General features: G+C 43.5%; 2 protein-coding genes across 3 annotated transcripts; one reads left to right on the top strand and one right to left on the bottom strand.

The window, feature by feature from the left end:
* The first annotated feature begins 22,647 nt into the window (after positions 1 to 22,647).
* ctbs (chitobiase, di-N-acetyl-) lies at positions 22,648 to 59,860 on the top strand. Of its 2 annotated transcripts, XM_041840044.2 has the most exons (8): positions 22,760 to 22,848; positions 27,011 to 27,265; positions 37,898 to 38,036; positions 54,432 to 54,640; positions 55,178 to 55,349; positions 55,509 to 55,606; positions 59,097 to 59,258; positions 59,540 to 59,860. In XM_041840044.2, exons 3-8 carry the CDS (start codon positions 37,994 to 37,996, stop codon positions 59,741 to 59,743), a joined length of 888 nt encoding a protein of 295 aa, XP_041695978.1. In that variant the 5' UTR covers positions 22,760 to 22,848; positions 27,011 to 27,265; positions 37,898 to 37,993; the 3' UTR covers positions 59,744 to 59,860. The 2 variants fall into 2 exon arrangements, with proteins under 2 accessions (XP_041695977.1, XP_041695978.1); XM_041840043.2 differs by lacking the exon at positions 27,011 to 27,265 and having other exon boundaries at positions 22,648 to 22,848.
* A 627-nt stretch (positions 59,861 to 60,487) lies between these two features.
* On the bottom strand, positions 60,488 to 83,323 carry spata1 (spermatogenesis associated 1). The gene is made up of 12 exons (XM_041840042.1): positions 82,832 to 83,323; positions 82,515 to 82,621; positions 82,187 to 82,304; positions 81,862 to 81,915; positions 81,214 to 81,580; positions 80,874 to 80,997; positions 79,088 to 79,148; positions 77,006 to 77,114; positions 76,783 to 76,908; positions 62,014 to 62,192; positions 61,086 to 61,184; positions 60,488 to 60,808 (listed from the first exon to the last, which is right to left on the bottom strand). The coding sequence occupies exons 1-12, from the start codon at positions 82,889 to 82,891 to the stop codon at positions 60,668 to 60,670; spliced, it is 1,545 nt and encodes a 514-aa protein (XP_041695976.1). The 5' UTR covers positions 82,892 to 83,323; the 3' UTR covers positions 60,488 to 60,667.
* Between the last annotated feature and the right edge of the window lie 47,309 nt (positions 83,324 to 130,632).

The following is a 130,632-nucleotide window of genomic DNA, read 5'->3' as shown; positions in this document are numbered from 1 at the left end:
GGTCTACACTGTCCGGCGACTTCTGGATGTTCGCCGCCGGGGTCGTGGTTTCCATTACCTGGTGGATTGGGAGGGTTATGGTCCTGAGGAACGTTCCTGGGTGCCCAGGAGCTTCATTGTGGATCCTGCTCTGGTCCGAGAGTTTCATAGGTTACATCCCGATAAACCCCGTCGGCCGCCAGGTGGCGTCCGTAGAGGGGGGTACTGTTAGGCCTACTGCTGCTAGGTAGCTCTCTCTCTGCTCTCTCCCTCCCTCTGTCTGTCCTTGATTGCAGGAGTGAAGTCTGGTGTGCGGGAGTCAGGGTTCCAGCTGCAGCTCATTCACCATAATCACCTCAGCCTTTAAGACCCGGTCAAACTTACCACTCATCGTCAGATCATAGTCAAGATGACCATATATTTGGAACCTGACTCCTGCCTCCGCTTCCTCCTGCCACCACCATCCTGCTCTCCACTACCGGACCTCTCTTTTGGACTCACCACGGACACTAGGACATTACGGTACCACACCTGCCCTGACCTGGATCTGTTACCCTCCCTGTAACCTGGACTTGCTCTTCCCCTATTATTGGAAACCTGGACTATTGAACATTTTAAATAAACCTGTTAAACCTTCTCTGGCTTGGTGTACTTGTCTGCATTTGGGTTCTAATACTGGTAAATCATAACAATCAGACCAAACCAAACACACACAGACACAACGAACGGTGGCAGCTAGTACTCCGGGGACGACGACCGCCGAAGCCTGCCCGAACAAGGAGAAGGAGCAGCCTCGGCCGAAACCGTGACAGTACCCCCCCAGCCGTGCGCCGACCCCCGGCCTCGGGGACGACCAGGAGGACGCGGAGCAGGGCGCGTGGGATGACCACGATGGAACTCAGTCAGAAGAGACGGGTCTAAGATATCTCTCCTCGGCACCCAGCACCGCTCCTCCGGACCGTACCCCTCCCACTCCACGAGATATTGGAGACCCCCCATCCGGCGTCTCGAATCCAGGATGGACCGAACTGTGTACGCCGGAGCCCCCTCGATGTCCAGCAGGGGCGGAGGAGTCTCTTCTATCTCACACTCCTGGAGTGGACCAGCTACCACCGGCCTGAGGAGAGACACATGGAACGAGGGGTTAATATTCTTATACTCAATAGGAAGTTGTAATCTGTAACACACCTCGTTCAACCTCCTCAGGACGTTAAACGGCCCCACAAACCGCCGACCCAGCTTCCGGCAGGGCAGGCGGAGGGGCAGGTTTCTGGTCGAGAGCCAGACTCGATCTCCCGGTGCGTACACCGGTCCCTCACTGCGGTGGAGATCGGCGCTCGCCTTGTGTCGACGGATGGCCCGCTGCAGATGTACGTGAGCAGCGTTCCACGTCTCCTCCGAGCGCCGCACCCACTCATCCACCGCAGGGGCCTCGATCTGGCTCTCATGCCAAGGTGCCAGAACCGGCTGGTACCCTAACACACACTGGAAAGGGGTTAGTTTAGTGGAGGAGTGGCGGATTGAGTTCTGTGCCATCTCGGCCCAGGGAACATATCTCGCCCACTCCTCCGGCCGGCCCTGGCAATACGACCTCAGAAACCTACCCACATCCTGGTTTACTTGTTCAACCTGCCCATTGCTCTCCGGGTGGTACCCCGAGGTAAGGCTCACCGAGACCCCCAAGCGCTCCATGAACGCTCTCCAGACTCGAGAGGTAAACTGGGGGCCTCGATCAGACACTATATCCTCGGGTACCCCGTAATGCCGGAAGACGTGAGTGAATAGTGCCTCAGCGGTCTGTAGGGCAGTGGGAAGACCCGGCATGGGAAGGAGACGACAGGCCTTCGAGAACCGATCCACAACGACCAGGATGGTGGTATTTCCCTGGGAGAGGGGAAGATCAGTAACGAAATCCACCGAGAGGTGAGACCAGGGTCGTTGTGGAACGGGCAGGGGTTGTAACTTACCCCTGGGCAAATGTCTGGGTGCCTTACACTGGGCACATACCGAACAGGAGGAAACATAAACCCTCACATCCCTGGCTAACGTTGGCCACCAGTACTTAGTGCTAAGGCAGTGCACCGTCCGGCCAATCTCTGGATGTCCAGAGGAGGGTGACGTGTGAGCCCAATATATAAGTCGATCCCGAACCTCGAACGGCACGTACGTCCAACCCACAGGACACTGTGGAGGGCTAGGATCGGTACGCAATGCCCGCTCGATTTCGGAATCGACCTCCCACACCACCGGTGCCACCAGGCAAGACGGCGGGAGTATGGGCGTGGGCTCAACGGACCTCTCCTCCGTGTCATACCGCCGGGACAGAGCATCTGCCTTACCATTCTGGGACCCAGGGATGTACGTGATCTTAAAAACGAACCGGGCCAGAAACATATTCCACCTAGCCTGGCGAGGGTTCAGTCTCCTAGCTGCCCGGATGTACTCCAGGTTTCGGTGGTCTGTCAAAATGAGGAAAGGGTGTTGAGCCCCTCTAGCCAATGCCTCCACACCTTTAGGGCCTGGACCACGGCTAGCAGCTCCCTGTCCCCCACGTCATAATTTCGCTCCGCCGGACTGAGCTTTTAGAGTAAAAAGCACAGGGGCGGGAGTTTCAGGGGCGTGCCAGATCGTTGCAGAGCACGGCCCCTATACCGGCTTCAGACGCGTCTACCTCGACCTGGAATGGGAGTGCGGGATCCGGATGCGCCAACACCGCGCCGAGGTAAACAGGTCCTTCAGTCTCCCAAAAGCCCTATCCGCCTCAGCAGACCACTGCAAGCGCACCGGACCTCCCTTTAGTAGAGACGTTATGGGAGCTGCCACCTGTCCAAAACCCCGGATAAACCTCCTGTAGTAATTCGCAAAACCCAAGAACCGCTGCACCTCTTTAACAGTAGTTGGAGTTTGCCAATTACGCACGGCCGACACACGGTCAACCTCCATCTCTAACCCTGACGCAGACAACTGATAACCCAAAAAAGGAGACAGACTCCTGGAAAAACAAACATTTCTCTGCCTTGACATACAGATCATGCTCCAACAATCTCCTCAATACTCGGCGCACCAGGGCTACATGCTCGGCTCGGGTAGAAGAATACACTAGAATGTCGTCAATGTACACGACCACTCCCTGCCCCTGCATATCCCAGAAGATCTCATCAACGAAGGATTGGAAGACTGAAGGAGCATTCATTAACCCGTATGGCATGACGAGATACTCGTAATGACCCGAGGTGGTACTAAAGGCTGTCTTCCATTCGTCTCCCTCCGTAATACGCACCAAGTTGTATGCGCTCCTGAGATCCAATTTTGTGAAGAAACACGCACCGTGTAAAGACTCCGTCATAGTCGCAATCAGAGGGAGTGGATAACTGTATTTCACAGTAATCTGATTGAGACTGCGGTAATCAATACACGGGCGCAAACCTCCATCCTTTTTCTTCACAAAAAAGAAACTCGAGGACGCAGGGGAAGTGGAGGGCCGTATGTATCCCTGTCTCAGAGACTCGGCTATGTAAGTCTCCATAGCTCTCTTCTCCTCTTGAGACAGAGGATACACATGGCTCCGCGGAAGCGCAGCTCCTACCTGGAGGTCTATCGCACAATCCCCCTGTCTATGTGGTGGCAATTGCGTCGCCTTCGCTTTACTAAACACAATTGCTAAATCATCATACTCGGGGGGAATGTGCAATGCCGGCAGTTGGTTTGGACTTTCCACCGAGGTCGCCCCTACAGAAACGCCCAGACATCGCCCTACACACTGGACAGACCACTCCTTGAGAGCCCTCTGTTGCCACGAAATAGAGGGATTATGAGTAATCAACCAGGGAAGCCCCAGCACCACCGGATACGCAGGAGAGTCTATAAGATATAGCTGAATAGTCTCCTCATGACCCTCCTGCGTCCCCATCCTAAGTGGAGCTGTGACCTCCCTAATCAACCCGATCCCAACGGACGGCTATCTAAAGCATGTACAGGGAAGGGACTACTGACTGGAAGGAGGGGAATCCCTAACTCAGCACAAAATCGCCGATCTATAAAATTCCCAGCTGCGCCTGAATCTACTAGCGCCTTATGCTGGGAATGAGGTGCAACCTGTGGGAAGCAAACAGATATGGTTAGGTGATCAACAGAGAGCTCTGGGTAAGTGGGGCGCCTACTCACCTGGAGGGACTCCCCAGAGCGTGGCCTGCCGTCTCTCCCCCTAGGAGACCCGCCCCAGCACCTGGCCGCAGTGTGTCCTCCACGGCCACAGTAGGTACAGGGGTTGGTTCCCCTGGGGCTCCTTCTCCTCTCCTCTCTAGCGCCAGCACCCCCGAGCTCCATAGGACTAGGCTCGGAGGTGCTGGAGGGTGGGAATAGACGACCCCCACTCAGGACGTCCCGCGGGTGGCCAACAGGGTGTCGAGGCGAATGGCCATGTCAACTAACTGGTCAAACGTGAGGGTGGTGTCCCTGCAGGCCAACTCACGACGGACGTCCTCCCGTAGGCTGCAGCGGAAGTGGTCTATGAGGGCCCGCTCATTCCACCCCTGCGTCTGCCGCTAGAGTCCGGAACTCCAGTGCAAAATCCTGTGCGCTCCTCTTCCCCTGTCGGAGGTAGAATAGACGTTCTCCCGCCGCCTTCCCCTCAGGTGGATGGTCGAATACAGCCCTGAAGCGACGGGAGAACTCCGCATAGGTGATCGTCGCGGGGTCTATTCTCCTCCATTCGGCGTTGGCCCACTCCAACGCCTTGCCGGTGAGACAGGAGATGAGGGCGGAAACGCTCTCGTGTCCCGAGGGCACCGGGTGTACGGTGGCGAGGTAGAGTTCTACTTGTAGGAGGAAACCTTGACACCCGGCAGCGGTACCATCATACGCCCTCGGGAGCGAGCCTAATCCCACTGGGTTCCGGAGCGTGGACTAAGGGACTGACCGGTGCTGGTGGTACTGTGGGAGGAGGCGTGGGTGCCCAACTGGTCTCCAGGCGATGCAGGGTATTCATTACTCCTTGTAATGCGTTGGTGATCTGGGCTATCCTGTCATCCTGTCCGCGGACGCGCTCCTCCCATGACTCGGTCGCTGATGCTGCTCCTGCTGATTCCATGAATGGTGTGTAGTTCTGTCAAGGCCAGGCGTAGGTGTGGTGTGGAATCAATTGCAGGATGCAGATGCAAGTCCAAAAACACTTTAATAAAGTCCACAAAAACAACGGCTATAAACAGAGCCGGTTGAACAAGGGAAAAATAAACGCACTCAGCGTAAAAGTACAACAAACGCACAACGTGCGGACTCTCTAATAACATAGAGCACAAACTGACTGGCAACACCTGCTGACATAGAACAACTACACACAACCACAAGACAGAAACAACGAGAACTTACAGGACACATAATCAAGACGAAATGAGCAACAGGTGTAACAAATCAGACCAAACCAAACACACACATACACAACGAACGGTGGCAGCTAGTACTCCGGGGACGACGACCGCCGAAGCCTGCCCGAACAAGGAGAAGGAGCAGCCTCGGCCGAAACCGTGACACCGACCTCAACCAAATTGAGATGGTTTGGGATGAGTCGGACCGCAGAGTGAAGGAAAAGCAGCCAACAAGTGCTCAGCATATGTGGGAACTCCTTCAAGTTTGTTGCAAAAACATTCTAGAATGGCAAGAGTGTGCAAAGCTGTCATCAAGGCAAAGGGTGGCTATATGAAGAATCTCAAATATAAAATATATTTTGATTTGTTTAACACTTTTTTGGTTACTAAATCATTTTACATTTTAGTCATTTAGCAGACGCTCTTATCCAGAGCGACTTACAGTTAGTGAGTGCATAAATTTTTCATAAATGATTACATATGTGTTATTTCATAGTTTTGATGTCTTCACTATTATTCTACAATGTAGAAAGTAGTAAAAATAAAGAATAACCCTTGAATGAGTAGGTGTTCTAAAACCGGTAGTGTATGTCAAGAAACTATAATTGCTATTTTAGAGGAGATTCTTGACATACATTATAATGAATGGCAATGCTCTTTGTATTGTAATAATAATCTAAAGTAGGATACTTTGTATATGGATATTTAATATAGCAATATGATAAACATGTCATTTATAAACAACATTACATTTTGTGCAAAACAATCACACATGTTCGGAATATTTCAAAATAAATAAAGATAATCAAAATATTGCTTTTAAGCAAACAACTTTCATGGACATCCAGACACATGTACACCAGATACTGTACGACTGATCCAAACTTTGTGTGAGATCGGATGTAAACCAGCACAATGAGATCTAAACACTCATTGAGATTTAAACACAGTACATTGGTCAGCTGGGAAGAATCCCTCCGTATAAGCCATCACTGATTCCACCAAATGTTCAGTTTTCCCAGGAAAATGGTCATGCTCTTCTCTTCTGACTGGACTTCCTGCAAAATACAACCAAAACAATATTGACTGAACAAGTGGCCCATATGCCTACTAGTGTCTCCAGTACGGTGAGGCATAACCTCAAGTTGAGCTGTAAGAGAGAGAGACTGCCATGAGTTAAACAGAAATGCAAGGGAAGCATCATAGGTTTTCATGTAAATAGTTCTAACACTTTAATTCAAATCAATGCTTAGAGAAGAGTTTCACCTGTCCCTATAGCAGTAGCAACTGCAGTAGTATAGATGTCCTTCTCCTAGGGAAGTCCAACTGAAGATAGGAAAATCACTGTGTTCAATGTCAGTCCTGGAGGGCCGAAACACTTCTGTTTTTCAAGGGACAAATTCAGACCTGGGTCACCAGGTGAGTGCAATTAACTACCAGGTCGAAACAAAAACCAGAAGTGTTTTAGCCCTCCAGGACCTAAATTGAACAGCCCTGAGAGGGACAGTTTTAGACCACTGAGCTGTTGCTCCAGCCTGCAGCGATACTAAGGTCTTCCAGATGATGCTTTGTCTGGACACTGGCTCATTAACAAGCTACGCAAAGAGCACAACTCTATAATTGCTCAACTGCGTAAAAGTGTAAACATAATGTCCAGTTATTCAACAAAATGTTGGGTCACAAGTGCATAGCCTACCATCCTGAGAATGAGAAATCAGATGCAGTGGTCTCTTACCAACTTAAACACCTTCAGAATATTACTTGAGGAGAATATGTAAGATTCTTCATCATTTCTACTTAACATTGCATCACGGTTACTATTTGATGGCAACTATTTGTCTATCTCCTGCTGAAGGACATAGCAGTGTCCCTGAAATGTCCGTCTACAAAGCAAAAGTGTCACGGTTCAGACAGACGACAAGAGGACCACAATTGCGTCACACCAGAAAGTTTATTTAAACTTAAGGGGAAAGGGATGTAGGGAGTGAGTGAAGGCTCCAGGGGTTATCCCGTCCGATGTGCTGGGTCTGTGCCTCCCCCAGTGGCAGCGATCGTCCGATGACGCCGGTGGTTGGTGGTCCAGAAGTCCTGGGGGAGGAAACACAGACACAACGGGGCGGAATGAAACCAGGCAGCAGTACAGTTCAAGGGAAATCCAAAATACGTAGTAGCAAGGCAGAAGGCTGGTCAGAGTTACCGGGATTGAAGAGTAGTCAGGAGTCGTAATGGCAGAAGCAGGTCTGGATCTCCTGAGGCAGAAGAGTATCCAAAAACCAGGCAGGTCCGGGGGTCACAAAACCAGGGTGAGCCAGAAGCGCGAGCAAACAGGTTCCGGGGTGTGAGCTTGCAGACGATCTGACACCGGAGAGCTGAAAGACAGGGCCTTAAATACTGGGAGAGGTTAGTGGGTAATGCAGCGCAGCTGGCAGAGTAATTAGAGCCGAGCAGAGCAGGGACAGGTGGAGCTAGTTAGGCTGAGTAGAGAGAGGGAGGTGAGCAGAGTGGAAGATAGTGGAAACCAATTAAGGTGGTAACCCGGTGGAGTGAGAGGGCTCATGACAGAACCCCCCCCCCAAGGGACGGCCCCAGAAGTCCCAAGAGCAACACCACGCCGGGCGGGAGGAGGGCTAGAACTCCTCCGAACGGTCCGAGTGAACGTCCTCATCCTCGGAGGAAGCCGGAGGGCCGTGGTCGGGAGATGGGACAGGTCCCGAGACAGGGTCAGGCACAGGACAGGAAGCCGAGCGGGCCGGACGGTTAGGGACCCCTCTGGGGCGGCCCCTACGGATTGCAGGTTGATCAGGATGCCGTTGGTGGAAAGCGGTGATGAGAGTCCTATCCACAATCCGACTAGCTGGCACCCAGGTCCTTTCCTCAGGTCCATAGCCCTCCCAGTCAATGAGGTACTGGAGACCCCTACCCCTCCGTCTGGACCGAAGCAGGCGGCGGACGGTGTAAACCAGACCACCTTCGACGAGCCGTGGAGGAGGAGGACAAGGCGCAGCAGGGACCAGCGGACTCCTGGGCACAGGCAGGGGCTGCAGCAATCCGGCTGGGGGGCTGGCAGGACGACTTGTGTTGGTTGCAGATGGGGCAGGCTTGGACGAATCCCGTACATCCTTCCTCAGAGAGGGCCACCAGAACCTCTGGGCGAGCAGGTTGTAAGTGCGGGTGGAGCCAGGGTGACAAGCTAGGCGGGAGTCATGTCCCCACTGAACGACCTGGGACCTCAGGTCTTCGGGGACAAAAAGGCGGTCAGCTGGGCAAGTGCTGGGACCTGGCTGGTTACGGAGAGCCTCCAGCACCTGTTCCTCAACAGCCCAGGTCAGAGCTGCAACGATGCAGGGACTTGGCAGAATCGACACAGGGTCCTTGGAGGGGTCAGGAGCGGAGTTAGTAGGTACTGGCCGAGGGGTAGTGCGGCGGCAAGCAGGCAGGTTCGGTGGCAGTCCTCTCCCCACTCCCTGATCACCCCGGTCACCCAGTCGAGCTGAGGGTTGTGCCGGGCGGAGCCATGGGTAACCCAGGATGAGGGGTTGGCCTGGAGAGGGGAGCAGGTGAAACTGGATAGTTTCTTGATGGTTTCCGGACAGACCCATCGAGACCGGGGCCGTGACATGAGTGACCGATCCGAGTAAGTGTCCGTCCAGTGCCCGGGCAGGAATAGGAGGTGTCAAACGGAGGTTCTCCAGTCCCAGTTGGCGTGCCAGCTTGATGTCCATTATGTTGGCTTCGGCGCCAGAATCCACCAGAGCAGCCAGGGTGTGAGTTGAGTCAGGGAGGCGGAGGTGAACTTGCAGCAGGGGTTTGCGGTCGGAGGACTGGATGGTCATTGAACTCAACCGGACTCCCCTATGCCCGGTGAGCTTCGGCCCTTTAAAGGGCAGGTTACCACACGATGTCCATCACCTCCACAATAGAGGCAGAGGTTTGAGGTGAAGCGTCGCTGGCGCTCTGCAGGAGTGAGAGAGGCTCGCCCAATCTCCATAGGCTCAGACTGATCAAGCTGACCTGGGTGAGTGGCAGTAGATGACAGGAACCCAGTCGGATCTCTCCGAATGCCGGTAGTAGGTGGACCTTGGCGCCCCTCTCACGACGACGGGTCTGTATCCTACTGTCGATCCTGACAGTCAGTGCGATGGCTTCATCAAGAGTGGAAGGCAGTTCCTGGGAGACCAACTCGTCCTTGATATAGTCAGCCAAACTATGGAAGAACGCGTCCTACCAACGATGGTGTGTTCCAAGAACTTCGTCTAGCCAGGGTTCGGAAGTCGATGGAATGGTCTGCGACTGTACGTCTGCCTTGTCGAATACTGAACAGTTCACGAGACGCCTCTGCGGTTGGTGAATCCAGGTCAAACACCTTCAGCATCTCCTCAGCAAACAGGTCGAAGGTTGCACATGCGGGGGGTTTGACGTTCGAACTCTGCTGTTCCCCAGAGTCGAGCTCGGCCCGTCAGGTGAGTGATGGCATACCCAACCTTAGCCCCCTCCGTGGCGAAGGTCCTTGGCTGCAAGGAGAACTGAAGTCGGCAGCTAGTCAGGAATGGCCGGACCTGGGTTGAATCGCCGTTGAACCGCTCGGGGTTTCCAATCTTGGGTTCCGAGCAGCGGCTGCAATGACCGGGGCAGGTAACTCGGGGCAGGGCTGGTGGGCAGACCGGCTGGGGTCAGGTTGGTGAGGAGTTGAATGATCATGGCGAGTTGTTGTTGCTGCTGCTGGGACTGCTGCTGGTGCTGCTGGAACTGCTGATGCTGTTGGTAGCCGGCCTGAAGCAGAGAGGTGATGTCGCGCTCATGCGGCCTAGCTCTCTCTCAGTGTGTTCCAGGCGTAGCATGGCGGTGGGTTGCTCAGGTTCTTCGGTTTCCATGTCGGGGGAAGTGTGCGCTGAGTCCATGATGGTCAGATCGTACTGTCACGGTTCGGACAGACGACAAGAGGACCACAATTGCGTCACACCAGAAAGTTTATTTAAACTTAAGGGGAAAGGGATGTAGGGAGTGAGTGAAGGCTCCAGGGGTTATCCCGTCCGATGTGCTGGGTCTGTGCCTCCCCCAGTGGCAGCGATGCGTCCGATGACGCCCGGTGGTTGGTGGTCCAGAAGTCCTGGGGGGAGGAAACACAGACACAACGGGGCGGAATGAAACCAGGCAGCAGTACAGTTCAAGGGAAATCCAAAATACGTAGTAGCAAGGCAGAAGGCTGGTCAGAGTTACCGGGATTGAAGAGTAGTCAGGAGTCGTAATGGCAGAAGCAGGTCTGGATCTCCTGAGGCAGAAGAGTATCCAAAAACCAGGCAGGTCCGGGGTCACAAAACCAGGGTGAGCCAGAAGCGCGAGCAAACAGGTTCCGGGTGTGAGCTTTGCAGACGATCTGACACCGGAGAGCTGAAAGACAGGGCCTTAAATACTGGGAGAGGTTAGTGGGTAATGCAGCGCAGCTGGCAGAGTAATTAGAGCCGAGCAGAGCAGGGACAGGTGGAGCTAGTTAGGCTGAGTAGAGAGAGGGAGGTGAGCAGAGTGGAAGATAGTGGAAACCAATTAAGGTGGTAACCCGGTGGAGTGAGAGGGCTCATGACAAAAAGGAGAGAAACCGAATGAAAGGATGTGCTCATGTCAATTCATAGTCATTGTTGTAACTAACAAACATTTCAGCTGGTGTAACAAATAAAGGCATTATGCTTGAACTCGGACCTCTTGCAGCATTATGCTTGAACTGCAGCTGATAACACTGTAGGTGGTTTTCAGTGTCACGTGGAACATGCTCAATATGCCTCTGTGGATGTTAGCCAGGGTGTCAGACACCCCAGAGGGTAGGAATAATGTGATATGTTCTAATGTAATAATACAAATGTTTGTGGAAGACAAACCATAGTGATTTCCACACCTATAAGGTTGATATTCACTCCAGCACCCACCAGATAGTAGCATTGACCTTCCCTCGTTAGAGTTAGTGCATTCAACTTAAGGTAGCTAGGTATGACAACCACATATCACAGTAATAGTAAGTAGAAATGTTCCTAAATATATTGTCTATCAGCAAAATCCTTTCTAGTAAAAAAAGACAAGTGTAAGTGTTAGTGCAAGTATTTGTACTTGTAGGTCCCGCTGCTAGGAAATGCTATGTCTGTGAACCAAAAAGTATGTAAATAAAAATGAGGACTTCTATTGTATCTCAAATACTGACACCTGTATTTTGAAATACATTTGGAACAGTGCTCACCAAACTGTTTCTTATGACCCATACGGAAAAAACCACATGAATTTCACGTGATCACGTGAAATGTTCAAAAAAAATGTTTTTACGTGATCACGTGATCTTATGTGAAGTTAATGTGATAACATGTGACAACATGTAAAGCAACATGTGATAACATGAAACTACACATGAAAAAGTGAAATCATGTGATATTCCACATGTGAAATCGTGTTTTTTCTGTAAGGGGAGAAACCCCCCCCAAAATGATGGGATAAGATTGACCTATCGTATCAAAATCAGTACTGCATCATTATTATGACATTATTATAATGTTACAATTCTGAATGCAAGTGCAACATGTTTTTTTCGTTGTCAATATCATATCATATCTTAAAAGTTATGACAATTGTTTTGACGGCATCTAAATCAATCTTATGAGCGCCCCCCTCTGCGTAATCTTAATCAAAACTGCAACGTCCAATAACAAAACTGTTATAAATTAAAAACAAGTGCTTATTGAGTTTTGACAAATGATTACGCAATCCTTAAAATAAAAATACATGTTTGTACTTTCATCCAATTAACAGTAACAAGGCCTGGCTATGATTTTAGACAATCAGATAATGAGTTAATTAATGTAATTGTTCGACAACATTCAGCTCTGTGAATTAAACTATTTGTGTTGTGCTTACATGTATCCAGTGCAATGTTAGGGGTCCCAAAATGATAGCCAGTCCAAAAATACACTCACAGTGCCTTCGGAAAGTATTCAGACCCCTTGACTTTTTCCACATTTTGTTACGTTAAAGCCTTATTCTAAAATGTGTTAGATTGTTTTTTTCCTAATCAATCTACACACAATATCCCATAATGACAAAGCAGAAACAGGTTTTAGACATTTTTGCTAATTTATATAATGGAAATATCACATTTACATAAGTATTCAGACCCTTTACTCTGTACTTTGTTGAAGCACCTTTGGCAGCGATTACAGCATCGAGTCTTCTTGGGTATGACGCTACAAGTTTTGCACTCCTGTATTTGGGGAGTTTCTCCCATTCTTCTCTGCAGATCCTCTCAAGCTCTGTCAGGTTGGATGGGGAGCGTCGCTGCATAGCTATTTTGAAAGGCTATGGAGTTTGGGTTGCGAATATAATGTGTCCATACAGTGCATTCGGAAAGTATTCACTCTCTTTGACTTTTTCCACATTTTGTTTCATTACAACCTTATTCTATAATGAATTAAATTGTTTTTTCCCCTCATCAATCTACACAGAATACCCCATAATGACAAAGCAAAAACAGGTTGTTATAATTTTTTGCTAATTTATAACAAAATAAAAAACTGAAATATTACATTTTACATAAGTATTCAGACCGTTTACTCAGTACTTTGTTGAAGCACCTTTAGCAGTGATTACAGCCTTGAGTCTTCTTGGGTATGACGCTACAAGTTTTGCACTCCTGTATTTGGGGAGTTTCTCCCATTCTTCTCTGCAGATCCTCTCAAGCTCTGTCAGGTTGGATGGGGAGCGTCACTGCACAGCTATTTTCAGGTCTCTCCAGAGATATTAGTCTTGGCTCTGGGCTCTGTCTGGGCCACTCAAGGACATTCAGAGACTTGACCCGAAGCCACTCCTGCGTTGTCTTGGCTGTGTGCTTAGGGTCATTGTCCTGTTGGAAGGTGAACCTTCGCCCCAGTCTGAAGACCTGAGCGTTCTGGAGCAGGTTTTCATCAATGATCTCTCTGTACTTTGCTCCATTCATCTTTCCCTCAAGCCTGACTAGTCTCCCAGTCCCTGCCGCTGAAAAACATCCCCACAGCATGATGCTGCCACCACCATAGGGATGGTGCCACATTTCCTCCAGACGTGACGCTTGGCATTCTGTCACACCCTGATCTGTTTCAACTGTCTTTGTGATTATCTCCACTCCCCTCCAGGTATCGCCCATCTTCCCCATTATCCCCAGTGTATTTATACCTGTGTTCTCTGTTTGTCTGTTGCCAGTTTGTTTTGTTTTTTTCAAGCCTACCAGCGTTTTTCCCCTTGCACCTGCCTTTTTCAAGTTCCTAGAACAAGGCCCTTCTCCACCGATTGCTCAGTTTGGCCGGGTGGCCAGCTCTAAGAAGAGTCTTGGTGGTTCCAAACTTCTTCCATTTAAGAATGATGGAGGCCACTGTGTTCTTGGGGACCTTCAATGCTGCAGACATTTTTTGGTATCATTCCCCAGATCTGTGCCTCTACACAAAAACCTTGTCTCCGAGCTCTACGGACAATTCCTTCGACCTCATGGCTTGGTTTTTGCACTTACATGCACTGTCAACTGTGGGACCTTATATAGACAGGTGTGTGCTTTCCAAATCATGTCCAATCAATTGAATTTACCACAGGTGGACTCCAATCAAGTTGTAGAAACATCTCAAACGATGATCAATGGAAACAGGATGCAGCTGAGCTCACTTTCGAGTCTTACATTAAAGGGTCTGAATACTTATGTAAATAAGGTATTTCAGATTTTTGTTTGTTTTTTATTTGCAAAAAAATATAAAACCTGTTTTCGCTTTGTTATTATGGGGTATTGTGTGTAGATTGATGAGGAACATTTTAGAATAAGGCTGTAACGTAACAAAATGTGGAAAAGGGGAAGGGGTCTGAATACTTTCCGAATGCACCTACAGTATCAGTTGTAACTGTGGATGCTACATCAGCCTATGGCTGAGCTGAGTTTAGCAGTGTGTAATTTTGTCGGATGATTTGAAATATGCCGCCATTGGAGGCTATCACTTGTGTATCTTGGCAACATTGGTATTTATATTTGGTGAAACGTTTTGTCAATTTCGGTTAACACTAGAGCAGCTAAAGGAGGCATTTTGACTGCTCATTAATATATTAATTGTATTATTCTGCCATTTTTAAAGTCATGCCCACCTCTGTCCTTAACATTTCCTAAATAGGTCTATATAACACACTGTCGTTGTTAGAATCATAATATCACAAACAGAACTGGAGTCAGAACCAGTTTTAGGAGCGCATGACATTATTTGAATGGTTTTCCCCCATTGCCCCTCCTTCTCCCAACAGTAGGGCCTGCTCCGCTCATTCTGCCGACATTGGAAGGTGCATTGCCCAGTTGATGATCACCCCGATAATTGCCTCGAAACTGGACCTAAACTATAACAACAGATTAAATAAATGAAGTGAAGTATGCTGGGGGAGAAAGGTGGAGAATGGGTGAGTTGATGAGCGAGGGGAAGCGAACTATGCATAATTATGTAATCACCGATTGTAAATGAAGAACAGGGCAGGCCATTCTATTTTATTGGTATATTCTAATTATAATCTCAAAATGGTATGTACCCTATATCAGTCCACCAAATCCAAGCAGTCTTATCAGTCTACTCTGGCCTACTTGGAGTACACAGTGCTAGCGTGCATAATTTACAATAGCAAGAAGACCAATACAAATGGATGCACATGCTGCATTAGCTCTGCTACAAGATCTGAATAAAAATGACTCGGGGAAGAAATGAATCATGACTTCTCTGATGATTATTCTGAGCCTCAGCTTGAACCTACAACTAACGGGAAAAAAGCCAGAACGGTGCGCACTGAACAGGTGCCCATGCCACCACCAAATGAAACGGTGAGACATGAGAGGGGAGGGGACAGCACCGTTTGCATAGAACAAGCTGGTGACAATGCCATGGGCCAATTATCAGCACAATATGTCATCACTGAGGGAGCAGGCCCTACATCTCAAGCAAAAAACAACATCAGCACTGCACTTACATTCTTTCGTTGTTTATGTGACATGGACATGCTAAAGCACATCAGGGACTGTACTGTGGCTGAAGTGCATAGGTATCAAGGAGACACTGACTGGGATTTGTCTGTTGATGAGCTGGAAGAAAACCGGATACTGTTACGCACTACAACCAAACAAAGGTACAGTTGAAGTCGGAAGTTTACATACACTTAGGTTGGAGTCATTAAAACTCATTTTTCAACCACTCCACAAATTTCTTGTTAACAAACTATAATTTTGGCAAGTATGTTAGGACATCTACTTTGTGCATGACACAATAATTTTTCCAACAATTGTTTACAGACAGATTATTTCTGTGACCAGTACTGAGGATACGAAGAGGCAGGACGCAGACGCAGGAATTAACAAGGTCAAGGTTTACTCAAACAATGACAAAGAGAATTAACAAAGATAGAGTACATGACACGAAGCAAAACAATCACCTGTTATGGGCAGATTATGCAGAGTTTGGAGCACTTCCTGCATGGCGACGTTCAACTGGACAAACTGCTGCTGGTGCTGGTCGAGGCACTGGGAAACTCCTGCTGCATCCATTTTCGTTTGGTGTGTGATTCTGTGACGAGTACGGAGGAGGTTTACTCAAACAATGACAAAGAGAATTAACAAAGATAGAGTACATGACATGAAGCAAAACAATCACACACAACATCCTACAGAACACTCCAGGGCTAAATAGAGGTAGTGATGAGATGATTTTTTTTACATTTTAGTCATTTTAGCAGACGCTCTTATCCAGAGCGACTTACAGTTAGTGAGTGCATACATTCTTTTATTTTTCATACTGGCCCCCTGTGGGAATAGAACCCACAACCCTGGCGTTGCAAATGCCATGCTCTACCAACTGAGCTACATCCATTTACATTTACATTTTAGTAATTTAGCAGACGCTCTTATCCAGAGCGACTTACAGTTAGTGAGTGCATACACTGAATTGACTGTGCCTTTAAACAGCTTGGAATATTCCAGAAAATTATGTCATGGCTTTAGAAGCTTCTGATAGGCTAATTGACATCATTTGAGTCAATTGGAGGTGTACCTGTGGATGTATTTCAAGGCCTACCTTCAAACTCAGTGCCTCTTTGCTTGACATCATGGGAAAATCAAAAGAAATCAGCCAAGACCTCAGAAAAATAATTGTAGACCTCCACAAGTCCGCTTCATCCTTGGGAGCAATTTCCAAATGCCTGAAGGTACCACGTTCATCTGTACAAACAATAGTACGCAAGTATAAACACCATGGGACCACGCAGCCGTCATACCGCTCAGGAAGGAGATGCGTTCTGTCTCCTAGAGATGAACGTACTTTGGTGCGAAAAGTGCAAATCAATCCCAGAACAACAGCAAAGGACCTTGTGAAGATGCTTGAGGAAACAGGTACAAAAGTATCTATATCCACAGTAAAACGAGTCCTATATCGACATAACCTGAAAGGCCGCTCAGCAAGGAAGAAGCCACTGCTCCAAAACTGCCATAAAAAAGCCAGACTATGGTTTGCAACTGCACATGGGGACAAATATCTAACTTTTTGGAGAAATGTCCTCTGGTCTGATTAAACAAAAATAGAACTGTTTGGCCATAATGAACATCGTTATGTTTGGAGGAAAAAGGGGGAAGCTTGCTAGCCGAAGAACACCATCCCAACCGTGAAGCACGAGGGTGGCAGCATCATACTGTGGGGGTGCTTTGCTGCAGGAGGGACTGGTGCACTTCACAAAATAGATGGCATCATGAGGAAGGAAAATTATGTGGATATATTGAAGCAACATCTCAAGACATCAGTCAGGAAGTTAAAGCTTGGTCGCAAATGTGTCTTCCAAATGGACAATAACCCCAAGCATACTTCCAAAGTTGTGGCAAAGTGGCTTAAGGTCAACAAAGTCAAGGTATTGGAGTGGCCATCACAAAGCCCTGACCTCAATCCTATAGAAAATGTGTGGGCAGAACTGAAAAAGCGTGTGCGAGCAAGGAGGCCTACAAACCTGATTCAGTTAAACCAGCTCTGTCAGGAGGAATGGGCCAAAATTCACCCAACTTATTGTGAGAAGCTTGTGGAAGGCTACCCGAAATGTTTGACCCAAGTTAAACAATTTAAAGGCAATACTACCAAATACTAATTGAGTGTATGTAAACTTCTGACCCACTGGAAATGTGATGAAAGAAATAAAAGCTTAAATAAATCATTCTCTCTACTATTATTCTGACATTTCACATTCTTAAAATAAAGTGGTGATCCTAACTGACCTAAGACAGGGAAGTTTTACTAGGATTAAATGTCAGGAATTGTGAAAAACTGTGTTTAAATGTATTTGGCTAAGGTGTATGTAAACTTCCGACTTCAACTGTAGTCTCGGGGCTTGATAATGGAGGGCTGGTAGATGGGGCAATGATACAATTGGCACTTCTGGCACTTGGATAAAACAATGCGGCCAACAGCAGCTTTAAAAACTGTTATATGCTGTCAAACACAAACATAAATGACAAATAGTTTAGTAAGCTAGCTAGCTAGTTAACGTTAGTTAGATGAGTTTATAACATTAGCTAACTGTTGCTCACAGCAAACAAGACTCTCGGTGATGATAGCTACTTTAACAGGCTAGGTTAGCGAATGTTAGCTTGGTAGATTATAGCTATGTTAATGTTAGACAGCAATAAAAAGCTAGTATACGTACACCAAAGACACAGCTCAAAGTGAATGGCAAAATGTTTTGACTAACTGAAATTCCTTATTGTCATCTCTGCTAACAAAGACCATGACGAAGACTCACTGAAAGTGTGAAACACAGCATTGCAAGCAGCCCCGGATTTTGTGTAAAACGCTCTACAACAAAGCTTTCTTAGTGTCCAACAAGCTTTCTCTGCCCTTAAGCTTGTTCTGAACACCTCCAAAACTAAGGTCATATGGTTTGGTAAGAAGAATGCCCCTCTTCCCACCGGTGTGATTACTGCCTCTGAGGGTTTAGATCTTGAGGTAGTCACCTCATACACGTACTTGGGAGTATGGCTAGATGGTACACTGTCCTTCACTCAGCACATATCAAAGCTGTAGGCTAAGGTTAAATCTAGACTTGGTTTCCTCTATCGTAATCGCTCAACAATGAGTGGTTTGGATGGAATCAGTGGCTGACGGCAAGCATTGCAAAGCAATCACTAACCTGCTATTCAGTGGAGTAGCTGTGTGATCCCAAGCTTAAAATGATTTAAAAAATCAACATTGGCAATGCTGTCAATCTAGCATGATTTCTGCTGTGCTCAAAACAACTGTTAACTCGGAACTGAGAAATCTGACTTCAGTGAGTTCAAAACAACTGGGAAGTTTTGAACGGTCATCCAACTCGGAATTGTAAATCGGGAACTCGGGTCTCTTTCTAGAGATACGACCTGAAGATCACTGATGTCATCATGATTCAACCTTGTTTTTTTCAGTGTTCCCAGTTGTCTTGAAAGCACAATAAATCCAGAGAATGCCAAACTTTGATGACAAAGTTTGATGACAAAATTTGATGACCGCCACGCCACCTTCCTGTTCAAGTGAGCACAGCACAACAAGGTGAGTCCAAAAAGGTATTGTATGCTGCTGCATAAATTATGTAACATGCCAGGGAGATATGTATACTGTAGCTAAGAAAGTAATACTAAGTGTTGTGTAGTAAGCTGTTAGTAGCCCATACCTCACTCTAATAATTAGGTTTATTTTTCCCTTTTAATTTCACCTACAGTTCTGACTTGGTGGTGCACATGTAGCCTATAACCTGTTTTAGAGAAATGTAATGATTGAATATTGTAAGAGCTTTCATTGTCTGCTTACATGCCCCCTTTATTTATCCTACGGTTCTGTCTTGGTGTACAGGGAGAATACTGTAAGAATGGCCCATGTTCTGAATTCTGTCGCTGTACATTTCAAAAGTGCTGAACAAATAGTTATATTGACTACGTCCATCCTAGCTCGTTCATTAATGTCTTAATCGAAATTATCCGCTTGTCGTCCCCTTATGCCATAGTTTGTTCATCTCAATTGTCAGTAGAAACCACATTTGTTTAAGCAAGTCAGCCATATCAGCTATGTTTTTTTAAGGCAGTAAATGAGGCTGAATGAACTGTTTCGCTGCCAGACAAGGCTCCGCTGATAGCCAGGTGTAGCAGTGGTAAGGTGTTGGGACTGCTGTTGGGACTCTGCTGTTGGGACAGCTTTATGTAGGCCCTAACAGCTTGTGGGTACCGTTTGTCACCGTTATAGTGTAATTAATGTATTGTTTAGTGTTGTGTTGTGTTGTGTAGAGGAGTAGGAACAGGGCATTAAGAGTACTGAAAATAACATATAACTTCCAACATGTGATTCAGTATAAGCATGCCCAGGCCCTGGTGAGGAGAACTATCCGTCATGTTGGCGTCGGTTCTGTGACACCATTGGAAGGGCGACACCTGTAGGAGAAGTGTGGGGGATGATTAAGAGGATGAGTGGGGTCAGAAGTGAGTGGGATTATCCAGTGTTGACGAGTGGGAAGGATGTGCCATTAACAGATGAGGAGAAGGCAGAGATGATGGACAAAGCGTTTGTCCAAGTGCATAGCTCGGCAAATTTGTCAGAGGAGGGGCAGAGGGGGAGAGAGAATGAGAGAGGAGCATCCTGGAGTGCTGGATAGGAGGGAGGATGTAAATGATACGTTGAATGCACCATTTACCATGGCAGAGGTGAAAAGGGCAATAGGTAAGGCTGGGTTAATTTCACCTGGGAAAGATGAGGTGTGCTATGTTATGTTGGCCCATCTTATTGATGAGGCACTGGATAAGGTATTGGTGTTGTACAACAGCGTGTGGGAGGAGGGAAACTACCAGGCAGTTGGAAGGAGGCAGTAGTGGTACCAATCCGTAAGCAAGGGAAGGACCCAACGAGGCCAACAAGCTATCGGCCAATAGCTTTAACATCACATGTATGTAAGATTATGGAACGCATGATTATGGAGAGGCTAACTTACTTCCTGGAGAGCAGGGGATTAGTATCGCCACATCAGAGTGGGTTCAGGAAGGGTAGGGGAACTATGGACCCAGTGCTCTGCTTAGAAGCAGAGGTCAGGAAGGCTCAGGTGAACAAGGAGACTGTTGTAGCTGTCTTTTTTTATGTGTAGAAGGTGTATGATGTGATGTGGAAGGAGGGGTTGTTAATCAAGCTTGATATTATGGGGGTAGGAGGAAGAACGTACAACTGGATAATGGATTTCCTGTTTGGAAGGTCTATCCAGGTGAGGGTGGGGAAGTCTCTATCAGGCAGCTACCTGGTGGATAACGGTACACCCCAGGGGAGCGTGATTAGTCCTCTGTTCTTCTCAATCATGATCAATGATGTTTACTCTCAGGTACAGACGGATATTGGGAGGTCGTTATTTGCAGATGATGGGGCCTTATGGAAGAGGGGAAGAAATGTGCCATTCATAGTCAGGAAGGTACAGGAAGCAATTGATGAGGTGGGCATTAATGTGGGAATTCAGGTTCTCTGTAGAGAAAACTCAGACAGTGTTCTTTACCAGGAGGAAGGTGGTATATGAGGTATGCTTGAGGTTATATGGGAAAACTTGGAGAGGGTGGGGGCCTTCAGGTTCCTTGGGGTATACTTTGACACTAGACTGACCTGGGCAGAACACACTGAGAGAGTGGTGGGAAAGTGTAAGAAGGTACTAAATGTGATGCGCTGTCTGACGGGGAAGGAGTGGGCGCTGGGCGTTCCTCATTGAGGACCATGTATGTTGCATTGATCCGATCTATAATAGACTATGGCAGTATAGCGAATGGTTCGGCAGCCCGGACATCATTGGAAAGGCTAGATGTCATACAGGGGCAAGGACTCAAAATATGTAGTGGGGTGTTTCGGACGTCCCCAGTGGCTGCACTACAGGTAGAGATGGGGGATATGCCATAGCAGATTAGGAGACAGCAGCTGGCAATCAATTATTGGGTCAACCTACAGGGACATGGGGTGTCTCATCCTGCGAAAAGGATTTTACAGGCATGCTGGAAACATGAGTGAAGACAGAACACGAGCTTAGGGTGGGAGGGTAATACCCAAGCGAAGAAGATGGGACTGTATGAAGGGAGTTTAGTCCAACGGTAGCTATTCCTGTAAATCCACCATGGCTACTCCCACCTCCAGTAGTTGATCTAGAAGTGTTGGAGTGAATACAGAAAGTTAGGGAGGGTGTTGATCCATCTAATTTGTTTAAGAGACGTCTGGATACTGTGTATCAGGATTTTGTGGCCATTTACACAGATGGTTCAAAAGATCCAAGGACTAGTATGAAAAATGTATGCACTCACTAACTGTAAGTCGCTCTGGATAAGAGCGTCTGCTAAATTACTAAAATGTAAAATGTAGGACGTACTGGGTCAGCACTTGTAGTGCAGGAATGTGGGGTGGAAGTCAGGAAACGTATTACAGATCATCTGGCTGTATATACGGTGGAGCTGATGGCCATACTGTTGGCCTTGCAGTGGGTGGAGGAAGTCAAGCCAGACAGAGTAGTTATTTGCTCTGATTCACATGCAGTAATAATGAGTCTCCAGTCCTTTAGCTCACGTAGCAGACAAGACCTGCTTTATGAGGTGCTACAAACCAATGGCAGGATTAGACAGATGGGTATACAGATAAGATTTACTTGGGTCCCAGCTCATGTGGGGGTGGAGGGGAACGAGGCAGTTGATGTACTGGCTAAACAAGCACTTAGTAGTGGGGATGTTGTAGTTTCAATGAGCAAGGCAGAGGCAAAAAGCATGATATGGACAGTGATGGTGCAGAGATGGCAGGAGCAGTGGAATAGAGATACTAAGGGCAGGCATTTATTTCAAGTACAGAGGAAAGTCGGGGAGGGGAGGATGGCAGGAAGGGACAGAAAGAGAGGGGGCTAGTTTTTACAAGATTAAGGGTAGGACACAGCCAGTTGAATAAGACATAACATGTGATAGGAAAGCATCCAACAGCATTGCCAGGAAACAGAGACCGTGGAGCATGTATTGGTACAGTGTGGGCAGAGAGAGGCTGAGATCTAGTATGAGAGAGAAGGGGATACAGGAAATTAGTTTAAAGAGTATATTGAGTAGAAGGTCATTAGATATAGTCTCAAATATTTTGTTATCTTTTTTAAGAGCAACGGGGCTGGCAGGTAAGATTTAGTTTGTCCCTGTCTCTGGCCCACACTCCTGTACAGTAGGTGGCGGTAATGCACCATAACGTTGGATGCCAACCACCGATAAATCCCTCCGAAGAAGAAGAAGAAGCAAGACCTTCCGTCGAAGAGGTAATGACGAGCAAACTCCGAATATCAAAACTGAAAACAATTTCACTGCGATACCTTACCCAACTATTGTAAAGTTTTGTCAACAATGTGGCTGTTTTTGTTTCTGACGGTGCTTAGCGTGTGTTGCAAGGCAGAAGTTTGTCCATGCGAGACCCAGGAACTATGTCATCAAATTCGCGATGAGAAGGACTTTGAGGTAACGTTAGCATGACAGGATTAGCTGAAATGTAGCCCGCCATGCTCCTGTTGGTAGCATAATAAGTGATGGAACTACTTGAGAGTTTAGGCTGACAGGCCCACAAAATGTGATACTCTGCGACACTAAACCATGACATTTGGCTGAATTCGTGGGTGAGTGTACACTGACAAACTAGGCTAATGGCAAAGCCCTAACATTTTTGAGATAGCCCTAACAAAATATATATATTTATAAATATAATATTTTTTCACATCCCATATATGAAATGGATGGTTGTGTACAAGTATGTTACTGCAAGTGGTTAAATTGATAGACATACACCCAACTCAAAAAGTGCAGAAAAGGCCTGGGAGGAGGGATGGGCAGCATAAACTCGTGTAATCCAATATTGCAAGTTCTGCCATTGCTACAATTTGGAATACAAGTAGTCCGTTGTCTGTTTTACATACACAAACAAACAGCATTAGGGTATCTTAATGCATCTTGTAAATATAGACCTGTAAACACAGATACAATAGGTGTAAACACAGATACAATAGGTGGACATATCAACTATGAATATTGATGATGAATGTAAGCTTTACATTTTGGTAGCTGATTAATAGACAACTTTCCAAGTCACATTTGCTCTCATTCAGTGCTGTATAGTCCTGTCTGACAAAAATGCATACAGTTGCACATGTTTTTAATGTTGTGGCTAGTGTAATCTGCTCTAAGTGGGTTTAGAAATTGGAATTAGATTGTTTTGGGGTCCAAGGTTCCTTGAAGGATTTTGTATCTTTAGCCCCTACTCTTGTAATTAAATCAGGGCCACCACAGATAATTTTTTGGCCCACCATGGATTTTGTGTCAAATCCAATATGGCTGCAATAAATCAAATAAAATGTTATTGGTCACATACACATATTTAGCAGATGTTATTGTGGCTGTAGCGAAATGCTTGTGTTACTAGCTCCAACAGTGTAGGAATATCTAACAATTCACAACAATACACACATCTAAAAGTACAAGAATGGAATTAAGAAATATATAATATTAGGACGAGCAATGTCGGAGTCGAGTATAAATATAGTATATATACAGTACCAGTCAAAAGTTTGAACATACCTACTCATTCAATGGTTTTTCTTTATTTTTACTATTTTCTACATTGTAGAATAATAGTGAAGACATCAAAACTATGAAATAACACATATGGAATCATGAAGTAACCAAGAAAGTGTTAAACAAATCCAAATATATTGTATATTCATCAAAGTAGCCACCCTTTGCCTTGGCATTCTCTCAACCAGCTTCATGAGGAATGTTTTTCCAACGGTCTTGAAGGAGTTCCCAAATATGCTCAGCACTTGTTTGCTGCTTTTCTTTCCAAAACACACCTCCAGGCTGTGTAAGGGCTATTTGACCAAGATGGAGTGCTGCATCAGACCTGGCCTCCACAGTCACCAGACCTCAACCCAATTGAGATGGTTTGGGATGGGTTGGACCGCAGAGTGAAGGAAAAGCAGCCAACAAGTGCTCAGCATATGTGGGAACTCCTTCAAGACTGTTGGAAAAGCATTCCTCATGAAGCTGGTGGAGAGAATGCCAAGAGTGTGCAAAGCTGTCGTCAAGGCAAAGGGAGGCTACTTTGAAGAATCTAAAATTGGTTACTACATGATTCCATATGTGTTATTTCATAGTTTTGATGTCTTCACTATTATTCTACAATGTAGAAAATAGTAAAAATAAAGAAAACCCCTGGAATGAGTAGGTGTGTCCAAACTTTTGACTGGTACTGTATGTACAGTGAGGGAAAAAAGTATTTGAAAGAAATTATCAGTCTAAAATTTTAATGGTAGGTTTATTTGAACAGTGAGAGACAGAATAACAAAAAAAATATCCAGAGAAACGCATGTCAAAAATGTTATTAATTGATTTGCATTTTAATGAGGGAAATAAGTATTTGACCCCTCTGCAAAACATGACTTAGTACTTGGTGGCAAAACCCTTGTTGGTAATCACAGAGGTCAGACGTTTCTTGTAGTTGGCCACCAGGTTTGCACACATCTCAGGAGGGATTTTGTCCCACTCCTCTTTGCAAATCTTCTCCAAGTCATTAAGGTTTCAAGGCTGACGTTTGGCAACTCGAACCTTCAGCTCCCTCCGCAGATGTTCTATGGGATTAAGGTCTGGAGACTGGCTAGGCCACTCCAGGACCTTAATGTGCTTCTTCTTGAGCTCTCCTTTGTTGCCTTGGCCGTGTGTTTTGGGTCATTGTCATGCTGGAATACCCATCCATGACCCATTTTCAATGCCCTGGCTGAGGAAAGGAGGTTCTCACCCAAGATTTGACGGTACATGGCCCGTCCATCGTCCCTTTGATGCGGTGAAGTTGTCCTGTCCCCTTAGCAGAAAAACACCCCCAAAGCATAATGTTTCCACCTCCATGTTTGACGGTGGGGATGGTGTTCTTGGGGTCATAGGCAGCATTCCTCCTCCTCTAAACACGGCGAGTTGAGTTGTATATGTGCTTTCTTGAGCAGGGGGACATTGCGGGCGCTGCAGGATTTCAGTCCTTCACGGCGCAGTGTGTTACCAATTGTTTTCTTGGTAACTATGGTCCCAGCTGCCTTGAGATCATTGACAAGATCCTCCCGTGTAGTTCTGGGCTGATTCCTCACCGTTCTCATGATCATTGCAACTCCACGAGGTGAGATCTTGCATGGAGCCCCAGGCCGAGGGAGATTGACAGTACTTTTGTGTTTCTTCCATTTGCGAATAATCGCACCAAGCTGCTTGGTGATGGTCTTGTAGCCCATTCCAGCCTTGTGTAGGTCTACAATCTTGTCCCTGACATCCTTGGAGAGCTCTTTGGTCTTGGCCATGGTGGAGAGTTTGGAATCTGATAGATTGATTGCTTCTGTGGACAGGGGTCTTTTATACAGGTAACAAACTGAGATTAGGAGCACTCCCTTTAAGAGTGTGTGCCTAATCTCAGCTCGTTACCTGTATAAAAGACACCTGGGAGCCAGAAATCTTTCTGATTGAGAGGGGGTCAAATACTTATTTCCCTAATTAAAATGCAAATCAATGTATAACATTTTTGACATGCGTTTTTCTGGATTTTTTTGTTGTTATTCTGTCTCTCAATGTTCAAATAAACCTACCATTAAATTATAGACTGATCATTTCTTTGTCAGTGGGCAAACGTACAAAATCAGCAGGGGATCAAATACTTTTTTTCCCTCACTGTATGTATATGTGATGGGATGTATAGACAGTATGTGGATAGAATATTTGGTATATCTGTAGGATGGAATAGTGTGTATATACAGTGGGGAGAACAAGTATTTGATACACTGCCGATTTTGCAGGTTTTCCTACTTACAAAGCATGTAGAGGTCTCAAATTTTTATCATAGGTACACTTCAACTGTGAGAGATGGAATCTAAAACAAAAATCCAGAAAATCACATTGTATGATTTTTAAGTAATTAATTTGCATATTTTGCACATACTGAACAGCTCACGTTATAGACAGAAGCGTGCTACATGGCAGATCAATCCAAACTCATCTCCCGGCATACATTATCTCAGCCAATCATGGCTTGTGGGAATGTTCCTGTCTTTTTCCATGGCTAAACCAACTAGGCTCGTAATTTAACAATTGTATTCGTATTTATGGATGGGATACAAGTTTGTTATTAAGGCACATGAAAGTTCCCATGTTCCAGAAGGCATTTCTGCCAACAACAAAAAAACAGAATAGTAACTTTTAGGTTTTTATAAGGGGGGGGTTATTCTACTAAGATAACATATGTGTCGAGCATCACTACTTCACAGGAGAGGCATTTGAATGTAATTATTGTTTTAAATAATCAAAATGCTTTTTTTTGGAAGGAATGCCTTCTGGAACATGGGAACTTTCATGTGCCTTAAAAACGAACTTGTATGCAATTTGTAAATATGAATAACATTGTTAAATTACGAGCATAGTTTGTTTAGCCACGGAAAAAGACAGGAACCTTCCTGCTAGCCATGATTGGCTGAGATAATGGATGGACTTGACATGCCGAGAGATGAGTTCGGATTGGTCTGCCATGTAGTCTATAACATGAGCTGCTTAGTATGTGTAGGTAATCCTTTAAAGCGGCTTTTTTTTTTTTTATATCACGAAGAACTACACAGGTGTTGCTGAGGCTCTCCACTTTCTGGAGGACCGAGTTTTGAAATCAGTGGAATGCCCGGTGGAAGCTGAGTATGAAAACTAAGGAGGTGGTGTAAATTGAGGCGTTTGATTGCAAATGTGGAGGGAGTCGAAAAGAGAACACAAAAGGCTTTTGTATAAAACACCTGTCTGGATTACATCTTAAAATTAAGGGCAACAATGGCATCCGTGACAGAGAGGGAGAAGCGGTCATCCATGTATACGGGTAAGAGTGTCTAGCTAGCTACAGTTGAAGTGGGAAGTTTACATACACTTTAGCCAAATACATTTAAACTCAGTTTTTCACAATTCCTGACATTTAATCCTAGTAAAAATTCCCTGTTTTAGGTCAGTTAGGATCACCACTTTATTTTACAAATGTGAAATGTCAGAATAATAGTAGAGTGATTTATTTAAGCTTTTATTTCTTTCATCACATTCCCAGTGGGTCAGAAGTTTACATACACTCAATTAGTATTTGGAAGTATTGCCTTTAAATTGTTTAACTTGGGTCAAACGTTTCGGGTAGCCTTCCACAAGCTTCCCACAATACGTTGGGTGAATTTTGGCCCATTCCTCCTGACAGAGCTGGTGTAACTGAGTCAGGTTTGTAGGCCTCCTTGCTCGCACACGCTTTTTCAGTTCTGCCCACACATTTTCAATAGGATTGAGGTCAGGGCTTTGTGATGGCCACTCCAATACCTTGACTTTGTTGTCCTTAAGCCATTTTGCCACAACTTTGGAAGTATGCTTGGGATCATTGTCCATTTGGAAGACCCATTTGCGACCAAGCTTTAACTTCCTGACTGATGTCTTGAGATGTTGCTTCAATATATCCACATAATTTTCCTTTCTCATGATTTCATCTATTTTGTGAATTGCACCAGTCCATCCTGCAGTAAATCACCCCCACAGCAAGATGCTGCCACCCCCGTGCTTCACGGTTGGGATAATGTTCTTCGGCTAGCAAGCTTCCCCCTTTTACCTCCAAACATAACGGTGGTCATTATGGCCAAACAGTTCTATTTTTGTTTCATCAGACCAGAGGACATTTCTCCAAAAAGTACAATCTTTGTCCCCATGTGCAGTTGCAAACCGTAGTCTGGCTTTTTTATGGCAGTTTTGGAGCAGTGGCTTCTTCCTTGCTGAGCGGCCTTTCAGGTTATGTCGATATAGGACTACTGTGGATATAGATACTTTTGTACCTGTTTCCTCCAGCGTCTTCTCAAGGTCCTTTGCTGTTGTTCTGGGATTGATTTGCACTTTTCGCACCAAAGTACGTTTATCTCTAGGAGACAGAACGCGTCTCCTTCCTGAGCGGTATGACGGCTGCGTGGTCCCATGGTGTTTATACTTGCATACTATTGTTTGTGCAGATGAACGTGGTACCTTCAGGCGTTTGGAAATTGCTCCCAAGGATGAAGCGGACTTGTGGAGGTCTACAATTATTTTTCTGAGGTCTTGGCTGATTTCTTTTGATTTTCCCATGATGTCAAGCAAAGAGGCACTGCGTTTGAAGGTAGGCCTTGAAATACATCCACATGTACACCTCCAATTGACTCAAAATGATGTCAATTAGCCTATCAGAAGCCTCTAAAGCCATGGCATCATTTTCTGGAATTTTCCAAGCTGTTTAAAGGCACAGTCAACTTAGTGTATGTAAACTTCTGACCCACTGGAATTGTGGTACAGTGAATTATAAGTGAAATAATCTGTCTGTAACAATTGTTGCAAAAATTACTTATGTCATGTACAAAGTAGATGTCCTAACCGACATGCCAAAACTATAGTTTGTTAACAAGAAATTTGTGGTTGAAAAACGAGTTTTAATGACTCCAAGTGTATGTAAACTTCCGACTTCAACTGTACGTCTTCAGATATTATACGTTTCTAATTTTGCCATTGCTAGTTAAAGCGTACTGTTAGCTAGCTAGCTAACATTAGCTGACTGGCTGGCTCACTAGCTAACGTTACTTGTATGATATGTGTAGTATCATACAACAGCTAACATTGAACCTAGCTAGTTGGTTAGCTTTAGCTACCTGTAGATTAATGCAGGGTAGTAATGTTGGGATTATGGATAATTGTTTAGCTAGCTACATGTCTAAACTAAAGACTCCACTATGCAAGTAACAATTTCACTGTACCATTTACACCTTCTAACAAGATAGAAACGAACCAAAACCATTGTTTAAAAAGTTGCTTTTAGTTGTCTGGTTTGCTAGATCGACATATACTAAATTAATTTTTAAAGGGATGGGTTTATTGGTGTTAAAATTCACCAATTATGCTATTTTGGATCCCCAGGTTGTCATAACGACAACGACAAATTTGATGTCGGACGATAATAGAATGTTCATGTCACTGCAACAACTGTATACAGTTGTGGTCAAAAGTTTTGAGAATGACACATGTATTGGTCTTCACAAAGTTCGCTGCTTCAGTGTTATGAGATATTTTTGTCAGATGTTACTATGGTATACTGAAGTATAATTACAAGCATTCCATAAGTGTCAAAGGCTTTTATTGACAATTGCATTAAGTTTATGCAAAGAGTCAATATTTGCGGTGTTGACCCTTCTTTTTCAAGACCTCTGCAATCCGCCCTGGCATGCTGTCAATTAACTTCTGGGCCACATCCTGACTGATAGCAGCCCATTCTTGCATAATCAATGCTTGGAGTTTGTCAGAATTTGTGGGTTTTTGTTTGTCCACCCGCCTCTTGAGGATCGACCACAAGTTCTCAATGGGATTAAGGTCTGGGGAGTTTCCTGGCCATGGACCCAAAATGTCGATGTTTTGTTTCCCGAGGCACTTAGTTATCACTTTTGCCTTATGGCAAGGTGCTCCATCATGCTGGAAAAGGCATTGGTCGTCACCAAACTGTTCTTGGATGGTTGGGAGAAGTTGCTCTCGGAGGATGTGTTTGTACCATTCTTTATTCATGGCTGTGTTCTTAGGCAAACATGTGAGTGAGCCCACTCCCTTGGCTGAGAAGCAACCCCACACATGAATGGTCTCAGGATGCTTTACTGTTGGCATGACACAGGACTGATGGTAGCGCTCACCTTGTCTTCTCCGAACAAGGTGTTTTCCAGATGCCCCAAACAATCGGAAGGGGGATTCATCAGAGAAAATGACTTTACCCCAGTCCTCAGCAGTCCAATCCCTGTACCTTTTGCAGAATATCAGTCTGTCCCTGATATTTTTCCTGGAGAGAAGTGGCTTCCTCGCTGCCCTTCTTGACACCAGGCCATCCTCCAAAAGTCTTCGCCTCACTGTGCGTGCAGATGCACTCACCTGCCTGCTGCCATTCCTGAGCAAGCTCTGTACTGGTGGTGCCCCGATTCCGCAGCTGAATCAACTTTAGGAGACGGTCCTGGCGCTTGCTGGACTTTCTTGGGTGCCCTGACGCCTTCTTCACAACAATTGAACCTCTCTCCTTGAAGTTCTTGATGATCCGATAACTGGTTGATTTAGGTGCAATCTTACTAGCAGCAATATCCTTGCCTGTGAAGCCCTTTTTGTGCAAAGCAATGATGACGGCACGTGTTTCCTTGCAGGTAACTATGGTTAACAGAGGAAGAACAATGATTTCAAGCACCACCCTCCTTTTAAAGCTTCCAGTCTGTTATTCTAACTCAATCAGCATGACAGAGTGATCTCCAGCCTTGTCCTCGTCAACACTCTCACCTGTGTTAACGAGAGAATCACTGACATGATGGCAGCTGGTCCTTTTGTGGCAGGGCTGAAATGCAGTGGAAATGTTTTTGGGGGATTAAGTTCATTTTCATGGCAAAGAGGGACTTTGCAATTAATTGCAATTCATCTGATCACTCTTCATGACATTCTGGAGTATATGCAAATTGCCATCATCAAAACTGAGGCAGCAGACTTTGTGAAAATTAGTATTTGTGTACTTCTCAAAACTTTTGACCACGACTGTACAATCATGTCGATAGACGTAGTATAAACCAGCCTTTAGTCTTGAAATCTTTTGTTGTACACTACCGTAGTCACTGTTTAGCACATGGCCTCCCATGTGAATCCTTAGAGATGGGTGGGCCTAAGGCTTAAGAAGGTGTGAACGATGCTGTTTGGGTGTAGACAAAGAAGACCTCTCCAGTAGGTGACACAAAACATTCAAGGTCCATTTTAAAAGCAGAATTACTTTCCCATTTGTTCCTCAGCTGCAGTTTATGATATACTATTTTCTAGCTCTGAGTCTCTACTTTTATCCAATGTAAAAATAACACTTTCAAATGTTGCTACATAAGACCGAATCGAGGCGGTCGGTCACATATGGAATTGTTTTAAGATGGCCAAACCAAGAATCATTTAGCTGTTTGATTTACAATTTTAGGATCCCTTAAGGTATCAAAAAATATATATATTTGATAAAACATTGAATTTGGCCTTACTGCTATTATCCCATAGAAATGCATTGAAGAACAGCTTCATACATAAACAGATAGTCCCCCAAAAATTCAGAATGAAGTTTGAGACGTAAAAGAAAGATCAGGGGTCGCAGGTAGCTTAATGGGTAAGAGCGTTGTGCCAGTAACCGAGCCGACTAGGTGAAAATCTGTCTGTGCCCTTAAGCAAAGCACTTAACCCTAATTGCTCCTGTAAATCGCTCTGGATAAGAGCGTCTGCTAAATGACTAAATTGTAATGTAATGTAAATCAGGAAACTGTTTATTTAACTATATATATTTTTTAACATGTATTTAGCCCCTTATTATAGGCACTAAAGTATCTCCATATATACTTCCATTCATTTTTTTTTTTACTGGTACCCGGCTACCTTAAGACTAGTCTTTTGAGGCTTGTGGGCGTCTTAGAGCTAAACAACCAGGATGTGTTCGTGATAGAATCACCTTTCCACTACAGATAGAAGTTGGCATATCGGCTGTACCGACTTCAGGCGAGTACAATGCCGCGTGTGGGGGTCGTAGAGCAAAACGTCTTTCCATAGAGGGGTCATAAGAGTTTGTAGGCCAAGCCGTTCGGACGCCACAGACATTTTCGTGAGAAGACCAATTTTCGGGATGCCTCATGGTCTGACAAACACCGCTCTAGCGCTGCCACCTTTCGCCGCAGATGCGGATGGGCAACATCGGCGGATGCGGTGGATTGAGCCCATGCAAAAATCAGATCCACTACAGTGCATTCGGAAAGTATTTAGACCCCTTCACTTTTTCCACATTTTGTTACATTAAAGCCTTATTCTAAAATGGATTAAATAGTTTTTCCCCCCTTCATCAATCTACACATAATACCCCATAATGACGAAGCAAAAACAGGTTTTTGAAAATGTTTGCAAATGTATGAACATTAAACTGAAATATCATATTTGAATAAGTATTCAGACCCTTTACTCAGTACTTTGTTGAAGCACCTTTGGCAGCGATTACAGCCTCGAGTCTTCTTGGGTATGACGCTACAAGCTTGGCACACCTGTATTTGGGGAGTTTCTCCCATTCATCTCTGCAGATCCTCTCAAGCTCTGTCAGGTTGGATGGGGAGCGTCGCTGCACAGCTATTTTCAGGTCTCTCCAGAGATGTTTGATCGGGTTCAAGTTCGGGCTCTGGCTGGGCCACTCAAGAACATTCAGAGACTTATCCCCAAGCCACTCCTGCGTTGTCTTGGCTGTGTGCTCTGTACTTTGCTCCATTCATCTTTCCCTCGATCCTGACTAGTCTCCCAGTCCCTGCCGCTGAAAAACATCCCCACAGCATGATGCTGCCACCACCACCATGCTTCACCGTAGGGATGGTGCCAGGTTTCCTCCAGACGTGACGCATGGCATTCAGGCCAAAGAGTTCAATCTTGGTTTCATCAGACCAGAGAATCTTGTTTCTCATGGTCTGAGAGTCCTTTAGGTGCCTTTAGGCAAACTCCAAGCGGGCTGTCATGTGCCTTTTTACTGAGGAGTGGCTTCCGTCTGGCCACTCTACCATAAAGGCCTGATTGGTGGAGTGCTGCAGAGATGGTTGTCCTTCTGGAAAGTTTCTCCCATCTCCACAGAGGATATCTGTAGCTCTGTCAGAGTGACCTTCGGGTTCTTGGTCACCTCCCTGGTCACCTCTCCCCCGATTGCTCAGTTTGGCCAGGCGGCCAGTTCTAGGAAGAGTCTTGGTGGTTCCAAACTTCTTCCATTTAAGAATGATGGAGGCCACTGTGTTCTTGGGGACCTTCAATGCTGCAGAAATGTTTTGGTACATGTGAGTTTGCCTCGACACAATCATGGGAGACTAGTCAGGATTTAGGGAAAGATGAATGGAGCAAAGTACAGAGAGATCCTTGATGAAAACCTGCTCCAGAGCTCTTAGGGCCTCAGACTGGGGCGAAGGTTCACCTTCCAACAGGACAACGACCCTAAGCACACAGCTAAGACAATGCAGGAGTGGCTTCGGGTTAAGTCTCTGAATGTCCTTGAGTGGCCCAGCCAGAGCCCGGACTTGAACCCGATCGAACATCTCTGGAGAGACCTGCTTTTCAGCAACGCTCCCCATCCAACCTGACAGAGCTTAAGAGGATCTACAGAGAAGAATGGGAGAAACTCCCTAAATACAAGTGTGCCAAGCTTGTAGCGTCATACTCAAGAAGACTCAATGCTGTAATCGCTGCCAAAGGTGTTTTGACAAAGTACTGAGTAAAGGGTCTGAATACTTAAGTAAATGTGATATTTCATTTTCTTAAATAAAGCCTTATATACACACATATATACACACATTTGCAAAAGTTTTTGCTTTGCAATTATGGGGTATTGTGTGTAGATTGATGAGGGGGGAAAAAAATAATAATCCATTTTAGAATAAGGCTATAATGTAACAAAATGTGGAGAAGGTGAATGGGTCTGAATAATTTCCGAATGCACTGTATATGTATAGCTTTATGAGCTGGATTGCCTGTCTTTGCAATTCGTTTATTTTCGTTTGTGCTCGTTAGCATATTTAGCTAGCAGCCTCCATGGAAATTCACTATTATTTGTGCAATTTTTTTTTTTGCATTTTGGTGAGAGCAGGATGACATTTTTCAAGCAGGATAAAATATAAAATGCGTAAGAAATATCTTGCTGCATTTTGTAAACAAAGCTCTAAAATATTTCTTATTGTAATTACTGCTCTGCATCAGACCAATTTTGTGCTTCAGTTTCACTTCTCCACTCAGATGAGAATTCACAAACGGGCGTTCTATCAGCAGACAATGCTCTGACTGATGTGTAGCTACTTTTCTCCTGTATTTTTCTCGGTGTAGCCAGCCTACTTTTCTCCGGTAAAATGTAAGATTAACTTTAAGAAAAACATTAGGAAATGTAGCTGTCTATAATAAACATAAATATGTTAGCCATGCATAGATTTAGCAAAAGATACCTTGCTTTTTCATTGTAAGCTCATTTATCCTACTTGTGTGGATGGCAGCCAAATAGTGTTACACTTCTGTTGTCATCTGATGTAAATGAAGCTATTTTCTGCCAAATGTTTTGCAGTAATGTATTTTCTGTGAAAGAAAACCTATAGATCACTCTATTGAAGAAAAAAAAAAAGAACTCTTGACCTTCAATATAAAACGTGACCCCTGGATTCACCTGCCCTCGATTTCTCCAGTTATGCTATTTACAAACTAACAGGTGACTGGCTCAACTGTTCTGGGGAACTATAGTAATGTAAAATAATGTGGCAGGTGAAATGAAGAACTCAATCTGCTTCATCTTCTAACATATTGCACAAGTTGACTGCAGGTAAGTAGCTACAAATATTACAATGTATAAAAAAACTTCAAGTGAATAGTTTCAACGGTATTGGAAAAACCAACCTGTGGCTATTTCCAAATAACCCAATATACAGTGGGGAAAATAAGTATTTAGTCAGCCACCAATTGTGCAAGTTCTCCCACTTAAAAAGATGAGAGAGGCCTGTAATTTTCATCATAGGTACACGTCAACTATGACAGACAAATTGAGAATTTTTTTTCCAGAAAATCACATTGTAGGATTTTTAATGAATTTATTTGCAAATTATGGTGGAAAATAAGTATTTGGTCACCTACAAACAAGCAAGATTATTATTAGGAAATGGAAGACATACAAGACCACTGATAATCTCCCTCGATCTGGGGCTCCACGCAAGATCTCACCCCGTGGGGTCAAAATGATCACAAGATCATCAAGCAAAAATCCCAGAACCACACGGGGGGACCTAGTGAATGACCTGCAGAGAGCTGGGACCAAAGTAACAAAGCCTACCATCAGTAACACACTACGCCGCCAGGAACTCAAATCCTGCAGTGCCAGACGTGTCCCCCTGCTTAAGCCAGTACATGTCCAGGCCCGTCTGACGTTTGCTAGAGTGCATTTGGATGATCCAGAAGAGGATTGGGAGAATGTCATATGGTCAGATGAAACCAAATAGAACTTTTTTGGTAAAAACTCAACTCGTCGTGTTTGGAGGACAAAGAATGCTGAGTTGCATCCAAAGAACACCATACCTACTGTGAAGCATGGGGGTGGAAACATCATGCTTTGGGGCTGTTTTTCTGCAAAGGGACCAAGACGACTGATCCGTGTAAAGGAAAGAATGAATGGGGCCATGTATCGTGTCATCTCCCGTCTGGATTACTGCAACTCGCTGTTGGCTGGGCTCCCTGCCTGTGCCATTAAACCCCTACAACTCATCCAGAATGCCGCAGCCCGTCTGGTGTTCAACCTTCCCAAGTTCTCTCACGTCACCCCGCTCCTCCGCACACTCCACTGGCTTCCAGTTGAAGCTCGCATCTGTTACAAGACCATGGTGCTTGCCTATGGAGCTGTGAGGGGAACGGCACCTCCGTACCTTCAGGCTCTGATCAGTCCCTACACCCAAACGAGGGCATTGCGTTCATCCACCTCTGGCCTGCTGGCTCCCTTCCTCTGCGGAAGCATAGTTCCCGCTCAGCCCAGTCAAAACTGTTCGCTGCTCTGGCACCCCAATGGTGGAACAAGCTCCCTCACGACGCCAGGACAGCGGAGTCACTCACCACCTTCCGGAGACATTTGAAACCCCACCTCTTTAAGGAATACCTGGGATAGGATAAAGTAATCCTTCTACCCCCCACAAAAAAAAAATTAAATAAAATAAAAGAATTGTAAAGTGGTTATGCCACTGGCTATAAGGTGAATGCACCAATTTGTAAGTCGCTCTGGATAAGAGCGTCTGCTAAATTACGTAAATGTAAATTTTGAGTGAAAACCTCCTTCCATCAGCAAGGGCATTGAAGATGAAACGTGGCTGGGTCTTTCAGCATGAAAATGATCCCAAACACACCGCCCGGGCAACGAAGGAGTGGCTTCGTAAGAAGCATTTCAAGGTCCTGGAGTGGCCTAGCCAGTCTCCAGATCTCAACCCCATAGAAAATCTTTGGAGGGAGTTGAAAGTCTGTGTTGCCCAGCGACAGCCCCAAAACATCACTGCTCTAGAGGAGATCTGCTTGGAGGAATGGGCCAAAATACCAGCAACAGTGTGTGAACCTTGTGAAGACTTACAGAAAACGTTTGACCTGTGTCATTGCCAACAAAGGGTATATAACAAAGTATTGAGAAACTTTTGTTATTGACCAAATACTTATTTTCCACCATAATTTGCAAATAAATTCATAAAAAATCCTACAATGTGATTTTCTGGATTTTTTTTCTCATTTTGTCTGTCATAGTTGACGTGTACCTATGATGAAAATTACAGGCCTCTCATCTTTTTAAGTGGGAGAACTTGCACAATTGGTGGCTGACTAAATAATGTTTTTCCCCACTGTATGGTATATACGGTATACCGCCCAAGCCTATATGAAAATCTGGAAACCGCCCAACCCTAGTTCCTGTAAATGTCTCTGGCCTCACATGAAGGCATGGATTTGAGGGTTAAGCTATCACTCAAATGAAAGCCAACCACTGCCACTATTTAGAAACCGATGTGAGGTGATGATTCGTTGAAATTATCCAGCCAAAAAAGTGTTGTTTCCTTCTTCATATTGGCTGTCGCCTGTCTGCAATAAACATTTTCTCACAGAGATATGAGTTGATAAATCGCTACTACAGGTTCTCATCTATCGACTGGTATAGGTAGTATAACTAAATTAATTGAGGTTTGTCTGTTAAAAGTGCGCAAAGGGTTCATGTCGTCACGATCGCCAATATCAATGTGTGAATCATTTGCGCATGCTATTGATTATAGTAGAACAAGCTAATCAATTTCAGTCTGGAGTGACCGCCAGGTAAAAGTTTGTGAGTACGTGCAGTTTATAAGGTAATCATATAGCACCGTAATCTGAACATGTGTGACATGGCTGTGTAGGGAGTAATTGTTATGTCTTGGTCTTCAAAATATCACAACTTATTTCAGCATATTGATTATGAGGTCCTCTGTAGCTCAGCTGGTAGAGCACGGCGCTTGTAACGCCAAGGTAGTGGGTTCGATCCCCGGGACCACCCATACACAAAAAATGTGTGCACGCATGACTGTAAGTCGCTTTGGATAAAAGCGTCTGCTAAATGGCATTTTATTATTATTATTATTATGAATTTGGGCATTTAGAACCAGTGTTTTGACACTCGGCTATAAATAAAAAATTTATGACAACAGGAAGCAGCAATAATCATTTTTAACTTGTGTTTTAGGAATATAAATGGTACTTCTAACATTCATTTTTCAACAGGATTCTACTTAATTAGGTAACTACTAAATGAGCCCAAAAACGTGCTATTTATTGATTTTGATGATATTAGTGAAATCGTTTATCTAGCCTAGATTCAGTAAAAAAGTTGATGACCTGATAAGAGGCTTTAGAGTTCATCACCTGCCACTGGTCTCTCTGCTTTCAGGTGTTTGTGTTTGATGTGGGCAAGAAAGCATGGAAGTCATATGATTGGGGCAAAGTGACAACTGTTGCTGCATTTGGGAAATATGATGCTGAACTCATGTGCTACGCCCATTCGAAAGGAGCACGGGTAGTCCTGAAAGGTAAGGTTTGGTATCTCAACCATATGCCAGTCCATGGGTTTGTCTCAATTATCTCTCCTTTCTCCCAAAGTGTGGACTTGGGAGAACTCCATACATGGATTTGAAAGGAAATTACTGGTATTTGGAAACAACCTAGCCCAGGGTTCCTCAACTGGCGGCCCAGTGATTTTATTTGGCCCCCCAAGTTTTCAGAACAATTTTTTACAATTATTTTTATTGTTGGACATAAGACTGAAAACACCAGCAAATCAGCTCCAATAGATATACAGTGAGGGAAAAAAGTATTTGATCCCCTGCTGATTTTGTACGTTTGCCCACTGACAAAGACATGATCAGTCTATAATTTTAATGGTAGGTTTATTTGAACAGTGAGAGACAGAATAACAACAAAAAAATCCAGAAAAACGCATGTCACAAATGTTATTAATTGATTTGTATTTTAATGAGGGAAATAAGTATTTGACCCCTCTGCAAAACATGACTTAGTACTTGATGGCAAAACCCTTGTTGGCAATCACAGAGGTCAGACGTTTCTTGTAGTTGGCCACCAGGTTTGCACACATCTCAGGAGGGATTTTGTCCCACTCTTCTTTGCAGATCTTCTCCAAGTCATTAAGGTTTCGAGGCTGACGTTTGGCAACTCGAACCTTCAGCTCCCTCCACAGATTTTCTATGGGATTAAGGTCTGGAGACTGGCTAGGCCACTCCAGGACCTTAATGTGCTCTTCTTGAGCCACTCCTTTGTTGCCTTGGCCGTGTGTTTTGGGTCATTGTCATGCTGGAATACCCATCCACAACCCATTTTCAATGCCCTGGCTGAGGGAAGGAGGTTCTCACCCAATATTTGACAGTACATGGCCCCGTCCATCGTCCCTTTTTTAATTTTTTTAATTTTTATTTCACCTTTATTTAACCAGGTAAGCCAGTTGAGAACAAGTTCTCATTTACAACTGCGACCTGGCCAAGATAAAGCATAGTAGTGCGATTAAAAACAACAACACAGAGTTACATATGGGGTAAAAAAACATAAAGTCAAAAAAAATACAACAGAAAATATATATACAGTGTGTGCAAATGTAGCAAGTTATGGAGGTAAGGCAATAAATAGGCTATAGTGCAAAATAATTACAATAGTATTAACACTGGAATGCTAGATGTGCAAGAGATTATGTGCAAATAGAGATACTGGGGTACAAATGAGCAAAATAAATAACAATATAGGGATGAGGTAGTTGGGTGGGCTAATTTCAGATGGGCTGTGTACAGGTGCAGTGATCGGTAAGGTGCTCTGACAACTGATGCTTAAAGTTAGTGAGGGAGATAAGAGTCTCCAGCTTCAGAGAATTGGAAGCAATGGCGGCCAAAGGAGGTGTTGGCTTTGGGAATGACCAGTGAGATATACCTGCTGGAGCGCAGACTACGGGTGGGTGCTGCTATGGTGACCAATGAGCTAAGATAAGGCGGGGATTTGCCTAGCAGTGATTTATAGATGGCCTGGAGCCAGTGGGTTTGACGACGAACATGTAGTGAGGACCAGCCAACAAGAGCGTACAGGTCACAGTGGTGGGTAGTGTATGGGGCTTTGGAGACAAAATGGATGGCACTGTGATAGACTACATCCAATTTGCTGAGTAGAGTGTTGAGGCTATTTTGTAAATGACATCGCCGAAGTCAAGGATCGGTAGGATAGTCAGTTTTACGAGGGCATGTTTGGCAGCATGAGTGAAGGAGGCTTTGTTGCGAAATAGGAAGCCGATTCTAGATTTAACTTTGGATTGGAGATTCTTAATGTGAGTCTGGAAGGAGAGTTTACAGTCTAACCAGACACCTAGGTATTTGTAGTTGTCCACATACTCTAGGTCAGACCCGTCGAGAGTGGTGATTCTAGTCGGGTGGGCGGGTGCCAGCAGCGTTCGATTGAAGAGCATGCATTTAGTTTTACTAGTGTTTAAGAGCAGTTGGAGGCTACTGAAGGAGTGTTGTATGGCATTGAAGCTCGTTTGGAGGTTTGTTAACACAGTGTCCAATGAAGGGCCAGATGTATACAAAATGGTGTCGTCTGCGTAGAGGATCATTGATATACACGGAGAAAAGAGTCGGCCCAAGAATTTAACCCTGTGGCACCCCCATAGAGACTGCCATAGGTCCAGACAACAGGCCCTCCGATTTGACACATTGAACTCTATCTGAGAAGTAGTTGGTGAATCAGGCGAGGCAGTCATTTGAGAAACCAAGGCTATTTAGCCTGCCAATAGGTGGTTGACAGAGTCGAAAGCCTTGGCCAGGTCGATGAAGACGGCTGCACAGTACTGTCTATTATCGATCGCGGTTATAATATCGTTTAGGACCTTGAGCGTGGCTGAAGTGCACCCATGACCAGCTCGGAAACCGGATTGCATAGCGTAGAAGGTACGGTGGGATTCGAAATGGTCGGTGATCTGTTTGTTAACTTGGCTTTCAAATACTTTCGAAAGGCAGGGCAGGATGGATATAGGTCTGTAACAGTTTGGATCTAGAGTGTCACCCCCCTTTGAAGAGGGGGATGACCGCGGCAGCTTTCAATCTCTGGGGATCTCAGACGTTACGAAAGAGAGGTTGAACAGGCTAGTAATAGGGGTTGCGACAATTTGCGGCTAGTTTTAGAAAGAAAGGGTCCAGATTGTCTAGCCCAGCTGATTTGTAGGGGTCCAGATTTTGCAGCTCTTTCAGAACATCAGCTGTCTGAATTTGTGTGAAGGAGAAGCGGGGGGGGGGCATGGGCAAGTTGCAGCGGAGGGTGCAGAGTTGGTGGCCGGGGTAGTGGTAGCCAGGTGGAAAGCATGGCCAGCCGTAGCAAAATGCTTGTTGAAATTCTCGATTATTGTAGATTTATCGGTGGTGATAGTGTTTCCTAGCCTCAGTGCAGTGGGCAGCTGGGAGGAAGTGCTCTTATTCTCCATGGACTTTACAATGTCCCAAAACTTTTTGGAGTTAGTGCTACAGGAGGCTAATTTCTGTTTGAAAAAGTTAGCCTTTGCTTTCCTGACTGCTTGTGTATATTGGTTCCTAACTTCCCTGAAAAGTTGCATATCGCGGGGGCTATTTGATGCTAATGCAGTACGCCACAGGATGTTTTTGTGCTGGTCAAGGGCAGTCAAGTCTGAGGAGAACCAGGGGCTATATCTGTTCTTAGTTCTGTATTTTTTTGAATGGGGCATGTTTATTTAAGATTGAGAGGAAATTACTTTTAAAGAACAACCAGGCATCCTCTACTGACGGAATGAGATCTATATCCATCCAGGATACCTGGGCCAGGTCAATTAGGAAGGCCTGCTCGCTAAAGTGTTTTAGGGAGCGTTTGACAGTGATGAGGGGTGGTCGTTTGACCGCGGACCCGTTACGGACGCAGGCAATAAGGCAGTGATCGCTGAGATCCTGGTTGAAGACAGTGGAGGTGTATTTAGAGGGTAAGTTAGTCAGGATGATATCTATGAGGTTACCCATGTTTACGGATTTAGGGTTGTACCTGGTAGGTTCGTTGATAATTTGTGTGAGATTGAGGGCATCTAGTTTGGATTGTAGGATGGCGGGTGTTAAGCATATCCCAATTTAGGTCACCAAGCAGTACGAACTCTGAGGATAAATGGGGGGCAATCAATTCACATATGGTGTCCAGGGCACAGCTGGGGGCTGGGGGGGGTCTGTAGCAAGCGGCAACAGTGAGAGACTTATTTCTGGAAAGGTGGATTTTTAGAAGTAGAAGCTCAAACTGTTTGGGCACAGACCTGGATAGTATGATATAGCTCTGCAGGCTATCTCTACAGTAGATTGCAACTCCACCCCCTTTGGCAGTTCTATCTAGACGGAAAATGTTGTAGTTGGGGATGGACATTTCAGAATTTTTGGTGGGCTTCCTAAGCCAGGATTCAGACACTGCTAGAACATCAGGGTTGGCGGAGTGTGCTAACGCAGTGAATAACTCAAACTTAGGAAGTAGACTTCTGATATTTACATGCAAGAAACCAAGACTTTTGCGATTACAGAAGTCAGCAAATGATAGCGCCTGGGGAGTAGGAGTGATACTGAGGGCTGCAGGGCCTGGGTTAGCCTCTACATCACCGGAGGAACAGAGGGAGGACTAGAATAAGGATACGGCTAAAGGCTTTAAGAACTGGTCTTCTAGTGCGTTGGAGTACATAGAATAAAGGGGGCAGATTTCTGTCGTTGTAGAAAAGATTCAGGGTATTATGTACAGACAAGGATATGGAAGGATATGAGTAAAGTGGAGGTAAACCTAAGCGTTGGGTAACAATGAAAGAGATAGCGTCACTGGAGGCACCAATTGAGTCGGTCTCCGCGTGTATGGGGGTGGGACAAAGGAGCTATCTAAGGCAGGTTTAGCTGGGCTGGGGATCTACAGTGAAATAGTACAATTAGAAATAACCGAAACAACAATAAGCTAACCATATTGACAAGGGAGAGAGGCATAAAGCAATCACAGGTGTAATTTGGAGAGAGCTAAGACAACAGCTGGTAATGACGACACAGTTTGGGCTGAGGCTAAACATAAACAGGATGCAGTACCGTAAAAAGGAACAGTCCAGCAGACATCAGCTGTATAGCTGAGTTATCATAAGGTCCGGTGAACAGCAATAGGATAGTTCGGAGGTAGTTCGGGGGCTGCTAAAGCACTAGCGAGCAAGAGGCCACGGCTAGCGTGTGCTAGCGGGCCGGGGCTAGCAGATGGAATCTTCGTGGTCGATGTCGTAACGGTAAGCCTGTTGTAACCACATCAGACGATTTCGTCGGCAGACCAGTCGTGTAGGATCGGCGGGGCTCCGTGTCAACACTAGGTGGTCCCGTCCGGTTGACAGAGAGGTAGATATCCGGGAGATGGGAGATGGGCCTAGCTCAGGATGATTAGCCAGACCACAACGTCCATTTTGTTGCAGCTAGCTGGTAGCGATGAATCCGGAGTTAAAGGTCCAGTGATTCAGTGATTCCGGCAGAAAAACTGATATGTTCTGGGTCGATAACGCGCTGTGCAGACTGGCCGAATAATAGTCCAGACTAGAGCTGGCTGGTAGGTGGTGCAGGCCACGGACAATGGTGATAAACCGCTAACGGTAGCTGATAGCAAGTAGCTAGTTAGCTGGCTACTCCCGTCCGGTAGACCTAGAGGTATATAGCCGGGATATGAGCCTGGCTCTAGGCTAGCTCGAGGCTAACTGGTGCTTGCATCGGGGGCAGTGGTGATTAGCCAAACAGCAACATCCATTCGGTTGCGGCTAGCTAGTTGCGATCCGGTGATTAATGTCCAGTGATTAAATTATTCCGGCAGAAAAATCCAATGTTCTGGGTGAAATACCGCAAGTAGCTAGTTAGCTGGCTAGCTAGTTTCAACTGGAGATTCTAGATAAAAGGTAAGTCAATAATAGAATCTGTTCCACGTTGAGTGAGGCGGGTTGCAGGAAAGTATATTTTGTAGAAGGATGAAAAGTCTGATAGGAAAATATGTACGAAAAATACAAAAAAACAGGGTATTTACGGGCTATTTACAGACACACGACAAAAACAGGACTGCACTACTACGCCATCTTGATGCGGTGAAGTTGTCCTGTCCCCTTAGCAGAAAAACACCCCCAAAGCATAATGTTTCCACCTCCATGTTTGACGGTGGGGATGGTGTTCTTGGGGTCATAGGCAGCATTCCTCCTCCTCCAAACACGTTGAGTTGATGCCAAAGAGCTCGATTTTGGTCTCATCTGACCACAACACTTTCACCCAGTACTCCTCTGAATCATTCAGATGTTCATTGGCAAACTTCAGACGGGCCTGTATATGTGCTTTCTTGAGCAGGGGGACCTTGCGGGCGCTGCAGGTTTTCAGTCCTTCACGGCGTAGTGTGTTACCAATTGTTTTCTTGGTGACTATGGTCCCAGCTGCCTTGAGATCATTGACAAGATCCTCCCGTGTAGTACTGGGCTGATTCCTCACCGTTCTCATGATCATTGCAACTCCACGAGGTGAGATCTTGCATGGAGCCCCAGGCCGAGGGAGATTGACAGTACATTTGTGTTTCTTCCATTTGCGAATAATCGCACCAACTGTTGTCACCTTCTCACCAAGCTGCTTAGCGATGGTCTTGTAGCCCATTCCAGCCTTGTGTAGGTCTACAATCTTGTCCCTGACATCCTTGGAGAGCTCTATGGTCTTGGCCATGGTGGAGAGTTTGGAATCTGACTTGATTGATTGCTTCTGCGGACAGGTGTCTTTTATACAGGTAACAAGCTGAGATTAGAGCACTCCCTTTAAGAGTGTGCTCTAATCTCAGCTCGTTACCTGTATAAAAGACACCTGGGAGCCAGAAATCTTTCTGATTGAGAGGGGGTCAAATACTTATTTCCCTCATTAAAATGCAAATCAATTTATAACATTTTTGACATGCGTTTTTCTGGATTTGTTTGTTGTTATTCTGTCTCTCACTGTTCAAATAAACCTACCATTAAAATTATATACTGATCATTTCTTTGTCATTGGGCAAACGTACAAAATCAGCAGGGGATCAAATACTTTTTTCCCTCACAGTGCATTCGGAATGTATTCAGACCCCTTCCCTTTTTCCACATTTTGTTACCTTACAGCCTTATTCTAAAAATGGATTAAAAACATTTTTTCCCTCATCAATCTACACATAATACCCCATAATGACAAAGCGAAAACAGTTTTTTAGAAATGTGTGCAAATAAAAAAAGAAACGTATTTACATAAGTATTCAGACCCTTTGCTATGAGACTCGAAATTGAGCTCAGGTGCATCCTGTTTCCATTGATCATCCTTGAGATGTATCTACAACTTGATTGGAGTCCACCTGTGGTAAATTCAATTGATTGGACATGATTTGGAAAGGCACACACCTGTCTATATAAGGTCCCACAGTTGAAAGTGCATGTCAGAGCAAAACCCAAGCTGAGAAGTCGAAGGAATTGTCCGTAGAGCTCCGAGACAGGATTGTGTTGAGGCACAGATCTGGGGAAGGGTAGCAAAAAATGTCTGCAGCATTGAAAGTCCCCAAGAACACAGTGGCCTCCATCATTCTTAAAATAAATACATTTCGAACCACCAAGACTCTTCCTAGAGCTGGCCACCCGGCCAAACTGAGCAATCGGGGCAAAAGGGCCTTGGTCAGGGAGGTGACCAAGAACCTGATGGTCACTCTGACAGAGCTCCAGAGTTCCTCTGTGGAGATGGGAGAACCTTCCAGAAGGACAACCATCTCTGCAGCACTCTACCAATCAGGCCTTTATGGTAGAGTCGCCAGATGGAAGCCACTCCTCAGTAAAAGGCACATGACAGCCCGCTTGGAGTTTGCCAAAAGGCACCTAAAGGACTCTCAGACCATGTGAAACAAGATTCTCTGGCCTGATGAAACCAAGATTGAACTCTTTGGCCTGAATGTCAAGCGTCACGTCTGGAGGAAACCTGGCACCATCCCTACGGTGGGTAAAAAAATAAATAAAGCATACCAGTCCCTTTACCGTTGACTAATTAACCTCTGGGGTGGCTTGCCTTTAGTACTGCGATTGGACCGCCGGAGGTCTCGGGACCTACTCCCATCATCTTAAGTGTTTTTTTTTTTTATTTTTTTTTTAAGTGACTCCCCTCTGGGTTCCAACGCTGCAGGGAAGACCATGTTGCTATCATCCTAATCTAACCAGTGTAGGGGCTAGCCACAAAGAGTCAACACTCTCCTCAGACCTTGGCGGGTGAGGGCCCTTCTAAGTTCCTCGTCTCCCTCTCTCTGACACCATTGAGAATGTGCAAGGTTTTTATCTGATCCCTGTGGATAACACGCTCCCTGCTGCCTTTCTCTGGACGGACAGTGAAAACCGGCAGGTCTGAGCCATTCTGTCTCACAACAAGGTAGGGCGTAGACTCCCAGAGATCCATGTGGTGTGGTATGGAGTGGTCCTGCTTTTGGCAATACCATACAGCTTGCATTGTTCGTATATAACTTCTGCCTTGCAAGCGGGCTGGACCACCATAGTAGGCAAACCAGTGTTTGACAAGTACTCGTGCAGTTGTCTTCGCTATTGGTTCCGGGTAGGCACAGTGACGGTGAGTAGAGTAAACATATCCGTCAGCAATAAAACGTTTTCGTACCTATCACATGGCTCAAGCAGGATATAGTCCATTGTTAGGACCTCCTGTGGCACTGTCATGTTAGTGCAAGTTAAAGGTGCTCTGTACTTTCGAAAGACATCTCGAGCCAGGATGCACCTCTGGCACTCTTTCACCAAGCCTGCACATCCTTATCCATCTCCATCCAGTAGTATCTTCTCCTCAAACTTTCCTGTGTTCCCTTTCTCCAAATTGACCTCTGTGGTCATGGCGGGCTTCAAATACAGCCTTGTGTAGGTCACCAGGAATGATCAGTTGCATGATTCGTTCCCCATCCCTGGGATAGATCATGGTTCTGTACAGCACTACAGTGGTAATGTCTCCCCAACTCTTCCAACTAGGCTGAGAGCCACTCTCTGCTGCCATGATCACCGGGCATATGTCTGTGTCTGCCAGTTGTAGCTGTCTCAAGGCCTCAGGGAAGTAACTTGAATCTGACATATGAATCTGTGCACACCCCACTCTGTCAATACCGTCACCTTGGGGCCACAAGGATGCCCTGACCTCCTGTGGTTGGATGACGAAGAAATCTCCTCTTGTGTCATCAGCCTCCGGTTCTACAGGGTTGGGCAGTTGAGTCAAAGCATCCGCAGCACCATGGGCTTTTCCAGGCTTGTACCTTATTTCAAAGTCACATCTGCCAGCTGGGCAGCCCATCGTTGCTCTGTTGCATTGAGGTTAGCATTATCAAAGTATTTCAGTGGGTTATGATCTGTGAACACAACAAACTTGGAGTATATGAGGTATTCACGGAACTTCTCAGTGATAGCCCACTTGAGAGCCAAAAGCTCCAGCTTGAACGCACTATAGTTCTTGCCTTTCAGACCCTCTCAGTCTTCTGTTTGCATACCCCACCACTCTCTCGCTCTTCCCTCTTGTTCTTGACTCAAGATGGCACCCAGGCCTTTGAAACTGGCATCTGTTGTCAAAAGGAAGGGCCGCGTCAGGTCCGGATAAGCCAAAATCTGTGCTGTTCCTAGCCTAGTTCTAAGCTCTTCCAAGGCCTCTGCACATGCCTCATCCCAGATGAAAGGAAGAGCTGTTTTCTCTTTGTTAGTACAAGCTTATGTAGCGGAGCGGCGATCTGTGAGGAGTTTGGCACGAACTTACTGAACCGTACTTCTTCTCTCAGTAAGTGACATTTACTTGGCTTGAGTTTGAGTCATCGGTCTCTGAGCTTAGAGAACACAAGGTGAAGCCTGTCCAAGTGTGAGTCGAAGTCAGCTGAGAAAACCAGGATGTCGGTGAGGTAAATGAGTAGCATGTCAAACAAGTAGTCCCCTAGCACTGACTCCATAAGTCGCTGAAACGATGCTGGGGCGTTGCTCAATCCGAACGGCATCCATGTCCACTCAAACAGCCCGAATTTAGTCATAACGGCTCTCTTGGCCTGATCAGCAGGATCCATGGCGACTTGGAAATAACCGGATGTCAAATCAAAGGAGGAGAACAACTTTGCCTGCCCCAGTGCTTCCAGTGAGCCCTCCACTCGTGGCAAAGGGTAGGCATGTCAATGTGACATTATTCAGCTTCCTGAAGTCACCACAGAACCTGACTGTCCCATCTTTCTTTTTCACTATAACGTCAGGGGAAGCCCAGGCACTGTGACTTCGCCATAGGATACCCTGGGATACCAGGTCCATCACATGGCTCTTGAACTCTTGGTAGACGTGAGGCAACACCCGCCTTTTGCCGCTGTTTGATGGGGTCTGCTGCGCCAGTCGGGACTCTGTGGTGAACAGCATCATTGTACCTAAAGTTATTATCACTCTTGGAGAACACTTCCTCATGTCGTCGGAGTAAGCAAATAAGCTTTTCCCTCTGACTGGTCAGCATTTGGGTGTCTACATCCACCGGTACCGGCATTCCAGCCCCTCTGGCCGAACCCTGTTCGCTAACAGCTGACACTTGCGCTGACAGGTACCCGGACATGCACTTAGTTTCTTTGCTTTTCGAAAACCAGGACTTCTGGAGGGACAACCTCTGCTGGCCTGCTGATCTCCGCCACTATTGTACGAGTGGACACTTTATATTTTCAGAACTTGTATTTAGCACTCTTACTGGAACTGTCTGGTTCTGAGCCTGAGTCAACACATATGACCTATCAGCACACTAGAGGGTAGGGAGCATGCTGGTGTAGGACTGACCAGCACCTGACATCTGTCTATGCCCTGGACAATTTTCTCACTGAAGGGGGGAACAGTGACCTTCTGATGTTCTACTAATCTAACATAACTTAGACGACCTGGCTTATCTAACACCTGCCCTTGTTGTCTGACCTTAGCCCAGATCCTGGATACATTTCCACTCTCTTTTATTGTCTCTCCCTCAGGCCTGAGGAACGCTCCAAAAACGTAATTGTACTCTTTAAGGATGTTCATTCCAAGGATACCTTGCACCTGAGTCCGTTCTCCTTGAGTCACAGTCTGCCTCTTTGACGACCAAGATGCATTTCCCTGGGAAGACCTTCACCTTGCACTCAACATCTGCTTCCATAAACCCTAAGAAAAGAATGTCAAGGCTATTAGCTGCTGTCAACTTCAAGCAGCTGGCATCCTTCAGATGAGTGCTCCCTCGGAAACCGTCATTGAAGTGGGAAGCGCATATGGTTGTCACTTCAGATCCTGTATTTATGAGGCATCTCGCCTGAAGGCCTAACCTTCATCGAGCCGTCTGATCCTCCTCGGGATATAGCTCTGACAGCCGGGCTTCCCTGGGTGTTGGTCACAACTTGCTCAGCTTCAGTGCTCCTCTGTTGTGCACGGCGGTTCTCCGGTCTGAGACAATCCCTTTTAATGTGACAAGGCTTATTGCAGCGGTAACATATGTATTGTCCATTCTCGTCTTTCTGAGGAGGGGGTCTCAGTCTTTGCTGCCTAATCTCGTCAGCGGCGAGGTGGTTTGGGGACGGAGACTTTGCGGTCAACTGGAATAAGTCTTCCTGTCGTGCAGCCAGCTTTTCCAATGCTTCTGTGAGACATGTTAGTGCAGCTGACTCGGGCGTTGGCTCAGAACTGACTGAGTGTGCCACAGCAGAGCTCCGCCCCTTATCTGCAGATGGGTTGTTAGCTGCCACACCACCCTCCTCAGGGAGAGAGAACTTGATGGTAATTTTTGCCTGCCCAAAGAGGTAGTCTCCGCTTGGTCTTCTTTTGTCTGTCTGGGTAACCCACTCCAACTGAAATAACTCCTTGTTTGTGGGTGGGGCCACCCAAGTCGGGTATCTTTTTTATCTCTGGGAACATAAAAAGTGGGGGCCAATGATGTTACGTTGCTTTGATTCTCAATAACTGTCTTAGCCAAGTAGAGGGTTTCACGATGCTCATCTCTAAATTGGGTAAGGAGCATTGCCTGATCTTCAAACCTCACTTCTTGCTTTTCTACCTCTTGCCTCAGACTGTACTTGGGCCTCCAGTTCTTCAGCCATTTTGATGTGGTCCTCTGTAGCTCAATTGGTAGAGCATGGCGCTTGTAACGCCAGGGTAGTGGGTTCGATCCCCGGGACCACCCATACGTAAAAATGTATGCACACATGACTGTAAGTCGCTTTGGATAAAAGCGTCCGCTAAATGGCATATTATTATTATTATTATTATTATTATTATTATTATTATTATTATTATTGATGAATGTGAACTTTTATGCACACTTGTTTAAACCTGTTTGTGGGATGCCAAATATAAAGATGTAATTATCTGAGGACATTAATACAAGGGAACCAGGGTTTCGGGATTCTCACAGTATCTTGGTTTGACTTCTGTTTTCATTAACCCTTTTGTTCTGCTTTTTTTAATGAATAGAAAGTTTAGAGTTGGTAATAACGGTGTAATCACAATACTCTGGGTCCCTTTTACACAAAATAAACCCTTTTTTCAAAATTGCAACCACATATACAGTGCATTCGGAAAGTATTCAAACCCCTTGACTTTTTCCACATTTTGTTACGTTACTGTCTTATTCTAAAATTGATTAAATTGTTTTTTCCCCTCATTAATCTACACACAATATCCCATAATGACAAGGCATTTATTTTTATTTATTTTTATGTTTGCAAATTTATAAAATAAACCCCCCCCCGGAAATATCACATTTACTTAAGTATTCAGACCCTTTACTCAGTACTTTGTTGAACCATCTTTGGCAGCGATTACATTCTTCGGTATGACGCTACAAACTTGGCACACCTTTATTTTGGGAGTTTCTCCCATTCTTCTCTGCAGATCCTCTCAAGCTCTCGTCAGGTTGGATGGGGAGCGTCGCTGCACAGCTTTTTCAGGTCTCTCCAGAGATGTTTGATCGGGTTCAAGTCCGGGCTCTGGCTGGGCCACTCAAGGACATTCAGAGACTTGTCCCGGAGCCACTCCTGCGTTGTCTTGGCTGTGTGCTTAGGGTTGTTGTCCTGTTGGAAGGTGAACCTTTGTCCCATTCTGAGGTCCTGAGTGCTCTGGAGCAGGGTTTCATCAAGGGTCTTTGCTCCGTTCACCTTTCCCTCGATCCTGACTGGTCTCCCAGTCCCTGCCGCTGAAAAACATCCCCACAGCATGAGGCTGCCACCACCATGCTTCACCGTATCGATGGTGACAGGTTTCCTCCAGATGTGACACTTGGCATTCATGCCAAAGAGTTCAATCTTGGTTTCATCCGACCAGAGAATCTTGTTTCTCGTGGTCTGAGAGTCCTTTGGGTGCCTTGTGGCAAACTCCAAGCGGGCTGTCATGTGCCTTTTACTGAGGAGTGGCTTCCGTCTGGCCACTCTACAATAAAGGCCTGATGGAGTGCTATAGAGATGGTTGTCCTTCTGGAAGGTTCTCCCATCTCCACAGAGGAGCTCTGTCAGAGTGACCTTCGGGTTCTTGGTCACCTTCCTGACCAATGCCCTTCTCCCCCGATTGCTCAGTTTGACTGGGCGGCCAGCTCTAGGAAGAGACTTGGTGGTTCCAAACGTCTTCCATTTAAGAATGATGGAAGCCGGTGCCTCCCGAGTGGCACGGCTGTCTAAGGCACTGCAGACCCGGGTTCGATCCCAGGCTGTGTAGCAACTGGCCTCGACTAGGAGACCCATGAGGCGTTGGACAATTGGCCCAGCGTCGTCCGGGTTAGGGGAGGGTTTGGCTGGCCAGGATGTCCTTATCCCATCACACTCCTTGTGGCGGGCCAGGCGAATGCACGCTGACTTCGGTTGCCAGCTGTACGGTGTTTCCTCAGACACATTGGTGCGGCTGGCTTCCGGGTTAAGCGAGAAGTGTGTCAAGAAGCAGTGCGGCTTGGCAAGGTCGTGTTTCGGAGGACGCATGGCTATCGACCTTCGCCACTCCCGAGTCCGTACGGGAGTTGCAGTGATGGGACAAGACTGTAACTACCAATTGGATGTCATGAAATTGGGGAGTAAAAGTGGTAAAAAGTAAAACAAACAAACAAAACAAAAAAGTATGATGGAAGCCACTGTGTTCTTGGGGACCTTGTATGCTGTAGACATTTTTTGCTACCCTTGCCAAGATCTGTGCCTAGACACAATCCTGTCTCGGAGCTCTACGGACAATTCCTTAGACCTCATGGCTTGGTTTTTGCTCTGACATGCACTATCAACTGTGTCCAATCAATTGAATTTACCACAGGTGGACTCCAATCAAGTTGTAGAAACAGGATGCACCTGAGCTCAATTAATCACAAGAGTCTCATAGCAAAGGGTCTGAATACTTAGGGTATTTGTTTTTATAAATGTGCAAACATTTCAAAAACGCTTTGTCGTTATGGGGTATTGTGTGTAGTTTGAGGAAAATGTTTTATTTAATCCATTTTAGAATAAGGCTGTAACGTAACAAAATGTGGGAAAAAAGGGAAGGGGTCTGAATACTTTCCAAATGCACTGTATACAATAAATGCTTCACATACAAATATGAATGAACCTCTGCCTACTTTTTGTAACACAGAAAATAGACACCAAGACAATATTTACGCATAATCCTGTACACAATGAGTGTGACTTAACCTATGGAACCGGTTCCGTAACCTTGACAAAAACCACCAAAATAAAATATGTAACTTTGCTTTAGCAAAAATAATACTTCAATATCTGTATTTCCTTTACTGACTGACTGTAGAAAAATATAACTTTGTATGAAAGTAAAACATTTCCTCTAAGACCTTAATCCATGTAAACAAACATTTGTAAGAGATTACAAAAAAATACTACTTCTGTTGTTAGACAGTACAGACTTATCACAGGAAAAAAGAAATGTGCACACCTAAACCGTTACTGTTACCTCAAGCCCACTTTATCACTTTATGGCTATTAACAATGTCAGTCCTTTAATGAGAATGTTCTTCTCTTTGTAGTGACTAACGTTAATGCCCCTTGAAAACTTTTAGCTATTAGTGTCCCTTCAATGTGCTGCTAGCATTTAGCCACTCTCTTATCGTTAGCTAGTACATTATATATACAAAAGTATGTGGACACCCCTTCAGATTAGTGGATTTGGCTATTTCAGCCACACCATTGCTGACAGGTGTATAAAATCGAATACACAGCCATAGACAAACATTGACAGTAGAATGGCCTTACTGAAGAGCTCAGTGACTTTCAACGTGGCACCGTCATAAGATGCCACCTTTCCAACAAGTCAGTTTGTCAAATGTCTGCCCTGCTAGAGCTGCCTTGGTCAACTGTAAGTGCTGTTATTGTGAAGTGGAAACGTCTAGGAGCAACAATGGCTCAGCCGTAAAGTGGTAGGCCACACAAGCTCACAGAACGGGACCACCGAGTGCTGAAGCGTGTAGCACCTAAAAATCATCTGGCCTCGGTTGCAACACTCACTACTGAGTTCCAAACTGCCTCTGAAAGCAATGTCAGCAGAAGAACTGTTCGTCGGGAGCTTCGTGAAATAGGTTTCCATGGCCGAGCAGCCGGACACAAGCCTAAGATCACCATGTGCAATGCCAAGCGTCGGCTAGAGTGGTGTAAAGCTCGCCGCAATTGGACTCTGGAACAGTGGAAACGCGTTCTCTGGAGTGATGAATCACGCTTCACCATCTGGCAGTCTGACAAACTAATCTGGGTTTGGCGCATGCCAGGAGAACGCTACCTGCCCCAATGTAAGGTGACAACTGTAAAGTTTGGTGGAGGAGGAATAATGGTTTGGAGCTGTTTTTCATGGTTCGGGCTAGGCCCCTTAGGTCCAGTGAAGGGAAATCTTAACTTAATGACATTCTAGACTATACTTTTTGGCAACAGTTTGGGGAAGGCCCTTTCCTGTTTCAGCATGACAAAGCCATTGTGCACCAAGTGAGGTCCATACAGAAATGGTTTGTCGAGACTGGCCTGCACAGAGCCCTGACCTCAACCCCATCGAACACCTTTGGGATGAATTGAAATGCCGACTTCAAGCCAGGCCTTATCGCCCAACATCAGTGCCCGACCTCACTAATGCTGTGGTGGCTGAATGGAAGTAAGTCCCTGCAGCAATGTTCCAACATCTAGTGGAAAGCCTTCCCAGTAGAGTGGAGGTTGTTATAGCAGCAAAGGGGGGACAAACTCCATATCAATGCCCATGATTTTGGAATGAGATGTTTGACAAGCAGGTGTCCACATACATTTGGCAATGTCGTTTATTTCAATTTCATTTTCAATACATTTGCAAACATTTCTAAAAACATGTTTTCACTTTGCCATTATGGGGTGTTGTGTGTAGATGGGTGAGAAATAAAATAAATTAAATTAATTTCGAATTCAGGCTTTAACACAACATAATGTGGAATGAATACTTTCTGAAGACACTGTAAGCCTTCCACAACCATAATACCCAACAATAAAATAATCAAAGTAGTTTAACATACTTTTTTGCAATAATCACTGGTCTGGCTTTGAAGTCTATGAAAATAAATGTTTTGTTAAATTTAACCAGAACCATGCACAATGCACGGCACATCCACTAGTAATGAGCAGGTTGATGTTTATTGTCATGAGTCTTGTCCTGGAGGCAGATTGAGTGATATCCCCCTAGATAGGCCAGCTACAAGGTCAAAATTGGCTATATTGAAAAACAATTTTTTAAACAAAATTGAGCTTTTTTGGCTTTTTTAAAATTGATTCTTGCTATACAGGCATTTGGAACATCGCGCTAAAACTGACATTTGAATTAATCGAAATAATTATATATATCGCCTAGCCCTATAAGAGCCGTGCATGTGAATTAATCCTAAATGCATTTGTCATTGTTGTACATTATTTTACTGTAGGTGATGTGTCCATCCCTGAAATGGTTGACCCTGCCAACAGGACAGCATGGATCACAGGCAAAGTGGACTTGGCCAAGAGGCAGTTTATGGATGGCATCAACATAGACATTGAGCAAGAGGTGGCCGACTCCTCCCCAGAGTACTACGCCTTGACAGCACTCGTCAAAGAGACCACTGAGGCCTTTCATAGAGAGATCCCAGGTTCCCAGGTGAATACAATAGTGTATCCGAGTCATACCAGACCAATAACTTGGTGTAAGAGATATGTTGGCATGTAGGCTAATTACGCTCCGAATTCACAAATGAAAGCAGGTCATATACAACATTTTGGTTAAAAGTAAATTGATTAATCCAACCTTACAATCTGCATACCTAAGCTTTTTTGGGTGTCACAACTGAAAACACTCATCAGGCACCAAACAGAAGAAAATGAACTGAAACAGGGAGGGACTACATTAAACAGTCCAATAATACTACAGTGTGCCCTAATGCAGGGGTTTTCAAACCTCTCCTCGGGGACACCCAGCCATTCCATGTATTTGAGCTATTCCAGAGCTAGCACACCTGATTCAACTTGTCAACTAATTATCAAACCTTTGATTAGGTTTATCAGATGAGCTAGTTCAGGGCTACAACAATAGTGTGGAATATCTGGGGGTCCCAGAGGAGAGATTTGAAAACCACTGCCCTAATGAATAGCTTCCTCCGTGCCCTTAACTTATCCTCTTCTCCTGACTCTTTCTCAGGTGTCATTTGATGTTGCCTGGTCGCCCAAGTGTATAGACAGGCGCTGCTACGACTACGCCGCCATTGCCGAGTCCTGCGACTTGCTATTTGTGATGTCCTATGACGAGCAGAGTCAGATATGGGGCAACTGTGTTGCGATGGCGAACGCCCCATTCAATCAGACACTGACAGGTAAGTCATCTGTTGAGAAGGACCTCTATAAGCCCAAACCAGAAGCCATTTTATTGCAGTTATTTGACTTAAAGCAAAAAGCTACAGATCCCTAGCCACTACTTGTCATGCTGAATATACTAATGCTAACCTGCCATGGCTTTCTGTCTTTTATTCCAGCGTACGACCAATATTTGGCGATGAAGATGGATCCAAAGAAGCTTGTGATGGGAGTACCATGGTATGGCTATGATTACCCTTGTCTCGACTTCTCCCAGGTGAATACTCCATGAATATAGTTAGTAATAAAACAATACATTTGATTTATAACACGCTTTTCATTGAAAGACAATCGCGAAGTGCTCCAGTGAGTGCATAGAAAAATGTACATTATAGTTGCTAGACAGTGTATTGCTATTATATAATGTTATCCTGCTGCAATGTTCCCTCTAAGCTGAGTGCAGCTCCCCCATGACTGCCACGCATAAGAAATACCAGCCCGTGCAGAGACGCACTTTACTAGAGTGTATGCCTTGTTAGTTTACACTATCAATGTTTCCCTCTACTGTGGGAATTGTGATCGAATCAACATATTAGCCATTTTCAATGCAACATACCGAAACAAATCTAACTATGCAAGACAGTCTGTGATTTTGTTTTAGGCAGAGCGCATCAACTGAGGATTCTATTGCATTCACAGGCACGAGCGATCGCGAGTAGATGCACTTGTTTTGAGATCAGAGCCGCATGTAGCCATGTGTGCACATTTGTTCATATTCTTTACTAGTTAGTGAGTTATTAGCCCAGGTGTAGCTTATTTCTGGTCAGCAATGGGGGAGTGATTACTTCCTACAAGAGCACAAAACATGTACATTTCTTGCCATCTTTAAAAGAGTCAGGTAAAGAGCTTTTTTTATGTCTTAAAGGGGCAGTGTTGTATTTTGAGACAGGCTTGAATAAGCTAAGAAGCCAATAGGCAGAGGGTAGCATACATTTTGTCAGGATGTTTTCTGAAGTCTCATGGAATGGAGGCCTACATTGAACACATATTGGATGTTACTGTAGGCTGTATCATGGAACAGCTATTTCAATAGCTATTTCCATGTTAAAATGTTATGGGATGCATTTTTGCCATTGTTTTTGTTGATAGGCCATTCTGGTAGGCCTACATTATGATCAAATAGCCACAGTAGCCTACTTGGCCACTGTTAAAACTTTAACTTAAAGCAGGTACAGCCTCAGTGTTCACAGTAAACACGTACCAGAAGTTGTACAAAATTCTTACAACTTTCAAGTTTGCGCTTACAGTGCCCTCAAAGTATTCACACCCCTTGACTTTTCCACATTTTGTTACAACCTGAATTTAAAATGAATTAAATAGTTTTTTTTGGTCACTGGCCTACACACACAACCTCATAATGTCAAAGTGGAATTACAGTGCAATCGCAAATTATTCAGACCCCTTCCCTTTTCCAACATTGTTAGGTTACAGCCTTATTCTAAAATGGATTAAATAAACAAATCGACACACAATACCCCATAATGACAAAGCGAAAACAGGTTTTTAGAAATGTTAGCAAATGTATTACAAATAAAAAACAGATACATAAGTATTCAGACCCTTTGCTATGAGACTTGAAATTGAGCTCCAGTGCATCCTGTTTCCATTGATCATCCTTGATGTTTCTACAACTTGATTGGAGTCCACCTGTGGTAAATTCAATTGTTTGGACATGATTTGGAAAGGCACACACCTGTCTAAATGAAGTCTCACAGTTTACAGTGCATGTCAGAGCAAAAACCAAGCCATGGGGTCGAAGGAATTGTCCGTAGAGCTCCGAGACAGGATTGTGTCGGGTCACAGAACTGGGGAAGGGTACCAAAACATTTCTGCAGCATTGAAGGTCCCCAAGAACACAGTGGCCTTCATCATTGTTAAATGGAAGAAGTTTGGAACCACCAAGACTCTTCCTAGAGCTGGCTGCCTGGCCAAACTGAGCAATCGGGGGAGCTGGTCACTCTGACAGAGCTCCAGAGTTTCTCTGTGGAGATGGTTGTCCTTCTGGAAGGTTCTCCCATCTCTGCAGCACTCCACCAATCAGGCTTTTATGGTAGAGTGGCCAGACGGAAGCAACTCCTCAGTAAAAGGCACATGACAGCCCGCTTGGAGTTTGCCAAAAGGCTCCTAAAGGACTCTGTCCATGAAAAACAAGATTCTCTGGAAACCTGGCACCATCCCTACGGTGAAGCATGGTGGTGGCAGCGTCGTGCTGTTGGGTTGTTTTTCAGTGGCAGGGACTGGGAGACTAGTCAGGCTCGAGGAAAGATGAAAACCTGCTCCAGGGCGCTCAGACTGCGGCGAAGGTTCACCTTCCAAAAGGACAACGACCCTAATCATACAGCCAAGACAACGCAGGAGTGGCTTCGGGACAAGTCTCTGAATGTCCTCGAGTGGCCCAGCCAGAGCTCCGACTTGAACCCGATCAAACATCTCTGGAGAGACCTGAAAAACAGCTGTGCAGCGACGCTCCCCATCCAACCTGACAGAGCTAGAGAGGATCTGCAGAGAAGAATGGGAGAAACTCCCCAAATACAGGTGTGCCATACTTGTAGCGCCATACCCAAGAAGACTTGAGGCTGTAATCGCTGACAAAGGTGCTTCAACAAAGTACTGAATACTTACATAAATGTGATATTTCCATGTTTTATTTGTAATAAGTTTTCTAACATTTTGTTTAGTCATTATGAGGTATTGTGTGTAGATTGATGAGGGAAAAAACTATCCATTTTAGAATAATGCTGTAACGTAACAAAGTGGATAAAGTCAACGGGTCTGAATACTTCCTGAATGCACTGTATGTTCAGGAGCGAAAATGTGCTTAACAAGTCACAGTGAATTTCAAACACAGATTCAACCTCGCAAAGAATTGTACCTATTGGTAGATAGGTTTTAATGTTTTACTTTTTTTAAGCAGACATTGAATATCTCTTTGAGCATGGTGAAGTTATTAATAACGCTTTCGATGGTGTATCAATACACCGATAGTGCCGGAGAGGAAGGAAACCGCTCAGCGATTTCATCATGAGGCCAATGGTGACTTTAAAACAGTTACCGAGTTTAATGGCTGTAATAGGAGAAAACTGAGAATGGATCAACAACATTGTAGTTACTCACTCCACAATACTAACCTAATTTACAGAGTGAAAAGAAGGAAGCATCTACAGAAGAAAAATATTCCAAAATATGCATCCTGTTTGCAACAAGGCACTACCATAAAACTGCCAAAAATGTGTCTAACAAATTAACTTTGTGTCCTGAATGCAAAGCGTTATGTTTGGGTCAAATCCAACATACTGTAACACATCACTGAGTACCACTCATCATATTTTCAAGAATGGTGGTGTCTGCATGTTATGGGTATGCTTTTCATCGGCAAGGACTAGGGAGTTTTATAATAAAAAATAAACGGAATAGAGCTAAGCACAGGCAGAATCCTAGAGGAAAACCTGGTTCATTCTGCTTTCTAACACACTGGGAGACAAATTAACCTTTCAGCAGGACAATAACTTGACCAAGTTGCTTACCAAGACGACATTGAATGTTCCTGAGTAGCCTGGTTACAGTTGACTTAAATCGGCTTGAAAATCTATGGCAAGACTTAAATGGCTGTCTAGCAATAATCATCAACCAATTTGACAGCGCTTTAAATTAGAGAGAACATTGTCCTGCTGTATCTCTAAACTATGTGTGTCTTTTTCTCTAATTAGGAAGGGGTGTGCTCCTTAGCCAAGGTTCCGTTCCGGGGCGCGCCTTGTAGCGATGCAGCTGGCCGTCAGATCCCTTACAGCTTTATGATGAAACAGATCAACGGCTCTATGTCTGGGAGGCTGTGGGACGAGGTCCAGCTGGCTCCCTACTACAACTACAAGGTATGGAGACACATTGTATAGAACGTGTATAGAAAGAGTAAGAGTAGCCTAAGCCCATTTGTCTGGGCTGCTGGTGACAAGTGACAACTCAACACAAGCTGCAGCCATTTCGGGGAAAAGGCTATTTGACTGCAGTGCCGTTAGATTGAACTAACACAGTCACCTCACAACAAATCGCTTCCTCCAAATCCAATAAAACACTCTGGCTCAAGTTGAACTCTCGCCAAGGCTGCATTATCTTCCTCGTTAACCGAGTATGTGAACTGAAATATCATCCGCAGGACCAAAGGGGACAGATCCATCAGGTGTGGTACGACGACCCAGAAAGCATTTCCCTGAAGGTGGCCTATGTACGAGAGCTGGGCCTGAAGGGCACGGGCATGTGGTGCGGCAACCTCCTGGACTACAGCAACAACCCTGTTGCCCAGGAACAGAGTCGAGACATGTGGAATGCCCTCATGGGTTGCCAAGACGCTCCGTGCTGAGAGACTGCCTTTCCCCCGGATCCCACAGCTATTTGTTGCTAAGTCAATAGATGCTTTTGTCTGAGGACAGAAGTGGGACGGAGGAACCATAAAGTGTCTTCCTCTTGAACTCAGGGATACGTACTTGCACTTCTATTTCATTTTTTTATTTTTTTTTATTGCAATTGTAAAAACATGAGCCACTTTAACAGGGGGGATATGTTTTGTACTAAGATTCATGCCATCACAGATTCACTCAAAATGGTTGATTGTCAAACACAGCGTTGTGCCACTGTCTGAATCTCACAAAACAAATTTGGCTTTGCAGAATAAATACTATAGGCCAGTAGACTTTTTAAAACACATAACCCCTACTAACAACACTTAACTGTTGTACTTGTATTTTCTTTTACTCTCACGAACACTGATTTTGCAGATAGCGGTTTTACTTGCAATGATCGGGATATGTGGTTGTTTTACCTACTTTAGATGAATGCAGTCACTTTCAATAAGAGCTGCTAAGATTAAAATGTGATGTAAATGTTTACGCTTCAGAAATAGTCCATCCTAAAACCGCTGTGACTTCTGAAGAAAATTCCATCATGAAACAGTTACGTAATTTCTTAAGCCCTTATTCATGGTGAATACTGTTGCTTTGATACTGTACAAATATTTGTTTTCATACTTAAGATTTTAAGATGGTAGTATCAACACAGGTAAATTATAAAATAAGATCCTCCTCGCTGCAACTGGGACACGACAGTTTACCAAACAACAAACACAATTGTTTGTATTAAACTGTGAAATCATGGCTTTCACATGATATGCATTGCAAATAGACATCACAATTTTAAATGTGACCTTTAAAAAATATATCATTTGGAATAAGCAAAAAGCAAACATTGTCTTTTGGAATAAGGCCACTGTGGTACTGGTAGATGTGGCTCAGTTAGGGATGCTTTGAGCCTGTGGTCTGTCCCATGCTCCTGCTCCAAAGCCCATGGATCCAGAGAGAGATGTCTGGGTCTTCTTCTGGGCCAGCTCAGCCTTCAAGGCTCTCAGCTCTGTGGCAGCCTGCTTCCTGAGCTAGAAGGAAATAAACAAGGAAGTACATCAATGAGAAAACATTGAGCACTGTCTGTCCAGCAAAGCTCTCCACCTCCTGCCCAAGCCCCATGTAAAAGTTGATAACAGACATTTCTGCCTTCTTCTCACAAGATCAAATATTTTTCAACTGAGGCCTTAAATAACATACTGTAGTTTTTCCCCATGAGATAAACAGGGATGGAAAAATAAAGGAGAATTGTATTTACATTTGTAGAGTTATGAGGGAGTCAAATTCCAATAAATATTATTTTAATACCTTGATCTCTGTGACAAGCTTCATCTTGGCATCATCCACCTTCCTCCTTAGGTTGTCAATCTCATGGCTCTCTGTCATTATCTGGATAATGAGCTCATTCTGAACATGGTGGAAAAAGTACCCTATTGTCATACTTGAGTAAAAGTAAAGATACCTTAATAGAAAATGACTCAAGTAAAATACTACTTGAGTAAAAGTCTAAAAGTATTTGATTTTAAATATACTTGAAGTATCAAAAGTAAAAGTATAAATAATTTCAAATTCCTTACAATAAGCAAACCAGATGGCAAAATGTTTTTGTTTTTTTTGCCCCTGGCTATCAAAGAAAACAACACTCCGACATAATTTACAAACAAAGCGTTTGTGTTTAGTGAGTCCGCCAGAGAGGCAGTAGAGATGACCAGGGATGTTCTCTTGATAAGTGTGTGAATTTAACAATTTCTGTCCTGCAAAGCATTCAAAATGTAACGAGTACTTGGGTGTCAAGCAAAATGATTCGAGTAAAAAGTACATGTAGTAAAGTAAAAGTTGTCCAAATTAGAAATAGTAAAGTACAGATACACACAAAAAACTACTTAAGTAGTACTTCAAAGTATTTTTACACCACTGTCTATAATAATGACATGGTCTGTATTGACCACAATATGAACTGATTCCCTCTAGTGGACATTGTGGCACAGTCAAACTGACATTGTTGCTATGGCCTTACTGAACCTTAAACAGTGAATCAACTTTGCGTCCCAATAATCTGCAGAAGTGTGCACTTGTTCACTTCCTTCTCAGATTTAAAAGTAAAAAACTCCACTTCCTTCTCAGATTTAAAAGTAAAAGAAATGTGGTGGAAACTATCTAGCCAATGCTTCAACCAATCCAATGCTTTTAAATGTTTGGGGAGGGGAGCACACTTCAGTTGAAGGACTATTGTTACTTTGGTGCTGGACATTCTTCCCTGCCATCTGGGCTTGCCTCCTCCATCCCTCGCCTTTAGCTGGTGTAGGATGTTATTGTAGAATATCTCCAGCTCTTGACGAAGACTTCTCAGTGTGACTTCTAAAGGTGCTGTGGCCTTCTTGGTATCAAAATAACTCCTCTTCCAACTGTTACGAGCTGGAAAACAACAACAAAAGCTCTCAGTGCAAAATCGACTGGCTCCAGTGTCAAGTCTGAACCCATTTATTTCCAGAAAGAGTTTTGAAAAACATAAGATAAAGGTTAAATTGAGGAAGGAAAACATGATTTATTTGTTTTATCTGTAACTTTTAAAGCCTGTAGCTATAATGCTTTATAACTTGTTATAAGCATGTATGAGCCTTTTGTTTTCTACACTAAACAAAAATATAAACGCAACATGCAACAATTTCAAAGATTTTACAGAGTTACAGTTCATATAAGGACATCAGTCAATTTAAATGTATTATGCCCTAATCTATGGATTTCACATGACTGGGAATAAAGATATGCATCTGTTGGTCACAGATACCTTGAAAAAAAAAAAGCCTCATGCAGCACGACATCTCCTTCGCATAGAGTTGATCAGGCAGTTGATTGTGGCCTGTGGAATGTTGTCCCAGTCCTGGATATTGACAGGAACTGGAACATGCTGTCGTACATGTCGATCCAGAACATCCCAAACATGCTCAATGGGTGACATGTCTGGGGAATATGCAGGCCATGGAAGAACTGGGACATTTTCAGCTTCCAGGAATTGTGTACAGATCCTTGCAACATGGGGCTGTGCATTATCATGCTGAAACAGGAGGTGATGGCAGCGGATTAATGGCACGACAATGGGCTTCAGGATCTCGTCACGGTATCTCTGTGCATTCAAATTGCCATCGATGAAATGCAATTGTGTTCGTTGTCCGTAGTTTATGCCTGCCCATAACATAATCCCACCACCACCATGGGGCACTCTGTTCACAACCTTGACATCAGCAAACCGCTCGCGCACATGGCGCCATGTCTGCCATCTGCCCGGTACAGTTGAAATCGGGATTCATCGTTGAAGAGCACACTTCTCCAGTGTACCAGTGGTCAGCGACGGTGAGCATTTGTCCACTGAAGTCGGTTTCGACGCCGAATTGCAGTCAGGTCAAGACCAGTGGAAGCTCCTCAGGGGAGGACCATCCTCAGTGAATTTCATTTTTTCTTTTTTCTTTTTTTAACATTAAAGGTATGTATTTCAGATAAAACGACACTAAATGTATTCACGTCACCAAATAATTGATTAAAACACTATTTTGCAATGAAGTTCTACAGTAGCCTCAGCAGCACTATGTAGGGTAGAACCATGGTGTACCCGGAGGACAGCTAGCTTCTGTCTTGACTTCAATACAAAACCTAGGAGGCTCATGGTTCTCACTCCGTTCAAAAGACTTAAACCGTAATTATGACAACTTTCGAAGGACGTCCTCCAACCTATCAGAGCTCTTGCAGCATGAACTGACATGTTGTCCACCCAATCAAAGGATCAGAGAATGAATCTAGTACTGAAAGCATAAGTTACAGCTAGCTAGCACTGCAGTGCATAAAATGTGGTGAGTAGTTGACTCAAAGAGAGAGACAATAATTGAACTGTTTTAAACAAATTAATTTCTAGAGAGATTTCGTAGTATATATTTTTTCACTTTTACTTGCTTAACTAGCATCGAATGCAGCTAGCTAGTTTAGCCTACTCAAACACCCAGCTCCAACAGAGAGGGATGCTATGTTAGCTAGCTGGCTATCCAACACTGGAACTTTTCCAAGTCAAGGTAAGCTTTTGGTTTTATTCATTTATTGCCACCGGGGCCTGTGGGTGTAACTACTAAACTGCTTGCTGCTGACTGGACTGCATGATTGTAACGGGTTTACTAACACGTTAGCTCTAGTAGCTATGTTGACTATGACGTGACAACAATGTAGGGGCTGTGTATAGCGGTTAGCAGACATGATATGACGGTTTGGCTTGGAAATATTTTTTCGCCTGGTCACAGACAGCTGATGTGTTGTGCACTGAAGTCCACATGCGAAGGGAAAAGGTGAGAGGAGGAGAGTGCGTAGTAGATAGATGCGAGAAGGAACTATATATACAACGAGCTGTTTGTATGTGGCTGCTATGAAAGTGAACTGTGTTTGCGTCTGATCAGGGATGTATTCATTGCGCCGATTCTGTAGAAAAACATTTCTTAAACGGGGATAAACATACCTGAATTTGTCCAATAAAAACTAATTTGCAACTGTTGGACTAATGATTACACCCTAGATCAGCTAGATTCAGGCAAGAGTGTACAAGGCGGTATTGAATGTGTCACTGTCTGTCACCTTGATTACTCAATTCTCTCGACCTGCGCACCTACGTTGTAAACTTTAATTCATAGGCTAGGTTGTAGTAACCTCATGATGGGTACAGGGAAAATGTTAGTATCATGTAGTAGCCTAAACCTATATTGTTTATACATTGAGCTGGGTGAATGGAATATGAATGACAGTCATCAAATATGCTGTAATAGAAATAAGGCCATGTTCATATAAAAAAATAAAATCATCCTTCCTCATCTTGAACAGCACCGACTACCCTTGGTCAAGACCCTGGTGAAGACAACGAGCATGCAGATTAGCTTCCCTGAGACGGTTTCTGACAGTTTGTGCAGAAATTCTGCAATTGTGCAAACCCACAGTTTCATCAGCTGTTATTTTTTGTAGTTTATTTTCCCGGTTTTTGTGTGAGTGTCCGGTATCCCTGGTATACCATGCTGTCACAATGCATATGGTGTATGTATTTGTAGGCCAATTTAGAAAGTGCATAATTATTTGGAGGCTTTCGCAGCAAAAGCCCCAACTTAGATATTCTACATACTACTTATTGTGGGGCTTGCGCAGCAAGAGCCCCAGCTTAGATATTCAAAATACTTATTCTTATTGTGGGGCTTGCGCAGCAAGAGCCCCATCTTAGATATTCGACATACACTACCGGTCAAAAGTTTTAGAACACCTACTCATTCAAGAGTTTTTCTTTATTTTTACTATGTTCTACATTGTAGAATAATAGTGAAGACATCAAAACTATGAAATAACACATGGAATCATGTATTAACAAAAAAAGTGTTAAACAAATCAAAATATATTTTATATTTGAGATTCTTCAAATGGCCACCCTTTGCCTTGATGATAGTATTGCACACTCTTATATCATATTTATTATTGTGGGGCTTGCGCAGCAAGAGCCCCAGCTTAGATATCCAACATACACTGGGGAAAAAAAGTATTTAGTCAGCCACCAATTGTGCAAGTTCTCCCACTTAAAAAGATGAGAGAGGCCTGTAATTTTCATCATAGGTACACGTCAACTATGACAGACAAATTGAGGGAAAAAAATCCAGAAAATCACATTGTAGGATTTTTAATGAATTTATTTGCAAATTATGGTGGAAAATAAGTATTTGGTCACCTACAACCAAGCAAGATTTCTGGCTCTCACAGACCTGTAACTTCTTCTTTAAGAGGCTCCTCTGTCCTCCACTCGTTACCTGTATTAATGGCACCTGTTTGAACTTGTTATCACTATAAATGACACCTGTCCACAACCTCAAACAGTCACACTACAAACTCCACTATGGCCAAGACCAAAGAGCTGTCAAAGGACACCAGAAACAAAATTGTAGACCTGCACCAGGCTGGGAAGACTGAATCTGCAATAGGTAAGCAGCTTGGTTTGAAGAAATCAACTGTGGGAGCAATTATTAGGAAATGGAAGACATACAAGACCACTGATAATCTCCCTCGATCTGGGGCTCCACGCAAGATCTCACCCCGTGGGGTCAAAATGATCACAAGAACGGTGAGCAAAAATCCCAGAACCACACGGGGGGACCTAGTGAATGACCTGCAGAGAGCTGGGACCAAAGTAACAAAGCCTACCATCAGTAACACACTATGCCGCCAGGGACTCAAATCCTGCAGTGCCAGACGTGTCCCCCTGCTTAAGCCAGTACATGTCCAGGCCCGTCTGAAGTTTGCTAGAGTGCATTTGGATGATCCAGAAGAGGATTGGGAGAATGTCATATGGTCAGATGAAACCAAAATAGAACATTTTGGTAAAAACTCAACTCGTCGTGTTTGGAGGACAAAGAATGCTGAGTTGCATCCAAAGAACACCATACCTACTGTGAAGCATGGGGGTGGAAACATCATGCTTTGGGGCTGTTTTTTCTGCAAAGGGACCAGGACGACTGATCCGTGTAAAGGAAAGAATGAATGGGGCCATGTATTTTGAGATTTTGAGTGAAAACCTCCTTCCATCAGCATGGGCATTGAAGATGAAACGTGGCTGGGTCTTTCAGCATGACAATGATCCCAAACACACCGCCCGGGCAACGAAGGAGTGGCTTCGTAAGAAGCATTTCAAGGTCCTGGAGTGGCCTAGCCAGTCTCCAGATCTCAACCCCATAGAAAATCTTTGGAGGGAGTTGAAAGTCTGTGTTGCCCAGCGACAGCCCCAAAACATCACTGCTCTAGAGGAGATCTGCATGGAGGAATGGGCCAAAATACCAGCAACAGTGTGTGAAAATCTTGTGAAGACTTACAGAAAACGTTTGACCTGTGTCATTGCCAACAAAGGGTATATAACAAAGTATTGAGAAACTTTTGTTATTGACCAAACTACTTATTTTCCACCATAATTTGCAAATAAATTCATAAAAATTCCTACAATGTGATTTTCAGGAATTTTTTTCCTCATTTTGTCTGTCATAGTTGACGTGTACCTATGATGAAAATTACAGGCCTCTCTCATCTTTTTAAGTGGGAGAACTTGCACAATTGGTGGCTGACTAAATACTTTTTTCCCCCACTGTACGTATTATTGTGGGGTTTGCGCAGCAAGAGCCCCAGCTTAGATATTCAACATACTTCTTATTAATATTGTGGTCTTGCGCAGCAAGAGCCTCAGCTTAGATTTTCAACATAATACTTATTCTTGTTATTATTATTATTGTGGGGCTTGCGCAGCAAGTGCCCCAGCCTAGATATTCGACATACTTCTTATTACCGTTTTGACCACTAACCCAACAAGTTAGACAAAAATATTCGACATACTTCTTCTTATTATTGTGGGGCTTGCTCAGCAAGAGCCCCAGTTTAGATATTCAACTTACTAGTTTTTATTATTGTGGGGCATGCGCAGTAAGTATATATAAAATATATTTTGATTTGTTTAACACTTCTTTGGTTACTACATGATTCCATATGTGTTATTTCATGGTTTTGATGTCTTCACTATTATTCTACAATGTAGAAAATAGTAAAAATAAAGAAAAACAGTCGAATGAGTAGGTGTTCTAAAACTTTTGACCGGTAGTGTACTTCTTCTTCATATTATTAGTATTAGTATTGTGGGGATTGCGCAGCAAGAATCCCAGTTTATATATTCTACATACTTCTTATTGTGGGGCTTGTGCAGCAGGAGCCCCAGCTTGGATATTCAACATACTTCTTATTACCGTTTTGACCACTAACCCAACAAGTTGGACAACAATATTCGACATACTTCTTCTTCTTCTTCTTCTTCTTATTATTATTATTATTATTGTGGGGCTTGCACAGCAAGAGCCCCAGCTTAGATATTCATCATATTTATTATTGTGGGGCTTGCGCAGCAAGAGCCCCATCTTAGATATTGGACATACTTCTTATTATTTTTATTACTATTGTGGGGCTTGCGCAGCAAGAGCCCCAGCATAGATATTCAACATATTTCTTATTGTGGGGCTTGCGCAACAAGAGCCCCAGCTTAGATATCCAACATACTTAATATTGTGGGGCTTGCGCAGCAAGAGCCCCAGCTTAGATATTCAACATAGCTCTTATTATTATTGTGGGTTTTGCGCAGCAAGAGCCCCAGCTTAGATATTCAACATAATTCTTATTAATATTGTGGTCTTGTGCAGCAAGAGCCTCAGCTTAGATATTCAACATAATACTTATTCTTGTTATTATTATTATTATTATTATTATTATTATTATTATTGTGGGGCTTGCGCAGCAAGAGCCCCAGCCTAGATATTCGATATACTTCTTATTACCGTTTTGACCACTAACCCAACAAGTTGGACAACAATATTCGACATACTTCTTCTTCTTCTTCTTATTATTATTATTATTATTGTGGGGCTTGCACAGCAAGAGCCCCAGCTTAGATATTCATCATATTTATTATTGTGGGGCTTGCGCAGCAAGAGCCCCATCTTAGATATTGGACATACTTCTTCTTATTTTTATTACTATTGTGGGGCTTGCGCAGCAAGTGCCCCAGCATAGATATTCAACATATTTCTTATTGTGGGGCTTGCGCAACAAGAGCCCCAGCTTAGATATCCAACATACTTAATATTGTGGGGCTTGCGCAGCAAGAGCCCCAGCTTAGATATTCAACATAGCTCTTATTATTATTGTGGGTTTTGCGCAGCAAGAGCCCCAGCTTAGATATTCAACATAATTCTTATTAATATTGTGGTCTTGTGCAGCAAGAGCCTCAGCTTAGATATTCAACATAATACTTATTCTTGTTATTATTATTATTATTATTATTATTATTATTGTGGGGCTTGCGCAGCAAGAGCCCCAGCCTAGATATTCGATATACTTCTTATTACCGTTTTGACCACTAACCCAACAAGTTAGACAAAAATATTCAACATACTTCTTCTTATTGTTATTGTGGGGCTTGTGCAGCAAGAGCCCCAGCTTAGATATTCAACATGCTTCTTATTATTGTGGGGCTTGCGCAGCAGGAGCCCCAGCTTAGATATTCAACATACTTCTTCAGATTATTATTTTGGGCCTTACGCAGCAAGAGCCCCAGCTTAGATATTCAACATATTTCTTATTGTGGGACTTGCGTAGCAAGAGCACCAGCTAAGATATTCAACATACTTATTGTGGGGCTTGTGCAGCAAGAGCCCCAGTTTAGATATTCAACATGCTTCTTATTATTGTGGGGCTTGCGCAGCAGTAGCCCCAGTTTAGATATTCGACATACGTCTTAATACGAATGTGGAACTTGCACAGCAAGATCCCCAGCATAGAAATTCGACATACTTCTTATTACCATTTTGACCACTAACCCAACAAGTTAGACAAAGATATTCAACATACTTCTTATTATTTTTATTGTGGGGCTTGCGCAGCAAGAGCCCCAGCTTAGATATTCAACATATTTCTTATTGTGGGGCTTGCACAGGAAGATCCCCAGCTTAGATATTCAACATATTTGTTATTGTGGGACTTGCCTAATAAGAGCACCAGTTTAGATATATTCAACATACTTATTATTGTGGGGCTTGCGCAGGAACATCCGCTGCTTAGATATTCGACATACTTATTATTATTGTGGGGCCCCAGTTTAGATATTCAACATACTTTTTCAGATTATTATTGTGGGGCTTGCGCAGCAAGAGCACCAGCTAAGATATTCAACATACTTCTTGTGGGGCTTGTGCAGCAAGAGCCCCAGCTTAGATATTCAACATGCTTCTTATTATTGTGGGGCTGGCACAGCAAGAGCCCCAGCTTAGATATTCAACATACTACTTATTGTGGGGCTTGCAAAGCAAGATCCCCAGCTTAGATATTCGACATACGTCTTAATATGAATGTGGGACTTGCGCAGCAAGATCCCCAGCTTAGAAATTCGACATACTTCTTCTTATTATTATTGTGGGGATTGTGCAGCAAGAGCCCCAGTTCAGATATTCGACATACTCATTCTTATTATTGTTGGGCTTTCAAAGCAAGATCCCCAGCTTAGATATTCTACATACTTCTTATTACCATTTTGACCACTAACCCAACAAGTTAGACACAAATATTTGACATACTTATTATTATTATTTTGGCGCTTAGCGAGCAAGAGCCTCAGCTTAGATATTCAACATATTTCTTATTGTGGGACTTGCGTAGCAAGAGCACCAGCTAAGATATTCAACATACTTAGTGGGGCTTGTGCCGCAAGAGCCCCAGCTTAGATATTCAACATGCTTCTTATTATTGTGGGGCTTACGCAGCAGGAGCCCCAGCTTAGAAATTCAACATACATCTTCTTATTATTATTTTTGTGGGGATTGTGCAGCAAGAGCCCCAGTTTAGATATTTGACATACTCATTCTTATTATTGTTGGGCTTGCGCAGCAAGAGCCCCAGCTTAGATATTCGACATACTTCATCTTATTATTGTTGGGCTTGCACAGAAAGAGCCCCAGCTTAGATATTCAACATACTACTTATTGTGGGGCTTGCGAATCAAGATCCCCAGCTTAGATATTCTACATACTTCTTATTACCATTTTGACCACTAACCCAACAAGTTAGACAAAAATATTCGACATACTTCCTCTTATTATTATTGTGGGGCTTGCGCAGGAAGATCCCCAGTTTAGATATTCAACATAATTATTATTGTTGGGCTTGCGCAGGAAGATCCCCATCTTAGATTTTCGACATACTTCTTCTTATTATTGTGGGGCTTGTGAGCAAGTGCCCCAGCTTAGATATTCAACATACTTCTTATTATTATTGTGGGGTTTGCGCAGCAAGAGCCCCAGCTTAGATATTCGACATACTTATTATTGTGGGGCTTGTGCAGCAAGACCCCCAGCTTAGATATTCAACATACTACTTCTTATTCTTCTTCTTATTATTATTATTATTGTGGGGCTTGTACAGCAAGATCCCCAGCTTAGATATTCTACATACTTCTTATTACCATTTTGACCACTAACCCAACAAGTTAGACAAAAATATTCGACATACTTCTTATTATTATTGTGGGGTTTGCGCAGCAAGAGCCCCAGCTTAGATATTCAACATATTTCTTATTGTGGGGCTTGTACAGGAAGATCCCCAGCTTAGATATTCAACATATTTGATATTGTGGGACTTGCGTAGCAAGAGCACCAGTTTAGATATATTCAACATACTTATTATTGTGGGGCTTGCGCAGGAACATCCCCTGCTTAGATATTCGACATACTTATTATTATTGTGGGGCCCCAGTTTAGATATTCAACATACTTTTTCAGATTATTATTGTGGGGCTTGCGCAGCAAGAGCACCAGCTAAGATATTCAACATACTTCTTGTGGGGCTTGTGCAGCAAGAGCCCCTGCTTAGATATTCAACATGCTTCTTATTATTGTGGGGCTTGCGCAGCAGGAGCCCCATCTTAGATATTCGACATATGTCTTAATATGAATGTGGGACTTGCGCAGCAAGATCCCCAGCTTAGAAATTCGACATACTTCTTCTTATTATTATTGTGGGGATTGTGCAGCAAGAGCCCCAGTTCAGATATTCGACATACTCATTCTTATTATTGTTGGGCTTTCAAAGCAAGATCCCCAGCTTAGATATTCTACATACTTCTTATTACCATTTTGACCACTAACCCAACAAGTTAGACACAAATATTTGACATACTTATTATTATTATTTTGGGGCTTGCGCAGCGAGAGCCTCAGCTTAGATATTCAACATATTTCTTATTGTGGGACTTGCGTAGCAAGAGCACCAGCTAAGATATTCAACATACTTAGTGGGGCTTGTGCCGCAAGAGCCCCAGCTTAGATATTCAACATGCTTCTTATTATTGTGGGGCTTGCGCAGCAGGAGCCCCAGCTTAGAAATTCAACATACATCTTCTTATTATTATTTTTGTGGGGATTGTGCAGCAAGAGCCCCAGTTTAGATATTTGACATACTCATTCTTATTATTGTTGGGCTTGCGCAGCAAGAGCCCCAGCTTAGATATTCGACATACTTCATCTTATTATTGTTGGGCTTGCACAGAAAGAGCCCCAGCTTAGATATTCAACATACTACTTATTGTGGGGCTTGCGAATCAAGATCCCCAGCTTAGATATTCTACATACTTCTTATTACCATTTTGACCACTAACCCAACAAGTTAGACAAAAATATTCGACATACTTCCTCTTATTATTATTGTGGGGCTTGCGCAGGAAGATCCCCAGTTTAGATATTCAACATAATTATTATTGTTGGGCTTGCGCAGGAAGATCCCCATCTTAGATTTTCGACATACTTCTTCTTATTATTGTGGGGCTTGTGAGCAAGTGCCCCAGCTTAGATATTCAACATACTTCTTATTATTATTGTGGGGTTTGCGCAGCAAGAGCCCCAGCTTAGATATTCAACATACTTATTATTGTGGGGCTTGTGCAGCAAGACCCCCAGCTTAGATATTCTACATACTTCTTATTACCATTTTGACCACTAACCCAACAAGTTAGACAAAAATATTCGACATACTTCTTATTATTATTGTGGGGTTTGCGCAGCAAGAGCCCCAGCTTAGATATTCAACATATTTCTTATTGTGGGGCTTGTACAGGAAGATCCCCAGCTTAGATATTCAACATATTTGATATTGTGGGACTTGCGTAGCAAGAGCACCAGTTTAGATATATTCAACATACTTATTATTGTGGGGCTTGCGCAGGAACATCCCCTGCTTAGATATTCGACATACTTATTATTATTGTGGGGCCCCAGTTTAGATATTCAACATACTTTTTCAGATTATTATTGTGGGGCTTGCGCAGCAAGAGCACCAGCTAAGATATTCAACATACTTCTTGTGGGGCTTGTGCAGCAAGAGCCCCTGCTTAGATATTCAACATGCTTCTTATTATTGTGGGGCTTGCGCAGCAGGAGCCCCATCTTAGATATTCGACATATGTCTTAATATGAATGTGGGACTTGCGCAGCAAGATCCCCAGCTTAGAATTTCAACATACTTCTTATTATTATTATTGTGGGGCTTGTGCAGCAAGAGCCCCAACTTAGATATTCAACATGCTTCTTATTATTGTGGGGCTGGCACAGCAAGAGCCCCAGCTTAGATATTCAACATACTACTTATTGTGGGGCTTGCAAAGCAAGATCCCCAGCTTAGATATTCGACATACGTCTTAATATGAATGTGGGACTTGCGCAGCAAGATCCCCAGCTTAGAAATTCGACATACTTCTTCTTATTATTATTGTGGGGATTGTGCAGCAAGAGCCCCAGTTTAGATATTCGACATACTACTGACCACAAAAACACAACTTCTGACCACATCTAGTGACCACAACCACACAACTTCTGACCAGAACCACAAACCTTCTGACCACAACCACTCAACTTCTGACCACAACCACACAACTACTGACCACAACCACTGACCACAAAAACATAACTTCTGACCACATCTAATGACTACAACTACTGACAACAACCACACTACTACTGACCACAACCACACAACTTCTGACTGCAACCACACAACTGCTTACCATATCTAGTGACCACAACCACACAATTACATACCACAACCACACAACTTCTGACCATATCCACAGAACTTTCTTTTGACCAGAACCACACAACTTCTGACCATATCTAAGGACCACAAGTACTGACAACAACCACACAACTTCTGACCACACAACTTCTGACCAAACATCTAACTACTGACCATATCCACAGAACTTGACCACAACCACACAACTACTGACCACAACAATTGAACCACATAACTACTGACCACTACTACTGACCACAACTTCTGACCAAATCTACTGACTATTGATGGGAATTAAAAATGATTTCAAAATGGGAATAATATAATCAAAGTGCAATTTTTTAAACTTCTTTCATTACCACAAAAAAACTTTTAAAGAGCTTTTGCAAGCCCCACAACTTTACTTGTAAAGTTACCATCTAGTTATTATTATTATTATTATTCTGCACGCTACTCCTCCTACACCGTTTAAGCTAGAAACAACGTTCAAACTTCAAAACATGCGGAACGGTCTCGATCGAGTTGCTTGTATACAACTTTTTGATATCTGTTATACTTTTTACATTATACATTTTTCAGTCCGTTTTCTGTAAGTGAAATCATGCAACTTTTGACACGATTCAGCAAGTTTTTCCACTATGCAACAACTTAGACAAAAAGTTAAAGCGTTCCCATCTTCCTTTTCTTCTCTGCTACTCAAATCTGGCGTTTGGACATAAAATATTTGGATAAAAGGATACAGCAGTTTAAGTAAACCGCATCAACAACATTTTCTATAACATTTTAGCAAATTGCCGTTTTGAACACTACCCCAACAAGTTAGACAAAAAGTTAGAGGGTATGGGATATTCGTCTACTTCTCTGCTATTCATATCTGTTTGCGGAATCAAAATATTCACTACGGAACTTACGGCACAGCTGTTTTAGTAACTGCATTACCACGTGTTCTTCCAACTTTTCCCAAACAACTGCCGTACTTCTCTGCTTGTCAATTCCGCAATCAGATTCGAAATCGTGCGTACCAATCTGTAACTAGAGCCGTTTTAGTAACCCATCGTGTGCTCTCTTTCCAGCTGCAGTAAATCATGTCAGAAGCTAGCAGATTCACTACTTTCCAAACAACTGCCGTTTTGACCACTAACGCAACAAGTTATAGAACCATTTTAAAAGTAGGAAATCTACTACTTACATTTTACATTTACATTTTAGTCATTTAGCAGACGCTCTTATCCAGAGCGACTTACATGACTTCTCTGCTTGTCAAATCAGAAAGCGGATTAGAAATTGTGTGTACCAATCTCTAGGTAGAGCTGTTTTAGTAACCCATCGCCTGATATCTTCTAGCCACAGCTCTCTATATCATCTTTGAGATTCCAAAACGGAACCGTTGTTAGGATACTCAGACACAGAGGGCCAAAATTATGAGGAGAGTGAAGAGACTGACTACAAGTACTGAACCACACAACTACTGACCACTACTGCTGACCAATACTGACTATCGATGGGAATTTGAAAGGATTTCATATCTGTTCGCGGAACCACAATATTCACTCTGGCTGTTTTAGTAACTGCACATTTTCTTCCACCTTTTTCCAAACAACTGCCGTTTTGACCACTAACCCAACAAGTTAGACACAAATATTCCAAGGTATGAAATCTTCCCCTACTTCTCTGCTTGTAAAATCCGAAAATGGATTAGGAATACCGTCTACCAATCTCTAGAGAGAGCTGTTTTAGGAACCCATCAACTGCTCTCTTTCTAGCTACAGTAAATCATGTCAGAAGCTAGCAGATTAATTTACCAACAACAGCTGCAAATTGCAGTAAAACTACATCACATTTTGAAGTTCACTTTCCTTGATTTGTCTAACAACACTATCATGAATCTAGCAAAGACATTTTGTGGGTCAGAGTGCAGTATTTAGTTCATATTAAAGCACAAACTTACCGTATGTTAGCATGTTTCTCACTTGCTTTAGCCAAAAGGCAGCAGTGTTGCCAAGGCTACTGTTGCCTAGCAACGTTTGGCTCGCTGGAATGTATGTCTTCATAGTTCTTTAAATTCCCATGATTTATCAATATGTTTCAGACAAAACAGATAGCGTTAATATTAACAATACTTTCCCGATCTGGACGACCTGGAATGATAAAGAGAATATTTCTAATGCTTTCTAGCTTTGTCCTCCTTTTCCAGGATCATGCTAAGTGCACTAAATAACTTAACAGGCTCGTTTGCCTGTCTCTAAAGAGAAGGCTGGGCTGTACCCCTCTGACTGGATAGAGTGGATTAGGAATAGCTTCTACCAATAAACACGTAGTTGTTTGTCTGAGTTTTGAGTTTTAAAAAGTTGCTAGTTGACGTCTACTAACAGGTCTCTGAGTCATCATTGAACAGCCTAAATGGTGTCGTTGCTATGAATACTCACAGACACAGAGGGCAGAAATTATGACGAGGGTGAAGAGTGACCACAATTACTGACCGCAACCACACAAATATTGACCACACAACAACTGACCCATACAACTACAGACCACAACCCCACAAATACTGACCACAACTACTGACCAAAACAACTGACCACAACCACACAACCACTGACCACAACTTCTGACCACAACCACATAACTGCTGACCACATCTAGTGACCACAACCACACTACTACTGACAACAACCATACAACTTCTGAGCACAACGACACAACTGCTTACCACATCTAGTGACCACAACTACTGACCACAAAAACACAACTTCTGACAACATCTAGTGACCACAACCACACAACTTCTGACCACAACCACACAACTACTGACCACAAAAACACAACTTCTGACCAAATCTAATGACCACAACTACTGACCACAACCACTCAACTTCTGACCACAACCACACAACTACTGACCACAAAACACAACTTCTGACCACAACCACACAACTTCTCACCACACAACTACTGACCACTCATCTACTGACTACAACAACTGACCACAACCACACAACTTCTGACCACAACCACACAATTGGTGACCACATACAGTACCAGTCAAAAGTTTGGACACACCTACTCATTCAAGGGTTTCAATCTAGTTATTATTATTATTATTATTATTATTATAAAATATGCATCACAATGGCAAACCATGGCAATTATGCATCACAATAGTCATTTCTATGTTGTAGGGCAGGCCAGTAATTTATTTTGCTGTGCCCTGTCGCACAGATTATTTTTATAGTTAAACAAGCTTGTTGGTATTTAATCTGGATCATAATGAGATGATAATACATTAGAAGGGGGTCATACGTGCGTTTGTCATATCCTGAAAAGGGGGTGCAAAATAACTAGTCCAGACATACACCACCTTGATTTCGACGGTGTCTGTTCTGTGCCAGCAAGTCTTTTCCTTTTCTCAGCAACTCTTGTCTTGTCTGTTCTAGTTGCTTTCTCTCCTCTTTTGCCATCTTAATTTTCTCTATCAGTTCATCTCCTGAGGGAGGGAGGAAACATACCATGTAATTTGCGCCTTACATTTCTACAACAACAATATGGATGACTGAGACAATATCACAGAAATGCCTGCTTACTACTTGTTAGGAAGACAGGGGCAGCCGTTTTACGAGTGCCCAGGGTTGGGGCGGGGAATGGAGAAGCGTACTCGGTAGGTGTAGGCATAGTCACTGGGTGTCCAGGGACCTACATGAAAATAAACAATTGGTCAAATGTGATTTTATTTTTGTTGTTGAAGCGAATCGATTTCTGTCTGCATGCCAATAAAATAGTTTAAGTACTCCTCTGGACGTACAGTACCAGTCAAAAGTTTGGACAAACCAACTCATTCAACGTTTATTTTTTATTGTTAATATTTTCTACATTGTAGAATAATAGTGAAGACATCAAAACTATGAAATAACACACATGGAATCATGTAGTAACCAAAAAAGTACATTTTATATTTGAGATTCTTCAAATAGCCACCTTGATGACAGCTTTGCACACTCTTGGCATTCTCTCAACCAGCTTCAACTGGAATGCTTTTCCAACAGTCTTGAAGGAGTTTCCACATATGCTGAGCACTTGTTGGCTGCTTTTCCTTCACTCTGCTGTCCGACTCATCCCAAACCATCTCAATTGGGTTGAGGTCGGGGGATTGTGGAGGCCAGGTCATCTGATGCAGCACTCCATCACTCTCCTTCTTGGTAAAATAGCCCTTACACAGCCTGGAGGTGTGTTGGAGGTGTGTTGGGTCATTGTCCTGTTGAAAAACAAATGATAGTCTCACTAAGCCCAAACCAGAAGGGATGGCGTATCGCTGCAGAATGCTGTGGTAGCCATGCTGGTTGTGTGCCTTGAATTCTAAATAAATCACAGACAGCATCACCAGCAAAGCACCCCCACACCATAACATCTCCTTCTCAATGCTTTACGGTGGGAACTACACATGCGGAGATCATCCGTTCACCCACACCGCTTCTCACAAAGACACGGCGGTTGGAACCAAAAATCTCAAATCTGGACTCCAGACCAAAGGACAAATTTCCACCAGTCTAATGTCCATTGCTCGTGTTTCTTGGCCCAAGCAGGTCTCTTCTTCTTATTGGTGTCCTTTAGTAGTGGTTTCTTTGCAGCAATTCGACCATGAAGGCCTGATTCACACAGTCCCCTCTGAACAGTTGATGTTGAGATGAGTCTGTGACTTGAACTTTGTGAAGCATTTATTTGGGCTGCAATTTCTGAGGCTGGTAACGCTAATGAACTTAACCTCTGCAGCAGAGGTCACTCTGGGTCTTCCATTCCTGTGGCGGTCCTCATGAGAGCCAGTTTCATCATAGTGCTTGATGGTTTTTGCGACTGCACTTGAAGAAACTTTAAAAGTTATTGAAATGTCCCGTATTGACTGACCTTCATGTCTTAAAGTAATGATGGACTGTCGTTTCTCTTTGCTTATTTGAGCTGTTCTTGCCATAATATGGACTTGGTCTTTTACCAAATAGGGCTATCTTCTGTATACCACCCCTACCTTGTCACAACACAACTGATTGGCTCAAATGCATTAAGGAAATAAATTCCACAAATTAACTTTTAACAAGGCACACCTTTAATTGAAATGCATTCCAGGTGACTACGTCATGAAGCTGGTTGAGAGAATGCCAAGAGTGTGCAAAGCTGTCATCAAGGCAAAGGGTGGCTATTTGAAGAATCTCAAATATAAAATATGTTTTGATTTGTTTAATACTTTTTTGGTTACTACATCATTCCATATGTGTTATTTCATAGTTTTGATGTATTCACTATTATTCTACAATGTAAAAAAATTTAAAAATAAAGAAAAACTCTGGAATGAGTAGGTGTCCAAACTTTTGACTGGTAGTGTATTTCCCTGATTAAGACCCCCTTTTCAATTCAACCCACCTGCTGGCTGTGGAATTTTGAAGCAGTAACAAAGCCACACGTTTTTTACAAGGCGCTGGACATTTACAATAAAACTACTCTTGAGTTGTCTCAACAACCTCCCTTAGTGTGCAGTACTTGATGGAACTACACCTTCAAGAAAACACAATTGAATGGGCTTGCAGATTTTCAATAGGCTGGCTATGACAGAAAAATATGGTAATTGTAACATAATGCCATTTCAATAAGTATGTAAGCAGCACGCAAGCATCTCTTACCTCATTTTTTCGTTTAATCCTGATATACTTCCGTGTCTGTGCATCTTTATATTTCCTGAACCTCCAAAGAGAAAAATAAACAATATTGTGCTTATTTACACTACTAGTCAAAAGTTTGGACACACCTTCTCATTCAAGGGTTTTTCTTTATTTTTACTATTTTTTACATTGTAGAATAATAGTGAAGACATCAAAACTATGAAATAACACATATGGAATCATGTAGTAACCAAATAAGTGTTAAACAAATCAAAATATATTTTATATTTGAGATTCTTCAAATAGCCACCCTTTGCCTTGACGACAGCTTTGCACACTCTTGGCATTCTCTCAACCAACTTCATGACGTAGTCACCTGGAATGCATTTCAATTAACAGGTGTGCCTTCTTAAAAAGTTAATTTGTGGATTTCTTTCCTCCTTAATGGTTCAGTTGTGTTGTGACAAGGTGGGCAGGGGGGGTACACAGAAGATAGCCCTATTTGGTAAAAGACCAAGTCCATATTATGGCACGAACAGCTCAAATAAGCAAAGAGAAACGACAGTCCATTACTTTAAGACATGAAGGACAGTCAATACGGAACATTTCAAGAACTTTGAACGTTTCTTCAAGTGCGGTCGCAAAAACCATCAAGTGCTATGATGAAACTGGCTCTCATGAGGACCGCCACAGGAATGGAAGACCCAGAGTTACTGCAGAGGTTAAGTTCATTAGAGTTACCAGCCTTAGAAATTGCAGCCCAAATAAATGCTTCACAGAGTTCAAGACACAGACACATCTCAACATCAACTGTTCAGAGGGGACTGTGTGAATCAGGCCTTCATGGTCGAATTGCTGCAAAGAAACCACTACTAAAGGACACAAATAATAAGAAGAGACCTGCTTGGGCCAAGAAACACGAGCAATGGACATTAGACCAGTGGAAATTTGTCCTTTGGTCTGGAGTCCAAATTGGAGATTTTTGGTTCCAACCGCCGTGTCTTTGTGAGACGTGGTGTGGGTGAACGGATGATCGCTGCATATGTAGTTCCCACCTTAAAGCATGGAGGAGGAGATGTTATGGTGTGGGGGTGCTTTGCTGGTGATGCTGTCTGTGATTTATTTAGAATTCAAGGCACACTTAACCAGCATGGCTACCACAGCATTCTGTAGTGATACGCCATCCCATCTGGTTCGGGCTTAGTGGGACTATCATTTGTTTTCAACAGGACAATAATCCAAAACACCGCCAGGCTGTGTAAGGGCTATTTTACCAAGAAGGAGAGTGATGGAGTGCTGCATCAGATGACCTGCCTCCACAATCCCCCGACCTCAACCCAAATGAGATGGTTTGGGATGAGTCGGACGGCAGAGTGAAGGAAAAGCAGCCAACAAGTGCTCAGCATATGTGGGAACTCCATCAAGACTGTTGGAAAAGCATTCCAGTTGAAGCTGTTTGAGAGAATGCCAAGAGTGTGCAAAGCTGTCATCAAGGCAAAGGGTGGCTATTTGAAGAACCTCAAATATAAAATATATTTTGATTTGTTTAACACTTTTTTGGTTACTACATGATTCCATATGTGTTATTTTATAGTTTTGATGTCTTCACTATTATTCTACAATGTAGAAAATAGTAAAAATAAAGAAAAACCCTTGAATGAGAAGGTGTGTCCAAACTTTTGACTGGTACTGTATTTCAAATGACTATAATCTAGAAATTCAGTGCCTGTAACCAGGGTTTAAATTGCTCTGAAGTTGGTAGATCTCTTCCTCTCTGTTACGGCAAAAGGGTTCCTCTGTGTGTTACCTGTCTTGGGTGGGAGAAAACACAGAATCATGATCTTCCAGTGACATTGGAACCCCCGAATCTCTGGCTCGGTTTCTCTTGAAACGCTGTTTCTTCTTAGCTGGCGCCACCTTCACGACTGATTCTGCCCAAATGGATTGAAAGTAAATGGTTGTAACAACAAGTCTGTCTGTTACAACAAGTACAAGGTTGACTTGCTTTTAGAAACATCAGTTTAAGGGGTTAGTTCACCCCAAAATCTAAGTTTTTCAGACAATTTCATACAAGACCACTTTTCGGGTACGAAAACATCTACGAAAAAAACGTTAATTTTGTAATGAACTATCCCTTTAACTCTCACCTTTAGCCTCTATGACACGCTGGGGTGGCCCCTGGGCTTTCCTCAGGAGGTGGTCATCCTCAGCGCACCAAGGCTTCTGAGAGGAGAGAAGGTCCTCCTCGTTCTCCTCTGTGGAGCTATAGCTCTCCACTTCCTCCGCCTCCTCCTCATCGGGGCTGGGGGAGGGAGGGGGCTGTGGCTGGAGACCCTGGGGGATCTGAGGGAATTTAAAAGGTTCTTTTGTCCCTGTTGGCATTCCTCGCACTCTGGCAGTGTAGTAAGTCTGGGGGTCTGTGGAGTGGCTGTGGGTGTCAGGGGTGAGGGACTGTGAGCAGACACTGTTGACGCTCTCCACCATGGGCAACAGGTACAGCTCTGGCTGAGGGGCCTGGAGAGTAGGAGAGGATCATGACATAAGGATAGGGCATGCTACAAGCTTGTTATTTATAGATTTCTTTCTTTCACTTATATTAATATTATACTATCTACAGTGCCTTCAGAAAGTATTCATACCCCTTGACTTATTCTGCATTTTGTCATTATGGGGTATTGTGTGTAAATTCAGGCTGTAACACAACAAAATGTGGAATAAGTCAAGCGGTACGAATACTTTCTGAAGGCACAATATAAAACAAATTGAAAAATTAAAGCTGAATGTACGGTACATACATATGGAGGGGCAAAATACTTCACTTTCAGATCTCTTTCTTGTTTGGCTTTGACCTGTTAAAAAAATACAAGTGCAGTGGTACAATGAATCACCTCGTGCCAGTTTGCCAAATGAAACACAAGCTATAAGCAATTGGAGGCCTCCTGTAGCTCAGTTGGTAGAGCATGGCGCTTGCAACGCCAGGGTTGTGGGTTAGATTCCCACGGGGGGCAAGTATGAAAAATGTATGCACTCACTAACTGTAAGTCGCTCTGGATAAGAGCGTCTGCTAAATGATTAAAATGTAATGTACATGTATCCCTGAACTAGGCCTGCTATACTCACCAATGCCAAGCTTTGGCCCACGCATTTTAGAAATGAAAACTTGTCAATATCTCTCTCAGCTCCGAGGAGAAGGCCGAGCTCACTCCTGAGAGTTCTGAGAGATATATCAGGAGACACCCTGGCATGAAAACAACATAATTTACAGTGAAGAGGCACTATGTTCAAAAACATCTTCACATCAATACAATATAGGTGAAGACAACAACCATCAAAGTATCTTGTTGACTGTTTAATCTGCAGTTTTCTTTACATATTCTGTACATATTTTCTATTACAAATATTCCTACAAATTGTAGGCTATACTGGTCTCATTTAATAAATATCTCACCTGATGAATCCAGCAGATATGAAGCTCTCTATGGCTTCAACCGAAACTCTATTCAGTTTTAAGTTCCACTGTTCATTTGGTACAAACAGCACATGGAGCTCTACAAACTAATAGGAAAGCAATCGAAATTAATAAGTATTGGAGCTTAGTACACTTGGCCCTATCAGGCATTGGTTTACCAAAAAGCAAAGTTCACCAAGAAAGAGGTTATAAAAATAAATAGACATTTGCGGTGGACAGATGATAGTCTTCTGTCCTGAGGACATAAAATGTCAATTTTGTTCACTACATAATGGTGCAACGTATAGCCTACATACCTTGCTACTTGTTGGTCGTCTCTCTTCAGGATATCTAATAGACTTGCATGAGTACTCCATTTTCAACAAGCCTCACCTATTCTAAGAAATAATCTGTTTGACGAAGGTATCTCAAGTTTTTCGATGATAAATGCAGTTATTTTCACAGAATAAGAAGGAGGATAACGGCTGGTTTCTTTCTTCTCTTTCTTCTTGTGGATGTGTTGTGCTTTGCTTGTCCAGGGGACGGAGTGGAGTGGACTGCTAAGTAACAATCTCCTGTGTAATCAAACAGAGCCAATCGAAGCAATGTCTTTGAGGTCACAAACTGTGGTTGGTCCGCTGCTATAAGGTGGAGATTGTAATAGGGTCATTGTTGAATTGCGGTGGCATTTGTGAATAGCATTTTGGAGAGAAAAAAATATAATTGTTTTATCTTTTGAGAGTTTCATTCTAAAACACTGCAATGCTTTCAGAAAGTATTCACACCCCTTGACTTTTTCCAAATGTTGTGTTATAGCCTGAATTTAAAAAAGATTAAATATAAATTAATTTGTCACTGGCCTACACACAATATCCCATAATGTCAAATTGGAATGATGTTTTTTTTAAATTTTTACAAATTAATTGAAAATGAAAAGCTGAAATGTCTTGAGTCAATAAGTATTCAACCACTTTGTTATGGCAAGCCTAAATAAGTTCCGGAGTAGGAATTTGCTTAACAAGTCACATAAGTTGCATGGACTCATTCTGTGTGCAATAATTGTGTTTAGCAAGATTATAAGGTCGAGATTGTAATAGGGTCATTATATTTGAATGACTACCGCATCTTTGTACCCCACAAATACAGATAATTGTAAGGTCCCTGAGTCAAGCAGTGAATTTTAAAACACAGATTCAACCACAAAGACCAAGGAGGTTTTCCAATGCCTCGCAAAGAAGGGCACCTATTGGTAGATGGGTAAAAAAAAAAGCAGACATTGAATATCCATTTGAAGTTATTAATTACACTTTGGATGGTGCATCAATTCACCCAGTAACTACAATGATACAGGTGTCCTTACTAACTCAGTTGCCGGAGAGGAAGGTAACTGCTTAGGGATTTCACCATGAGGCCAATGGTGACTTTAAAACAGTTACAGAGTTTAATGGCTGTGATAGGAGAAAACTAAGGATGGATCAACAACATTGTAGTTACTCCACAATACTAACCTAATTGACAGAGTGAAAAGAAGGAAGCCTGTACAGAATAAAAACATTCCAAAACATGCATCCGGTTTGCAACAAGGCACTAAAGTAATACTGAAAGAAATGTGGCAAAGCAAATAACTTTTTGTCCTGAATACAAAGTGTTACAGTGAGGGAAAAAAGTATTTGATCCCCTGCTGATTTTGTACATTTGCCCACTGACAAAGAAATGATCAGTCTATGATTTGAATGGTAGGTTTATTTGAACAGTGAGAGACAGAATAACAACAAAAAAATCCAGAAAAACGCATGTCAAAAATGTTATAAATTGATTAGCATTTTAATGAGGGAAATAAGTATTTGACCCCTCTGCAAAACATGACTTAGTACTTGGTGGCAAAACCCTTGTTGACAATCACAGAGGTCAGACGTTTCTTGTAGTTGGCCACCAGGTTTGCACACATCTCAGGAGGGATTTTGTCCCACTCCTCTTTGCAGATCTTCTCCAAGTCATTAAGGTTTCGAGGCTGACGTTTGGCAACTCGAACCTTCAGCTCCCTCCACAGATTTTCTATGGGATTAAGGTCTGGAGACTGGCTAGGCCACTCCAGGACCTTAATGTGCTTCTTCTTGAGCCACTCCTTTGTTGCCTTGGCCGTGTGTTTTGGGTCATTGTCATGCTGGAATACCCATCCACAACCCATTTTCAATGCCCTGGCTGAGGGAAGGAGGTTCTCACCCAAGATTTGACGGTACATGGCCCCGTCCATCGTCCCTTTGATGCGGTGAAGTTGTCCTGTCCCCTTAGCAGAAAAACACCATCAAAGCATAATGTTTCCACCTCCATGTTTGACGGTGGGGATGGTGTTCTTGGGGTCATAGGCAGCATTCCTCCTCCACCAAACACGGCGAGTGGAGTTGATGCCAAAGAGCTCCATTTTGGTCTCAAATGACCACAACACTTTCACCCAGTTCTCCTCTGAATCATTCAGATTTTCATTGGCAAACTTCAGACGGGGATGTATATGTGCTTTCTTGAGCAGGGGGACCTTGCGGGCGCTGCAGGATTTCAGTCCTTCAGGGCGTAGTGTGTTACCAATTGTTTTCTTGGTGACTATGGTCCCAGCTGCCTTGAGATCATTGACAAGATCCTCCCGTGTAGTTCTGGGCTGATTCCTCACCGTTCTCTTGATCATTGCAACTCCACGAGGTGAGATCTTGCATGGAGCCCCAGGCCGAGGGAGATTGACAGTACTTTTGTGTTTCTTCCATTTGCGAATAATCACACCAACTGTTGTCATCTTCTCACCAAGCTGCTTGGCGATGGTCTTGTAGCCCATTCCAGCCTTGTGTAGGTCTACAATCTTGTCCCTGACATCCTTGGAGAGCTCTTTGGTCTTGGCCATGGTGGAGAGTTTGGAATCTGATTGATTGATTGCTTCTGTGGACAGGGGTTTTTTATACAGGTAACAAACTGAGATTAGGAGCACTTCCTTTAAGAGTGTGCTCCTAATCTCAGCTCGTTACCTGTATAAAAGACACCTGGGAGCGAGAAATCTTTTTGATTGAGAGGGGGTCAAATACTTATTTCCCTCATTAAAATGCAAATAAATGTATAACATTTTTGACATGGGTTTTTCAGGTTTTTTTTGTTGGTATTCTGTCTCTCACTGTTCAAATAAACCTACCATTAAAATTATAGACTGATCATTTCTTTGTCAGTGGGCAAACGTACAAAATCAGCAGGGGATCAAATACTTTTTTCCCTCACTGTATGTTTGGGGCAAATCCAATACAACACATTACTGAGTACCACTCTCCATTATTTTCAAGCATAGTGGTGGCTGCATCATGTATTGGGTATGCTTGTAATCGTTAAGGACTGGGATGTTTTTCATGATAAAAAATCAACTGAATGGAGCTAAGCACAGGCAAAATTGTAGAGGAAAACCTGGTTCAGTCTGCTTTCCATCAGACACTGGGAGATTAATTTACCTTTCAGCAGGACAATAACCTAAAGAACAAGGCCAAATCTATACTGGAGTTGCTTACCAAGAAGACAGTGAATGCTCCTGAGTGGCCGAGTTACATTTTTGACTTAAATCTACTTGAAAATCTATGGCAAGACCTGAAAATGTTTGTCTATGTTACCGGCCTCAGACTGAATCTGAAGGTGGCCTGTAGTGATCAAGAGAAACGGACACAAAAGTTATCGTCTTGACAGTTCTGCCACTTTCTTTATTCTCTATTTACCTTTTCTTATTCAATTATCGCATTTCAAATATTTAGTTATTAATCCATTACAATGGATTGATAAGTAATGACATCAAAACAATAATTCACATACAAGTGCACACATTAACTTACACAACATAAGTGCACTTTACCTATAGTATATTTTCTCATTCACACAATAGAAACACTTATAGATAAAGATAAACAACTGACATGTCTGATTATTGCTACACATGTAGAAAACGGATAAACATTACATTCAGCTTCAAAACAGTAGTGCAACCATGAAATTGTCTCTCTCTCTTGCACCTGCACTGCCTGCACTAAAGTCAGTTGACACAGGCAGAGGGCGCGCCGCCATTTTACCAGCTTGTGTGCACAATTTTACACAAAACCAATAACATGCAAAACGAACTCAGACACTTCAAATAAATGGATTCTTTATGAAATGACTTCCAGGAAATCATGTACATTTGTTCAGAAAAACCCAAAGTCTCTATGTGACTTTACCACAGCTAGCATAAAGCTAACATACACTCTCATTCATTCTCAATCACGTTCTTCACTAACTCAGTTTGACACAAAAATAACACCTCAAACTTTCCCCAAATGTGATAATCCTTTGGCTGGTTTGTTACCTAGCATGTTATGACGTTCTTTCGATATTGGAAAGTTTAAACGTGCTGTTACATACCTGTAGTGATAAAGAGAAATGGACACATAACATATAGTCTTGACAGGTCTGGCACTTTCTTTATTCTGAGGAATGGTGCGGGTGCTTGGCCAGAACTTGTTGCTTCCCCCACTACCACAGTGCAACATCGCCATCTATTGGAATGGACTAACTACTGCTAAAGCATGTAGAAAATAAGAGTTAGATTGATAAGACAAATAAACTTTGGTTAAAAATAAATAAAGGGATGTCTAATTTTTATGACTTCGTTTTTCAACCCATTACTCTCTTCCCTCCTCTTTTTGATGACTGCTGGCATCTATTACTTTGTCTAATCAAGTCAGTGTCTTGTCAGCTTCTAGTATGTCCAAACTAGTGGTCTTTTGTAACAGTAACTTCCTTGGAACACTGGATAGGTCATCATGTTTCCAGGCATCAAGTAAGGACTTCGTGTGACTGCGTTTGCTCCTGGTCTCCATGACTGGAATGACGGTTGCACCAGACTTTCATATGTGAACATTTCTCGAGGTCTTCCAGTGCGTGTGGACCTTCTCACAGGTAAGTCTTTCTCTTTAATGACCTCTTGCTGCTACACTGGTACGACATCTTGGAGTTTCTCCTGCACTTTGTTGAGTTTATATATAATATGAAGAAATAAAACTTTATCAACATTTTAAGCTAAACGGTCTGATCTGTTGCATCAGCCTCATTGTTTGTTTCAATTTTTTTATGTGCAGTGGTATGAATACTGGATCTGTCGTCTAGAACTGTCCTAGAGTCTGTTTTGAACCGTATACATATCGTCCCAGAGAGGACAGGACACCCTTCATTTCGAGCCCTGGTGGGAATGATTTTATAAAGACATAAAAAGTATTTGGTTGTAATTGTAATATTTTATAGGCTACCAAGGGTGGCCACTGGCCAACCATCCTCAAGGAGAGCCTTAAAGGGGCAGTGTTGTATTCTGAGACAGGCTTGAATATGCAAAGAAGTCCATTTTTGTCTGATTCTGATGGTAGAAAATATAATTGTATTTTGTAAAGTGGTTCCTTGTATCATACAATGATTTAAAAAAGGTGTTACAGACCATTTATTATTTTTGGACATGTGACTTTAGCTTTTGGACAATTAAAAAAATCTGTCCTACTTGTCAGAAGGACAAGTGGCTAAAAAAGTTAATGTCAAGCCCTGCATCATGTGCAGTGTTTGGCTCTTTGGCATCACTGTCCTGAGTTGACATTGCAGCATAGTTGGCTCTGTAAGCACTACTGCAGAAGACCACTTGTGGGGAGGGAGAAAAGCGGTCCCATAGCGGAGGCAGCAGCACTGCTCTTAAACTCCTGATGGGTGGTGAAGGGTGCCATGGTCTTCTCCCTTTCCTCCAATGTTACATATTGTGGGGTGTATGTGTGGTCAGGCTTGTGCTGTTTGAACCTGATCTCTGCAAGTCTCTCTAAGGCATACGCTTAGTGCCCATGTTTCACAGCCTCTGCATGTCAGTGCAAGACAGCCCTGTCATGCCTTGCAGCATTCTCCACCTTCAAACATAAAAACGATTTGTATTATATTAGCATTATTATAAGAACATGAATAATGTATATAATCATCTTCCTGTCAAGATCATTTCTATAGTGTATACCAGGGTTCTTCAATTCGGGTCCTGGAGGGCCGAAACATCTCTGTTTTTCATCCTTCCTTCTAATCAGGGGTGTTTCGGCCCTCCAGGACCGGAATTGAAGAACCCTGGTGTATACTATTGAATGCCACACCAGAAGTTCCCCCCTGACACCAAGGCTATTCTATTCTACATGCCCTTGGCTATTTATGTGGATTCAAATGAGTTTGGGAAGTAAACAAGTGAAAAGTGTATCTTGCATCCGACCTTTGATACACTTGCAGGAGCAAGGGGGAAATAAATAGTGGTAGCTAACCAATTATGTATATAAACCCTGGATTGCTGATGCTATATATTGGCCATTAAGAGGCTTTGAAGCCACCAGTCAGCCATATTGACACTCCCTAGTAGGAGCAGTCCTCCATAGGAATGAATGGATTTCAATTAAAAGTTTCACAGACAAAATTACATATATGTATGTGTTTTTGTTGTTGTAGTGGGACAGTAACATTAGTAATCAAGAAAAAATTAGGAAAATAGTTTGCTATTAATCTCACCTTCGACAATATCAGTAATTCTCCTTCCATGCTAGCTAGTACCCATGTTTGGTGGGTTTGGCTCCTCACAGACTGGCTCGGCCTCTGCTTTGCGGAAGATCCACTCATCTTCGTCTCCGACGGACTTCGATAGAACGATCCCAAATTTCTCGCTGTAAAGATACTGGTAGACTTCTGAGCTTTTAAGATTTTCCATAGCCTGAGCTTTTTAAGATTTTCCATAGCCTGACCATCAACAGCAAGAGAATCAATGATATATGCACATATTTTGGCATACGTTATGGACGGCCACAGTTTCATTTCATCCTCCCAGCCGGTGAGGAGTGCTGCTGGGTGGGGGACTGTTTTTCCGTCTCCTCTCATAAATTGACTTTGAGAATACTCCCACCTTCTACTTTGGTGATACATCCCGGTCTTAGCTTGCCAACTTTGATTAGTATTATTATTGTAGTTGTTTACTAAATAATGCAGGAACATGCTAATGGTGGGGTTTTTAGTGTCGCGCATATGAATTATGATAATGAACAAGTGCGGGGGAAGTTGTATCCATAGTTTCCGCGTTTGACTTCCGTGTTTGAAAATAAGGTGGATATAACGAACGAGCAGGTCCCGGTCGAGAGCGCGTGAGTTTTCCCTTGGTCGTTTCCCTTCTGCGTGTGCATGTGACAAGCTCGCCCACGTCACAGCATGAATCAAAAATGTTACCTTTCGGCTGTGAGTGATAAAAAATAATAATATTCGCATCTAAGACAATTACTTAAATAATTGAATGGATGTTATCTTTACAAAGTTGATGACTAAAGTGTCTTATTTGGAATTTAATGGGAATGGTCTAGGCCAGGACTGCCCAACCCTGTTCCTGGAGAGCTACCGTCCTGTAGGTTTTTGCTCCAACCCTAATCGAGCACACCTGATTCTGATAATTAACAGTTTGATAAGATGAATCAGGCCAGTAACACCTGGGGTTGGAGCAAAAACCTACAAGAGGGTAGATCTCCAGGAACAGGGTTGGACAACCCTGGTCTAGGCCAACCCTGTTCTAGGCCATACTACAGCTAAACTGCAGTACTGAAAACACCCTCTGAGCAGTGGAAAGCATGCTTCCAGACCGGAAGCCTGGCCCCTTGGTTCAGACCACAGAAAGTCTGACACAGTTGTCGTGGAAATTACCACCAGGGACACCTGAAGTCAATATAAAATTAATAATTCTTTATTTTCAGCAAGCTAGAGAGGTTCGAACAAACTTAATGCACCATAGTACACGTCGGTCGGGAGCTCTGCCGGGGCAGTCCGTTAGTTCTCTTATATACTGCTTACACAGACAAGTTATATTTGCCTGATTTACATTATTCATCATTCATTCGTCATTAACGTTTGGTTCCTGCATGTGACCGGCCAATACCTCACAAGGCTTATTCTCTCCAAGCTGAGACCTTGAAACTGAGATACCCCTTTTGGCTCTCAAAGCAATGTTCTGGGCGTACTGCCAAATTGCTTATACTGATAGTGAGGATTCCTCCGAGGCACGATCAATCAGTCACTTCATGAACCCAGTCAAATTGGTTATTAGAAAAGCAAACAACATTTTCCCTCACACCGTCTAAAAACACAGTGACGTACAGGTCTTTCAGAGTAGCCTACATAGCTATTTGTTTTTCCCATGCAACAGTTCAATCCTTTACAAACACAAAATAACTTAATCCAAAAATCACCTGAAATCCAACAGAACAGATTGTTGCTTTTTCACAATTCAATATTTGGTTTACATTTACTGTATGTCATTTAACTTTCTAATTTTGAAAATGTACAACTACTCATATGAATTTTTATCATCCACAGCTTTTTACTCTTTTTTTTGTTTTTTCTAATCTTTCCATGAGGGCCTTCACTGAGTAGATTGAGAGGAGCTCTTGAAACTGAACCACTGCAAATCAGCAACATAGGTAGTAAAAGAGGAGTACCAGAAATACGTATGCTGGCTGCCAACTAATGTTTCTAACTTTGAATACTGTTTTAAATATCTCATCATTTTAAGCCTTTGCACTCGTGGGAATTGGCCTATACGGATAGGGCTTAATTGAAATGTTTCTTACAGAAGAAATATGAAAATGCATATACAGTGCCTTGAAAAAGTATTCATCCCCCTTGGCGTTTTTCCTGTTTTGTTGCATTACAACCTGTAATTGAAATTGATTTTTATTTGGATTTAATGTAATGGACATACACAAAATAGTCCAAATTGGTGAAGTGAAATAAAAAAAATAACTTGTTTCAAAAAATTATAAAAAATAAATAACGGAAAAGTGGTGCGTGCATATGTATATGGTGCAACCAATTACCTTCAGAAGTCACATAATTAGTTAAATAAAGCCCACCTTTGTGCAATCTAAGTGTCACATTAACTCAGTATATATACACCTGTTCTGAAAGGCCCCAAAATGACCCCTGAGGATTAGTGTGTTCTCATTTGTCAGTAATTGACCCTGACATACTCCCTTTAAATTGTACTATTTTATTCAAATATATACTGTCATGTACTACTATTATGATGATGACTACTATGATAAAGCAAAATGCTGATATTGACAAGATCAGAGACGTAAGGTATGTCCCAAATGTACTCAACTGTGCCTATAGCATGTCAAAAGTCCCTCAAACGGGAAATATCCCTTGGCAACTGGGCAAAGGCGCTGTCCATTTCAGCACCACGGAGCTCCCCTATTACCTGTGTCATGAGTGGAGATGCAGCAGAAGCGCTGTCCATTCAACGGTGCTGAATACAGCAACGCATGCGCCGATTCTGCCTTTGTACTTCCTGATTTCGCCAATTGTTTGGGTCAAGTTTTTTGGCGTGCTGTGACTTTGACTATTACAGATAATCCCTTTGGCCTGATGCCTTTTATTTCAACGTGTTATGTCATTTTGACCTGCGTAGTTTGCATTAGCCGGGTGCTTTATTCCCCCATTTACATTTACGTCATTTAGCAGACGCTCTTATCCAGAGCGACTTACAAATTGGTGCATTCATTCTTATAGCCAGTGGGATAACCACTTTACAATATGTTTTTTTTGTTTTTTTTTGGTGGGGGGTGGGGTAAGGGGGGGTAGAAGGATTACTTATCCTATCCCAGGTATTCCTTAAAGAGGTGGGGTTTCAAGTGTCTCCGGAAGATGGTGAGTGACTCCGCTGTCCTGGCGTCGTGAGGGAGCTTGTTCCACCATTGGGGTGCCAGAGCAGCGAACAGTTTTGACTGGGCTGAGAGGGAACTGTGCCCAGTCAGGCCAGAGGTGGATGAACGCAATGCCCTCGTTTGGGTGTAGGGACTGATCAGAGCCTGAAGGTACGGAGGTGCCGTTCCCCTCACAGCTCCGTAGGCAAGCACCATGGTCTTGTAGCAGATGCGAGCTTCAACTGGAAGCCAGTGGAGTGTGCGGAGGAGCGGGGTGACGTGAGAGAACTTGGGAAGGTAGAACACCAGAATGGCTGCGGCATTCTGGATGAGTTGTAGGGATTTAATGGCACAGGCAGGGAGCCCAGCCAACAGCGAGTTGCAGTAATCCAGACGGGAGATGTCAAGTGCCTGGATTAGGACCTGTGCCGCTTCCTGTGTAAGGCAGGGTCGTACTCGCCGAATGTTGTAGAGCATGAACCTACAGGATCGGGTCACCGCCTTGATGTTAGCGGAGAACGACAGGGTGTTGTCCAGGGTCACGCCAAGGCTCTTCGCACTCTGGGAGGAGAACACAACGGAGTTGTCAACCGTGATGGCGAGATCATGGAACGGGCAGTCCTTCCCCGGGAGGAAGAGCAGCTCCGTCTTGCCGAGGTGCAGTTTGAGGTGGTGATCCATCATCCTCACTGATATGTCTGCCAGACATGCAGAGATGAGATTCGCCACCTGGTTATCAGAAGGGGGAAAGGAGAAGATTAGTTGTGTGTCGTCTGCGTAGCAATGATAGGAGAGGCCATGTGAGTATGTGACAGAGCCAAGTGACTTGGTGTATAGCGAGAATAGGAGAGGGCCTAGAGCTGAGCCCTGGGGGACACCAGTGGCGAGAGCACGTGGCGCGGAGACACGCCACTTGGTAGGACCAACCGGTCAGGTAGGACGCAATCCAAGAGTGAGCCGCGCCGGAGATGCCCAGCTCGGAGAGGGTGGAGAGGAGGATCTGATGGTTCACAGTATCAAAGGCAGCAGACAGGTCTAGAAGGACAAGAGCAGAGGAGAGAGAGTTAGCTTTAGCAGTGCGGAGAGCCTCCGTGACACAGAGAAGAGCAGTCTCAGTTGAATGACCAGTCTTGAAACCTGACTGGTTTGGATCAAGAAGGTCATTCTGAGAGAGATAGCAAGAGAGTTGGCTAAAGACGGCACGCTCAAGAGTTTTGGAGAGAAAAGAAAGAAGGGATACTGGTCTGTAGTTGTTGACATCAGAGGGATCGAGTGTTGTTTTTTTGAGAAGGGGTGCAACTCTCGCTCTCTTGAAGATGGAAGGGACATAGCCAGTGGTCAAGGATGAGTTGATGAGCGAGGTGAGGTAAGGGAGAAGGTCACCGGAGATGGTCTGGAGAAGAGAGAAGGGGATAGGGTCAAGCGGGCAGGTTGTTGGGCGGCCGGCCGTCACAAGTCGCAAGATTTTATCTGGAGAGAGAGGGGAGAAAGAAGTCAAAGCATAGGGTAGGGCAGTGTGAGCAGGACCAGCAGTGTCATTTGACTTAACAAACAAGGATCGGATGTCGTCAACCTTCTTTTCAAAATGGTTGACGAAGTCATCCACAGAGAGGGAGGAGGGGGGGGAGGAGGATTCAGCAGGGAGGAGAAGGTGGCAAAGAGCTTCCTAGGGTTAGAGGCAGATGCTTGGAATTTAGAGTGGTAGAAAGTGGCTTTAGCAGCAGAAACAGATGAAGAAAATGTAGAGAGGAGGGAGTGAAAAGATGCCAGGTCCACAGGGAGTTTTCTTCCATTTCCGCTCGGCTGCCCGGAGTCCTGTTCTGTGAGCTTGCAATGAGTCATCAAGCCACGGAGCAGGAGGGGAGGCCCGAGCCGGCCGGGAGGATAGGGGACATAGAGAGTCAAAGGATGCAGAAAGGGAGGAGAGGAGGGTTGCGGAGGCAGAATCAGGAGATTGGAGGGAGAAGGATTGAGCAGAGGGAAGAGATGATAGGATGGAAGAGGAGAGAGTAGCGGGAGAGAGAGCGAAGGTTGCGACGGCGCATTACCATCTGAGTAGGGGCTGAGTGAGTAGTGTTGGAGGAGAGCGAAAGAGAGAAAAGGATACAAAGTAGTGGTCGGAGACATGGAGGGGAGTTGCAGTGAGATTAGTAGAAGAACAGCATCTAGTAAAGATGAGGTCAAGCGTATTGCCTGCCTTGTGAGTAGGGGGGGACGGTGAGAGGGTGAGGTCAAAAGAGGAGAGGTGTGGAAAGAAGGAGGCAGAGAGAAATGAGTCAAAGGTAGACTGTGAGGGGTGAGCCATCCTCAGGAAAGGAACTTATCAAGGCGTCAAGCTCATTGATGAACTCTTCAAGGGAACCTGGAGGGCGATAAATGACAAGGATGTTAAGCTTGAATGGGCTAGTGACTGTGACAGCATGGAATTCAAATGAGGAGTTAGACAGATGGGTCAGGGGAAAAAGAGAGAATGTCCACTTGGGAGAGATGAGGATTCCTGTGCCACCACCCCGCTGACCAGATGCTCTCGGGGTATACGAGAACACATGGCCAGACGAGGAGAGAGCAGTAGGAGTAGCAGTGTTTTCAGTGGTAATCCATGTTTCTGTCAGCGCCAAGAAGTCGAGGGACTGGAGGGTAGCATAGGCTGAGATGAACTCTGCCTTGTTGGCAGCAGAACGGCAGTTCCAGAGGCTGCCCGAGACCTGGAACTCCACGTGGGTGGTGCATGCAGGGACCACCAGGTTAGAGAGGCAGCAGCCACGCGGTGTGAGGCGTTTGTATAGCCTGTGCGGAGAGGAGAGAACAGGGATAGACAGAGGCATAGTTGACAGGCTACAGAAAATGGCCACAATAATGCAAAGGAGATCGGAATGAAATGAACTAAACATCTGGGAAAGGAGAGAGCGGGGCCTCCGTCACTTACGTTTCACTGAAACACCCAAATATAACTCTCCCAACTTCCACCTCAGAAACTATAATTGTTGTAAACTACAGCGGTTCAATGTTTTCTAGGAATAGACTAACTTAGTTTATTCAGCTAGCTAACTTGGTACAGTATTCTTCCGTGAAAATCCTCCAGGGCACCTAGTCATATGACGCCACAGCCAACTAGCATGCCGGACTCCAACAACACGGTTTAGCACCAATACTCTGCCACAACAAACCACCAGTGTGTCAACACGCCAAGCAGATCATTCGTGTCCGTGTCTAACATTGTGGGTTAGTCCCGACAGCTTGAGCGAGTCCGTCGTCAACTTATTCAGCCAGTTAGTTAGCTAGAATAGTTAGCATACTAGCTAGCATACCGAGTGGCGCAGTGGTCTATGGCTGTGCCACTAGAGATCCTGGTTCGAATCCAGGCTCTGTCGTGGCCCAGCGTTGTGCAGGTTAGGGAAGGGAATGGCCGGCAGGGATGTAGCTCAGTTGGTAGAGGGCACAGATTTTTCACTTAGTCGGCTCGGGGATTAGAACCAGCGACCTTTTGGTTACTGGCACAATGCTCTTAACCACTAAGCTACCCGTCTTATCATTTTGTGAAGCTGTCGAGATGTCAAGGGGTTTCGATTCATGAACAATTCTTCTTTCACGTAGTTGATTTATCTACACTGTAGGAAATGTTGTGGGTGCCTAGTAGATTTTGTTTAAAAATAAAGAACAAAAAACAATATACTCGTTAAACTGTTTCCTATATATGTGCAGTAATGATTTACGTTCATGTAATTAAAACCATGAAGACTAAATCCTACTTCACAAGGCTACTTAAAATCTACACATACAGTGAGGGGAAAAAAGTATTTGATCCCCTGCTGATTTTGTACGTTTGCCCACTGACAAAGAAATGATCAGTCTATAATTTTAATGGTAGGTTTATTTGAACAGTGAGAGACAGAATAACAACAAAAAAATCCAGAAAAACGCATGTCAAAAATGTTATAAATTGATTTGCATTTTAATGAGGAAAATAAGTATTTGACCCCCTCTCAATCAGAAGGATTTCTGGCTCCCAGGTGTCTTTTATACAGGTAACGAGCTGAGATTAGGAGCACTCTCTTAAAGGGAGTGCTCCTAATCTCAGCTTGTTACCTGTATAAAAGACACCTGTCCACAGAAGCAATCAATCAATCAGATTCCAAACTCTCCACCATGGCCAAGACCATAGACCTCTCCAAGGATGTCAGGGACAAGATTGTAGACCTACACAAGGCTGGAATGGGCTACAAGACCATCGCCAAGCAGCTTGGTGAGAAGGAGACAACAGTTGGTGCGATTATTCGCAAATGGAAGAAGCACAAAATAACTGTCAATCTCCCTCGGCCTGGGGCTCCATGCAAGATCTCACCTCGTGGAGTTGCAATGATCATGAGAACGGTGAGGAATCAGCCCAGAACTACACGGGAGTATCTTGTCAATGATCTCAAGGCAGCTGGGACCATAGTCACCAAGAAAACAATTGGTAACACACTACGCCGTGAAGGACTGAAATCCTGCAGCGCTCGCAAGGTCTCCCTGCTCAAGAAAGCACATATACAGGGCCGTCTGAAGTTTGCCAATGAACATCTGAATGATTCAGAGGAGAACTGGGTGAAAGTGTTGTGGTCAGATGAGACCAAAATCGAGCTCTTTGGCATCAACTCAACTCGCCGTGTTTGGAGGAGGAGGAATGCTGCCTATGACCCCAAGAACACCATCCCCACCGTCAAACATGGAGGTGGAAACATTATGCTTTGGGGGTGTTTTTCTGTTAAGGGGACAGGACAACTTCACCGCATCAAAGGGACGATGGACGGGGCCATGAACCGTCAAATCTTGGGTGAGAACCTCCTTCCCTCAGCCAGGGCATTGAAAATGGGTCGTGGATGGGTATTCCAGCATGACAATGACCCAAAACACACGGCCAAGGCAACAAAGGATTGGCTCAAGAAGAAGCACATGAAGGTCCTGGAGTGGCCTAGCCAGTCTCCAGACCTTAATCCCATAGAAAATCTGTGGAGGGAGCTGAAGGTTCGAGTTGCCAAACGTCAGCCTCGAAACCTTAATGACTTGGAGAAGATCTGCAAAGAGGAGTGGAACAAAATCCCTCCTGAGATGTGTGCAAACCTGGTGGCCAACTACAAGAAACGTCTGACCTCTGTGATTGCCAACAAGGGTTTTGCCACCAAGTACTAAGTCATGTTTTGCAGAGGGGTCAAATACTTATTTCCCTCATTAAAATGCAAATAAATTCATAACATTTTTGACATGCGTTTTCTGGATTTCTTTGTTGTTATTCTGTCTCTCACTGTTCAAATAAACCTACCATTAAATGTATATACTGATCATGTCAAACGTACAAAATCATCAGGGGATCAAATAATTTTTTCCCTCTGTATTGTACAAGTCACTCCAAAGAGAGAAGAGTCAAGTCAATTGGATTCATTAGGATCTAAAATTTGGCACTTCCTGTCTGCTGCAAATTGGCCTGCTCTACACATGCTCATTGTGCTGGTATGCGCTCAGGTAAGGTTATTTTTTTCAATGACTAATAAGTAAGCATGGAAAATGTAGAGCTAATAGCATTTATAAATGACTCCATGTTTACGATGTATGTAATGGTAGCTTACTATATTACCAGCCAAACATTTCTCAGAGCTACTTATTTAGCTAACCGGCGCAAGGTTAGCTAGCTGACGTTAACGTGTTCTGACTAGCACGATGGGATGGGCAAAAATCAGCCGCTTTTGCCAGTCAAATCTATGATGGACAAATGTGCATTATTGTAATGACAGCTTTTTGATAACATGTTTTGTCTGCGCATTTGTTGGATCATATGTGACCGATGGTTAGCGAGCTCTCGTTTGGTCATGTGTTACTAGCTAACGTAGCCTAAACTAGCTAGCTAAGTTGTACGTTTTCTCATCTTCTTTTTTGTCATACTACCTTTGGCTAGTAAGTAGCTAGCTAACATAAGAGCGCTTATGCTAGCTAGGTTACGTTCTAAGCTAAGCTAACATTAGCTAATTTTGTCTGCCCATGTGTATTATTGCGAGCTAGCTAGTAGCGTATCAATGACCACAACTCCGAACGGGTGGGGTGGGATCGTGTGTCAGCCGTTGATTGCTAACGTACGTTAGCTAAAAGCTAGCTGCTGTAATGGATATACAAATAATCCATTTTGTCACACACACTTCGTAGCTACTTGTTGTAGTTGCAGGGTCTTGATAAAATGTGTTAATGGTTATGGTTAATCGTCTATATTCTTTTTTAAACAGATGTGGCCGCTCAGAGAATAGAATTAGTAACATGCAAAGAAGGACAACACAAGGGTGATTCCAGGAAATATTACCAAGACATTTGCACACCGAAGACAGGAAGTCATCAACCAGTGTCCCAGTGTTGAAGACATGAAAGACAGATGGCCTGCTCTGTTTAGAAGCCTCTCAGGTGAGTCAGCAGCCAAAAAAGACAATGCCAAATGATATCTCTTTACTATCACAAACCTCTTTGTTATGAGCCTTGCTTGAAGATATTTCAGTATTTGTCTTTCAGATAAATGAAGAATTCCAGAGGCTCACCACAAAGCATCTTGAGGCAAGGTTTATGGCCATATTGGACCAGGACACCCCTAAGCTGCTGTCCTTATTCCATTCCAAGGGAGGAGCACTTGGATACAGATTGTGGGTCATGCTGGATGGTAAAGTATTCTCAGGAAAAATGCACTGTTTTGTATTTAGCTGGCTGATGTTCGGTGCTGCAATTTAAGCCACAGGCCCTGCTGTGCTACCCAAGCATTGTACACCTTTTGCTAATATAGGATACTTGGATCGGTGATTTCATAGATTTCACATGCACAGATTGAATGCAATGAGATCAGTGATTTTATTCTATATCAGGGTCATGATGTGAGTTCAGTGAGGAATTATTGTTCAGCTTTACTGGAGGTGGCCTCATTAAAGACTACCATGTGGGGGCAATAAAGCATTTTCAGCCATGAATATTCCATCACGTGTGTGTGTGTGTGAGAGGGAGAGAATGTTCACTGCAATCTGATAACAAATAAGGGCATCTCGTAATCCAGGTGGAATGAAATGTGTTCCCCACATTAACAGAATGTCTGTATTTGTGTGTTATTTATTTTACAGGAAGCTGAGGGGGGTAATTTCCTGCAAGACCTTGTGCAACATGTAAAGGAAATCAATGCGATCAACAAGGAGGGTGCCGTGGCGAGTGATGGTCCAGAGGAGGTAGGCATCATCCTTAAGTGATCACCGGTCTGAGTTTCGCAAAGGCTTGTGCAATTCTTCTTGGCATGACATATGCTCTGAAACTCAGCCACCCCTAAAAGCTGAAGTACACGTTCAAGGCATTCCAGAAAGTGTTTGTGGAGCTGTACTGCTCAAAGCTCACAGTCAAGATGACAGCCCTCAAGAACAAATTACTGTCTTAAGCAGAATGACAGGCCAGAAGACAATTGTCATAGACTGAATGTCAGGGTCACCGAGAGGCAGGGCTCGAGCACATTGCGGTCTGGGACCCCGTCCCCGATGGGCCCGTGGCAGTCATCTAGGCTAAAGAAGTTAGAGGGTAAGGAAGACACGTTTATTCTTCAAGGTGTGTTTTAAAGGGTCACTGACACGGTATTTTACGTTGTGTTTTGTATACAAAGATACAAAATAGGTGTTTTTAATGAAGGATTACATTTTACAATGTCATGTCAATTTTGTTCCCATACAGTTGCGGTTTGAAATACCGATTTTTGATTCTGTTGTACCATTTTGAAGTTTCATCAAGGTACACACCTTTTGCCACTGGTATTTTGACAATTCTACCATCAATCAATCAATGAAATGGATTTATAAAGCCCAGAAACCCAGCCATTAAGGCCACATTCTTCTCCAAGATGTTCAAACGTTAATAGATGACCAGCAGGGTCAAATAATAAGCACAGTGGTTGCAACAGGTCAGTACATCAGGAGTAAATGTCACTTGGCTTTTCATAGGCGGGCATTTAGAGGTTGAAATAGCAGGTGCGGTACCAGGGTCTGTCTGCACAGTATGGTTGTTATGACATCACAATGCTACCTGCATCACTGATAGCCTACCTACAAAACCATGTAGTTTATTTTAAACAGATTTCTATTGGGAACTGTTGAAAAAAGGCGCAACTAGAACATTAATGGGTTAAAGAAAAAATTACCAAAGTAATATAGGTGGCATCCATCAGCAGTGCTCGTGAACAGAGAAATGTTATAGGAACAAACGAGTAAAAGTGTTTAGATTATTGGGGTTGTCATGTCTTTCATTGTTTTGGCCTTGTAGGCAACATTGTAATTTGAAAAATATCCCACAGTGCAAACACAAGCTATTTGAGCCTCCATTAGCCCCCATTTAAGTAGTTATCCATGGTTATTATGAGAATATTTTGTTCCTGATGAAGTCTATGGGGTTGAAGCTCCATTGTATCTCTCGTAAGTAATGGTTCTGCCCACAGAGATCCTATACTAGTTAGTGTTCTAGTTCCTATTTCTACGGTTTTGCCTACCTGCAGCAATCAGGACTTACCTGCAGTGTTGATTGCAATTCCGTAATTTGTCAACTCATCATTTGAGAATCATTGCTGCTGCTTTTGTACTGTTTAATAAGAGATGTTTTGCAAACCGTTTATGTTTAAATAAATGGATTCCCGGTGTCCTGATACCTTTTCTCTTAAGGGATCTGATTGAGTAAATCCAAAGTAAAAATGTGAACCTTTCTGAGTTGGTCTAAATTAATATATCATGTAACATTGAGTACATAATATGATTAATCATTCAGGTAAAAGAACACAATGTCATGGATCTATTTGAGTTGAATCAACGTAATATAATCCTTTTCACTTCTATCTTCTTTACTCAATGTATTTACTCAAGCTTAGTGGTTAAGAGTGTTGTGCCAGTAACCGAAAGGTCGCTGGTTCAAATCCCAGAGCCGACTAGGTGAAAAATCTGTCGATGTGCCCTTGAGCAAGGCACTTAACCCTAATTGCTCATGTAAGTCGCTCTGGATAAGAGCGTCTGCTAAATGACTAAAATGTAAATGTAAAATGTACTCATAAAAACAAGCAAAAATATCTACTCAATAATATGACGTGTGCTTTTGTTGACTGTAATAGTTTGACTACATTCCACAAAGTAGTTTTTTACTGTGTATCTAAAGACACGTTTGTTGTGGTGATGCACTTTTTCTTTGACGTTTAACTTGCATTGAACAGACAATTCAATTTCGTTACAACCCTTTTGTAGTATGACATGAATATTTGTTGATGATCCTAATGTCTATGCTTGAATATTGATATATTGATATATTGCTGAGAAGCCATCGTTTCCTGCCCTTTTTTGACGCCCTTTAGGAACCATGGGTGAAAGCGAAACTTTGCTACATCAAATAAATGTTAGTGTAGCTCTATTTGAATAGCCAACTTCTCCTTCGGGGGGGTTCACACTGCTTTTCGGAATGCCCTACCTTCATATCCTATAGCTTTGATATAGCAGGCGCTTTTATCCCAAGTGACAACAGTGAGTCCATACATTTTTGCATGTGAACCCAGTGGGGATCCAACCCACAACTATGGTGTTGCTAGTGCCATGCGCTTAATAATTGTGCCACACAGGACCACTACAATACATTTGACAATACTGTGAAATACAATACAGGTGGAAGGTGTGTGATTGCCATCCCCATGAGTGTGCCACCCTCCTCCAGGCCATGGAGTTTTTCCGTCAATGATTGTGACACGTCTTCAATGATGACACAGGGGATAAGAATGATGGAAATGAGATTTCCACAGTGTAATTGACAGACTGTAGCATGTTACATTCAAAGAGCAATTTAGAAACATTTGTTTTGCTATTGGATTCATATGCCTCACCTGGGACAAGTAATTCGTGAAAACCAGAGTTCAGCAGTTGGCATTAAAGCGATCGAACCAAGTCATCCTAATAGGCTAGTATTAGCCTAAAGCAGGGTTTCCCAAACTCTGTGCACGTTTTGGGAGTTTTTCCCTAGCACTACACAGCTGATTCAAATAATCAACTCATCATCAAGCTGGGATTATTAGAATCAGCTGTGGAGTGCTATGGCAAAACACAAAACGTGCACCCCTTGGGGACCCCAGGACTACGTTTGGGAAACGCTGGGCTAAAGAGCTAATACAAAAAGGGAACCACCATGATGTGCGCACACATTGGCAGTACCCAAGTTTAACCACAAGATGTCCTCCATGCTCCACTGTAAAGTTTTGACCTCTGCATGAGTCTCTCATCAGCACTGCAACATGGGACTTTCAAAGTCAGTTGGCATGCAATGTTTTTTCTTGACTGCATGCAAGGCTATTACACACAACTAATAGTATCAATTATTCATCTGAACACAATTCTTGTTACTATTTGGCCTATACTATCACTCGTTTCTTTTTCCCCTCCTTTGTAAAGCCTTTTACTGTGCTACTATAGTCCAAAGGAAGTGGATGATGCCAGATGGTTGTGTATACACACACTAAAATTGGAGCTAGACTTCAGGCAACTAAAACGTGCAATACGTAGCTTTTAGACATGTTAGTGAACAACATACATGGTGGGTAATGTAGAGGTGCGTGTATAAATGGAACAATTGTACCTTTTTGATGGAAATATGGAGGTGGCTCTTAAAAGAGCCTTTGGGGGATTTTGGAGATCAGGTCATCCTCATTTATGCGCGCTCTCCGCGAATACGGCGGGCCAGTTGGATGTCCTTGGGCATGATGGTCACCCTCTTGGAATGGATGGGGCACAGGTTGGTGTCCTCGAACAGGCCGACCAGGTAAGCCTCGCTAGCCTCCTGCAGGGCCATCACGGCAGAGCTCTGGAAGCGCAGGTCGGTCTTGAAGTCCTGAGCGATTTCTCTCACCAGGCGCTGGAAGGGCAGCTTGCGGATGAGCAGCTAAAAGAAATGTTTCACGTTTGTTTCACTCAAACAGTGTCTCCTGTCATATGCTGAACTGGTCGCATTGTGGATTTGGCCTAAAACATGATTTTGGACAATGTTCATGGAACTCAGCTTAAAACGTACTTAAAAACCCTTGCCTATTGTAGAGCGCGCCTGTCCTTCCAGTGCTGAACGAAAAACAATGATTTTGGACCCTGTTTTCATGCGAAATGGCTAAAATAAATATTTCACGTGTGTTTCACTGAAACAGTGTCTCCTGTCATATGCTGAACTGGTCGCATTGTGGATTTGGCCTAAAACATGATTTTGGACAATGTTCATGGAACTCAGCTTGAAACGTACTTGCAGACTTAAAAACCCTTGCCTATTGTAGAGCGCGCCTGTCCTTCCAGTGCTGAACGAAAAACTATGATTTTGGACCCTGTTTTCATGCGAAATGGCTAAAAGAAATGTTTCACGTTTGTTTCACTCAAACAGTGTCTCCTGTCATATGCTGAACTGGTCGCATTGTGGATTTGGCCTAAAACATGATTTTGGACAATGTTCATGGAACTCAGCTTAAAACGTATTTGCAGACTTAAAAACCCTTGCCTATTGTAGATCGCGCCTGTCCTTCCAGTGCTGAACGAAAAACAATGATTTTGGACCCTGTTTTCATGCGAAATGGCTAAAAGAAATGTTTCACGTTTGTTTCACTCAAACAGTGTCTCCTGTCATATGCTGAACTGGTCGCATTGTGGATTTGGCCTAAAACATGATTTTGGACAACGTTCATGGAACTCAGCTTAAAACGTACTTGCAGACTTGAAAACCCTTGCCTATTGTAGAGCGCGCCTGTCCTTCCAGTGCTGAACGAAAACCAATGATTTTGGACCCTGTTTTCATGCGAAATGGCTAAAAGAAATGTTTCACGTTTGTTACACTCAAACAGTGTCTCCTGTCATATGCTGAACTGGTCGCATTGTGGATTTGGCCTAAAACATGATTTTGGACAATGTTTATGGAACTCAGCTTAAAACGTACTTGCAGACTTAAAAACCCTTGCCTATTGTAGATCGCGCCTGTCCTTCCAGTGCTGAACGAAAAACTATGATTTTGGACCCTGTTTTCATGCGACATGGCTAAAAGAAATGTTTCACGTTTGTTTCACTCAAACAGTGTCTCCTGTCATATGCTGAACTGGTCGCATTGTGGATTTGGCCTAAAACATGATTTTGGACAATGTTCATGGAACTCAGCTTAAAACGTACTTGCAGACTTAAAAACCCTTGCCTATTGTAGAGCGCGCCTGTCCTTCCAGTGCTGAACGAAAAACAATGATTTTGGACCCTGTTTTCATGCGAAATGGCTAAAATAAATGTTTCACGTTTGTTACACTCAAACAGTGTCTCCTGTCATATGCTGAACTGGTCGCATTGTGGATTTGGCCTAAAACATGATTTTGGACAATGTTCATGGAACTCAGCTTAAAACGTACTTGCAGACTTAAAAACCCTTGCCTATTGTAGATCGCGCCTGTCCTTCCAGTGCTGAACGAAAAACAATGATTTTGGACCCTGTTTTCATGCGAAATGGCTAAAAGAAATGTTTCACGTTTGTTTCACTCAAACAGTGTCTCCTGTCATATGCTGAACTGGTCGCATTGTGGATTTGGCCTAAAACATGATTTTGGACAACGTTCATGGAACTCAGCTTGAAACGTACTTGAAGACTTAAAAACCCTTGCCTATTGTAGATCGCGCCTGTCCTTCCAGTGCTGAACGAAAAACTATGATTTTGGACCCTGTTTTCATGCGACATGGCTAAAAGAAATGTTTCACGTTTTTTTTCACTCAAACAGTGTCTCCTGTCATATGCTGAACTGGTCGCATTGTGGATTTGGCCTAAAACATGATTTTGGACAACGTTCATGGAACTCAGCTTAAAACGTACTTGCAGACTTAAAAACCCTTGCCTATTGTAGATCGCGCCTGTCCTTCCAGTGCTGAACGAAAAACAATGATTTTGGACCCAGTTTTCATGCGAAATGGCTAAAAGAAATGTTTCACGTTTGTTTCACTCAAACAGTGTCTCCTGTCATATGCTGAACTGGTCGCATTGTGGATTTGGCCTAAAACATGATTTTGGACAATGTTCATGGAACTCAGCTTAAAACGTACTGCAGACTTGAAAACCCCTTGCCTATTGTAGAGCGCGCCTGTCCTTCCAGTGCTGAACGAAAAACAATGATTTTGGACCCTGTTTTCATGCGAAATGGCTAAAATAAATGTTTCACGTTTGTTACACTGAAACAGTGTCTCCTGTCATATGCTGAACTGGTCGCATTGTGGATTTGGCCTAAAACATGATTTTGGACAATGTTCATGGAACTCAGCTTAAAACGTACTTGCAGACTTAAAAACCCTTGCCTATTGTAGAGCGCGCCTGTCCTTCCAGTGCTGAACGAAAAACCCATGATTTTGGACCCTGTTTTCATGCGAAATGGCTAAAATAAATGTTTCACGTTTGTTACACTCAAACAGTGTCTCCTGTCATATGCTGAACTGGTCGCATTGTGGATTTGGCCTAAAACATGATTTTGGACAATGTTCATGGAACTCAGCTTAAAACGTATTTGCAGACTTGAAAACCCTTGCCTATTGTAGATCGCGCCTGTCCTTCCAGTGCTGAACGAAAAACCCATGATTTTGGACCCTGTTTTCATGCGAAATGGCTAAAAGAAATGTTTCACGTTTGTTACACTCAAACAGTGTCTCCTGTCATATGCTGAACTGGTCGCATTGTGGATTTGGCCTAAAACATGATTTTGGACAACGTTCATGGAACTCAGCTTAAAACGTACTTGCAGACTTAAAAACCCTTGCCTATTGTAGAGCGCGCCTGTCCTTCCAGTGCTGAACGAAAACCAATGATTTTGGACCCTGTTTTCATGCGAAATGGCTAAAAGAAATGTTTCACGTTTGTTTCACTCAAACAGTGTCTCCTGTCATATGCTGAACTGGTCGCATTGTGGATTTGGCCTAAAACATGATTTTGGACAATGTTCATGGAACTCAGCTTAAAACGTACTTGCAGACTTGAAAACCCTTGCCTATTGTAGAGCGCGCCTGTCCTTCCAGTGCTGAACGAAAACCCATGATTTTGGACCCTGTTTTCATGCGAAATGGCTAAAAGAAATGTTTCACGTTTGTTACACTCAAACAGTGTCTCCTGTCATATGCTGAACTGGTCGCATTGTGGATTTGGCCTAAAACATGATTTTGGACAATGTTCATGGAACTCAGCTTAAAACGTACTTGCAGACTTGAAAACCCTTGCCTATTGTAGAGCGCGCCTGTCCTTCCAGTGCTGAACGAAAAACCATGATTTTGGACCCTGTTTTCATGCGAAATGGCTAAAATAAATGTTTCACGTTTGTTACACTCAAACAGTGTCTCCTGTCATATGCTGAACTGGTCGCATTGTGGATTTGGCCTAAAACATGATTTTGGACAATGTTCATGGAACTCAGCTTAAAACGTACTTGCAGACTTAAAAACCCTTGCCTATTGTAGATCGCGCCTGTCCTTCCAGTGCTGAACGAAAACCCATGATTTTGGACCCTGTTTTCATGCGAAATGGCTAAAAGAAATGTTTCACGTTTGTTACACTCAAACAGTGTCTCCTGTCATATACTGAACTGGTCGCATTGTGGATTTGGCCTAAAACATGATTTTGGACAATGTTCATGGAACTCAGCTTAAAACGTACTTGCAGACTTGAAAACCCTTGCCTATTGTAGAGCGCGCCTGTCCTTCCAGTGCTGAACGAAAACCCATGATTTTGGACCCTGTTTTCATGCGAAATGGCTAAAAGAAATGTTTCACGTTTGTTACACTCAAACAGTGTCTCCTGTCATATGCTGAACTGGTCGCATTGTGGATTTGGCCTAAAACATGATTTTGGACAATGTTCATGGAACTCAGCTTAAAACGTACTTGCAGACTTAAAAACCCTTGCCTATTGTAGAGCGCGCCTGTCCTTCCAGTGCTGAACGAAAACCCATGATTTTGGACCCTGTTTTCATGCGAAATGGCTAAAAGAAATGTTTCACGTTTGTTACACTCAAACAGTGTCTCCTGTCATATGCTGAACTGGTCGCATTGTGGATTTGGCCTAAAACATGATTTTGGACAATGTTCATGGAACTCAGCTTAAAACGTACTTGCAGACTTGAAAACCCTTGCCTATTGTAGAGCGCGCCTGTCCTTCCAGTGCTGAACGAAAACCCATGATTTTGGACCCTGTTTTCATGCGAAATGGCTAAAAGAAATGTTTCACGTTTGTTACACTCAAACAGTGTCTCCTGTCATATGCTGAACTGGTCGCATTGTGGATTTGGCCTAAAACATGATTTTGGACAATGTTCATGGAACTCAGCTTAAAACGTACTTGCAGACTTGAAAACCCTTGCCTATTGTAGAGCGCGCCTGTCCTTCCAGTGCTGAACGAAAACCAATGATTTTGGACCCTGTTTTCATGCGAAATGGCTAAAAGAAATGTTTCACATTTGTTACACTCAAACAGTGTCTCCTGTCATATGCTGAACTGGTCGCATTGTGGATTTGGCCTAAAACATGATTTTGGACAATGTTCATGGAACTCAGCTTAAAACGTACTTGCAGACTTGAAAACCCTTGCCTATTGTAGAGCGCGCCTGTCCTTCCAGTGCTGAACGAAAACCCATGATTTTGGACCCTGTTTTCATGCGAAATGGCTAAAAGAAATGTTTCACGTTTGTTACACTCAAACAGTGTCTCCTGTCATATGCTGAACTGGTCGCATTGTGGATTTGGCCTAAAACATGATTTTGGACAATGTTCATGGAACTCAGCTTAAAACGTACTTGCAGACTTGAAAACCCTTGCCTATTGTAGAGCGCGCCTGTCCTTCCAGTGCTGAACGAAAACCCATGATTTTGGACCCTGTTTTCATGCGAAATGGCTAAAAGAAATGTTTCACGTTTGTTACACTCAAACAGTGTCTCCTGTCATATGCTGAACTGGTCGCATTGTGGATTTGGCCTAAAACATGATTTTGGACAATGTTCATGGAACTCAGCTTAAAACGTACTTGCAGACTTGAAAACCCTTGCCTATTGTAGAGCGCGCCTGTCCTTCCAGTGCTGAACGAAAACCCATGATTTTGGACCCTGTTTTCATGCGAAATGGCTAAAAGAAATGTTTCACGTTTGTTACACTCAAACAGTGTCTCCTGTCATATGCTGAACTGGTCGCATTGGGGATTTGGCCTAAAACATGATTTTTGACAATGTTCATGGAACTCAGCTTAAAACGTACTTGCAGACTTGAAAACCCTTGCCTATTGTAGATCGCGCCTGTCCTTCCAGTGCTGAACGAAAACCCATGATTTTGGACCCTGTTTTCATGCGAAATGGCTAAAAGAAATGTTTCACGTTTGTTACACTCAAACAGTGTCTCCTGTCATATGCTGAACTGGTCGCATTGTGGATTTGGCCTAAAACATGATTTTGGACAATGTTCATGGAACTCAGCTTAAAACGTACTTGCAGACTTGAAAACCCTTGCCTATTGTAGAGCGCGCCTGTCCTTCCAGTGCTGAACGAAAAACCATGATTTTGGACCCTGTTTTCATGCGAAATGGCTAAAAGAAATGTTTCACGTTTGTTACACTCAAACAGTGTCTCCTGTCATATGCTGAACTGGTCGCATTGTGGATTTGGCCTAAAACATGATTTTGGACAATGTTCATGGAACTCAGCTTAAAACGTACTTGCAGACTTGAAAACCCTTGCCTATTGTAGAGCGCGCCTGTCCTTCCAGTGCTGAACGAAAACCCATGATTTTGGACCCTGTTTTCATGCGAAATGGCTAAAAGAAATGTTTCACGTTTGTTACACTCAAACAGTGTCTCCTGTCATATGCTGAACTGGTCGCATTGTGGATTTGGCCTAAAACATGATTTTGGACAATGTTCATGGAACTCAGCTTAAAACGTACTTGCAGACTTGAAAACCCTTGCCTATTGTAGAGCGCGCCTGTCCTTCCAGTGCTGAACGAAAACCCATGATTTTGGACCCTGTTTTCATGCGAAATGGCTAAAAGAAATGTTTCACGTTTGTTACACTCAAACAGTGTCTCCTGTCATATGCTGAACTGGTCACATTGTGGATTTGGCCTAAAACATGATTTTGGACAATGTTCATGGAACTCAGCTTAAAACGTACTTGCAGACTTGAAAACCCTTGCATATTGTAGATTGCGCCTGTCCTTCCAGTGCTGAACGAAAACCCATGATTTTGGACCCTGTTTTCATGCGAAATGGCTAAAAGAAATGTTTCACGTTTGTTACACTCAAACAGTGTCTCCTGTCATATGCTGAACTGGTCGCATTGTGGATTTGGCCTAAAACATGATTTTGGACAATGTTCATGGAACTCAGCTTAAAACGTACTTGCAGACTTGAAAACCCTTGCCTATTGTAGAGCGCCTGTCCTTCCAGTGCTGAACGAAAACCCATGATTTTGGACCCTGTTTTCATGCGAAATGGCTAAAAGAAATGTTTCACGTTTGTTACACTCAAACAGTGTCTCCTGTCATATGCTGAACTGGTCGCATTGTGGATTTGGCCTAAAACATGATTTTGGACAATGTTCATGGAACTCAGCTTAAAACGTACTTGCAGACTTGAAAACCCTTGCCTATTGTAGAGCGCGCCTGTCCTTCCAGTGCTGAAGGAAAACCCATGATTTTGGACCCTGTTTTCATGCGAAATGGCTAAAAGAAATGTTTCACGTTTGTTACACTCAAACAGTGTCTCCTGTCATATGCTGAACTGGTCGCATTGTGGATTTGGCCTAAAACATGATTTTGGACAATGTTCATGGAACTCAGCTTAAAACGTACTTGCAGACTTAAAAACCCTTGCCTATTGTAGATCGCGCCTGTCCTTCCAGTGCTGAACGAAAAACTATGATTTTGGACCCTGTTTTCATGCGACATGGCTAAAAGAAATGTTTCACGTTTTTTTTCACTCAAACAGTGTCTCCTGTCATATGCTGAACTGGTCGCATTGTGGATTTGGCCTAAAACATGATTTTGGACAATGTTCATGGAACTCAGCTTAAAACGTACTTGCAGACTTAAAAACCCTTGCCTATTGTAGAGCGCGCCTGTCCTTCCAGTGCTGAACGAAAACCCATGATTTTGGACCCAGTTTTCATGCGAAATGGCTAAAAGAAATGTTTCACGTTTGTTACACTCAAACAGTGTCTCCTGTCATATGCTGAACTGGTCGCATTGTGGATTTGGCCTAAAACATGATTTTGGACAATGTTCATGGAACTCAGCTTAAAACGTACTTGCAGACTTGAAAACCCTTGCCTATTGTAGAGCGCGCCTGTCCTTCCAGTGCTGAACGAAAACCCATGATTTTGGACCCTGTTTTCATGCGAAATGGCTAAAAGAAATGTTTCACGCTTGTTACACTCAAACAGTGTCTCCTGTCATATGCTGAACTGGTCGCATTGTGGATTTGGCCTAAAACATGATTTTGGACAATGTTCATGGAACTCAGCTTAAAACGTACTTGCAGACTTGAAAACCCTTGCCTATTGTAGAGCGCGCCTGTCCTTCCAGTGCTGAACGAAAACCCATGATTTTGGACCCTGTTTTCATGCGAAATGGCTAAAAGAAATGTTTCACGTTTGTTACACTCAAACAGTGTCTCCTGTCATATGCTGAACTGGTCGCATTGTGGATTTGGCCTAAAACATGATTTTGGACAATGTTCATGGAACTCAGCTTAAAACGTACTTGCAGACTTGAAAACCCTTGCCTATTGTAGAGCGCGCCTGTCCTTCCAGTGCTGAACGAAAACCCATGATTTTGGACCCTGTTTTCATGCGAAATGGCTAAAAGAAATGTTTCACGTTTGTTACACTCAAACAGTGTCTCCTGTCATATGCTGAACTGGTCGCATTGTGGATTTGGCCTAAAACATGATTTTGGACAATGTTCATGGAACTCAGCTTAAAACGTACTTGCAGACTTGAAAACCCTTGCCTATTGTAGAGCGCGCCTGTCCTTCCAGTGCTGAACGAAACCCAATGATTTTGGACCCTGTTTTCATGCGAAATGGCTAAAAGAAATGTTTCACGTTTGTTACACTCAAACAGTGTCTCCTGTCATATGCTGAACTGGTCGCATTGTGGATTTGGCCTAAAACATGATTTTGGACAATGTTCATGGAACTCAGCTTAAAACGTACTTGCAGACTTGAAAACCCTTGCCTATTGTAGATCGCGCCTGTCCTTCCAGTGCTGAACGAAAACCCATGATTTTGGACCCTGTTTTCATGCGAAATGGCTAAAAGAAATGTTTCACGTTTGTTACACTCAAACAGTGTCTCCTGTCATATGCTGAACTGGTCGCATTGTGGATTTGGCCTAAAACATGATTTTGGACAATGTTCATGGAACTCAGCTTAAAACGTACTTGCAGACTTGAAAACCCTTGCCTATTGTAGAGCGCGCCTGTCCTTCCAGTGCTGAACGAAAACCAATGATTTTGGACCCTGTTTTCATGCGAAATGGCTAAAAGAAATGTTTCACGTTTGTTACACTCAAACAGTGTCTCCTGTCATATGCTGAACTGGTCGCATTGTGGATTTGGCCTAAAACATGATTTTGGACAATGTTCATGGAACTCAGCTTAAAACGTCAACTTGCAGACTTGAAAACCCTTGCCTATTGTAGAGCGCGCCTGTCCTTCCAGTGCTGAACGAAAACCCATGATTTTGGACCCTGTTTTCATGCGAAATGGCTAAAAGAAATGTTTCACGTTTGTTACACTCAAACAGTGTCTCCTGTCATATGCTGAACTGGTCGCATTGTGGATTTGGCCTAAAACATGATTTTGGACAATGTTCATGGAACTCAGCTTAAAACGTACTTGCAGACTTGAAAACCCTTGCCTATTGTAGAGCGCGCCTGTCCTTCCAGTGCTGAACGAAAACCCATGATTTTGGACCCTGTTTTCATGCGAAATGGCTAAAAGAAATGTTTCACGTTTGTTACACTCAAACAGTGTCTCCTGTCATATGCTGAACTGGTCGCATTGTGGATTTGGCCTAAAACATGATTTTGGACAATGTTCATGGAACTCAGCTTAAAACGTATTTGCAGACTTGAAAACCCTTGCCTATTGTAGAGCGCGCCTGTCCTTCCAGTGCTGAACGAAAACCCATGATTTTGGACCCTGTTTTCATGCGAAATGGCTAAAAGAAATGTTTCACGTTTGTTACACTCAAACAGTGTCTCCTGTCATATGCTGAACTGGTCGCATTGTGGATTTGGCCTAAAACATGATTTTGGACAATGTTCATGGAACTCAGCTTAAAACGTACTTGCGGCTTGAAAACCCCTTGCCTATTGTAGAGCGCGCCTGTCCTTCCAGTGCTGAACGAAAACCCATGATTTTGGACCCTGTTTTCATGCGAAATGGCTAAAAGAAATGTTTCACGTTTGTTACACTCAAACAGTGTCTCCTGTCATATGCTGAACTGGTCGCATTGTGGATTTGGCCTAAAACATGATTTTGGACAATGTTCATGGAACTCAGCTTAAAACGTACTTGCAGACTTGAAAACCCTTGCCTATTGTAGAGCGCGCCTGTCCTTCCAGTGCTGAACGAAAACCCATGATTTTGGACCCTGTTTTCATGCGAAATGGCTAAAAGAAATGTTTCACGTTTTTTACACTCAAACAGTGTCTCCTGTCATATGCTGAACTGGTCGCATTGTGGATTTGGCCTAAAACATGATTTTGGACAATGTTCATGGAACTCAGCTTAAAACGTACTTGCAGACTTGAAAACCCTTGCCTATTGTAGAGCGCGCCTGTCCTTCCAGTGCTGAACGAAACCCATGATTTTGGACCCTGTTTTCATGCGAAATGGCTAAAAGAAATGTTTCACGTTTGTTACACTCAAACAGTGTCTCCTGTCATATGCTGAACTGGTCGCATTGTGGATTTGGCCTAAAACATGATTTTGGACAATGTTCATGGAACTCAGCTTAAAACGTACTTGCAGACTTGAAAACCCTTGCCTATTGTAGAGCGCGCCTGTCCTTCCAGTGCTGAACGAAAACCCATGATTTTGGACCCTGTTTTCATGCGAAATGGCTAAAAGAAATGTTTCACGTTTGTTACACTCAAACAGTGTCTCCTGTCATATGCTGAACTGGTCGCATTGTGGATTTGGCCTAAAACATGATTTTGGACAATGTTCATGGAACTCAGCTTAAAACGTACTTGCAGACTTGAAAACCCTTGCCTATTGTAGATCGCGCCTGTCCTTCCAGTGCTGAACGAAAACCCATGATTTTGGACCCTGTTTTCATGCGAAATGGCTAAAAGAAATGTTTCACGTTTGTTACACTCAAACAGTGTCTCCTGTCATATGCTGAACTGGTCGCATTGTGGATTTGGCCTAAAACATGATTTTGGACAATGTTCATGGAACTCAGCTTAAAACGTACTTGCAGACTTGAAAACCCTTGCCTATTGTAGAGCGCGCCTGTCCTTCCAGTGCTGAACGAAACCCCATGATTTTGGACCCTGTTTTCATGCGAAATGGCTAAAAGAAATGTTTCACGTTTGTTACACTCAAACAGTGTCTCCTGTCATATGCTGAACTGGTCGCATTGTGGATTTGGCCTAAAACATGATTTTGGACAATGTTCATGGAACTCAGCTTAAAACGTACTTGCAGACTTGAAAACCCTTGCCTATTGTAGAGCGCGCCTGTCCTTCCAGTGCTGAACGAAAACCCATGATTTTGGACCCTGTTTTCATGCGAAATGGCTAAAAGAAATGTTTCACGCTTTTTACACTCAAACAGTGTCTCCTGTCATATGCTGAACTGGTCGCATTGTGGATTTGGCCTAAAACATGATTTTGGACAATGTTCATGGAACTCAGCTTAAAAACGTACTTGCAGACTTGAAAACCCTTGCCTATTGTAGAGCGCGCCTGTCCTTCCAGTGCTGAACGAAAACCCATGATTTTGGACCCTGTTTTCATGCGAAATGGCTAAAAGAAATGTTTCACGCTTGTTACACTCAAACAGTGTCTCCTGTCATATGCTGAACTGGTCGCATTGTGGATTTGGCCTAAAACATGATTTTGGACAATGTTCATGGAACTCAGCTTAAAACGTCAACTTGCAGAAAACCCTTGCCTATTGTAGAGCGCGCCTGTCCTTCCAGTGCTGAACGAAAACCATGATTTTGGACCCTGTTTTCATGCGAAATGGCTAAAAGAAATGTTTCACGTTTGTTACACTCAAACAGTGTCTCCTGTCATATGCTGAACTGGTCGCATTGGGGATTTGGCCTAAAACATGATTTTGGACAATGTTCATGGAACTCAGCTTAAAACGTACTTGCAGACTTGAAAACCCTTGCCTATTGTAGAGCGCGCCTGTCCTTCCAGTGCTGAACGAAAACCCATGATTTTGGACCCTGTTTTCATGCGAAATGGCTAAAAGAAATGTTTCACGTTTGTTACACTCAAACAGTGTCTCCTGTCATATGCTGAACTGGTCGCATTGTGGATTTGGCCTAAAACATGATTTTGGACAATGTTCATGGAACTCAGCTTAAAACGTACTTGCAGACTTGAAAACCCTTGCCTATTGTAGAGCGCGCCTGTCCTTCCAGTGCTGAACGAAACCCCCATGATTTTGGACCCTGTTTTCATGCGAAATGGCTAAAAGAAATGTTTCACGTTTGTTACACTCAAACAGTGTCTCCTGTCATATGCTGAACTGGTCGCATTGTGGATTTGGCCTAAAACATGATTTTGGACAATGTTCATGGAACTCAGCTTAAAACGTACTTGCAGACTTGAAAACCCCCTTGCCTATTGTAGATCGCGCCTGTCCTTCCAGTGCTGAACGAAAACCCATGATTTTGGACCCTGTTTTCATGCGAAATGGCTAAAAGAAATGTTTCACGTTTGTTACACTCAAACAGTGTCTCCTGTCATATGCTGAACTGGTCGCATTGTGGATTTGGCCTAAAACATGATTTTGGACAATGTTCATGGAACTCAGCTTAAAACGTACTTGCAGACTTGAAAACCCTTGCCTATTGTAGAGCGCGCCTGTCCTTCCAGTGCTGAACGAAAACCCATGATTTTGGACCCTGTTTTCATGCGAAATGGCTAAAAGAAATGTTTCACGTTTGTTACACTCAAACAGTGTCTCCTGTCATATGCTGAACTGGTCGCATTGTGGATTTGGCCTAAAACATGATTTTGGACAATGTTCATGGAACTCAGCTTAAAACGTACTTGCAGACTTGAAAACCCCTTGCCTATTGTAGAGCGCGCCTGTCCTTCCAGTGCTGAACGAAAACCCATGATTTTGGACCCTGTTTTCATGCGAAATGGCTAAAAGAAATGTTTCACGTTTGTTACACTCAAACAGTGTCTCCTGTCATATGCTGAACTGGTCGCATTGTGGATTTGGCCTAAAACATGATTTTGGACAATGTTCATGGAACTCAGCTTAAAACGTACCTGCAGACTTGAAAACCCCTTGCCTATTGTAGATCGCGCCTGTCCTTCCAGTGCTGAACGAAACCCCATGATTTTGGACCCTGTTTTCATGCGAAATGGCTAAAAGAAATGTTTCACGTTTGTTACACTCAAACAGTGTCTCCTGTCATATGCTGAACTGGTCGCATTGGGGATTTGGCCTAAAACATGATTTTGGACAATGTTCATGGAACTCAGCTTAAAACGTACTTGCAGACTTGAAAACCCTTGCCTATTGTAGAGCGCGCCTGTCCTTCCAGTGCTGAACGAAAACCCATGATTTTGGACCCTGTTTTCATGCGAAATGGCTAAAAGAAATGTTTCACGTTTGTTACACTCAAACAGTGTCTCCTGTCATATGCTGAACTGGTCGCATTGTGGATTTGGCCTAAAACATGATTTTGGACAATGTTCATGGAACTCAGCTTAAAACGTACTTGCAGACTTGAAAACCCTTGCCTATTGTAGAGCGCGCCTGTCCTTCCAGTGCTGAACGAAACCCCATGATTTTGGACCCTGTTTTCATGCGAAATGGCTAAAAGAAATGTTTCACGTTTGTTACACTCAAACAGTGTCTCCTGTCATATGCTGAACTGGTCGCATTGTGGATTTGGCCTAAAACATGATTTTGGACAATGTTCATGGAACTCAGCTTAAAACGTACTTGCAGACTTGAAAACCCTTGCCTATTGTAGAGCGCGCCTGTCCTTCCAGTGCTGAACGAAACCCCCATGATTTTGGACCCTGTTTTCATGCGAAATGGCTAAAAGAAATGTTTCACGCTTGTTACACTCAAACAGTGTCTCCTGTCATATGCTGAACTGGTCGCATTGTGGATTTGGCCTAAAACATGATTTTGGACAATGTTCATGGAACTCAGCTTAAAACGTACTTGCAGACTTGAAAACCCCTTGCCTATTGTAGACGCGCCTGTCCTTCCAGTGCTGAACGAAACCCCATGATTTTGGACCCTGTTTTCATGCGAAATGGCTAAAAGAAATGTTTCACGTTTGTTACACTCAAACAGTGTCTCCTGTCATATGCTGAACTGGTCGCATTGTGGATTTGGCCTAAAACATGATTTTGGACAATGTTCATGGAACTCAGCTTAAAACGTACTTGCAGACTTGAAAACCCTTGCCTATTGTAGAGCGCGCCTGTCCTTCCAGTGCTGAACGAAAACCCATGATTTTGGACCCTGTTTTCATGCGAAATGGCTAAAAGAAATGTTTCACGTTTGTTACACTCAAACAGTGTCTCCTGTCATATGCTGAACTGGTCGCATTGTGGATTTGGCCTAAAACATGATTTTGGACAATGTTCATGGAACTCAGCTTAAAACGTACTTGCAGACTTGAAAACCCCTTGCCTATTGTAGAGCGCGCCTGTCCTTCCAGTGCTGAACGAAACCCCCATGATTTTGGACCCTGTTTTCATGCGAAATGGCTAAAAGAAATGTTTCACGTTTGTTACACTCAAACAGTGTCTCCTGTCATATGCTGAACTGGTCGCATTGTGGATTTGGCCTAAAACATGATTTTGGACAATGTTCATGGAACTCAGCTTAAAACGTACTTGCAGACTTGAAAACCCCTTGCCTATTGTAGAGCGCGCCTGTCCTTCCAGTGCTGAACGAAACCCCCATGATTTTGGACCCTGTTTTCATGCGAAATGGCTAAAAGAAATGTTTCACGCTTGTTACACTCAAACAGTGTCTCCTGTCATATGCTGAACTGGTCGCATTGTGGATTTGGCCTAAAACATGATTTTGGACAATGTTCATGGAACTCAGCTTAAAACGTACTTGCAGACTTGAAAACCCCTTGCCTATTGTAGAGCGCGCCTGTCCTTCCAGTGCTGAACGAAAACCCATGATTTTTGGACCCTGTTTTCATGCGAAATGGCTAAAAGAAATGTTTCACGCTTGTTACACTCAAACAGTGTCTCCTGTCATATGCTGAACTGGTCGCATTGTGGATTTGGCCTAAAACATGATTTTGGACAATGTTCATGGAACTCAGCTTAAAACGTACTTGCAGACTTGAAAACCCTTGCCTATTGTAGAGCGCGCCTGTCCTTCCAGTGCTGAACGAAAACCCATGATTTTGGACCCTGTTTTCATGCGAAATGGCTAAAAGAAATGTTTCACGCTTGTTACACTCAAACAGTGTCTCCTGTCATATGCTGAACTGGTCGCATTGTGGATTTGGCCTAAAACATGATTTTGGACAATGTTCATGGAACTCAGCTTAAAACGTACTTGCAGACTTGAAAACCCCTTGCCTATTGTAGAGCGCGCCTGTCCTTCCAGTGCTGAACGAAAACCCATGATTTTGGACCCTGTTTTCATGCGAAATGGCTAAAAGAAATGTTTCACGCTTGTTACACTCAAACAGTGTCTCCTGTCATATGCTGAACTGGTCGTCATTGTGGATTTGGCCTAAAACATGATTTTGGACAATGTTCATGGAACTCAGCTTAAAACGTACTTGCAGACTTGAAAACCCTTGCCTATTGTAGAGCGCGCCTGTCCTTCCAGTGCTGAACGAAACCCCATGATTTTGGACCCTGTTTTCATGCGAAATGGCTAAAAGAAATGTTTCACGCTTGTTACACTCAAACAGTGTCTCCTGTCATATGCTGAACTGGTCGCATTGTGGATTTGGCCTAAAACATGATTTTGGACAATGTTCATGGAACTCAGCTTAAAACGTACTTGCAGACTTGAAAACCCCTTGCCTATTGTAGAGCGCGCCTGTCCTTCCAGTGCTGAACGAAACCCCCATGATTTTGGACCCTGTTTTCATGCGAAATGGCTAAAAGAAATGTTTCACGCTTGTTACACTCAAACAGTGTCTCCTGTCATATGCTGAACTGGTCGCATTGTGGATTTGGCCTAAAACATGATTTTGGACAATGTTCATGGAACTCAGCTTAAAACGTACTTGCAGACTTGAAAAACCCTTGCCTATTGTAGAGCGCGCCTGTCCTTCCAGTGCTGAACGAAACCCCCTGATTTTGGACCCTGTTTTCATGCGAAATGGCTAAAAGAAATGTTTCACGCTTGTTACACTCAAACAGTGTCTCCTGTCATATGCTGAACTGGTCGCATTGTGGATTTGGCCTAAAACATGATTTTGGACAATGTTCATGGAACTCAGCTTAAAACGTACTTGCAGACTTGAAAACCCTTGCCTATTGTAGAGCGCGCCTGTCCTTCCAGTGCTGAACGAAAACCCATGATTTTGGACCCTGTTTTCATGCGAAATGGCTAAAAGAAATGTTTCACGCTTGTTACACTCAAACAGTGTCTCCTGTCATATGCTGAACTGGTCGCATTGTGGATTTGGCCTAAAACATGATTTTGGACAATGTTCATGGAACTCAGCTTAAAACGTACTTGCAGACTTGAAAACCCTTGCCTATTGTAGAGCGCGCCTGTCCTTCCAGTGCTGAACGAAAACCCATGATTTTGGACCCTGTTTTCATGCGAAATGGCTAAAAGAAATGTTTCACGTTTGTTACACTCAAACAGTGTCTCCTGTCATATGCTGAACTGGTCGCATTGTGGATTTGGCCTAAAACATGATTTTGGACAATGTTCATGGAACTCAGCTTAAAACGTACTTGCAGACTTGAAAACCCTTGCCTATTGTAGAGCGCGCCTGTCCTTCCAGTGCTGAACGAAACCCCATGATTTTGGACCCTGTTTTCATGCGAAATGGCTAAAAGAAATGTTTCACGCTTGTTACACTCAAACAGTGTCTCCTGTCATATGCTGAACTGGTCGCATTGTGGATTTGGCCTAAAACATGATTTTGGACAATGTTCATGGAACTCAGCTTAAAACGTACTTGCAGACTTGAAAACCCTTGCCTATTGTAGAGCGCGCCTGTCCTTCCAGTGCTGAACGAAACCCCATGATTTTGGACCCTGTTTTCATGCGAAATGGCTAAAAGAAATGTTTCACGCTTGTTACACTCAAACAGTGTCTCCTGTCATATGCTGAACTGGTCGCATTGTGGATTTGGCCTAAAACATGATTTTGGACAATGTTCATGGAACTCAGCTTAAAACGTACTTGCAGACTTGAAAACCCTTGCCTATTGTAGAGCGCGCCTGTCCTTCCAGTGCTGAACGAAACCCCATGATTTTGGACCCTGTTTTCATGCGAAATGGCTAAAAGAAATGTTTCACGCTTGTTACACTCAAACAGTGTCTCCTGTCATATGCTGAACTGGTCGTTTTGTGGATTTGGCCTAAAACATGATTTTGGACAATGTTCATGGAACTCAGCTTAAAACGTACTTCGCAGACTTGAAAACCCCTTGCCTATTGTAGAGCGCGCCTTGTCCTTCCAGTGCTGAACGAAACCCCATGATTTTGGACCCTGTTTTCATGCGAAATGGCTAAAAGAAATGTTTCACGCTTGTTACACTCAAACAGTGTCTCCTGTCATATGCTGAACTGGTCGCATTGTGGATTTGGCCTAAAACATGATTTTGGACAATGTTCATGGAACTCAGCTTAAAACGTACTTGCAGACTTGAAAACCCTTGCCTATTGTAGAGCGCGCCTGTCCTTCCAGTGCTGAACGAAACCCCATGATTTTGGACCCTGTTTTCATGCGAAATGGCTAAAAGAAATGTTTCACGCTTTGTTACACTCAAACAGTGTCTCCTGTCATATGCTGAACTGGTCGCATTGTGGATTTGGCCTAAAACATGATTTTGGACAATGTTCATGGAACTCAGCTTAAAACGTACTTTCGCAGACTTGAAAACCCTTGCCTATTGTAGAGCGCGCCTGTCCTTCCAGTGCTGAACGAAAACCCATGATTTTGGACCCTGTTTTCATGCGAAATGGCTAAAAGAAATGTTTCACGCTTGTTACACTCAAACAGTGTCTCCTGTCATATGCTGAACTGGTCGCATTGTGGATTTGGCCTAAAACATGATTTTGGACAATGTTCATGGAACTCAGCTTAAAACGTACTTCGCAGACTTGAAAACCCTTGCCTATTGTAGATCGCGCCTGTCCTTCCAGTGCTGAACGAAACCCCATGATTTTGGACCCTGTTTTCATGCGAAATGGCTAAAAGAAATGTTTCACGCTTGTTACACTCAAACAGTGTCTCCTGTCATATGCTGAACTGGTCGCATTGTGGATTTGGCCTAAAACATGATTTTGGACAATGTTCATGGAACTCAGCTTAAAACGTACTTTGCAGACTTGAAAACCCCTTGCCTATTGTAGAGCGCGCCTGTCCTTCCAGTGCTGAACGAAACCCCATGATTTTGGACCCTGTTTTCATGCTAAATGGCTAAAAGAAATGTTTCACGTTTGTTACACTCAAACAGTGTCTCCTGTCATATGCTGAACTGGTCGCATTGTGGATTTGGCCTAAAACATGATTTTGGACAATGTTCATGGAACTCAGCTTAAAACGTACTTGCAGACTTGAAAACCCCTGCCTATTGTAGAGCGCGCCTGTCCTTCCAGTGCTGAACGAAAACCCATGATTTTGGACCCTGTTTTCATGCGAAATGGCTAAAAGAAATGTTTCACGCTTTGTTACACTCAAACAGTGTCTCCTGTCATATGCTGAACTGGTCGCATTGTGGATTTGGCCTAAAACATGATTTTGGACAATGTTCATGGAACTCAGCTTAAAACGTACTTGCAGACTTGAAAACCCTTGCCTATTGTAGAGCGCGCCTGTCCTTCCAGTGCTGAACGAAACCCCATGATTTTGGACCCTGTTTTCATGCGAAATGGCTAAAAGAAATGTTTCACGCTTTGTTACACTCAAACAGTGTCTCCTGTCATATGCTGAACTGGTCGCATTGTGGATTTGGCCTAAAACATGATTTTGGACAATGTTCATGGAACTCAGCTTAAAACGTACTTGCAGACTTGAAAACCCTTGCCTATTGTAGAGCGCGCCTGTCCTTCCAGTGCTGAACGAAACCCCCATGATTTTGGACCCTGTTTTCATGCGTAAATGGCTAAAAGAAATGTTTCACGCTTGTTACACTCAAACAGTGTCTCCTGTCATATGCTGAACTGGTCGCATTGTGGATTTGGCCTAAAACATGATTTTGGACAATGTTCATGGAACTCAGCTTAAAACGTACTTGCAGACTTGAAAACCCTTGCCTATTGTAGAGCGCGCCTGTCCTTCCAGTGCTGAACGAAACCCCCATGATTTTGGACCCTGTTTTCATGCGAAATGGCTAAAAGAAATGTTTCACGTTTGTTACACTCAAACAGTGTCTCCTGTCATATGCTGAACTGGTCGCATTGTGGATTTGGCCTAAAACATGATTTTGGACAATGTTCATGGAACTCAGCTTAAAACGTACTTGCAGACTTGAAAACCCTTGCCTATTGTAGACGCGCCTGTCCTTCCAGTGCTGAACGAAACCCCATGATTTTGGGACCCTGTTTTCATGCGAAATGGCTAAAAGAAATGTTTCACGCTTTGTTACACTCAAACAGTGTCTCCTGTCATATGCTGAACTGGTCGCATTGTGGATTTGGCCTAAAACATGATTTTGGACAATGTTCATGGAACTCAGCTTAAAACGTACTTGCAGACTTGAAAACCCTTGCCTATTGTAGAGCGCGCCTGTCCTTCCAGTGCTGAACGAAACCCCATGATTTTGGACCCTGTTTTCATGCGAAATGGCTAAAAGAAATGTTTCACGTTTGTTACACTCAAACAGTGTCTCCTGTCATATGCTGAACTGGTCGCATTGTGGATTTGGCCTAAAACATGATTTTGGACAATGTTCATGGAACTCAGCTTAAAACGCACTTGCAGACTTGAAAACCCTTGCCTATTGTAGACGCGCCTGTCCTTCCAGTGCTGAACGAAAACCCATGATTTTGGACCCTGTTTTCATGCGAAATGGCTAAAAGAAATGTTTCACGCTTTGTTACACTCCAAACAGTGTCTCCTGTCATATGCTGAACTGGTCGCATTGTGGATTTGGCCTTAAAACATGATTTTGGACAATGTTCATGGAACTCAGCTTAAAACGTACTTGCAGACTTGAAAACCCCTTGCCTATTGTAGAGCGCGCCTGTCCTTCCAGTGCTGAACGAAAACCCATGATTTTGGACCCTGTTTTCATGCGAAATGGCTAAAAGAAATGTTTCACGTTTGTTACACTCAAACAGTGTCTCCTGTCATATGCTGAACTGGTCGCATTGTGGATTTGGCCTAAAAACATGATTTTGGACAATGTTCATGGAACTCAGCTTAAAACGTACTTGCAGACTTGAAAACCCTTGCCTATTGTAGAGCGCGCCTGTCCTTCCAGTGCTGAACGAAAACCCATGATTTTGGACCCTGTTTTCATGCGAAATGGCTAAAAGAAATGTTTCACGCTTGTTACACTCAAACAGTGTCTCCTGTCATATGCTGAACTGGTCGCATTGTGGATTTGGCCTAAAACATGATTTTGGACAATGTTCATGGAACTCAGCTTAAAACGTACTTGCAGACTTGAAAACCCTTGCCTATTGTAGAGCGCGCCTGTCCTTCCAGTGCTGAACGTAAAACCCATGATTTTGGACCCTGTTTTCATGCGAAATGGCTAAAAGAAATGTTTCACGTTTGTTACACTCAAACAGTGTCTCCTGTCATATGCTGAACTGGTCGCATTGTGGATTTGGCCTAAAACATGATTTTGGACAATGTTCATGGAACTCAGCTTAAAACGTACTTGCAGACTTGAAAACCCTTGCCTATTGTAGAGCGCGCCTGTCCTTCCAGTGCTGAACGAAACCCCATGATTTTGGACCCTGTTTTCATGCGAAATGGCTAAAAGAAATGTTTCACGCTTGTTACACTCAAACAGTGTCTCCTGTCATATGCTGAACTGGTCGCATTGTGGATTTGGCCTAAAACATGATTTTGGACAATGTTCATGGAACTCAGCTTAAAACGTACTTGCAGACTTGAAAACCCTTGCCTATTGTAGAGCGCGCCTGTCCTTCCAGTGCTGAACGAAACCCATGATTTTGGACCCTGTTTTCATGCGAAATGGCTAAAAGAAATGTTTCACGCTTGTTACACTCAAACAGTGTCTCCTGTCATATGCTGAACTGGTCGCACTGTGGATTTGGCCTAAAACACTGATTTTGGACAATGTTCATGGAACTCAGCTTAAAACGTACTTTGCAGACTTGAAAACCCTTGCCTATTGTAGAGCGCGCCTGTCCCTTCCAGTGCTGAACGTAAAACCCATGATTTTGGACCCTGTTTTCATGCGAAATGGCTAAAAGAAATGTTTCACGCTTGTTACACTCAAACAGTGTCTCCTGTCATATGCTGAACTGGTCGTCATTGTGGATTTGGCCTAAAACATGATTTTGGACAATGTTCATGGAACTCAGCTTAAAACGTACTTGCAGACTTGAAAACCCCTTGCCTATTGTAGAGCGCGCCTGTCCTTCCAGTGCTGAACGAAACCCCATGATTTTGGACCCTGTTTTCATGCAGAAATGGCTAAAAGAAATGTTTCACGCTTGTTACCACTCAAACAGTGTCTCCTGTCATATGCTGAACTGGTCGCATTGTGGATTTGGCCTAAAACATGATTTTGGACAATGTTCATGGAACTCAGCTTAAAACGTCACTTGCAGACTTGAAAACCCCTTGCCTATTGTAGAGCGCGCCTGTCCTTCCAGTGCTGAACGAAAACCCATGATTTTGGACCCTGTTTTCATGCGAAATGGCTAAAAGAAATGTTTCACGCTTGTTACACTCAAACAGTGTCTCCTGTCATATGCTGAACTGGTCGCATTGTGGATTTGGCCTAAAACATGATTTTGGACAATGTCTATGGAACTCAGCTTAAAACGTACTTGCAGACTTGAAAACCCTTGCCTATTGTAGAGCGCGCCCTGTCCTTCCAGTGCTGAACGAAACCCCATGATTTTGGACCCTGTTTTCATGCGAAATGGCTAAAAGAAATGTTTCCACGCTTGTTACACTCAAACAGTGTCTCCTGTCATATGCTGAACTGGTCGCATTGTGGATTTGGCCTAAAACATGATTTTGGACAATGTTCATGGAACTCAGCTTAAAACGCACTTGCAGACTTGAAAACCCTTGCCTATTGTAGAGCGCGCCTGTCCTTCCAGTGCTGAACGAAACCCCATGATTTTGGACCCTGTTTTCATGCGAAATGGCTAAAAGAAATGTTTCACGCTTGTTACACTCAAACAGTGTCTCCTGTCATATGCTGAACTGGTCGCATTGTGGATTTGGCCTAAAACATGATTTTGGACAATGTTCATGGAACTCAGCTTAAAACGTACTTGCAGACTTGAAAACCCTTGCCTATTGTAGAGCGCGCCTGTCCTTCCAGTGCTGAACGAAACCCCATGATTTTGGACCCTGTTTTCATGCGAAAATGGCTAAAAGAAATGTTTCACGCTTGTTACACTCAAACAGTGTCCCCTGTCATATGCTGAACTGGTCGCATTGCGGATTTGGCCTAAAACATGATTTTGGACAATGTTCATGGAACTCAGCTTAAAACGTACTTGCAGACTTGAAAACCCTTGCCTATTGTAGAGCGCACCTGTCCTTCCAGTGCTGCACGAAACCCATGATTTTGGACCCTGTTTTCATGCGAAATGGCTAAAATAATTGTTTCACGTTTGTTACACTCAAACAGTGTCTCCTGTCATATGCTGAACTGGTCGCATTGTGGATTTGGCCTAAAACATGATTTTGGACAATGTTCATGGAACTCAGCTTAAAACGTACTTGCAGACTTGAAAACCCCTTGCCTATTGTAGAGCGCGCCTGTCCTTCCAGTGCTGAACGAAACCCCATGATTTTGGACCCTGTTTTCATGCGAAATGGCTAAAAGAAATGTTTCACGCTTGTTACACTCAAACAGTGTCTCCTGTCATATGCTGAACTGGTCGCATTGTGGATTTGGCCTAAAACATGATTTTGGACAATGTTCATGGAACTCAGCTTAAAACGCACTTGCAGACTTGAAAACCCTTGCCTATTGTAGACGCGCCTGTCCTTCCAGTGCTGAACGAAAACCATGATTTTGGACCCTGTTTTCATGCGAAATGGCTAAAAGAAATGTTTCACGCTTTGTTACACTCAAACAGTGTCTCCTGTCATATGCTGAACTGGTGTCGCATTGTGGATTTGGCCTAAAACATGATTTTGGGACAATGTTCATGGAACTCAGCTTAAAACGTACTTGCAGACTTGAAAACCCTTGCCTATTGTAGAGCGCGCCTGTCCTTCCAGTGCTGAACGAAACCCCATGATTTTGGACCCTGTTTTCATGCGAAATGGCTAAAAGTAAATGTTTCACGCTTGTTACACTCAAACAGTGTCTCCTGTCATATGCTGAACTGGTCGCATTGTGGATTTGGCCTAAAACATGATTTTGGACAATGTTCATGGAACTCAGCTTAAAACGTACTTGCAGACTTGAAAACCCTTGCCTATTGTAGAGCGCGCCTGTCCTTCCAGTGCTGAACGAAACCCCCATGATTTTGGACCCTGTTTTCATGCGAAATGGCTAAAAGAAATGTTTCACGTTTGTTACACTCAAACAGTGTCTCCTGTCATATGCTGAACTGGTCGCATTGTGGATTTGGCCTAAAACATGATTTTGGACAATGTTCATGGAACTCAGCTTAAAACGTACTTGCAGACTTGAAAACCCTTGCCTATTGTAGAGCGCGCCTGTCCTTCCAGTGCTGAACGAAAACCCATGATTTTGGACCCTGTTTTCATGCGAAATGGCTAAAAGAAATGTTTCACGCTTGTTACACTCAAACAGTGTCTCCTGTCATATGCTGAACTGGTCGCATTGTGGATTTGGCCTAAAACATGATTTTGGACAATGTTCATGGAACTCAGCTTAAAACGTACTTGCAGACTTGAAAACCCTTGCCTATTGTAGAGCGCGCCTGTCCTTCCAGTGCTGAACGAAACCCCATGATTTTGGACCCTGTTTTCATGCGAAATGGCTAAAAGAAATGTTTCACGTTTGTTACACTCAAACAGTGTCTCCTGTCATATGCTGAACTGGTCGCATTGTGGATTTGGCCTAAAACATGATTTTGGACAATGTTCATGGAACTCAGCTTAAAACGTACTTGCAGACTTGAAAACCCTTGCCTATTGTAGAGCGCGCCTGTCCTTCCAGTGCTGAACGAAACCCATGATTTTGGACCCTGTTTTCATGCGAAATGGCTAAAAGAAATGTTTCACGCTTGTTACACTCAAACAGTGTCTCCTGTCATATGCTGAACTGGTCGCATTGTGGATTTGGCCTAAAACATGATTTTGGACAATGTTCATGGAACTCAGCTTAAAACGCACTTGCAGACTTGAAAAACCCTTGCCTATTGTAGAGCGCGCTCTGTCCTTCCAGTGCTGAACGAAAACCCATGATTTTGGACCCTGTTTTCATGCGAAAATGGCTAAAAGAAATGTTTCACGTTTGTTACACTCAAACAGTGTCTCCTGTCATATGCTGAACTGGTCGCATTGTGGATTTGGCCTAAAACATGATTTTGGACAATGTTCATGGAACTCAGCTTAAAACGTACTTGCAGACTTGAAAACCCTTGCCTATTGTAGAGCGCGCCTGTCCTTCCAGTGCTGAACGGAAAACCCATGATTTTGGACCCTGTTTTCATGCGAAATGGCTAAAAGAAATGTTTCACGTTTGTTTCACTCAAACAGTGTCTCCTGTCATATGCTGAACTGGTCGCATTGTGGATTTGGCCTAAAACATGATTTTGGACAATGTTCATGGAACTCAGCTTAAAACGTACTTGCAGACGTGAAAACCCTTTGCCTATTGTAGAGCACGCCTGTCCTTCCAGTGCTGAACGAAAACCAATGATTTTGGACCCTGTTTTCATGCGAAATGGCTAAAAGAAATGTTTCACGTTTGTTACACTCAAACAGTGTCTCCTGTCATATGCTGAACTGGTCGCATTGTGGATTTGGCCTAAAACATGATTTTGGACAATGTCTATGGAACTCAGCTTAAAACGTACTTGCAGACTTGAAAACCCTTGCCTATTGTAGAGCGCGCCTGTCCTTCCAGTGCTGAACGGAAAACCCATGATTTTGGACCCTGTTTTCATGCGAAATGGCTAAAAGAAATGTTTCACGCTTGTTACACTCAAACAGTGTCTCCTGTCATATGCTGAACTGGTCGCATTGTGGATTTGGCCTAAAACATGATTTTGGACAATGTTCATGGAACTCAGCTTAAAACGTACTTGCAGACTTGAAAACCCCTTTGCCTATTGTAGACGCGCCTGTCCTTCCAGTGCTGAACGAAACCCATGATTTTGGACCCTGTTTTCATGCGAAATGGCTAAAAGAAATGTTTCACGCTTGTTACACTCAAACAGTGTCTCCTGTCATATGCTGAACTGGTCGCATTGTGGATTTGGCCTAAAACATGATTTTGGACAATGTTCATGGAACTCAGCTTAAAACGTACTTGCAGACTTGAAAACCCCTTGCCTATTGTAGAGCGCGCCTGTCCTTCCAGTGCTGAACGAAACCCCATGATTTTGGACCCTGTTTTCATGCGAAATGGCTAAAAGAAATGTTTCACGCTTGTTACACTCAAACAGTGTCTCCTGTCATATGCTGAACTGGTCGCATTGTGGATTTGGCCTTAAAACATGATTTTGGACAATGTTCATGGAACTCAGCTTATAAACGTACTTGCAGACTTGAAAACCCTTGCCTATTGTAGAGCGCGCCTGTCCTTCCAGTGCTGAACGAAAACCCCATGATTTTGGACCCTGTTTTCATGCGAAATGGCTAAAAGAAATGTTTCACGCTTGTTACACTCAAACAGTGTCTCCTGTCATATGCTGAACTGGTCGCATTGTGGATTTGGCCTAAAACATGATTTTGGACAATGTTCATGGAACTCAGCTTAAAACGCACTTGCAGACTTGAAAACCCTTTGCCTATTGTAGAGCGCGCCTGTCCTTCCAGTGCTGAACGAAACCCCGGATTTTGGACCCTGTTTTCATGCGAAAATGGCTAAAAGAAATGTTTCACGCTTGTTACACTCAAACAGTGTCTCCTGTCATATGCTGAACTGGTCGCATTGTGGATTTGGCCTAAAACATGATTTTTGGACAATGTTCATGGAACTCAGCTTAAAACGTACTTTCGCAGACTTGAAAACCCCTGTGCTGCCTATTGTAGAGCGCGCCTGTCCTTCCAGTGCTGAACGAAACCCCATGATTTTGGACCCTGTTTTCATGCGAAATGGCTAAAAGAAATGTTTCACGCTTGTTACACTCAAACAGTGTCTCCTGTCATATGCTGAACTGGTCGCATTGTGGATTTGGCCTAAAACATGATTTTGGACAATGTTCATGGAACTCAGCTTAAAACGTACTTGCAGACTTGAAAACCCTTGCCTATTGTAGAGCGCGCCTGTCCTTCCAGTGCTGAAACGAAAACCCATGATTTTGGACCCTGTTTTCATGCGATATGGCTAAAAGAAATGTTTCACGCTTGTTACACTCAAACAGTGTCTCCTGTCATATGCTGAACTGGTCGCATTGTGGATTTGGCCTAAAACATGATTTTGGACAATGTCCATGGAACTCAGCTTAAAACGTACTTGCAGACTTGAAAACCCTTGCCTATTGTAGAGCGCGCCTGTCCTTCCAGTGCTGAACGAAAACCCATGATTTTGGACCCTGTTTTCATGCGCAAATGGGCTAAAAGAAATGTTTCACGCTTTGTTACACTCAAACAGTGTCTCCTGTCATATGCTGAACTGGTCGCTTTGTGGATTTGGCCTTAAAACATGATTTTGGACAATGTTCATGGAACTCAGCTTAAAACGTACTTGCAGACTTGAAAACCCTTGCCTATTGTAGAGCGCGCCTGTCCTTCCAGTGCTGAACGTAAAACCCATGATTTTGGACCCTGTTTTCATGCGAAATGGCTAAAAGAAATGTTTCACGCTTGTTACACTCAAACAGTGTCTCCTGTCATATGCTGAACTGGTCGCATTGTGGATTTGGCTCTAAAACATGATTTTGGACAATGTTCATGGAACTCAGCTTAAAACGTACTTGCAGACTTGAAAACCCTTGCCTATTGTAGAGCGCGCCTATCCTTCCAGTGCTGAACGAAAACCCATGATTTTGGACCCTGTTTTCATGCGAAATGGCTAAAAGAAATGTTTTCACGTTTGTTACACTCAAACAGTGTCTCCTGTCATATGCTGAACTGGTCGCATTGTGGATTTGGCCTAAAACATGATTTTGGACAATGTTCATGGAACTCAGCTTAAAACGCACTTGATGACTTGAAAACCCTTGCCTATTGTAGATCGCGCCTGTACTTCCAGTGCTGAACGAAAACCCATGATTTTGGACCCTGTTTTCATGCGAAATGGCTAAAAGAAATGTTTCACGTTTGTTCAACTCAAACAGTGTCTCTGTCATATGCTGAACTGGTCGCATTGTGGATTTGGCCTAAAACATGATTTTGGACAATGTTCATGGAACTCAGCTTAAAACGCACTTGATGACTTGAAAACCCTTGCCTATTGTAGATCGCGCCTGTCCTTCCAGTGCTGAACGAAACCCCATGATTTTGGACCCTGTTTTCATGCGAAATGGCTAAAAGAAATGTTTCACGCTTGTTACACCCAAACAGTGTCTCCTGTCATATGCTGAACTGGTCGCATTGTGGATTTGGCCTAAAACATGATTTTGGACAATGTTCATGGAACTCAGCTTAAAACGTACTTGCAGACTT

The sequence above is a fragment of the Coregonus clupeaformis genome, chromosome 18 (genome assembly GCF_020615455.1).
Source record: "Coregonus clupeaformis isolate EN_2021a chromosome 18, ASM2061545v1, whole genome shotgun sequence".
In the NCBI taxonomy this organism is placed as follows: Eukaryota; Metazoa; Chordata; class Actinopteri; order Salmoniformes; family Salmonidae; genus Coregonus; species Coregonus clupeaformis.
Note: the sequence above shows the minus strand (reverse complement) of the source record. Positions and strands in the feature narration are given on the sequence as shown.

Bases quoted from the DNA above. Each gene is read 5' to 3' on its own strand.
- ctbs (XM_041840043.2), top strand. From the start codon at position 22,738: ATGTGGCTGTTTTTGTTTCTGACGGTGCTTAGCGTGTGTTGCAAGGCA. The intron at 54,641-55,177 runs GTGAATACAATA...ACTCTTTCTCAG, and splicing joins GAGAGATCCCAGGTTCCCAG to GTGTCATTTGATGTTGCCTG. The intron at 55,350-55,508 runs GTAAGTCATCTG...CTTTTATTCCAG, and splicing joins ATTCAATCAGACACTGACAG to CGTACGACCAATATTTGGCG.
- spata1 (XM_041840042.1), bottom strand. From the start codon at position 82,891: ATGGAGTACTCATGCAAGTCTATTAGATATCCTGAAGAGAGACGACCA. The intron at 76,909-77,005 runs GTAAGCAGGCAT...TCCCTCCCTCAG, and splicing joins CCCTGTCTTCCTAACAAGTA to GAGATGAACTGATAGAGAAA. The intron at 62,193-76,782 runs GTGGTGTATGTC...GTTGTTTTCCAG, and splicing joins CAGACACCGTCGAAATCAAG to CTCGTAACAGTTGGAAGAGG.